This window comes from Myxine glutinosa, chromosome 1, assembly GCF_964187855.1.
Source record: "Myxine glutinosa chromosome 1, kmMyxGlut1.1, whole genome shotgun sequence".
Lineage (NCBI taxonomy): Eukaryota > Metazoa > Chordata > Myxini > Myxiniformes > Myxinidae > Myxine > Myxine glutinosa.
The window spans coordinates 179,311,508-179,431,507 of NC_136261.1; the positions used below are offsets into that span (position 1 = coordinate 179,311,508).

Genomic DNA, 120,000 nt, shown 5'->3' on the forward strand with positions numbered 1-120,000 from the left:
TGAAACAGTCATTGATCATAAACCGAGATTTAGAATATCGACTTTCGTGCATTCTATCCTTTATTATTGCTCTCTCAAAGTTTCGAGTAGATATCATGAAAATATCTTCCACGTTGGTAAGCGCCAATTCCAATCCACTGTACATACACAATTTTTTTTGTTTATTTTGTGTGCTTTCCGATCATTGTGGACTCGTTTACCTACCAATAAATTTAGTCATTATAACCAGAATTTGTACATTTGTACAAACATTCTCACACCTGTGGACAGTTTGTGCTGCTACGAAACGTTTCCAAGTTCGCCCTTTGAATGTGATGTTTTAGTTGCAACACAGAAACCTTGAATCCAAGGGAAGTTTTTAATTTGAAATGTGTCTTCTCCTTCAATGGTCACGATTATCTCAACTTTCTAGCGGGGTCAGCTGGGGGAAGCTTGGCCTGAGTCTTCACGAACCGACTGGCCAGGCCTGACGTTTGACTGTGGCAGGAATTTGTAATTTTGCCATGGTGCTGGCGATAGCTCACCTACTCTTCATGAATGACACCATAGGATCTTTAACATCCGCCACCGAATGCTGGCAGCCCATTTAACGTCCATCCAAGGGACATTGATGAATGAATGTTCATTGATGAACACACACACACACATTGATGAATCGCCCGGCCTATGAAACACCAGGCTGGCAGTTTATAGCTTGGTTGGAATTAGAACCCAGGCTAGATAGTGTGGTATGAAGTGTTCTTAAAAGTAGCTCCCATAGGAGTTTCGTGTTAAAATTGATTTTTTTGCTTTTCTGTATAAAATTGGGGTCAAACTATAGGGAAATTATGGGGTTCAGATTTTCCTGGCCCTGGGTCCCCTTCCGGGGGGGGGGGGCTTTCCGCTCCATGACCCCCCGGGACTAGCTCCGCTTAAAATGAATCTACATTCATAATCTTAGTCGTTTTATGTGTTTTTGATGATGCTGAATCCATTTTTGACACTTTTAAAAAGAGACATATGCATTCATTGACGCCCTCTGTCATGGGCAAGGTCGGTGGGTGGGGGGGGGGGGGGGGGGGGGTGGGGTGTTCTGTCAATGGACCCCACCCTTTAATAACCCTGCGCTTATCTCTGGTAAATAAGAAATCAACGTGTCCGACATTATGAGTTCTTTGGGGGGATTTTTTTTTAATGAAGATGAGTCAATTAATGACATCCTGAGCGATCTACACCGTGCATCATCAAGGGACCCGACTTAAACTGAACCGCCTGATGAGATGATCCAGCGATTTTTGCACAAGACTATATATGAAATAAAAACTGAAAATACCAATCACAATGTACACCTTTATTATTGGGTTTGTTTCACAATGCAATCCAACTCGGATGAAAAACATGCTTTCCAAGTATTGTTGTAAAAATTGGCAATGTACCTTCGGTTTGTCCTTTATTGATAAATTCAGAATGTTTTAATTTACACAAGTACATAATCTATCTATAATTCCAGTAATCTCTGTGTGTATGTTTGTATGTTTGTATGTTTGTATGTATGTATGTATGTTTGTCTGTGACCGCTGTTTCTCAACAACTACCGGTCCGATATACTTGAAACTTGCCAGGTATATTGCTGGGGACCCGAGGATGTGCCTTTTCAAGGTTTGAAATTAATCGGACAAGTAGTTACCGAGCTATGGCGATTTAGCCGTTCGCCGTTCGCTTTGGCGTTGCGAATGGACCAAACCATTTCATGTAAATAGAGGGGGGGGGTTCTGTGGTCGTTGCGAATGGACCAAACCATTTCATGTAAATAGAGGGGGGGGATTGTCACCGTACTCGCAAGCCGTTCGCCGTTCGCTTTGGCGTTGCGAATGGACCAAACCATTTCATGTAAATAGAGGGGGGGGATATAATTTTAGATATATATATAGTACGGGCATATATATAGTACGGGCATGCCCTAGTCTATCTATAATTCCAGTAATCTCTGTGTGTATGTTTGTATGTTTGTATGTTTGTATGTATGTATGTATGTTTGTCTGTGACCGCTGTTTCTCGACAACTACCGGTCCGATATACTTTAAACTTGCCAGGTATATTGCTGGGGACCCGAGGATGTGCCTTTTCAAGGTTTCATATTAATCGGACAAGTAGTTACCGAGCTATGGCGATTTCTTTACCAAACTCCGCAAGCCGTTCGCTTTGGACCAAACCATTGCATGTAAATAGAGGGGGGGGATTGTCACCGTACTCGCAAGCCGTTCGCTTTGGACCAAACCATTTCATGTAAATAGAGGGGGGGGGGGATTGTCACCGTACTCGCAAGCCGTTCGCTTTGGACCAAACCATTTCATGTAAATAGAGGGGGGGGATTGTCACCGTACTCGCAGGCCGTTCGCTTTGGACCAAACCATTTCATGTAAATAGAGGGGGGGGATATAATTTTAGATATATATATAGTACGGGCATGCCCTAGTAATATTAAAAATCAAAATCGAAACCAAGAACGTAATTATTTATCATCCTTGTCCTTATCCACATCAATCATCATCACATGAAACTGTTCATCATCATCCTCTGATTTATTCATCATCCTCATCATCATCCTCGTGGGTATCATCCTTAATTACGTTTCCACAATCACTGCCATAGCACTTACAGAGAGAAGTACAGGGAAGTCTGTTCTTGAAGCAGCTGTACCTACCTTTACACTGTGATTTACATGCACATTTTGTCAGTTCAATCACAGCTCGAGGGGCGGGCAGGGCGAGACACCTCACTGGAACATAAACACCTTCCTCAACATTCTAACCATTTTCTTCAATGGGAGGAAGAGCCGGACATTTGGTAGTGTATGACTTAATACGCATGGCAATGTAATTTGTACTTGTGATGGTAAGGCAGCACGAGTCGGAGGTAACATCTTGGAGTAGGAGGTTCTTGGAAGGATACATTTCTCATCTTAGAGCTGATGGGGTTGTGGGACCTGTCGAGCAGTACACGCGGCAGATGAACTGCTCCAAACCCTTGTAGTGGGGTGCCGGGACACGCAGTCATTTCAAATTGATGCAAAAGTTTCGTTTTCAGTACCAATTTGAAGGTAAGGGCCTATAGAACAATTTTGCTTCGAGTGTCAAGCACTCATATTAAAAAAAATTGGGGTGAGATTTGGAGGATTTTTTTCATCACAAATCTTCCCCATACCCACCTGCGTTGTCATCCGAAGGGTCCCTCAACTCTTGTACCAAGTCAGATTTGTTGGTATACATTGTGGAAGCCAGTACGAGTAGCGCCATTTCTGTCGACGAGGAGCTAGTTGCGCCAGAAGTTTACGACTTCATTGTTATTGACGGTGGAGTACTGATACACTCACTTCCTGGTACAGCTGTCCAAGGAAACACCTTTGATTCATATTTCGACAAGGTATTCTGCCCAAGAGTTCGCCACGATTTGAAAAGATCAACAAGAGTAGACATTGTCTGGGACCAGTATCGTGCACTGACAATCAAAGGAGGCACAAGGGAAAAACGAGGAACAGGCACCCGACAACACGTATCTGGTACTGCCAAGATCCCAGGAAATTGGCAGAAGTTTCTGGCGAACGTTGATAACAAGAAGGAACTGTTCTCATTCCTGTCAAAATGATAACAAAAGGACAGTTCCCAGATGACAAGGATGTCTGCATCACTGCAGGTGATCAAGTCCACCATGTTGGAGACAGTCCACCAATGGATCAATGCAACCATGAGGAAGCTGACACTCGTGTCATAGTAAATCTCCTCCACGCCCTCCAAACATCGTCTCTTGGGATAGTTCATACTGGAGACACAGATGTTGTCGTAATCCTTCTGAGTAATTTCCACCACATCAAGGCTCTGAATCCGGCCGCAGAAATCTGGATCTCCTTCAAAGCGGGAAAGACAACCAGAATGATCTCCCTGAACACTATCGCCACAAACCTGGGCACGACAACGTGCAAAGCCAAGGCCCTCTTCCACGCGTTCACTGGATCAGACAGCACGCCTTCCTTCAAGTTTAAGGGTAAGCGATACTGCTGCAAGTTGATGCACAAAGTGCCATCCCTCATGGAGGAATTTGCAACTATCGTCGACACTCATTTCCAAACATCGCCAAGGCTGAAAGAAGTGGCAACGAACTTTGTCTGGAGGCTGTACTCAAATGAGGACAATGACGTTGACCTTGTCCGAATGAGGGTGTTCTCACAGAAGACTAGGGACGTGGAGAGAATTCCCCCAACGAGTGATGATTTGGATCAACATCTCAAAAGGAGTGTCTTCCAAGTGAGCATCTGGACAACAGCCCAAAGGTCCATGATGCCTGTCATGAACCCCACTAATCATGGGTGGAAGGAAGAGGACGGCAAGCTGCTTCCCATTTGGCCCTCGCTGCCCCTCACCAAGGATGTATTCCACCTGGATGTGAAGTGCACTTGCACAAGTACCTGTGCTCTGTGCAAGTGCATGAGGGCAAAGTTGAAGTGCACACGTCTGTTTAAGTGCACATGCGAGAAGTAGCTGGACCAGAGCAATTTCCAATACTGACCTGTATATACAGTGAATTCAGAAAGTATTCAGACCCCTTCACTTTTTTCACATTTTGTTATGTTGCAGCCTTATGCTGATATCGTTTAAATTCATTTTTTCCCTCATCAATCTACACTCAATACCCCATAATGACAAAGAGAAAACAGGATTTTAGAAAGTTTTGCAAATTTATTAAAAATAAAAAACTGAAATATCACATTGACATAAGTATTCAGACCTTTTGCGATGACACTTGAAGTTTAGCTAAGGTGCCGCCCATTTCTCTTGATCATCTTTCAGATGTTTCTACACCTTGATTGGAGTCCACCTGTGGTAAATTCAATTGATTGGACATGATTTGGAAAGGCACACACCTGTCTATAAAAGGTCTCACAGCTGACAATGCATATCAGAGCAAAAACCAAGCCGTGAGGTCGAAGGAACTGCCTGCAGAGCTCAGAGATAGGATTGTGTCGAGGCACAGATCTGGGGAAGCCTACAAAAAAAAAATTCTGCTGCATTGAAGGTTCCCAAGAGCCACTGTGCCTCCATAATTCTTAAATTCTGCGCATGCGCAAGATTGGAGGTCTCGTCTCTTCAAAGCTGTTCCATGCGCGCTCGCTTTCGAAGTAAAGTAACTTTTCACAATTGTGTTTTGGTCGATACTGTATCTTTCTCTCGGTGTATGTACCTATTGGGATGTCTTTAATAGTATTCTTGGCGTTGGTTTTTCATACCTGTGTACAGAATCGTCGGTATTTCTTATCGCGTATTCTGAGGCCTAAGTGTAGTACTAGGCTACCGTGTCCGACCTTGTATTGGCTTGAGGCTTTGTTTTTTGCCTCAGCGGTTCTCCGATCGCGCTGCAATTACTTTCCGGTCTCTGTGTTTCACGGTCTTTTCATCCCATACTTCCTTGTTTTAAAATCTCAAAAAAAACAAACAAAAAAAACAACAACATTTCCTTCTGTTCTTATTCGTTTATTCGTTCTTATTTGTTTGTTCGTTCTTCGACCACGTTGTTTGTGATCACGTGAACACGTTGTTAAAAAAATGTCTCATCTGACCCCTGAAGACCTGTATTCGGTCATATTCTATAACACCTTTTTCTTCTTTTTCTATAAAAGGATGCTTTCGACTTGCTCACCAAATCTATTCATTCCAAAAAAAAATTCCATCTCTTATAGTGCATCTTTCATTCATTCCCTAAACTCTCTAGCACTCCATCCTCCCTCCAGCGTCCTCAAACGTATTTTTGACTCGAATGTCTCAAGAAACTCATTTTGCAATAAATGTTCGTTTCCCATTAATCGTACATTCTTCAAAATCCCATCACCCGAAAATCCCATTTCCCATCACCCCTCCCCTCTAAATCTACCCCCTTGCCCCTCCCCTCGAAATCATCCCCATCACCCATCTCTTTCAAATCTTCCCCCTTGCCCCTCCCCTCCAAATCTTCCCAATCACCCATTCCTTTCAAATCTCCCCCCACACCCCTCCCCTCCGAGACTCTCCCTCGCTCCTCCCCTCCGAGACTCCCCTCTCACCCCTCCTCCTCAAAGCATCCTCCCCGCTTCTTCCCCCTTCCAACTTTCACCTTCATCTCCCTCAACCTTCTGCCTCGCTCTTCCCCCTCGTCAAATACCACCTCACTGCGCCTCTCCCAATCACCATCAAACCTTTTGTCTGCCCCATTCTTCCCTTTCTCCAAGCTATTCTGTAATCTCCGACACACCTTCAACAGCTCTCCCTACCTCTTCCTCCTCTTCCACATCTTACCCTGACCCTACCGCTCCCCCCCCCCCCTGTTCTGTATCCGATGCTCCCCCTTCCTCTTCCTTAACAGTATGGACCTCAAACATCCGGGGCCTTCGCTCAAACTTGTCTGATCTCTCCATACAGGTTGCTTCTGACAAACCAGACGTGATCTGCTTAACAAAAACTTTCCTTCTTCATGATGTCTCTGATTCCTTGGTATATCTCCCAGGTTACTCCCTCCTCCGGTATGATAGACCTGAGCCTCGTCCTGGAGGTGGGGTTGCTATCTTTATAAAAAACTCTCTTCCTCACTCGCCCTGCACTGCCCTCTCTCCACCTCACCCCCAGGAATACCTTTGGCTACGGCTTCCCCTTCGCTCCCACCTTTTGTTCATATGTGTGTTGTACCGTCCACCAAACAGTGATGACTCCATCTACATCTCGCTGTCTGAGAATATGGACCACCTTCTATCTACCCATCCCAACTCTCTCTTCCTCATATGTGGTGATTTCAACTGTCACCATGCCAGTTGGCTGGGTGTGGGTACCTCTCTCACCAGCCATGGCTCTTCAGCAAAGAACTTCTGTGACCCACTGGGACTGACACAATCTGTCAATTTCCCGACCCGGATTTCAGTCAATGGAGCATCTTCTCTTCTGGACTTGGTTATGACTAACTTCCCTGAAAATGTCTGCTGCTCTTCTTCTGCTCCAATCGGCTCTTCTGATCATGTGCTTGTTAAAGTGGACATCTCTCTGACCATTCTCAGAGAGCCTCCTCAGCATCGACGAGTCTGGCATTTCACTCAGGCCAACTGGCACGGTCTTCAAGCAGCCATCCATCATCTGGACTGGTCTCCCATCTCTACTGCCTCTGACATAAATTCTTCCTGGGAATTCTTCCAAAGCAAACTGCTCTCTCTCATGCACAGATTTATCCCATCTCGTCTTCTGTTGTCATACCCTTCCTCCCGTCCATGGTACACGGAATCTTGTGGTGAGGCTATTGCCCAGAAACAACTTGCTTTCGTCTCCTGGAAAGCAAATCCAACGGAAGGAAATCTCATTTCCTTTCACAAAGCCCGAAACAAGTGTGTGTCCACCCTCAGGAGAGCCAGGAAACAATATCTCTCCGTTCTCAGGACCGAACTCTCTTATCTGTCTCCCTCTTCCAAATCCTGGTGGCGTCTGGTCAAATCTGTTTCTGGTGTTTGTTCCCCCTCCATCCCCTCCCTCACCTCAAATGGCCACACGGCTGACTCCGCACGTGAAAAAGCTGAATGCCTCAACTCTGTGTTTGCCTCTAAATCGTGTGTCCCAAACCCATCCCTCTCTGTACCCACCGTACCCAGTCGTACCCAGCTGCTCCTGGACTCTGTGTCCTTCCCTCCTGACAAGGTGGAAAAGTTTCTGTCAACCCTCGACTCGGATTCTGCAACTGGACCTGACGGCATCAGCCCACGGGTCCTAAAATCCTGTTCTTCCGCTCTTTCACTCCCTCTCTCTGTTCTCTTCACCCTCTCTTTTGCTCAAGGTCATCTTCCATCTGCTTGGAAATCTGCCAACATCACCGCTTCAGATCCCAGCAACTACAGACCAATCAGCCTTCTCCCAATTATCAGCAAAGTCATGGAATCCATCATTGCTTCAGATATGAAATCTTTCCTCTTCTCCAATGGCTTGATCTCTGATCATCAATTTGGTTTCAGACCTGGACACTCTACTCTGGACATGCTGCTTCTGCTTTCTCAACAATGGAAGGAGGTCCTCAATGCCAAACAGGAAATTAGAGCAGTCTCCCTTGACATATCACGTGCCTTCGATACGGTCTGGCACCCCGCTCTGCTCACCAAACTCTCCTCTTTTGGTATCCATGGAAATCTCCACGCATGGCTGGCGGACTTCCTCTCTAGTCGTAGTCAACGTGTGGCCCTGAATGGGTTTCTCTCATCTCCTCTTCCTGTTCAGGCTGGAGTTCCACAAGGCAGTGTTCTGGGCCCTGTGCTTTTTCTGGTCTTCATCAATGATCTCTCTGACTCTCTTGAAAATCCTCTGTATCTCTTTGCTGATGACTCTACTCTCTGTCGCTCCATTCTTCATCCCTCAGATCGGCAGTCTGCAGCCTCCTCACTCTCTGCAGACCTGGACAAAATCACAGACTAGGCAAACAAGTGGAACATGTCTTTCAATCCTGACAAATCTCACACTCTTACGATGTCTCTCCGAAAAGACCGACTGGACAACCCTCCCATCCACTTTCTGAATAATCCTCTCCAAAAAGTTCTGTCACTCAAGCTTTTGGGTCTCACTATCTGCCATGATCTTTCCTGGGAAAACCACATTTCAAATCTGGCCTCCAAAGCCAGTCGCCGACTGGGCATCCTCCGTCGTGCGAAGTCCTTCCTTGGCACACCTGAGCTCCTCACCACATACAAGGCTTTCATCCGCAGCTCAATGGAATACTGCTCTCCCCTCTGGGCTGGTGCTCCCGCCTCACACCTAGCTCGTCTTCACGCTGTTGAAACCAAAGCATTCAGAATCATTGGAATCTCCCACGATGAAGCTAACTCCAAGGGCCTCTCACTCACTCACCGCAGGCAGGTTGGTGGTCTTTCCGTCTTCTCCCGACTCCTCTCTGGCCTTGCCCCCCCCCCCCCAGCTCTCTCTGGGCTCTGTCCCGCAAATATTCCTACAGGTCGCGCAAGATCTGCCTGCAACCCTCTTATGGTCAAACTGCCAAAATCAAGACTCTCTGCTCACCTTCACTCCTTCATTCCTCTTCTCTCCCGCCTCTGGAACAAACTCCCTCACTCTCTTCAATCCCACTCCACCCTCCAGGTCTTTAAAACAGCTGTTCACCACCATCTCTTATCTTCCCCCATCCAAAACCTTGATCTTTTCTACCCCCGCTAATTTCACCCCAATTCCACTTTTTTGAAATACCAACTTCTGTCCTGGAAGTCCTTGGTGTCCTTGTGTTTTATACTTCTCCCTCCCCCCCCCCCTTCCCACGCCTCCTCCCCCCAAGCCCTCTCCCTTCCACACATCTTCCTGCTCTCAAATGTTGTGTTTGTGTGGTTCCCCTTCTCTCCCCATCTTGTTTTCCGCTCCCTCTTTTTCTATATTTTGTTTGTCTGGTTGATTTGTTTGTGAAGTAAATGTTAGCTCTTTCACGAGCCTCGATTCAGTGTACAAAAAAAATAAAAAATAAAAAAAAGTGGAAGAAGTTTGGAACAAACAGGACTCTTCCCCGAGCTGGCCGCCCGGCCAAACTGAGCAATCGGGGGAGAAGGGCCTTGATAAGAGAGGTGACCAAGAACCCGATGGTCACTCTGGCTGAGCTTCAGAGATCGCTGTGTGGAGATGGGAGAAACTTCTAGAAGGACAACCATCACTGCAACACTCCACCGATCTGGGCTTAATGGCAGAGTCACCAGACGGAAGCCTCTCCTCAGTGAAAGACACATGAAAGACACATGAAAGCCCGCTTGAAGTTTGCAAAAAAAGCACCTACAGGACTCTCAGACTGTGAGAAACAAGATTCTGTGGTCTGAGGAAGCTAAGATTGAACTGTTTTGCCTAAATTCTAAGCATCATGTCTGGAGGAAACCAGGCACCGCTCATCACCTGCCCAATACCATCCCAACGGTAAAGCATGGTGGTGGCAGCATCATGCTGTGGGGGTGTTTTTCAGCAGCAGGGACTGGGGGACTGGTCAGGGTTGAGGGAACAATGAACGGAGCAAAGTACAGAGATATCCTTAATGAAAACCTGAAACAGCGCTCAGGACCTCAGACCGGGCCAAAGGTTCACCTTCCAACAGGACAATGACCCTAAGCACACAGCCAAGAAAACGTAGGAGTGGTTTAGGGACAACTCTATGAAGGTCCTTGAGTGGCCCAGCCAAAGCCCTGACTTGAACCCAATCGAACATCTCTGGGGAGACCTGAAAATGGCTGTCCACCAAGGGTCCCCATCCAACCTGACAGAGCTTGACAGGATCTGCAGAGAAGAATGGCAGAAAATCCCCAAATCCAGGTGTGCAAAGCTTGTCGCGTCATACCCAAGAAGATTCGAGGCTGTAATCGCTGCCAAAGGTGCTTCAACTAAGTACTGAGTTAAGGGTCTGAATACTTATGTCAATGTGATATTTCAGTTTTTTTCTTTTTAATAAATTTGCAAAACTTTCTAAAATCCTGTTTTCTCTTTGTCATTATAGGGTATTAAGTGTAGATTGATGAGGGAAAAAATGAATTTAAACGATTTCAGCATTAGGCTGCAACATAACAAAATGTGAAACAAGTGAAAGGGTCGGAATACTTTCTGAATGCACTGTAAGTAAAATATAGAACATATTGGCAAAATAATTCTGCATTTGACTTTTGTAACATGTAGATAGATGATGTCTGAGTTAACCTTACACTAGTAATAGGCATCCACAACCATCCTTGACTGTGTTGTGGAACGTCGGCCGAGGCCCTCACTTTTTTTTCTTCCTTCCTCACTTTTCACCTTTATTCGCTTTCAAATTTGTTTCCTCAATCAACCGCTTGAGCAATTGACACAAAACCTTCAACATAGGAGTGCTTACACATGGATATTAAAAAAACAAAAACATAGGTGCATGATGATTGGATGGAAAATGCAGGTGGAATTCCAAAAAGTCTGCTTTTGTGGACATTGGTTGCAGTGTTTCATGTATCAGGAATAAATAGCCTCAGCTGAACTCATTTTACTATGTAAAAAATTAAACTTCTACTACTTTTGTTTGTATGTGAAATAAGTAAGACGTTTTTACCTCCGCCACCGAAGGTGGATGGTGTTTATATTTTCACCCCTGTCTGTCTGGCTGTGAACAGGATATCTCAAAAAGTTGTAGACAGATTTGGCTAAAATTTGGTGGAAAGCTTTGGTATGTGACAAGGATGAAATTATAAAATTTTGGTGAAGATCCAGATATGGATCCGAAAAATTTTTGAAGTGATTCTTCACCATTGAGAGATAGGGCAAAATATGATATACTAGCAGAAGTACCCGGCATTGCCGGACGGGGGAGGGGAGGGAAACGGGGGGAGGGGGGAGGGGATGGGAGGGGAACGGGGGGGAGGAGGGGGGGGGAGGTGGGGGAGGGGGGAGGGTAAGGGGGAAAGGGGAGGGGGTAAGGTGGAGGGGGTAGGGTGGAGGGGGAAGGGGAGGATGGAGGGGGGAGGGCAGGGATAGGGGGGAGGGGGAGGATGGAGGGGAGAGGGGAGGGGAGGGGGGAGGGGAGGGAGGAGGAGGGGAGGAGGGGAGGAGGGGAGTGGAGGGGGGAGGTGGGGGAAGGGGGAGGAGGTAGGGGGAAGGGGAGGGGAGGGGAGGGAGAGGGGGAAGGGGAGGGACAGGGGGGAGGGGAGGAAGGGGAGGGCCAGTCAACAATGACGTTGCAGTTCTCATGGGAGGAGAGCAGCACAACAATCGCGACATCGTCCAGCATCTTCGCGACAACAGCACGAAGCGGATTTTGGAGACTCACCGATCCTGTGACGCCCTCCAGTACCGGCGTTGCCGGGCGGGGGAAGGGAGACCCGTACATTCGCCCTCTCGACTCGAGCTCACTCGGACAAAAACCTCGCACAAATTACACCGTGAAGGCCCAATGGCCATGTCTATGCCACAAATCAAGTACATGAGCGAGTCTGGCGCACTGAATTGAAAATATATAGAACGCTTATACTCCGTGAAAAGTGTAGCCGCCGTGTCGCCATCTTGGTTAGCACGACTCGACCGACTCGCTTCGCGGATCTCGTTTGTTTTGAACGTGTCCCAGATTTTAAAAGCCAGACAATTGCTAAAATGCCATTTTGAGCAGCAATAAACTGCTCCAATCGGTTACGGAAGGGTTGTGGAAAGACGTTTCACAGCTGTTTCAAAGACGTTTAATTCATATCGCACAAAATCGACACAAAACACGATCACACAAAAGGTGAAAAAACGCAATCGCTTTTCGCTCTGAATTACGTGCAAACGTGTGACGGAAATCACCATCGCCCAGCATCGAGTGCCAACCAGGATGGCGCCCGGTAGCTGCTTCTCCACCTATGTGGTGTGAATGGCAATGGTCATTGATTCGATATATTTTCCGTTCAATGGTTTGGCGGCAAAGAATGGAACATCACGTGATCGATCTGAGCGAATCAGCGAGCTGCTCTGGCACCGGCTGAGATTCCGTGTATAATGTTCCTCGCTGAAATGCGCTGAGGTAAATATGAATAAAAAATATGGATCTCGTCAAATATTTTTAGGTAGGCCATGTCCTTCCCAGGGTCAATGGCCATGTCTGTGCCAAATATCAAGTACGTGAGCCTCTCCGTTTAGGAGTCTATCGGTAACATTACACACACACACACAAACTGTGTTTTATATATATATAGATAGCACGATATCTCAAAAGGTTGTGGACGGATTCGCATTAAACTTGGTGGACAGGTTGGGTGTGTTCCAAGGAAGAATTGCTTCAATTTTGGTGAAGATTCTAATCCGGATCTGGATACGGGTTTTAAAAAAATTACAAAGTGATTCTTCATCATTGAGTGATAGGGCCAAAAACGAAAAATATATTTCAAAATGTTGTGGACGACTTAGGACAAAACTTGGTGGATGAGTTTGGTAATTGACAAGAACAAGCTGATTATATTTGATTTCAGTCCGAATCCAGATATGACCAATCAGTGGGATACAAAACGTAAGCTGTTCAACCTGGCAATGGTTTGCTCTCTACCAAGTGCTGTTTTAGTTTTGTGTGCAATGTACGCTTGTGGAAGAGCGAGGTGATGGAGTGTAGAAAAGTAATGAGTGGACGGTGCATTTGGAAGACACAAGAAGCAAGGAAATGGATGGAGAGGGAGAGGGCGAGAGAGGGAGAGGGCGAGAGAGGGCGAGAGAGGGAGAGGGCGAGAGAGGGAGAGGGCGGGAGAGGGCGAGAGAGGGAGAGGGCGAGAGAGGGAGAGGGCGAGAGAGGGAGAGGGCGAGAGAGGGAGAGGGCGAGAGAGGGAGATGGCGAGAGAGGGAGAGGGCGAGAGAGGGAGAGGGCGAGAGAGGGAGAGGGCGAGAGAGGGAGAGGGCGAGAGAGAGGGAGAGGGTGAGCGAGAGAGAGGGCGCGAGAGAGAGAGAGAGAGAGAGAGGGCGAGAGAGAGGGCGAGAGAGAGGGCGAGAGAGAGAGGGGGCGAGAGAGAGAGAGGGCGAGAGAGGGAGAGAGAGAGGGAGAGGGCGAGAGAGAGAGAGGGCGGGAGAGAGAGAGAGAGAGAGAGAGAGAGAGAGAAAGAACTAAAGAAAGAGAGAGAAGGCGAGAAATAGAGAGGGACATAGACAGACAGAGAGATTATTTTAAAAGCACGTTTTTTTTTTCTTTCTCTCTCCCCCCTAAATGGTGCCATATTTACCCCCACACACACGAAGCGACGAGCAGGGTTAAGCAATTGGTTCATGTCTGTCTGTCCGTTTTATCAGTTTATGATTGAGGAACAACTTATTTAAATTGAATGAACACAAATCAGAACACGAATTGGAAGACAAGTTTGCCATTTTACCGTACTTTGGCTCTTACCTTTTCCTGATTGCACATGCACAGAGAGGAGTGAGGTAATATTTTTCTTCATCTGCACGCCTGGCAGTCAAACACAATTGAAAATCATTCCAAACAGGAAACTTAGTTTTTAAGGACGTCATGAAGGACAAAAACAACAGGCATGAATAACTAATGTAGGATGGTAGATAGGGTGATGCATTAGATACTGTGGAAAATGGCGGTGAAAGCGGAATTAATTTATGTATATGCCTTTAAACCTCTTCAAACCTTTGTTTAAATTTAAATATATCATTGAACACTGCAGAACACAAATCACATTCATCAAATCATCGGCTGTGCTGCTGATGCAGTGTTTTCTCTTTGTCATTATGGGGTATTGAGTGTAGATTGATGAGGGAAAAAAGGAATTTAAACGATTTCAGCATAAGGCTGCAACATAACAAAATGTGAAAAAAGTGAAAGGGTCTGAATACTTTCTGAATGCACTGTATCATAGTTGTGACTGTCAATAACATTAGCCTTCTTCAAATCATCGGCTGTGCTGCTGATGCAGTGCCCTCGACTGGTTTGGGCAAGAATTGTGCCGGCGATAGCTCGCCTTCTCTTCGGGATGCTCGTTTAACCTCTATGATGGATGTTGCACACAGTGAAGAATCACCATGCCTGGGAAACACTCGGATGGCAGTTTATAGCTGGGCCAGGATTCCAACCCATGCTAGGCAGCTTGGGGGCGAGTGTGCGTACATGTAGATCTAGGGATTTCAGCCATCCTGTGTTAGTCCCTTTGTTGAAGAACCATGAACGAACCACCTTTAGAACCACCTTTAGATGCCATTTCCCCCACAGGGGTTGGCCTTTTTCGGGCACCATGGGCCCCTTTTTTGAAGCAATGTTTTATGGCCAGATGCCCTTCCTGCCGCCAACCCTGTTGGTCGCCTCTTGCGACACACAGGGAATTACCAATGAACTGGTACTCAATTTGCCGACCTCGGAAGGATGACAGGCTGAGTCATCCCCCCTGGTGTTAATTCAGCGAAGGACCGGGATTCGAACCCAGGATCCTCGGATCCCAAGCCGGCACCCTAACTGCTTAATCCAACACCAGGCTTGTAGAACCATGAACGCCACCTGAAAACTGCTAGTAATGGTAGGTGTGTCATGGCTTCAAGCAGCCTGGGGGAGAACAAATTGTGCAATCGCAAGGTTAAAAAAAGTGAAGCAGCGGAGTTATCTGGAGGAGAGAAAACCAGATAACTCCCTCCTTCGGTGTAAGAATTTGTTGGGGACGGCAAGTGAATTGCGAGCCATTGCAAGACGACTTCCAAAGTTGGCATGACCCCAAGATGTTTTGAACTTTGTTTGTAAAAAAAATAACCACAGAAAATGTCCTCATCACATTTATTATTCTCCGCATCCTCTTCATTTTCCATTCCTGTTTATGTGGCTAATGGTGAGCGAAGCTTTTCCAAGCTAAAGTTGATCAAAACATACATTTGTTCCTCAATGATGCGACAAACACTTGTTTGGTGTCCACCTTGTCAATATAACATGAAATTTCACCAAACATTCACCTGAAGGAACTAATTGTTTATACATTTAGTAAACCCATTTAGGAGGGAATATAATTTATTCTCAATTATAATGATTAACTTTGTTGCAGGAACACATAGTATGACATCACATGATCCATATTACACATTATAAAGTGCGTTCTTAATGTACATGTCCTGTGAAAAGTGTAGAACAATGAAAATATACAATCAACATCAGATTCGCCTTTTGCGTGTAAAATAAATCTGGAATTATAAATGTGGAAGTTTTGTTCATACTAGTGCACAATATGCATTTTCCAGAGTTGATATTGACTCAAGAGGGGGGAGAGTGGCGCAAAGCTGAACGTTCGCCGATGGCGCCAAATACCCTTGCACGAGCACTGCTTGCACATGTTATATACATATAGGATGGTGTATAAGGTGGTGTATAAGGGTAAGAGACTGCTTCAATAGCGCAAAACTTCCGGATTTTTTTTCAACGATCTTTAAGATCGTCATTTTATTAAAATTGAAGTATAGACTGGAACACTGCGTGGGGTATCGTGTTCTATGAACTCTCTAGTTTTGAATGCATTTTTATGGATTTATTTCAGGATTCAAACTGAAAAATGCCACTTTTGAGGATAAAGCTTGGAGAGAAAGGGGTGCTTATTGTCGCTTCCACAATGGAGGAGTTGGAGCAAAAAGGTTTGTAATTGTGTGGTTTTGCCATTTGGAGGTGCATGTGCAGGTTATTAGAATGCAGAAGGTTGAACATGTTGGGTTTGTAATTGTTTTCATTGAACTTGTCGTTTTTTTATGGCTGAGACGGTACTTTTTTTTTGTACCTCTCACTTGGCATTCTGCAAAATATATAAATTTGAAAGCCACTGTTTCTTTTAGCTTATAAGGCTTTGATCAATCAAAAACTTCTTGTTTTTACATTAAATCGCTGCTTCAAAAAAGACTCATCCATTACACAGTACAATGTATTATTAGTCCCCTACCGGTGTACACCGAAGGGGACTATAGGTTTGCACTCCGTCCCTCCGTCGTCAGTCCGTCAGTCCGTCATGCAAAAAACAGTTTTCCGGACATTTTTTCTAAACGCTTAATTCTAATGATTTCAAACTTGGCACATGGGTTCCTCATGATAAGTTACAGATCAGGTTCGAACTTCACGACGTTTCGATCATTTTTGACAAAGTTATGGCACTTTGAACTTTGGGAATTCTGATAATTCTGATGATCCTTAACTCAGTGCCATTTTAAGTTTTAATTTCCTTTAAAAAAGATTTTCTCTGCAATAATAGGACCGATTGAGATCAAATTTTCACCGTAGGGGGGACTCGTTCTGTAGAATATTTTAATGGTAATTATGACGTCACTGGTCACGTGGTTCGGCCGCCATATTGTTTTTCGTGAAAACACGAAAACCCCTTTTTCTCTGCAATGGCTGAACAGATCGAGGCCAAACTTTGCAGGCAGAATCGCATACCCATGACGAACAAAAAAAGTCAGCGAGCATGACGTCATGCGTCACATGGTTTCAGAGTTATGACGTTTTTAAGCATGAACCTTTAAAACCGAGCCCCTCCCTCATTTTTGATCCAATCGAGGGGAAACTTCACAGATCTGTTCAGCATGTCAGTCTACTAAAATGTCCTTTTGGAATTTGCGATAGGGCCCGTGGTTTGGCAGATATCATTAATTAAACGAAAATATTTTTTAAATGGATATCTCTTGAATCGCTAATACCTCAGTATTACGTGAGTTGGTAATAAATTATATAATTCACACAGTGCAATACATGCAGGCTGCTCCACGGAGTGACCTTGCGGGCTTATCAACGAGGCGAGGTGTGACACACGTGTCTCAGCATACCTCAGATCAAGTTTGAAAACCAGCATCAACCGTGCATAAATTTGCATATTCGATCATTTTTGACAAAGTTATGGCATTTTGAACTTCCGTAGGGGACATGTATTGCAGCGCAATACTCAGAATGCTTGTTTACTGTACATATTTACAGTTACTGAGCCTTATTGTCAGTGATTTATTTTCTCAGTATTAAAATCCAATTTATTTGTTGACACTTGTTTTTAGTGTGACGACATTTTTGACAGTGTTTCGGTAGCTTGTGCACAGGCACACAGGACGTCCTGAAGCACTGAATCCCAACATTGGAAATTGGAAGTAGTGAAGCTACGTGTGTGTGTGTGTGTGTGTGTGTGTGTGTGTTTGTGTGTGTGTGTGTGTGTGTGTGTGTGTGTGTGTGTGTGTGTGTGTGTGTGTGTGTGTGTGTGTGTGTGTGTGTGTGTGTGTGTGTGTGTGTGTGTGCGCATTTCTTCAAAATCCATATCCAAGTTCACTGTTAATAAGTTAATTCGTGCCAAGTTTTTTGTCTCTTCTTTTGAGCAATAGATGTAATGTTTGATATCGATTAAAATGGGAATCCCAATACTTGGTACACTGGAGATCAATGCAAATCAGAGTTTGGTCACATTGGTGCTAAATTTTGTCAGGTTACTTGCGAATAAAAAGAGGCACTGTTCTCACAAATACAATTTCCTTGTACATATGCTGAATGGTAAACTTTCCATCACATCACAAACTTTTACTATATCTTCGATATTGGAAAAATAAACAAAATCAGCCATGTACTGATCGGAAAGAACACAAGCTCAGAAGGATGCAGCGACTAGGTGCTTCACTGTGCATGTTATGCAAAACTATTGAAGCATGTATGGGAAGGAGTAGGATCTCCTCTCCTCCCAACGACTGTCTTTGTATTCATGACTATCATACATATTGCCAATTGCCATGCCTACATACATCGCTTGTGCACCTGGACAAACTATAATGAAGGGATTATGTGTAGATTTAACTTAGGAGACCATACATCCGATGGATCTGGTTTCCACGTTTCCACACCTCCCGTTTATGCTTATTGTTATTTTATTTTGCCCACAGTTCTGCATCCCCTGGGGCAGTGTATTTAGCCTCTTAAACCCATACAAACTCGGAGGGCCATTCGTCCAGGTGAGTTGTGTCTCACCTGAGCCTTTTATAGGTAGGGCATGAGGGTTGGGGGAGTTGGGTAGGTAGTGGAGGGGGTGGGGAGTGCCTCAGTTGGAGTTGGAGTGGGGTGTCGGCACTTACAGTTGAGAGATTGAGAGTCTCAGTTTTGCTTCAGCTCTCCTTAGCCTTGGTTCACCTGAGGCTCAATTCGTGGGTGAAAGAAGGAAGTAGTTTGTGGGCTATGCCTTGGTGATGACAGCACCCGGAGCCCTGTAATAGGGGCCTGTGCTGGATGGGTGCACTGGAGGGGACTGCGCAGAGTGACGCATGGACAGCTTCAACGGTATATGGGTCCGAGGAGTATGAGGCTCTGTAACCTCCCATCCGAAAATGGTTTTCTTCTTTATTCCCCTGCACTGTTACCTTTTCCTGCCACTTCTCATTACTCTCTGGCTGTCATCAGATCTGTGCCAATAGTGGGAGGGAGTGTAATGGATAGGTGTATGTGTTATGCATAGTGATGTGCATAGGGGCCATTTCTATCATCCTTTCTGTATTTATCTGTATTTCTGTATTTATCTGTATTTCTGTATTTATTTCTGTATTTATCTGTATTAGTGGTATTTATCTTGTAAGTATCTTGCTTTGTGTCCTGAATCTTGGGGGCTGCGTGTAAGTCTTGATGCCAGACCGAACAGGGAAGAGCAATGGATGAAATCAATAGAATGATGATTGATGTATGCTAGCTGCTTTTGGAAGCAAGACGGAGTTTGGAGTTGTGGGCATTAACCTTTTGCTGGATAAAATTCGGGTCCGATGTACCTAAACTAGAGCTTCCAGGGAAGCAGAACTCAACTGAACTGACTGGACAACTTTAAACTAGGTCAGTTGTCTGTACTTAAATGAAAAGCCAACAACCTTGTGTAATAATTTTAAGGTCCTTGTATCCTTATACTTGTCCTTGTTTTACAATTGATACATTTTTACACTTTGCAACAATGTTGCAGAATTATAGTTATGTAATGTAGGTGGCCATTTTGTGACAGATCGGGTTGACATGCGATAGCAACCTACCTTGTGTGGTAAGAGTCTCACACACCAAGTTTGATCAAAATCCATAAATATTTGTGGACGTTAAAGTTTTAACGTCGTTTCGGAGCTGAAAACAATATGGCGGCCTATGGCGGCCATTTTGTGACGGATCGGGTTGGAATGCAATAGCAACCTACCTTGTGTGGTAAGGGTTAAACATTCTAAGTTTGATCAAAATCTGTTAATATTTGTGGACGCTGGAGTGTTAACGTCGTTTTCATGACCAAAAACAAAATGGTCACCTAAGTCCGCCATTTTTCAACGGATCTGGCTGAAATGTAATACCAACCTGGTCCTTGGGGTAAGGATGCTGCATGTCAAGTTTGATCAGAATCGGTTGATATTTGTGGACGCTGGAGTGTTAACGTCGAAAAGTTAACGGACGACAGACGACGACAGACGACGGACGCCGGAGGGTTCAGTACGTATGTGATGAACTCAACTGGACGATAGTCCAGTTGAGTTAATAAATGAGGTAAATTAGGATCCCTTTGTTCCGATTAAATGGTGAATGTCCAAAACCTCAGCTTCTCTTTGCTTTCCACTGCTGTTAGCATACTTTGATCAACTTTAGGTTGATGCCATACATTATTTTTTAGAGCGCAGGCATTTGTAAAGCAGATAACAATGCAACATTGAAATGAAGGCCATAAAAATGAGCATGCATTGTAAATGCTTGGATTTGCATTGTACTGTGGTGTATGAGGCATATTAGGAACTCTCATTCAAAAAGGGCAGAAAATATCAATGGTCACAACAGTTTCTGTCTTTCAGAAGCAACCGTGAATTGAAATTTTCACAAAAGAGAGGTCTCTCCTTGTAAAGGGGAATTGCCAGAGCAAATAAATGCCAGGGAGCATCACCACCAACATTGCAAAAGCTTACAGATGCAGAATGCCTCTAATAAAGAATACAACGGATCCATACTATCACACCGTAAAATGAAAAGGCTCAGTCCCAAGATCGATGCCTTTATGAATTCCAGCTTTTAAATGCCGTGAGTGGGACACTGGCAATGTCCACATAGTGATGCTGAACTTATGGGAAATATACTTTGCTAAATGTGCTCATGCTCCACTAAAGACTGTGGTAGCGAGGGTCTTGGGTGACTGCCGGCACAGTGTCATATAGCAAGAGCAACACCATGTGACTATTGCTCGGGCTCTCTATTCACGCACTTTGAATACCCTCCATGGCAAGCACAACCTTTCATTTCCCAAAGACTAACATTACAATCATACTTGAACTTTGACCAATCAGATTTTTTTTTTTTTTTTTTTTTGGACACAAGATCGAGACTCGTGAAAGAGCTAACATTAATCGCACAAAAAATCAAACGGACACATAAAACATATAATAAGGGGAGCGGTAGACAAGATGGGGAGAGATGGGGAAGCACACAAACACAACATTTGAGAGCAGGGACATCGAGAGATCTGTGGGAGGGGGAGGGCTTGGGGAGAGGTGGGAGAGGTATAAAACATATGGACACTGCAAGGACTTCCAGGAAAGAAGTTGGAATTTCAAAAAAGTGGATCTGGGGTGAATTAGCGGGGGTAGAAAAGATCAAGGTTTTGGATGGGGCAAGATAAGAGATGGTGGGTGCATCGTAACCATTCCAGTACCCATGGGTGCATCGTAGCCCTCCTCCCCACCTCTCCTCTCCTCCCCACTTCTCCCCCCCCCCCCCCCCCCCCCAGCTCTGTCCTTATGGCTCTTGGTATTAACGAGCATTTTTAGGACTTATTTCAATCTCTTGAGAATATCTAAAACTTTCTCCATTATATTTCTGTCAGGAGATTGCCCTCTGTGAGTGCACAGACCTTGTTGAAGACTATGATTGTGCTTGTTCTTGCTGTAAACCATGTAAGTGGGACATCCTACTGCCCAGTGGTGTTGTCATTGACTTCAGTATTCCGTTGAAAATCCATTGCAGTTAAAGTACGTATGAGTATTGCAGGCTTCTCAAACCAAGGCACACTCTTGTTTAGTGACGGTCATCACCAAATGTATATAAACGTTTGGTGCATCATGAAGAATCTTTCTCAAAATTTTCAGGATCATGTTTATTTGATTTTGAACAATTTAAAACCGGTTTGGTTATTAACAAGTTAATCCACTGTTATTTTTCATCAAAGTACATGATCCTCAAAACGCATGTACAGATTGGCAAAGAAAAAGATCGATCCATATTTTGATGGCATGATAATCTGATTATGAAGTTTGTTTCTTGACTTTTCCAATTGTATCTTATTTCTTCCTGTTAGCGAAGGTGAAATTTGGAAACAGCCCATGGGAAATACGTACTGAAGATGGCTGCTTGGTGGACGATGATGAGGTGCTGAGAATACTTCCAGAAAACTCACTGCTGCATCTGCATAGTTCGAAAGAGCCAAATGAAGGTTTGTAAAAGTGAGAATCCATTGAAAAGATGAAACTTGTGAAAATTGATTGTAATTCGTTGCAAATAGGAATGTCCCTCAGTGCTGTGTCCATGCCGTGTCGCACCGTGTCATGCCGTGTCGTGTCCGTTCTGATGTCCCACCCCAGTGGAGGTGGGAGGGTTGTGTTTAGGTGAGATCGGTCGCCGGCACGCCAACACAGGTGCTTGATTCACCACTCAAATTGCCCGTGCACATGTGCTGGTACCTGGGTGGAAATAGTCTTACAGATATGAGCGACTGCCATTTATTCTGCTTAATCGTGGGGATGGCATCCTCTCTCAATCGTGGCAGATAACCACGAGATATATAGGCATCTCTTTTGTTTCATAACAGTGCTCTGTAAAATGTTCCGAGCACAAAAGCGAACATTTTGTCGGCCCGATCCACGCTCGGATATTTCGAACCAACCTCGTCTCATTTCTGGCAAACTTATGGTCTTTCGGCCATTGGTGTAATGTGAGCTTAATCGGAATAATTGCATAAACATTTCGCTTTGTATTACCACAACCGCCAAGGATGCATCGACTAGGCATATTTGAGGAAAATCGAAAATGATTTGCCATTTGCGCTAAATCGTACCGCGATGTAATGCGTTGACATTACGAATAAGGCGGGCAGCTTCTGAGAGTGACGTCAAGGCTAAGTGTGAAGAAGATTTCGACTTTTAATCGCCAAATTACCTACTTTATAAATCGCAAATCAGAAGAAGACATCTATAACGCGAAGACACCTATAACGCGAAGACGCCTATAACGCGAAGACGCCTATAACACGAAGACACCTATAATGCATAAGTGTGAAGAAGATTTCGACTTTTAATCGCCAAATTACCTACTTTATAAATCGCAAATCAGAAGAAGACACCTATAACGCGAAGACACCTATAACGCGAAGACACCTATAACGCGAAGACACCTATAACGCGAAGACACCTATAACGCGAAGACACCTATAACGCGTAAGTGCGAAGAAGATTTCGACTTTTAATCGCCAAATTACCTACTTTATAAATCGCAAATCAGAAGAAGACACCTATATATTTTGTAGGGTATTAAAGCGGTAGATTAGCGTCGAGGTGGTCTGAGCTTTTGGTTTCCCCTTTGAGATTGGGCTTTAAAAAATATCTGACTGTTTTGCCTGGAAAATAATACCATCGAATATTCCAAAGCTAGTTTGTTAATGTTGGTTACATCTGTAAAGCCGATGCTGGCATTGTTACCCTTGCCAGAGGGAGGTTGGTGCATTTGGATCTGTTTGGTTGTTACATGAGAAATTGAAGATTCGTAAGTATATGGGTTGGTGGGTTTGTTTGTCTGTATGTCTATTGCCTACAGGTTGTCATTTTACCCTGATCTTAACTAAACTTAACCACCGGTCGAGGCAGTCACACAGAAGAAGCAAATTGTTTGAGGCCAATAAGTTAAATGGTCAAAGCAAAACTCAAGGTAACAAATCGTCAATTTTCATCCGATTGACTTGCTATCTATGCAATGTCAACAACAACAACAACAGTCATTTTAAGGCCATTTTCCCTGCAAGCGCGGGGGTTAGCTTTGCGGTCCCCATGACAATCTTCTCCATTTTGCCCTATTTTCTGCATCTCCCCTTGTTAACCCCCTTGCCCGCATTTCTTCTTCGACCACCTTAAGCCAAGTCTTTCTCGGTCTTCCCCGTCCTCTACTTCCTTCTACATTCATTTCCATCACTCTTCTCAACCAGTCACTTTCATCCTTCCTCAACACATGACCAAACCATCTCAACACATGACCAAACCATGACCAAACTATACAATGTCAGATCCCGACATTTGCGGGGGATGCGTTTCTGAAAGATGGCGTGAATGTCGAATCTGCAAATGTTAGGGCCATGTTTCATTGGGCAAAAGGGGGATAGGTTCACGGAGGTTCGCGATTCTGAAGGGAAAATGAAAATGTTTTACAAATTCAAATGGCATCCTCTCTCAAGAAGCACATTATTACAATTTCATTAAAAATGCTTATCAATAAAATTCCAAAATGTTATCTCACTCTTGTGCCACAAGTATCATGTTGTTTTATCGAAAATGACCCACTTGTTTTACTTCAGTCTTGTGTGGTCTCCAAAGCTCGTCTTGATCCATCACCGGAAATGGTTGCTGTTTCAACTGCTCGGAGCTTAAGCTTGAAGAAAGACACCTGTATTCTGTATTATCTCATGAAGATAGACATCGAGTTAAAATTGTACAATTTTAAACATCCTGGAATCGCAGTCCTTGTGTTATAATTTCATTTTATTTTATATTCCAAATAAAAGTTCATTTTTACTTGCGTCCCATGAATCGGCCTCGCTGATCGGCGCAAGATTTACACCATATATTACACATTAAAATCGTGTGAGGACTAAAGGAAACATGAGACTTAAAACGAAATAATCGATATATAAATAAATAATCACTCGCGGTTCCCAATCAAAAATGGATAATAAAATAATTATATAAGAGACCAAGCAACCCCACCACCCACGCCATAACCCATCTAATAATCTTCATCCCCTCTCCCTGCCCTCCCGTGCGGAGGGTTTGCGATCGTCTCTGTGAACTAGGCTTTTTCCTTAAACAGAAAATGTCAACAATGTTACCTGGTATCCCTACCCATAGGTTAAAAGTGATAATCAACGAAGTACAAAATACCAAGTAAGTCCTTGGGTGGGTGAGAATTTATTTTTTTGCGCCCGTGAAAAACCAAGAATATACGAACCACATGGCCGTAAATCTGCAGGTCACAATGGATGAACCGCTAATACATGGGGTACGTAAAAATTGGAACCGCAAATGTCGAGGTCCGACAGCACTGTATAGTGCTTCCCTTTGACTTTTTTTCAGAAAGTATTCACACCCCTTGACCTTTTTCACATTTTCTTGTTACAGCCTGAAGTTAAAATTGCTTAAATATAAATATTTTGTTACTCATCTACACATAATACCCCATAATGTCAAAGCGGAATTTTTTAGACGTTCTTGCAAAATAATTAAAAATGAAAAGCTGAAATGTCTTGAGTCAATCAGTGTTCAACCCCTTTGTTATGTCACTCGAAATTGAGATCAGGTGCATCCAATTTCCTTTGATCATCCTTGAGATGTCTCTACAACTTGATTGGAATCCACCTGTGGCCAATTCAATTGATTGGACATGATTTAGAAAGAAACACACCTTTCTACAGACTTGGCATTTAATATGGAATATTTTTTTTGTGGGGGTGAACTTACTTTTCAAGATGACTTCGAACCAAAAGTTCATTTGGAATTATGTTGAAATTATTCTAGATTTTGTTAATGTGACCTTTAAGAGAAACAAAAACCACATTTGACATTTCGAAGCAAATAAATTGATCCTTGAAAGTGATGTGAAGTGATATTGAACTCAATTCATGGACAGTAATGTGTTAAACTTCTGTACGTTTTCCAGAAGTATCTCTTTATTTTACACGTGAGCCAAAAAAAATTTCAACAAAAACAAAAGTTTAATCATGACTGCGATTACGGACAGTAAAATTATAGTTCAGTACTTCGTGTAACCCCCACGAGCATTCAGGAGAGCACGTACACGTCGAGGCATGCTGTTCACGAGATTTGCCAAGGTTTGGACAGGAATCACTTGCCATGCAGTGACAATAGTCTGCTGCAATTCAGGCACAGTGGTGGGCTGCTGGACCAAGTTGTCGATTTGACGCGTTAATTCTGCCCACAAGTTCTCTATCGGATTCATATCCAGGGACATGGCAGGCCACTCCATATGCTCGACACCACGGTCAACAAGAAAGTGTTGAATCATGCGAGCACGATGAGGCTGTGCATTGTCATCTTGGAAGACAAAGTTTCCTCGAAAGGCTGTACGAGCAAATGGAAGCAATGCTTCTTCCAGAATGACCCTGTACTTGAACTGGTTCAGGTTTCCATTCAGAACAACCAGGTCAGTTTTCCCCCTGCATGAAAAGCAGCCCAAACGGTCACCCCACCACCTCCAGCTTGGACTCTTGGCACTATAAAATCTTCGTTGTAGGCTTCATGCACTTGTCTGCACACTCGGACGTGGCCATCTTGACGATAGACCAGAAATCTAGACTCGTCACTGAAGGTCACGTGATACCAGTGTCCTGGCTGCCATTGACGGTGCTCTCTGGCCCATTGCAATCGGCGCTGGCTGTGTTGTCTGGTCAGGCGTGGCTTTCTCAGGGGACGCCTGGCACGATAGCCTGCTTGAACCAGTCGTTGGTTGACTAGCCTTCTGGATACAGGCACATTTGTCAGTTGCTGCCACTCAGCCCTAATCCGATTAGCTGACTTGGTACGGCCATTGCAGATTAACCGGTGCAGCTGGCGATCATCTCTCCTTGTGATTCTGCGGGGACGTCCTGGCCTCGGTATTGGAGTAGCGACACCCCTCTGAGCATTTCGTTTCAGGATCTTTGACACCTGACCTTGAGTGATGCCATACTGCCAAGCAATAGCACGCTGTTTCATGCCGGAATTTCGTAAAGCCACCACTCCATGACAAACAGCATTGTCAAGTTGACGGACCATCTCCAGAGGAAGCGGCAATAACCTTTGTAGACGTACAGCAGTTGTTTTCCACTAATACAGAACCAACAACCCTTATATACCCGATTGTGAAGCCAATCGTCAAATGTACCTGTCCTTACATTTTGTCACGGCACCTGTGATATTATCCTGTTATTGACTTCTTGCTGCGAAAGACAATCAGTGACATGGTTCTTTTGACAAAGAAATCACCGAAGCGTAAAAGAAACTCACCAGATTGATATACTGAGTTCAAAAAGTAAACCCAAGTCAAGAATAAAAAAAATATTCCATATTAAATGCCAAGTCTGTATATAAGATCCCACAGTTGGAAGTGCATGTCAAAACAGAAACTCTACCATGAAGTCCAGGGAACTGTCCGTAAAACTCTGAGATAGAAATGTAAGGAGGCAGAGATCTGGAGAAGGGTATAAAACAATTTCTAGAGTGTTGAAAGTTCCCAAGAACACAATGAGCTCCATCATTAGGAAATGGAAAGAACATGGGACTACCCAGACTCTTCCAAGATCTGGCTGTCCGATGAAACTGAGCAATCGGGCAAGAAGGACCTTGGTCAGGGAGGTGACCAAGAACCCAATTGCCACTTTGATAGAACTACAGAGTTTCTTGGCTGAGATGAGAGAACCTACCAGAAGGACAAAAATCTCTGCAGCCCTTCACAAATCTAGGCTTTATGGGAGAGTGGCCAGATCGAAGCCTGTCATGAGAAAAAGGCACATCACAGCACACCTGGAGTTTGCAAAAAGGCATCTGAAAAACTCTGAGAGCATGAGACTAAAGATTCTATGGTCTGATGAGACAAAAATTTAACTTTGTGGCCTGAATGCAAAGCACTATATATGGCAGAAACTGAGAACAGCTCATCACCCATCTAACACCATCCCTACCATGAAGCATGGTGGTGACAGCTTCATGCTATGGGGATGCTTTTCAGCATCAGGGACTGGGAGACTTGTAAGGATAGAGGTAACAATGAATGGAGCCAAATAAAGGCAAATTATTGAGGAGAGTGCAAAAGGACCTGCTTCAGAGGACCTGCAAATTATTGAGGACCTGCTTCAGAGTGCAAAAGACCTTTGACTGTGGCGAGCATTTACGTTCTAACAAGGAAATGACCCCAAGCATACAGCCAAAGCAACATTGGAATGGCTTCAGAACAAGAATGTGAAAGTCCTTGAGTGGCTCAGCCAAAGCCCAGACTTGAATACCATTGAGAATCTGTGGGAAAGACATGAAGATTGCTGTTCAGCAACACTCCCCATCAAACTTGACAAAGCTTGAGCAAATCTGCAAGGAAGAATGGGAGAAACTCCCCAAATCCAAATGTGCAAAGCTGATACAGACATTACCAAGAGGACTCAATACTGTATTCACTGCCAAAGGTGCTTCTACAAATATTTACTCAGGAGGTTTGAATACTTATATAAATTAGATGTTTCTGTATTTCATTTTTAATTGTTTTGTAAAAATGTCAAAAAAAGTCCACTTTGACATTATGGGGTATTTTGTGTACATAATTGACAAAAAAAATAATCTCAATTTAATCCATTTTAAATTTAAGCTGCAACACAAAAAATGTGAAAAAGGTCAAGGGGTGTGAATACTTTATGAAGGCACTGTACATGCAATTGAAAACATAGGTGGACTGGCAATCCTCATGGAGGTGAAGCCTTGGTCTACCTCAGTGAGTATGTCTATGAATTACTTACTGTTTGAATGCGAGTTAGACTGTGAGTACATTTATTAGTTACATATTATTGGACAATGACTGGGTTTCTTGGCCTCAATATGGGATAAGATGTTAAGCAGAAATACCAGTTCATCGTCAGGAGTCATTCCATAACATTCCAGATGAAGAATTTGTATACTGCTATCAGCTGGGAATGGCAGAGAAAGGACTTGGCACTCGAGAGAATTGAAGGCAGCAGCCAGCTTTGAAGGCTAATTACCATTCACACGTGAAGCGAAAGGCAGGGTTAAGTGATCGGTTGCATGCGTACATGTGGTGTACGTGTGTGTGTCTGCATTTTCAAAATTCATTTTCTCGGCAAGTGTTGGTCCGATTGACATGAAATTTTCACGATAGGCGTGCCTCTGCCTGTATAATTTTTTTCTTTTATTTATAAGTGTGATGTCATAGGTCAAGTGGTATGGACGCCATCTTGGAAAAACGTTGTACCTCTATATCTCTGGAACTGCTCAATGGAAAAAATTAAACATGGCTCATTGTCAAGTACTCAGGTTACTGTGTAGGAATAGGGAATAAGAATAAGTTACATAGGGAATAAGATATGCTCGTAAAGATGTCTGGTTCCTTCATTATGACGTCATAATTCATCAAGTCGAACGCTCGATCCAATCAGTATGAAAAACCAATTTTTCTCTGCAACTGTTAATTCAATGGACAGGAAATTTTCACCATGGTGGTGAAAACCGCTCCATGGAAAAAATTGAAACGTGGTGCATTGTCAAGTACTCCCCATGAAAAATAAGCTGTGTTAATGATGATGTCATCAGTACCTTCATTATGACATCATAATTTGACAAGTGCAACACTTCATCCGATCAGTATGAATTTTCTTTCTCTGCAATTGTTGGTCCGATTGACACAAACTTTTACATGCATGCGTACATGTGGTGTACGTGTGTGTCTGCATTTTCAAAATTCATTTTCTCGGCAAGCGTTGGTCTGATTAACATGAACTTTTCATGATAGGAGTGCCTCTGCCTGTGTAGTTTTTTTTTATTTATTCATAAGTATGATGTCATAGGTCAAGTGGTATGGACCCCATCTTGGAAAACCGAAAAACGTTGTACTTCTATATCTCCAAAACCTCTCTATGGAAAAATTGAAACGTGGCTCATTGTAAAGAACTCTGCATGGGGAATAAGTGGTGTTAACGATGACGTCATTTGTGCCTTAATTATGATGTCATAATTCGACAGGGACAATGTTTGGTCTGATCAGTTTGAAATTTCTTGAGCATGATCTACGCAATAATTATATTAGAGAAAATAAATTTATGATGTCATCGCTCATGTGGTCTGGCAGCCATATTGGATCAAAGTTTTTTAAAACCTTCAAAAACACAAGAGTTGGCTCGCACCAAGTTAACTGTGCAGGGTAAGTATTCTATGAATACCTTCTAGTTTGGAGATGTAATCTGCCCAAGACCGGCTATAGCTGAAGATCCTAAGAGCTTCAGATACTGTACTACTGTACTTCTCCCAAAGGCTAAGCACAGAAGGGATATGCCTGCTGTTTTTGTTTGAAGGCCAAAAATGAGAATACGGGTCTCAAAGGTCTTGAGCGCCACCAGCAGGAAGGCAAAAAACTTACAGATGCAGCATGTCCTGATCAAAGAAAACATGTCACATCACCTCAAACTATCCTGCAAAGAGTGGAGTCATCGGCAAAGTGAGGTAATGGATTTTCCACTGACAAATACTGTAATTGTCATTGATGCTACTTCAAGAACAGGATTGGTCCAAGAACCTTATCTATTTATATTGAGGGATACTGTCCTCTTGAGATACAGCATAGGATAATATTCCTTCCAAAGCAACTCGCTGCTTGGAAGCATAGGAAATCTGGTAGCCAGTCCAGGAGGAATCCCTTGATACTAGGAGCTGACATTGTTGAAATCAGAGCAGAATGTTAGATAATCAAATGCATGGGAGATGTCCAGTGAGATAGTCTAGACCACTTCAAGTTATGTGCACATCTGGCTTAGCTGCAGTCTGTAAAGACACAGTACCGCCACTGTTAAATGCAGTGTCAGCTGCTACACTGCTACCCACAATGCCGTCAGTCTGAAGGCTTTAGAAGCGTTTGTGGCAATGCCCCCAACACTCACCGGCCGTCATGAGTGCAGTTTTTTTAATTCTCCCCAAATGTTGAGCAAGTAAGCCATCCAAAGTCTGATTGTATCCAATTGTCACCAAGTCGATCTGATTGAGGGCACCCACCTGTTGCTGATAGGCTACAGAAGAAGTAGATTATCCTCTTGTGTAATGACTTGTGCAGAAGCTAAACTGATTGTCAAAGATCAGAGAATGAGAGAAAATGTAGTATGGCAGATAGGTGCAGGAATTGTGCATTTGATGATACAAGCATGGCATTTGGCACACAGTCAGAGTATGTCCTAAGAAAGATATTTGGCTATAGGGCCATCGCAGATTTGTCCTTTTTTGAAAAATGGCCGCCATTGTTGTCACAGGAGAAATCTGCGATGGCCCTATAGCCAAATATCTTCCTTAGGGCATACTCTAACTGTGTGCCAACTCTCGTGCTTGTGTCATCAAAGGCACAATTCTCCCAAATATTTCACCTATCTGCCGTACTAATGTTGTGATTTCATTATTTGATTATTTTGCAAATATAGATTCATTATATTACTTTGCTTGTGATGGAGAGAAGGCTGATTGGTCTATTGTTGAAAGTGTCAGTCTTGGCCCACCATATTAGGAGAGGCAAATTAAAATTGACAGTAATCGGTCACTTTCTTGGGTGGAAACAACACGTAAAGAAGAAACGAAATGCTTGCAATAGTAAAAATAAATATCTCTATATTAAATAAAAATTGTTAAAATAGAAAAAATATGGTTTTCCTTGTGTAAATAAGTAAATAATTGTGTTGAAAATATATGTGGCAAAAATGACCCTAATCGCTTTTGCCTGTGCTCACATGGCATATTGCCAATGGAATGGATGGCGTCACCAAGTTTTTTCCACTGGCATTTGCAATTGATAATTTTGAAAGACCTCCTTCCCCTCCCCAAACCCCCCCCCCCCCCCCCAGCAGGAATGACCCAATATCACATTTTTAGTTTTAAAATTTTCCATTTTCCAACCCCCTGGGGTCAAATCTAAGAAATCGTTACCTATTTCATGTGTCCCCCAATGTTTCATTTTGAAAATGTTTTAAAATGTGCCTGTAATTGCATTTTTTGGTATTTGAGCTTTTGACCCTGCCCCAGGGGGTGGGGCCAAAAATGACACTGCTCTTGCACCTTTGTGCCATATGGTGATCATAACTACGATGTTTGATGAATTTCTGCACAACCGTTTAGAACGAGTTAGCGTGACGGACGGATAAACAGACAGACCTGATTACAATATCCCCTTGTTTGTTTCAAAATGCATGGGTATAACATTCAGGAGGATATGACAGGAACTTATCAATAGTTTAATATATGAAAACATAATCCATTTTAACCGAACGCTTGCTTAAACTGCCCAAATGTCTTCTCCATACATATTAGTGTATGGCCTAAACTTTCTTCCACAAGTGATGTTCATCTTGGTTTAAGAGAATAATTATCCTGCTTCACATTTCGCACAATATTCCAATCTTGCTATAATCTTTATTATAAAACAGGAGTGTCCATCTGTCCGTCTGTCCCTGAACTACTCCCTCAGTTTTGAGGCTAGCCCTGCCAAACTTTGTGGAACTTTTTGGGATCCCAGTGGGTGTCCCAAGGTGAGTGGGAGGTTTCATAAAACTTCAAAACTATGATTTTGACTTTCGATCCATAAGAAACTGTTCCCGATCTGGAAGTAAAGAAATTCATAGGTTCAGCAAAAACATTCGCTGGTTTGATAATATCTCAATACAATTATGATTTTGGTTTTGAGTTCCCCTCCTCCCCCTGAACGGACATGGCTTTTATCCATCCTAAGGTGGGTGGGAGGTTTCATAAATTTCTCAATGCAATTATGATTTTGATTTTCGATCTGTACGAGGTGTTTCGTATCGTCCCTTTCTCGTCGGCAGATTCATCTGCAGTGGTAATTGCGTGAGAACGGCATCTATATTCGTTTAACTCAGGTTTGTAACTGTATTTTGTTATATTAATGGTACACTATTAATTTGTGATTGGAATGATCCTGTTTGGAATGAAAATATAGAGAGATTGAGTTTAAAGTAGAATGAGGAAATTATGTGAGGGTTTCCACCCTTGACATTCGCAGATTTGGCATTTGCATAGAAATTTTACCCACCTTATTTTTGTTGAGGCCAGCTGCATTAACTTTTTTGCCCAAGTCCTTCACAAACCAGCTTTCCATGCCTGACATTCGACGAAAGATGTCACAAGAATGTGGAATTTATTGGTCCATACTTTTTCTCTTGGGATGTCGGCCTCCCTCCCAGGTGGAGCACGTTTCGCTATAAACACATGCATCATGAGATGAATTCTGTGACTGCATGACTGAAAGAAGATTTGGAAAGTTATAGAGATGATGTTACGCACAAAAAAAAATCACACCTGTGTCCGATGGCAGCGGCTCCGTTTGGCATTTTCAATATGAAATATGCAAAGTCTAGAAATGAATGAACCCTTTTGAATTATCCTTTAGAATTACCCTTTAGAATTACCCTTTAGAATTACCTTTAGAATTACCCTTTAGAATTACCCTTTAGAATTACCCTTTAGAATTACCCTTTAGAATTACCCTTTAGAATTACCCTTTAGAATTACCCTTTAGAACCCCTTTGAATTAAACACGGTGGGTTAGGAAGGTTCTTCTTCTTCTTTTTTTGATAGACGGACAGCCAAGTATTGAAGCGGCTTCGCCGCTTTAAAATACTGAATGTAGATTCATCGGATTAGCTTTCACAAGTTACCTTTTTTGAGGTTGGAAAGGAGTTTTATAATGTCATTGGAAGCCTTATTTGGAATACTGAATGTTTCATTCCTTTATTTCCTTTTAGATATTCAGTGTGAATATTCCATGTGCCAAGTAGGTGTTATATTTGACTGACATTTATTTACTTTGTTATGGCAGTGAAAATCCCGTGGCCAAGCAATTTTGAAGGCTACCCATTTCCAATGTCTGACATACTCGCCAATCCAAATGGGCGATCTCAGAGGGAAATTGACCATGAGCGGCAGCGAGTCGTGCGGCGGGTGATGGACAACTTGATCTCTTTATCCTTGGAGATGGGTGTGGGAAGACCAGGGGAGAGCCAGATTCACAATGAAGCAAGGAAACTGGCTCTTACCTATCCTGTTCTAAGGGATCACAAAGACCTGCCTGTTGAAAACAACTATGTAAGTGCTCTACTCAGGGTTACCTTTTTAATTTTTGTCTAATTTGTACTTGTACATAAAGGCTGATTTAATTTATATAAAGAAAACATTTAAGATTGTGCAGTCAGTCACTTGGGGTAGCATTTCTCACTGCAGTTATTTAGCATTGCTTTTTTCAATAGCCTTGAGATTGTCCATGCTTGGCTACAATCTTGTATCTGACCTTCTCACACAATTGTCTGGTTTTTTTTTTCTGTCCATGCTCATTGTGGTACACACCGTGACACAAAACGGCAGAATGACTCCTTTTCTCCATTCAAACTGGTTGAATGAGTGATTTCTATATTGAGACGACTTGCCAATGCTCCCAAAGGGAGCAATTGTTTTTAGTTAAAGAAATTATTAAATGAAAAAGTTTTAATTTTGCTTATACATATTACCCTATCATAGGCTAGTAATATCCACTTACCACAAAGAAAATACGCAGGAAAAAGTTTTTGGATTTTTGTACAGTAAATAATAGTAAATTATTGAAGGCATCAACACCTGTTACATTATAAACCACAAGAAAAATTATACATTTCCTTCAGAAAGTATTCACACCCTTGACTTTTTTCACATTTTGTTATGTTACAGCCTGAATTTAAAATGGATTAAATTGTTGTTTTTTTTGTCACTGATCTACACGTAATCTATATATATAAAACACAGTTTGTGTGTGTGTAATGTTACCAATAGACTCCTAAACGGAGAGGCTCACGTGCTTGATATTTGGCATAGACATGGCCATTGAGCCTGGGAAGAACATGGCCGACCTAAAAAAAATTATTTCATAATATTTTTTTACCATATTTTTACCTCAGCGCATTTCAGCGAGGAATATTATGCACGGAATCTGACCGGTGGCAGAGCAGCGCGCTGATTCGCTCAGAGCGATCATGTGATGTTCCTTGCCGCCATTAACTCAGTTACGCGTTCGCACGTATTTCAGAGCGAAAAGCGATTGCGTTTTTTCACATTTCAGCGAGGAACATTGCCATTCACACCACATAGGTTTTTTTTTCTTTCATCTTTACGAGATCCATATTTTTTATTCATATTTACCTCAGCGCATTTCAGCGAGGAATATTATACACGGAATCTGATCAGGTGGCAGAGCAGCGCGCTGATTCGCTCAGAGCGATCACGTGATGCTCCTTGCTGCCATAAACTCACAGTTACGCGTTCGCACGTAATTCACACGTTCAAAACAAACGAGATCCGCGAAGCGAGTTGGTCGAGTCGTGCTAACCAAGATGGCGACACGGCGGCTTCACTTTTCACGGAGTATGAGCGTTCTATATATTTTCAATTCAGTGCGCCCGACTCGCTCACGTACTTGATTTGTCGCATAGACATGGCCATTGGGCCTTCACGGTGTAATTTGTGCGAGGCTTTTGTCCGAGTGAGCTTGAGTCGAGAGGGCGAATGTACGGGTTGGGAATGTACAGGTCTCCCTTCCCCTGCCCGGCAACGCCGGTACTGGAGGGCGTCACAGGATCGGTGAGTCTCCAAAATCCGCTTCGTGCTGTTGCGAAGATGCAGGACGATGTCGCGATTGTTGTGCTGCTCTCCGACCATGAGAACTGCAACGTCATTGTTGACTGGCCCTCCCCTTCCCTCCCCCTTCCCCCTCCCCCCTCCGTCCTCCCCTCCCCCTCCCTTCCCCCTCAACCCTACCCCCTTCCCTTCTCCCCTCCCCCTCCCTTTTCCCCCCTCCCCCTCCCTTCCCCCCCTCCCTTTTCCCCCTCCCCTTCCCCCTCCCCCTCCCCCCTTCACCCTCTCCCCTCCCCCTCTCCCTCCCCCCTCCTCCTCTCCCCTCCCCCTTCCCCCTCCCCCTCCCCCTCCCCTTTCCCCCTCCCCCTCCCCCTCCCCCTCCCCCTCTCCCTCTCCCCTCCTCCTCCCCCCTCCCCCTCCTAATTTGTTCGCCTGCTTCCTCAGGCCCTTTAGTTTTGATACTTCACCTGCCAGGCTGGCCTGTCTCGACCTTGCCTGTCGCTTCAAAGCCTCTTCCTTCCACCAACTAAAGACTTTCCAATAGTCGGGCGGAAAATGTTTCTTTTCCTGTTCTAACTTATCTAATGCCCCATACAGCGCGTCCAATTTCTCCAGCGCAAAAGACCCTTCTTCGGGCCACGGTTCGCCCAGGTCCTTAGTCAGCGCAGCCCATCCCTTCGATGGTCTCGCAGCGGCATAGCCATGCCTTTTGTACATAAAAAATGCTGGGGTATTCCTGAGAGGCTCCCCCGTCCTCACAGGTTTATTACCCATCCTTAGAGGATTTAATTTATCGACGTTGCCTTATCCCCGAGAGGTTCGACCGCCTACACGAGTTTCGGCCGTCTAGTCACAACTTCCTTTTCTGTGCTAACTGTACCTTACGTTCCGGACGTCCCACGCCCTTATAACACTTCTATCCTTACTTACGAAACCAGTCTATTCCCTATCCTCCTGCGCCCTCTTGAGGCACCTTACTCCTATCCCGTAACGTTACCCAACGACTCCATAAAACAGTCAGTTGCTCCAGGACCCAAACGGTCCGTTTCTTAAATCAGGTTCTTGGATCAGACTCAAAGCAGGGGACGGAACAGACGGCACCCGAGCAAGAGAGTGGGTTACAATTTGGACTGACCCCCAGGCTATAAAGAAAAAACAAAAGAAAACCACAGCTCACCTGACCCGGATCAATTGCCAGCTGGTCTCACCACTCACTTGCCTGGGACCGCGTCCCGGACTGCACGGACTGATCCCACCGCTGCCACCAATTGTCGGATTGAGACTCAAAGGACTTGAGACTGAGATGGAGGTGTCTACGATCACCAACACGTAGCGAAATGACATACTTGGTTCCATTTCCGTGAAATCGAACTTGATATTTGCGAACGGCCCGATTGGCGGGGGACGACCCCCGTCATGAGCGTGTCTTGGCGGTGCTCCTCTATTGTGTTGTTGGCAGACCACACACGATCGGCACACTTCGGCTACAATCCGTGATAAACCCGGTGCCGCCCAAGTATAGTTTATCTGTCCCATCACCCCCCTCTGGCACACATGGCCGTTTTGATGTGCCATGCGTGCCAGCCAAGGCAGCAAGGCCTGGGGCGCTATAGGTTTCCCGTCAAGGGTCCACATCTCCCCTGTCCCGGGGCGTGTCGCCCCTTGTTTTATCCAGTCCTCGTGTTCGGCCGTTGTCACATCGGTTTGCAAATTTATGATATCGTCCTTAGTTGGTGTGGCAGGTGGCCCCACAGTCGGTATGTCGACGATCGGTGCGGGTGTCCCCTTTGCCCGTGTTACCATCGGCATGTTGCGTCCCACCTGTTGATTGGCGGCCTTCCCTGCCGCCTCGTCCGCCCTTGCGTTGCCTCGAGCGACGTCGGTGTCCGCCCTTTGATGGCCGCGACATTTTATCACTGCGATAGCGCGGGGAAGCAAAATGCTGTGGAGGAGCCCTTCCACTAATGCGCCATTCTTTATCACCGAACCTGCAGATGTGAGGAAACCTCGCATCTTCCAAATTGCTCCTTTGTCGTGGACTACTCCGTGTGCATAAGCCGAATCTGTGTAAATGTTGACGGCAAGACCTTCCGCCAAGGTGCAAGCTCTTGTCAGCGTGCACAGCTCCGCCTGCTGTGCAGAAAATGTAGATGGAAGACGCCCGCTTTCTACCGTCTCGCTATCGGAGACTTAATAATTTAAAAAATGACTATATATATATATATATATATATGATCAACGACATAACAGCGTGACGAATGCTGTCCCGATCTCCTGTGGACCGAAGTCATGAGACCAAAGCGTCACCTCTGTCCTGGAGGCCTCAGCCCGGCCACTCTGTTGACAGATATTTCATTCTTTGATCCCCATTGGCTAAACATCAAGCAGAGCTGCTAATCCAGGTTTCGGGCTTATTTGCCCTCATCAGGATGGCATACTGCAAAAAACAATCCAACCAATGAGGACCAAACTCATCTATTAAGTGAATCAAAGCAACTTCTTTTAATGGTGAGCACCAGCCACGGATTTTGTCTCGCACAGTAAAAACCGCATAACCCGCAAGGAACCAACAGCCTGCCTGCCACCCAGACCATCGTTCCCGCCAGTGCAAACCAAAACCAGTGCAAACCGGGCTGAGGCCACGGAGGCCTCGCTGTTATGTCGTTGATTATTATCTCTGCCGATCGCACTGCACCCCCTGGTTTTGGTTTGCAATAAAAAAAATTATATATATATTTATATATATATAATTTTGCATAAGTATTCAACCCCCTGAGTGAAAACTTTGTAGAAGTGCCTTTAGCAGCGATTACAGCTTTGAGTCTTTTTGTGTATGTCTGTATCAGCTTTGCACATCTGGATTTGGGGAGTTTCTCCCATTCTTCCTTGCAGATTTGCTCAAGCTCTGTCAAGTTGGATGGGAAGCATTGGTGAACAGCATTCTTCAAGTCTTTCCAAAGATTCTCAATGGGATTCAAGTCTCGGCTTTAGCTGGGCCACTCAAGGACTTTCATTTTCTTGTCCTGAAGCCATCCCAGTGTTGCTTTGGCTGTATGCCTGGGGTTATTGTCCTATTGGAATGTAAATCTTCACTGCAGTCTCAGGTCTTTTGTACTCTGAAGCAGTTCTCCTGAAGGATTTGCCTGTATTTGGCTCCATTCATTATCCCTCTATCCTTACAAGTCTCCCATATCCCTGATGCTGAAAAGCATCCCCATTACATCATGTTGCCACCACCATGCTTCACGTGAGGGTTGGTTTTATAAGGGTGATGATCTGTGCTCAGTTTCCAGCAGACGTAGTGCTTTGAATTCAGGCCAAAGAGTTTAATTTTCATCTCATCTGACCACAGAATCTTTTGTCTCATGCTCTGAGTCTTTCACGTGCCTTTTTGCAAACTCCAGGCATGCTGTCATGTGCCTTTTCTCAGGAGAGGTTTCCGTCTGGCCACTCTCCCATAAAGCCTAGATTTGTGAAGTGCCGCAGAGATTTTTGTCCTTCTGGCAGGTCTCCTATCCTGGCCAAGGTACTCTGTAGTTTTGTCAGAGTGGTCATTGGATTCTTGATCACCTCCTTGACTAAGGTTCTTCTTGCCCGGTTGCTCAGTGTGGTCGGGCGGCCAGCTCTTCGGAAGGGTCTGGGTAGTTCCATATTATTTTCCTTCCCTAATGATGGAGCTCACTGTGCTCTTGGGAACTTTCAACACTCTAGAAATTGTTTTATACCCTTCCCCAGATTGATGTCTCCTCACAATTATATCTCGGAGTTATACGGACAGTTGCTTGGATGTCATGGTAGAGTTTCTGCTCTGGCATGAACTGTCAACTGTGGGACCTCATATAGAAAGGTGTGTTTCTTTCTAAATCATGTCCAATCAATTGATTTGGCCATAGGTGTACTCTCAAGGATGACTAAAGGAAGTTGGATGCACCTGAGCTCAATTTGGAGCTTCATAGCAAAGGGGTTGAATACTTACTGACAATATATTTCAGCTTTTCATTCTTAATTATTTTGTCAAAAATCATTTCATAAAAATTCCAATTTGATGTTATGGTGTATTACGTGTAGATCAGTGACAAGAAAAATCTCAATTTAATCCATTTTAAATTCAGGCTGTAGTACAACAAAAGGTGCAAAACGTCAAGGGGTGTGAATACTTGTGAATCACTTGTAAATATAATGGAGGTCAATTGGCATAATAAGGGATGTTGGTGCACGGCTGGATAAAGGCAGCTGTATTAAGGATTTGAAATCTCAGCAGCTGGATACTGATCTAGTCATTGGAATTACCATGTTTCATTGGATTCACAAATGTCCAGCCTGATCATTGATGATCCTCGGGGGTGGGTAATCCTGCTGTCTCATTTGGTCAAACTGAAAAGGTACAAATAAGTACTCTCTCTAATCTCCAACATAGAGGGTAGGGATTCGAGGTTGCACTACTTTTCAGTTTGGAATGGGTTCCTTTGAAATGGCCTTGCAAGGTATTCAAAGCAACTTTGGCATGAACACCAAGTACTTCTGAGAGAGCAGTGCCAACGACATCCCATAAATACAATCCTGAGCAGAGTTTCCTTTGTCTTATTAGGTTTTGTAGAGTTTACTCAGTGGTGTTTTTAATCGGTGTCATTTTTACATTGAAATTGTTGCGACTTTAAACCTCCAACAGGTGTCTCTCTAACCCTGCTGTCTGTGTGTTTCCCTCCTTCCACTGTGTTCTCGTGTTCTGTCCCATTCTGTGTTCTAGCTCTTCCATGAGCTTAGACTTCATCTACAAAAATAACCAGATTTACTGTGTCGCCTCCCCTCCATATAATTGTTTTTGTCAGGCAGGATTGGTGAAAAATTTGCGACGGCGCATGTATAACACGTCCCCTGCCATCACAAACAGAGGGCGTAAAAAACGAGAGAGAGGTAGGCTGCTGACAGCATGGAGTATTGTGGGTTTTTTAAATCTATTTTGGAATACCTTTTACATTTTGTATTTTCTTCTCTTGGTGCAAGATTTATCAAGAATAATTTTTTATATTAAAAATAATAATAATTAAATAATCATTTTGAGTACGATTGTTGCATTATACGTTGAGTGAATGGAAAATACATTTTCTTTTTTTAGTTAATGGAACTGCTGACTGCATTAAGCTGCAAAAGTTGGTTGAGGAGTTTCAGTGCAAGCAAGAGACAGAGTGCGAAACCTCTGGCAGTCCTCAAGAGAGTCTTAGTGGGAATATGGGAGATTTTGACAAAAACATGTTCCATATCACAGGTATGTTCATATGTTGATTTGACAGTCCTTTTTCCCCTCTTACTAGTTTGTCTGGCCCGGTGTTGGCTTAGCGGTTTGGGTGCTGGCTTGGGATCCTAGGATGCTGAGTTTGAACCCTGGTCGATTGTTGAATTAACGCCAGGGGGGTTCACTCAGCCTGTCATCCTTCCGAGGTCGGCAAATTGAGTACCAGCTCACTGCTAATTGGGGCACTGCATCAGCGGCGCAAAACGCGCTTCCAGAGCAATGATGCAACCAGCAGCCACAGGCTGCATACGAAACAACAACAACTAGTTTGTCTTACTTGAAATTGAATTGCTTGTTTTCTCTTCTTCAACAATAATACAATTTGTGTTATCCTAATTTTGTCTAAACAGTCGGCTTCACTAATCGAATGTGATGATGAGATGTAATCACAAAGGGTTCACTTCACATTTTCCGATATGTAAAGCAAAAGGATAGTGTCAGTAAGGCTTTTAATTTTGTTTGTGGAATTTCCATTCCGTGTTTATATAATTTCCATATCTGGGTTCTTCCTACCATCTTTGGTCTTTGTTCCTTTCACACTTTTGTTTCGAAACAGAACTTTCACAGCTTAGCTGACAGACAGTTTTGGGAAATAATTTTTGTGAAGAAGAAGAGAAATATGTCGGGTACTCCTGACTGAGAAATAAGGAAAGTGAAGCATTTTAAAATGTCATCACCAACCTTTTTTCATATTTCTCTTTATTAGTCCCCTACCGGTGTACACCGGAGGGGACTATCGGTTTGCACTCCGTCCCTCCGTCTGTCAGTCTGTCAGTCAGTCACGCAAAGAACAGTTTTCCGGACTTTTTTTCTAAACGCTAATGCCTAGGTCACACATAGGCGGATTTGTCGGCGACTACTGGCGACTGAAAAAATCGCCACCATCCGCCGACAATCGTAATGAAACCGTAATGGACGGTCGCCTGTAGTCGTGGTTATCCTCCCCAGGTCGGCTGCAGTCGGCAAGAGTCGCAAAGGGGCCAAAAAGTTTTTAAAATGTTTAGAAACGGCGCGCTCAGTCGCAATGGAAAAAAAATCCGCCATGCTGTCGTGATGGAACCGCCATGCTGTCGTCGGTATCCGTAATAAGAGCGTAAAGCGGCCGCAACCCAGTCGCTCATAGTCTGCCGCAATCGCCCCACCAGCTGGCACGGCAGAGATGCGAATGCCATACGGCCTTCCTGCGGCATCTTCCCGACTACGGGCCGACACTGTTGCGGCTGCATATCGACTACAGAAGAACTACCACGTCTCCCCTGCGGCTATGGGAGACGGACGACGACAGCAGTAGGACTAGTGGCGGCCGAGTTACGGCCATTGGCGACAAAGATACGACTGCCTGGCGACTGCATTACGACATACCACGATTCCATGGCAGGACAGGATGGTGTGAGCGTCTCCGTGGAGTGAGGTCCTGTGGTGCCGACAAGGATATGGCTTTATTGTTTGGACTTGGGACTTTTGGGAACTTTATTTTTGGGACTTTGGTCCTTTGGAAACTTTATTTATGGGACTTGGGACCAGTGGAAATAATTTGTGGGACTTTATTTCCATTCTCTCTCCCTGCAGAAAAGTTTGATTATTACATTACAATGATACATCTTTATTAACTTTGTTATTGTACATCAAACATCTTTATGCTTCATGTCATACATCATTGAAATGAATAAAGTGAAATGTAAAATAGAGAAATAAAGATTTAAAAAGTTGTGTGAATCGTCTCCAATCGCCGGCGGTCTTATTGCAGTCTTGCGGACGTCGGAGTAAACCGCCACCCGGCCCCAATGCAGTCGCCGCGATCCGCCATCGGTCGTAATCTAGCCGCCAGACTGTCGCCACGCTGCCGCCGTGCATCCGCAATGCAGTCGTCGTCGATCTTCAACAGTCGCCATCCCACTCGGGGCGTCGTCGCAATGCAGTCGCAATGTGGCCGCCTGCAGTCGCCATACTGCCGCCTGACCATATTTGACCGCCCGAAATCGCCAGTGATCGCCGAAAAATCTTGATCGCCGGCAGTCGCCGGTAGTCGCCAAAATATCCGCCTATGTGTGACCTAGGCATTAAGTCTAATGATTGCAAACTTGGCACATGGTTTCCTCATGATAAGTTACAGATGAAGTTCGAACTTCATGACGTTTCGATCATTTTTGACAAAGTTATGGCACTTTGAACTTTGGGAATTCTGATAATTCTGATGATCCTTAACTCAGTGCCATTTTAAGTTTTAATTTCCTTTAAAAAAGATTTTCTTTGCAATAATTGGACCGATTGAGATCAAATTTTCACCGTAGGGGGGACTCGGTCTGTAGAATATTTTAATGGTAATTATGACGTCACAGGTCACGTGGTTCGGCCGCCATATTGTTTTTCGTGAAAACATGAAAACCCCTTTTTCTCTGCAATGGCTGAACAGATCGAGGCCAAGCTTTGCAGGCAGAATCGCATACCCATGACGAACAAAAAAGTCAGCGAGCATGACGTCATCCATCACATGGTTTCAGAGTTATGACGTTTTTCAGCATGAACCTTTAAAACCGAGCTCCTCCCTCATTTTTGATCCAATTGAGGGGAAACTTCACAAATCTGTTCAGCATGTCAGTCTACTAAAATGTCCTTTTGGAATTTGCGATAGGGCACGTGGTTTGGCAGATATCATTAATTAAACGAAAATATTTTTAAAATGGATATCTCTTGAATCGCTAGTACCTCAGACCGTGAGTTGGTAATTATATAATTCACACAGTGCAATACGTGCAGGCTGCTCCACGGAGCGACCTTGCGGGCTTATCAATGAGGCGAGGCATGACACACATGTGTCTCAGCATACCTCAGATCAACTTTGAAAACCAGCATCAACCGTGCATAAATTTGCATATTCGATCATTTTTGACAAAGTTATGGCACTTTGAACTTTGGTAGGGGACATGTATTGCAGCGCAATACTCAGAATGCTTGTTCCTTCTCATGCTTCCTTTTGCTTTTCTTTTTGCTCTCTTTTATGTCATTTACTCTTAATTTGTCTTTCTTTAACGATCTGTGTGGGGAGACGTGAATTCTTACAATCTGCTTATGTAAGGCTCATTTGGCTGTGCCTGGATGGATTTGAGGGTAGAGGAATAGCAGTTGAAATCTGAATCCTTTCCAGGTTCCTCCTGATGACTCTTTCATTGTTCTTTGCTTATCCGGGTTCTTTCTTATGACTCCAACACAGTATTTGGTCGTTCATTTGATAAATGTCACCCATGCTAATTGTCACCCAAATGTCATATTCCCTACAGCTTTCAATTATTGCTCATTATACATTGTGCTTGAATTTATTCAATTGCTCGTTGTACGTTTTTTAAAATATATCCATTTGCAGTAAGAAATTAACACATCAGCATCACGATCAGACAGGCAGCATTTGGTGGTGTTAATCGCCTTGCGTGTTGATACACAGACATTTCATACTGACCGATTGCCAACATGTTTGGTGGAAGCTAGGGCATTGGGATGCACAACTGATTTCTATTTTCCCCAGATGCAGTTATTTTGATTTGTGTATTCATGGTGCTAAATGTGGTTGTTGTTTGTTTGTTGTTTACAGGCATTCACACAGTCTACAATGAGCCGCAATATTCTGCTGAGTCTTATGGCAACTCAACAGGTGAGCTATCGTGCCCACTTTCGTGAAAAAGAACTGGGGTTATTCTGCTTTTGCTGGCACCATAATCGATAGTTACAACACAAAGTCAGACATGCATTGACAAATACAAAGCCCTTCACTGTTATGGTACTCGGACCCCTTTCTGAGAATCGTGATCTTGAAGTGTAGGAAATGCTTGAATGTGCAGATGATCCGGGGAGTGATGCCAGGGGAGCCCTGTTCTCTTGCCAGGAACACCCATGTGGTAAGGAGAGGGTGAGGTTCTGGACTAATTACAATCCAAACCCTGATGCTGGATGGAGCAGCAGAGGAGGATTTATCTTTCCCAATGGTCCCTAAGGCTCATCTTAAATCGTTAATGCTGGAACTGCCAGATGATAATTTCCCAACTGCAGTGAATGCTGCAGCTGCTTGGTGATCTCCAGTACTCTCTGATCTCCATGTCACTGGATCCAAGATTTTTTTTTCCAGTCAGTAATTGTGGTGCTACTGCTGCGCAACAGTCTCACCATGTTAAACAAATTCCCATGCAGGCATCTTTCCATAGAACACTAAAATCAAGCTCCGCGGTGATGGATACGTGATGAAGGTGGCAGGTAGAAGTGATCATAAGGAGACCCTTGTCGCAGGGCCTCTACCTAAACAGTGGTGTTTTGATGGTGTATTCGGACTTGGGATGGGAATGTTACTCATAACTGCCATTGTGACTGGAGCAGTCCTGTTCAGGATCAGCTCTGCTCATCCCAATAGGGAAGGGGCTAGAATAGGTGCCCTAAACATAGTCTGTCTTGACTTATCCAACTGTGTAGTCACACCCTGGGGAGTTACCTATCCTGTGGTCGAATCAAAAAAATATAATTGTAAAGTGAATGTCAGAACCTTTATAAACAATGCCCATATTGACGGACCTGAGAAAAGAACCACTCTCGATGCCAGAGAACTCGCTAAGTTCGCTAATCTCTAGATGCCTAACCCTAACCTCATGCCTCTGCAACTCCAGCTGAGTAAAGAAAAGTGAGCCACCGCCATCATTGCCTATGCCCCAACACTTCCAACCACATGTTGACATCTATCACTTTACTCATAAATTATTTTCCCTTTGGTAAACTTGGGAGAAAACCAAAACACATTACCTCACAGCCCTTGGTTTTTTGTCACGACCCAATATCCTGTCCCGATTTTTCAAAATGTTCCAAGTACACTTTCCCTGCATCATTTCCTTCTACATGTACTACAACTAACGTGTTCCTGTCATGACCTGACACAATGTAATTTAAACCTCCTTCAATACCCCTTACTACTGCTCCCTCAGAACAACACAAACTCTGTGTACAAAATCCTTCCTGCCGAATAAAACGTCGACATTTATAATTTCATTGCCAACAAAAACGGTCTCCCTGACATCATTCCTACCTGTCTCACTCACTGAACCCACACCACCGCCTCCACTCGCTACACCCTCACCATGTGACTTGAGACTTAAAAAATGACTTCATTACAACTCTGTAAATGGAAAATTATGAAGTGGATTGAATGCAGTCAGTTTTTGATGAAAACATTGATGCACAGAGGTTTTGGGTGCAGTTCAGACAGGGAGATACAATGTGTGGCCTAGTATCATATGCAGAACAGGGTAGACATTGAAGGTAGATTAGCCCCTTCCTAAAGCTCATGAATTTGAACAGCTGGATTTTCAACAGTCCACTATTGACGTAGTAATTTGCCTTATACTAGCTTGGTTTTCAGAAGCTTAGAATCCAAATCTTTAGTAATGCTGCCTTCACCTGTTTTTGTCCCCCGTCACACCGCGGAGCGAAAGTGGGACTATGGTTTTCCCCTCCGTCCGTGTGTGCGTCCGTCCGTGCATGCGTCCATCCGTGCGTGCGTCCATCCGTCTGTCTTGTCCGTGCGTGCATGCGTGCGTAACCGAAGGACCGAATTCTAATTTGGTGTGTGGGTGCAACCCACGTCAAAATCCAAGATGGCCGCCGCCATGTATGTCTGAACCTTGTGAGTGAAATATCTTGAAAAATAAGTGAAGTACCAACTTCTAATGTGGTGTGGTGGTGTATCTACGCATAAGGAAGAACGCTATTGAAAATTGGGTCGCCACGTGAAAATCCAAGATGGCCGCCTTGCATCTTCCACTTTGTCAACTCCCATCACTTCACCGACGGGGGACCGAGGCGTAACGCTTGTTGAACCTGCGGCTGCACCCTCTACTGTGCCATTCCATTGTTGTCCAACACAAGGCTCCCGCATGCACATACACACACATATATATATTTATTTTTTTTTGATAGATATATATATATATATAGATATATATATATATATATATAGATATATATATATATATAGATATATATAATTATATAATTATATATAATTATATCTATATATATATATATATCTATCTATATATATATATATATATATATATATATATATATATATATATATATATATATATATATATATATATATATAATATACAGATATATAGATATATTTCTTTTTAATGTGTTACTACGGGTGCTGTGTTCCCATCTTGTGTGTCATATAAAGCATGAGTGTAGAAGACTGATCGTCCTTGTAAATGATTTATGCCTATATATGGATTTCACTCGACACTGCTCCTGGGTTTAGAACTTGCCAAACTGCTCCGGCAGCATGATAAATATTCACGTTCAAACCTGCCTTTTCAACTGGGTTTGATTTTTCTATTTCGGGAAAGGGACTGACTTTTTCTCTGCCTCCACTAACTTTAATGCCATCACATTCGTTCTGTATCTCTGGGTTATAATTCCATTATCCATCATGCACAGATGCACACTTGTAATTGACAGTCACTGTTGCTTGACTTGTCGCTGCTATTCCTCCACCCCTTTCCTGGTACAAGTGGTACAAGGCATAAAATGTATTGATTGCAGGCAACTTTTTCTGAACCCTTACCTTTACACCCAGTTGTGCTCTATTTGAACATTTCACACACTAACAGTGTAACAAAATACTCCAAGATCAGGCTATCAAAAAGGGAAATCTATATAAATAAATAAAACACAGTTTGTGTGTGTGTGTGTGTGTGTGTGTGTGTGTGTGTGTGTGTGTGTGTGTGTGTGTGTGTGTGTGTGTGTGTGTGTGTGTGTATATGTTACCGATAGACTCCTAAACGGAGAGGCTCACGTGCTTGATATTTGGCATAGACATGGCCATTGAGCCTGGAAGGACATGGCCTACCTAAAAATATTTGACGAGATCCATATTTTTTATTAATATTTACCTCAGCGCATTTCAGCGAGGAACATTATACACGGAATCTCAGCCTGTGCCAGAGCAGCTCGCTGATTCGCTCGGAGTTATCACGTGATGTTCCATCCTCGCCGCCAGACCACTGAACGGAAAATATATAGAATGACCATTGCCATTCACACCACATAGGTGGAGATGCAGCTACCGGGCGCCATCTTGGTTGGCACTCGATGCTGGGCGATGGTGATTTCCGTCACGCGTTTGCACGTAATTCAGGGCGAAAAGCGATTGCGTTTTTTCACCTTTTGTGCGATCGTGTTTTGTGTCGATTTTTTGTCGATTTTTGTCGATTTTGTGCGATATGAATTAAACGTCTTTGAAACAGCTGTGAAACGTCTTTCCACAACCCTTCCTTAACCGATTGGAGCAGTTTATTGCCGCACAAAATGGCATTTTAACAGTTGTCTGGCTTTTAAAATCTGGGACATGTTCAAAACAAGCGAGATCCGCAAAGCGAGTTGGTCGAGTCGTGTTAACCAAGATGGCGACACGGCGGCTACACTTTTCACGGAGTATGAGCATTCTATATATTTTCAATTCAGTGCGCCAGACTCGCTCACGTACTTGATGTGTGGCATAGACATGGCCATTGGGCCTTCACGGTGTAATTTGTGCGAGGCTTTTGTTCGAGTGAGCTTGAGTCGAGAGGGCGAATGTACGGGTTGGGAATGTACGGGTCTCCCTTCCCCCGCCCGGCAACGCCGGTACTGGAGGGCGTCACAGGATCGGTGAGTCTCCAAAATCCGCTTCGTGCTGTTGTTGCGAAGATGCAGGACGATGTCGCGGTTGTTGTGCTGCTCTCCTCCCATGAGAACTGCAACGTCATTGTTGACTGGCCCTCCCCTTCCTCCCCTCCCCTTCCCCCTCTCCTTCCCCTTCCCTCCCCTCCCCCTCCCCCCTCCGTCCTCCCCTTCCCCCTCCCCCCTACCCAACCCCCTCCCCCCTACCCAACCCCCTCCCCTTCCCCCTCCCCTCCCCTTCCCCCTTCCCCTCCCCTTCCCTCCTCCCCCTTCCCTCCCCTCCCCCTCCATTTCCCCCCTCCCCCTTCCCCTCCCTTCCCCTCCTCCCCCTTCCCCACCCCCTCCCCTTCCCACTCCCTTCCCCCTACACCCTACCCCCTCCCTTTCCCCCCTCCCCCTCCCCTCCCCTTCCCCTCCCCCTTCCCCCTCCCCTCTCCCCCATCCCCCTCCTCCCCATCCCCCTCCTCCCCATCCCCCCCTCTCCTCCCCTACCCCCCCCGTTCCCCTCCCCTTTCCCCTCCCCTCCCCTCCCCTACCCCCCCTCCCCTCCCCTTCCCCCTTCCCCCTCCCCCCTCCCCTCTCCCCCATCCCCCTCCTCCCCACCCCCCCCTCTCCTCCCCTACACCCCGTTCCCCTCCCCTTTCCCCTCCCCTCCCTCGCCCGGCAATGCCGGGTACTTCTGCTAGTATTAAATAATTGGCAAGAATCAAACATCTTCTAGCAGTTCTTGTAGACCTTGATACCATTCATAGTACTACTACTACTACTACTACTACAACAACTACTACAACTACTACTACTACTACTACTACTACTACTACTACTACTACCACCTTTACTATTTTAGTGGCTCCAATTGATCCCACCTTGTGGGGGTGTGGGTCAGCTGCAGGAGTTGGATTGGTCCATGTTTACACGAACTGACTGACTGTTCGACTGCAGCTGCTTTGAACAGGAATTTGCGATTTGGCCAAAGTTCCAGATAGCCTCTTATTCCACAAAATATACTGTGGGATAGTGCTGTACGCGAACCTATTTCCCGAACTCGGCGAGTTGAGCCTGAGTCGAGCCGTGTTTGGCTGTCAACTTGGAAAATAACTGGGATATTTTCCTATCGCATAAAATGAAGTATTTGCATTATTTTGCAAGTGTGTGCCGTAGAAAGATGTCTTCGTATATGAATCGGATGTCCTTCCAATGGTCATGTTGTTTCTCTTTGTGAATTTCAAAGCAAAACGTGACCGTAAATCAGACACTTGTGGCGGTTACCTTACACTCACAGTTACCTGTCTGGCTCTGTTAGCCATGGCCACGGTTTTCAGGAGTGGCTAAGTATGGATAGCGTTTCGATTTGATTTGTCAATGTGAGTCACCCTTCAATATGATAGGAATTGAAAAACAATATCAAGCAGCAGGCCTGCAGCGATAACAAGTCTTATCTTCCATTTCCTGTCAACAGTAAACTCTTTTCATAATCAATTTGATAGTCGTGACAGCTGATGGGTTTATGAAAAAGACAGCATGTTGTACTTCACAAACATATTGCACATTATCGGTGAGTGTCATTGAGGACGTAAAATGCACGGAAAAGGATCTTTTATAACATGTCATTGTTGTTGTTGTTGTTGTCGAGGCTGTTGTTTTGGGCTCCTTCCGTGTACGTTTATGTATTTATGCCTCTGCCGATGAAGTCGACGGAGTCATTATGTTTTCGGGTTGTCCGTCTGGGTGTCCATCCGTTTGTGCGTCCGTCCATCCGTCTGTCAGTGATAGGTTTTCGTTATCGGGATCCAAGTCAAACTTGGTGCAGGTATGCATAATGAGGTAAAGATGAACTGATTAGATTTTTGGGGTCACAAGGTCATAGGTCAAAGGCCATGTTAGGTAAAAAAAATCCTGCTCCCATTATAACTTGTGAACCAGTGATGGGATTTTGACAAGTTGGTACAACTATGTATTATGATGCAAAGATGAACTGATTTGATTTTGGGGTCAAAGGTCACAGTCTGTCATAGGTTTATGGCGAGAAAGGCTGAAGGGGTCTAAATCAAACTTGGTATAATAAATAATGGATGGAATAGATTCACCTTTCTTTAGTGGAAACAAAATGGCGAATGACGCTAACTGATATTGCTTGTGCTCCTTTTCAGTGACGAACGCGATGTTACCTCCATGAACATGTCGCTTCCTGTGTGCCAGAGAAATAAAGACACACGGCTTTTATATGTAGATTTCGATTATTGGATAAAAGTATATCGTTGTATTGTAATTCAAGCAGTGCTGTGGCCAGTTGTACCTGCCAACGCAGCTTAGATTGAGGCCATGCGTCCATCGGACCATGCCCGCCCCCCTCCCCCACCACCCAATAATTTTCAATGCAGTGAAAAAGAAATTGGCCAATGTCACAAATAATTCGTTAAAAAAACAATATTAAAACTTCTCGCAACACCAAACAGCTGTCATTGGGAAATCATGCCATTGTCAATTGTCATCATGCCATTGTCATCCTTGGCACACCTGAGCTCGTCGCCACATACAAGGCTTTCATCTGCAGCTCAATGGAATACTGTTCTCCCCTCTGGGCCGGTGCTCCTGCCTCACACCTAGCTCGGCTTCACGCTGTTGAAACCAAAGCTTTCAGAATCATTGGAATCTCCCGCGATGACGCTATCTCCGAGGGTCTTTCACTTACTCACCGCAGGCAGGTTGGTGGTCTTTCTGTCTTCCACTGAATCCTCTCTGGCCTTGCTCCCCCAGCTCCCTCTGGGCTCTGCCCCCTAATATTCCTACAGGTCGCACAAGATCTGCCAGCAACCCTCTTATGGTTAAACTGACAAAATCAAGACCTTCACTTCTTCTGCTCACCTTCACTCCTTCATTCCTCTTTTCTCCCACCTCTGGAACAAACTCCCTCACTCTCTTCAATCCCACTCCTCCCTGCAGGTCTTTAAAACAGCTGTTCACCACCATCTCTTATCTTCCCCCATCCAAAACCTTGATCTTTTCTACCCCCGCTAATTTCACCCCAGATCCACTTTTTTGAAATACCGACTTCTTCCTGGAATTCCTTGTAGTGTCCTTGTGTTTTATATTTCTCCCACGCCTCCTCCCCCCAAGCCCTCTCCCTGCCACAGATCTCCCGATGTCCCTGCTCTCAAATGTTGCGTTTGTGTGCTTCCCCTTCTCTCCCCATCTTGTCTACCGCTCCCCTTATTATATACTTTGTGTGTCTGTTTGATTTTCCTTGTGTGATAAATGTTAGCTCTTTCACGAGCCTCGATCCTGTATACAAAAATGCATCTAAGTTTACAAAGACAATATGCGCAACAACGTGCTGCGTACAGGAAATGTATACAATGCTCAGCTGTATTTTCCAGATGTTGGAGTTTTTTTTTTTCTTGTAGTGGCCAGTGGGCATTTTGTCACATGTCTTGGTAATAGTGATATTGAAGATCAGTTTAGCGGTTCGGTGCCTTTTTAAAATTCCGTAAGTAACGATGTGATGTTTCTAACAAAGCTTTCAGAATCATTGGGTGTGAATTACGCAAGTAAAATGAAATTACGTAAGTAAGTACACTCCCCATTGCACATTAAGAGGTCAAACATATGACGGGGCTGCCAATACGAGTGGTCAATATAATGGTTGCCAAGCCAAGATAAAACAAGCGTTACGCCTAGGTCCCCCGTCGGGGAAGTGATGTGAGTTGACAAAGTGGAACACGCAGAAAACATGCTATGATATGATATTTCGCTCACAAGGGTCAGACAAACATGGAGGCGGCAATCTTGGATTTTGACGTGGCGACCCAATTTTCAATAGCGTTCTTCCTTATGCCGAGATACACCCACACACCAGAAGGTACTTCGCTTATTTTTCAAGATATTTCGCTCACAAGGTTCAGACATATATATGCTGGCGGCCGTCCTGGATTTTGACGTGGCGACCCACTTTACAATAGCGGTCTTCCTTATGCCGAGATACACCCACACACCAAATTAGAAGTTGGTACTTCGCTTATCTTTCAAGATATTCTTCTCACAAGATTCAGACATACATGGCGGCGGCCATCTTGGATTTTGACGTGGCGACCCAATTTTAAACAGCGTTCTTCCGTGTGCCTAGATACACCCACACACCAGATTAGAAGTTGGTACTTCGCTTATTTTTCGAGATATTTCGCTCACAAGGTTCAGACATATATATGGTGGCGGCCATCTTGGATTTTGACGTGGCGACCTAATTTTCAATAGCGTTCTTCCATATGCCGAGATACACCCAAACACCAGATTAGAAGTTGGTACTTCGCTTATTTTTCAAGATATTCATCTCACAAAGTTCAGACATACATGGCGGCGGCCATCCTGGATTTTGACGTGGCGACCCAATTTTCAACAGCGTTCTTCCTTGTGCCTAGATACACCCACACACCAGATTAGAAGTTGGTACTTCGCTTATTTTTCAAGATATGCAGGTTACAAGGTTCAGACATACAAGGCATCAGACATACATGGCGGCGGCCATCTTGGATTTTGACGTGGCGACCCAATTTTAAACAGCGTTCTTGCTTGTGCTTAGATGCACCCACACACCAAATTAGAAGTTGGTACTTTGCTTATTTTTCAAGATATTCATCTCACAAGTTTCAGACATACATGGCGGCGGCCATCTTGGCTTTTGACGTGGCGACCCGATTTTAAACAGCGTTCTTCCTTCTGCCTAGATACACCCACACACCAGATTAGACGTTGGTACTTCGCTTATTTTTCGAGATATTTCGCTCACAAGTTTCAGACATACATGGCGGCGGCCATCTTGGATTTTGACGTGGCGACCCAATTTTCAACAGCGTTCTTCCTTGTGCCTAGATACACCCACACACCAGATTAGAAGTTGGTACTTCGCTTATTTTTCAAGATATGCAGGTTACAAGGTTCAGACATACATGGCATCAGACATACATGGCGGCGGCCATCTTGGATTTTGACGTGGGTTGCACCCACACACCAAATTCGAATGCGGTCCTTCGCTTACGCACGCACGCCCGCACGCACGCCGCACCCCCGCACGCACGGACGGACAGACGGACGGACACACGGACGGAGGGGAAAGCCATAGTCCCCCTTTCGCTCCGCTGAGCGACGGGGGACAATAATGCCAACCCTTAGCACTGTACTAAATTGTGAAATTTTCAGCTTCTTTCATTGTATAGTTTTCGAGAAAACGGCGAAAATGTAATCCAGCTGTTTTGTATTTATTCTAATGTGGTCATTATCTTTCGCCGGTGGATCATTTACAATTCTCCGTACATTTCACCATTTCTCAAAAATGACAACACAAAGCGGAATAACTTGTCGCGATGTTTGTTCATACCATTATTAGCCCCAGTTGGAATCCAAAACGGGGGGCTTATGGATTGGGTCTTGTCCGTCCTTGCGTGCGTGCATCCACAACCATATCTCGGAGATATACGGACCAATTGTGTGCATACTTGGCACAAAGACAATACATGATGGTAAACATATGCACATCATTTTGTTTCACGATGTTATCAAAGATGGCCGACTGGCGGCTATTTTAGTTGTAAAAAACCCCGATGTTGAACACGTCCTCAACCATTTCTCAGACATGCATTTACCGATCTTGTTTAAAGTTAGCACACAGATTAATGAATGATACACTACATGACCAAAAGTATGTGGACACCCCTTTTAATTAGTGGATTCGGCTATTTCAGCCAGACCCATTGCTGGCAGGTATATATACACAAAGAATTAAGTTAAGCACCCCTACACAACGAATTAAGGTAAGCACCCCCTAATATATATTCTTTGTGTATATGTATACATTGGCATATATTCTAAGGTATGTGAGATCAAATAATGATTGGTATGACATTAGCAATTATCCATTGATGAAATTGAGTGATCAAAGTGAAAAAAAGTGATTGGTTGAGTCAGTGATCCGATCACGTGGGTCCTACACACGTTATTGACGCAAAGATCGCTAGAGGTCTTCTCAGAACAATGACTGTACGTTAGAAAACATAAACGTCATCCACACTGTCCGTGATGGACCTATAGCTCCATACTTAAATTGAGGTGAAAATATGCCTAAAATTCCCAAAAAATTTCACCTTAAATTATTCAGAATAAAATATTGAAAACGGCATGATTGTTATGTTTTTATGTGACCATAATATCACTTCTCCAGAAAATATAGCAATATCATGGGTATATTACACTGTTTTGACGACAACAAACTTGTAATGTGCGAGGCTGTAAAACAACGGGGGGGGGGGGGTGCTTAACTTAATTCTTTGTGTATATAATGAAGCACACAGCCATGCAATCTCCAGAGACAAACATTGGCAGTAGAATGGGCCGTATTGAAGAGCTCGGTGACTTTAACGTTGCACCGTCATAGGATGCCACCTTTCCAACAAGTCAGTTCGTCAAATTTCTGCCCTGCTAGAGCTGCCCCGCTCAACTGTAACTGCTGTTATTGTGAAGTGGAAACGTCTAGGAGCAACAACAGCTCAGCCGTGATGTGGTAGGCCACACAAGTGCAGAGAACGGGACCGCCCAGTGCTGAAGCACCTAACGCAAAAAAGTCATCTTATCGGTTGCAACACTCACTACCTAGTTCCAAACTGCCTCTGGAAGCAATGTCAGCACAACAACTGTTCGTCGGGAGCTTCATGAAATAGGCTTACATGGCCGAGCAGCCACACACAAGCCTAAGATCACCATGCACAATGCCAAGCGTCGGCTGCAGTGGTGTAAAGCTCGCCGCCATTGGACTCTGGAGCAGTGGAAACACGTTCCCTGGAGTGATGAATCACATTTCACCATCTGGCAGTCCAAGGGACGAATCTGGGTTTGGCGGATGCCAGGAGAACGCTACCTGCCTGAATGCAGAGTGCCAACTGCAATGTTTGGTGGAGGAGGAATAATGGTCTGGGGCTGTTTTTCATGGTTCGGCTAGGCCACTTAGTTCCAGTGAAAGGAAATCTTAATGCTACAGCATACAATGACATTCTAGACGATTGTGTGCTTCCAACTTTGTGGCAACAGTTTGGGGAAGGCCCTTTCCTGTTTCAGCATGACAATGCCCCCGTGCACAAAGCGAGGCCCACACAGAAATGGTTTGTCGAGATCGGTGTGGAAGAACTTGACTGGCCTGGACGGAGCCCTGACCTCAACCCCATCAAACACCTTTGGGATGAATTGGAACGCCAACTGCAAGCCAGGCCTAATGGCCCAACATCAGTGACCGACCTCACTAATGTTCTTGTGGCTGAATGGAAGCAAATCCTTGCAGAAATGCTCCAACATATAGTGGAAAGCCTTCCCAGAAGAGTGGAGGCTGTTGTAGCAGCAAAGGGGGGACCAACTCCATATTAATGCCCATGATTTTGTAATGAGATGTGATGTTCGGGTGTCCACATACTTTTGGTCATGTAGTGTAGCTTACATATGCACCTCGGTTTTTTTCGACATCAGATTCAAGATGGCCGACTGGTGGCTATTTTGGCACTTAACATGTCCCCAACCATTTCTCAGACATGCAGGGACCGATTTTGTTCAAACTTGGCAAAATGACAATACATGAGGATTTTGTTTTGTAATCCCACCCAAGATGGTCGACTAGTGGCCTTTAATTCCATACAGCAAAATTACTAAAACCACAGGGGCTATGACATTTTATGTCTTTTTCTCCTTGTTATTTTTCATCTATGTGAGCTTTCAAATTATAATTCCTCGAAATATTTTCAGATAATTACCAATTATTTAATTTCTGACTTGTTTGTTATTGATGTGTGCCAAGTGCTTGGAAAACGGGCAGTACTCAACATCATGAAAAAAGGGCCACAACCAGTATCATGTTGTATGTGTACTGTATGGCTTAAGCGATCTACCATGGATTTCATTTTATTTCGTTGTTGATGTTGTTTCGTTTGGTTTGTTTATTTATTTTGTTTGTTTAGTTCTTTGTCAATTTACTTTACGTGAAAGGGGAAGAAAGGCCAAAGTGACGTCTTTTTGGTGGCTTTTGCACAAATGAGAACCTTTGTTGATGTAGACCTGTTGGTAAAACAAATGACCCTTATCGCTGATTTTGCACACAAGTCCCAATACAACAACAACAACAACAACATGCATTTAAGGCTATTTTCCCTGCTAGAGCGGGGGTTAGCCTTGCGGTCCCCGTGACAATCTTCTCCATTTTGCCCTATTTTCTGCATCTCTCCTTGTTAACCCCCTTGCCCGCATTTCTTCTTCCACCATCTTTATCCAAGTCTTTTTCGGTCTTCCCCAACCTTGACTTCCTTCCACATTCATTTCCATCACTCTTCTTAACCAGTCACTTTCATTCTTCCTCAACACATGACCAAACCATCTCAACCTGTTCCTCTTCACAGCATCCATCACAGGCTCTATTCCCATCATCTTTCGCAATTCATCATTTGTCTTCCTCTCTCTCAACGATACTCCACACATCCACCGAACCATTCGCATTTCCACCCTTTCCAGCCTTCGTTGCTGCTCTACGTTCATTACCCATGTCTCGCTCCCATAAATCATAACACTTCTCACACATGCAGCATACACCTTTCCCTTCAGCTTCAACGACACTCCCCTCCTCATCAGCACGCCACTCAGTTCCCGAAACGTCTTCCATGCACATCTCACTCTTGCAACCGTTGCTGAGTCTGATCCACCTTCTCCATTCAGCATGTCTCCGAGGTAGCAAAATGTCAAAAAAAAAAAAGTCCCAATGGTGATGCAAAACGCCTGGTCAACTATGCATGGGTCAACCAAGGTCTTGTTTCCCCACCAATGCACCAAAAATTTCAATATCATCTTCCACCACTTTTCAAAATGGATTTACATCACTGGACGGCTCACTCTGTGATGCAATGTCTTGCTTGCAAAGCTCCAATCCAACAGTTTATTATCAGGCTGAGAATTAGACACCTCAAAGGTAAGTGTGATACCTTTGAACCATCGTGTCGTACCTAAACATGAGTATCGATTTAATTTAAAAATATATATTCCCTCAAGCCAATTGAATGTTATTGTTATTTCCTTCTGCCACACCGTATTGCTCAAGTTATTTACTGACTGGTCGACCTAACATCTTAATCTATTGCTTCTTCACGTCACCATAATTTATGGTTTTCACAGCCGAAAATGCTTCTGACTGCAATTCTCCATTTTTTGCTCACTGGAGGTCAAACGGCACAACATATTGGTACACAACAGTACATGGCATAAATTGTTAGGAGTATGATTGCTTTGATAGCTGGATGTTTGATGCTGGCTCAAAATGCTTGTTAGGCAAGTTAAAACTGCTTTGCTTTGCTCTGCTCCGTTGTTGCATGTAGTAGACATATTTTTGCTTGAGCAATTGCCGCTAGAAAATGTACTTTCACAGACTTTATTATTTCCATTTTTTATTATTTACATAGATGCAGACGTGAAGGAAGACACTCAGACCACCAGTTCAGAAAATATGAAAGAAATCAGAAATCATTCACAAATGATGGGTCATGGATTAGAGGTACGTTATGGAACTAAACAAAACAAGGAATGTGATTGCTGATGTATTGTTGCTACCTAAATGAAGTTAAAACCAATTTCTTTTCAAAGCACATCAGTGGAAAATAGAGTTGCTGAATCGGTGGAAAGTAGGGGTATGGTGAGGAGGGACGGGGGTTGTGATTTTTAAAAATTTTTTTATTAACAATATTATTAAGAGAGCTTCTCCACCTCACTCTCCACCATACCATTGTATCTAATCGATTCAGAATATACTTTGGTTTTCTCTGGTATCAATACAGAATGGTTTGTTTCAGGCATGGCATGGAAGGGGAGAGGGAGAACTTTAGCATTTGCACTTTTGACTTATGCAAATAAAGTCTTGTTTTTGTAAAAAACAAAATTACATTTCTGTTTGCACCTTCTTTAGCTTTTATTTTGTCCTCATTATGATCTCAATCACAAAATCTTATTTGCTTCAAGTAATAAAACAGCTTGTTAAATACTTGTACAATAGGATGGTTCTTCAAAATTAAAGTTTGAAAAGTCATGCTCCTAACACGTAAAAAATTTTGTAACTATGAAAAAACCCTTGTGGTGAAATTTTAAGTCATTTGGACTAAATTTAGGGGTTGCACACGGAGTTTGTAATTTCACATATTTGGCTCGCATAAATGTTTGGAGTTGATTATTTATTCTCCACTGCTATACTTGTGATTTTGACCATTACAGTTGACCTATGACCTTGTTAAGAACCACCCTATTGTACAACCATGATACACTTAGAGACATGCCAGGTTAAAGTTGCCAAAGACAACTTGAGTTTTTGCTTTTACCCAAGGTTACTTTAGAACCCTAATCTAATCATATATTCTATTTTCATCAGATTGTACCTGACGGGAGATGAATCTTAAATGACTGTGTTATGTATACATATACTAGTACATAGTATCAACAATTTACGATCCTGCTCACAATACACGAGCCTGATTTTTCATTCCTTTCATATTGTAACAGCCGCAGGTCCATTCCAGTTTCCCAGTTCGAGTCCCGTGGGTCATGTCAAAACGACCATAACTGCCAGCGAAGTCCACGGTCCCGAGAAAGTTCCCGGGCCTGTTTGCCACGTTACAATGCTCATGGGACCATGGAATTAACCGGGTGAAGCGCAAATAAACACACGTGACCGATCTAATTTGGCCGAGCAAACCGTTGGGTCACGAGCGCAGTCTTAAGTGGTTTGAACCACTCACTATATAATTAAACTACAACCAACCTAAACCACCAAACAATGCAGCCAGATCAAACGTAATTCACCCCGAGACCAAGTGTATTTAATAAAATCGAATGGCACAGGTGAAGGATTTTACCAGAATGAGGCAATACACACATAAATCTGTTGCAACCAATAATGAAACGACCCCTTATCCATAACTGATGTGTGCCATTGAACAAACAAAGCAGAATAACGGGTGATCTTTTCTCTAACTAGCTTATAAAGGCCTTCATGCACACCTCAGGAGACAGACATATGGATTGACAAGACAATGAAGAGAGTTGGTCAGGCGGTGGCAGTTCAAATCTCACGGACAAACAGACAGACAAACAGACAGACAGGGGTGAAAACATAACTTCCATCCAACTTTGGTGGCGAAGGTAATCAGAGTTGGATTTCAGCAACATGACATGATGATATGGGAGAGCCACCGTCCTTATCTATCACATGATTGAGGGTATACCCTGAGGCTTAAGCAATGTTTAGAACCATTCACCAGTTGTTCCAAAGTTCAAAGAAGACAAACTGTGATGAACCTTCTCACCTCTGGCTTTGTATGGCAGTCAACATGGAAGTTTAAATCATCCATGACAACCATTCTTCCTGATAGCAGGTAAGCACAGCTGAATAACTCCACAAGCTCCTCCAGAAAAGCTGCTGACTTCAATAAAGCTGACGAGGGAGGTCCACAAATGACCAAAACGACTAGAGCCTACTCCAATGATCTAGATCTGTGTTCCACAACCTTTTTAGCCCAGAACCCAACAAAAATGCCAGGCATCCCCCCCCCCCCCCCCTCCCCACAACACAGAAATATGGATTGCTTATGATGTTAATATCATGGTAAGGGTTCGGTTCATCATCTTTGTACAGTAGTACAATTCGTAATTGAACAATAAAGCAAAGTGATGGCAATCATACCAAACACTGTCCTTATTTTGTTGTTATTTTGTACGGATCTCCACGACCATGAGGAGAGAGAGAGCGAGAGAACACGCCCCCCTTGAGAATGAGCAGCGACTTCGATCACAGACACCGCCCACTTGATATTATTGTCAGCCAATCAGGCGTAAACTCCCTGCCTTGTTACAGCTTCAGAAGAGATTAATCCGCCCTTACGATGAATCCGGATGAAGATTTAATGAAGAAGATGAAGATGATGATGAAGATGAAGAAGATGATGAAGATGAAGATGAATCTCACAACATTCATTGGCGGTGTATCTTTTGTGAAATAGTTATTGAAAATAGTTATTCAATAGTTCAATAGTTATTGAATTGAAATAGTTATAGTGTGAAATAGTTTGTTATTTTAATCTTCATCGTGAATAGATGATGAACTTAAAATGTAACATGAACTGATAAACAAAACAAGAATAACTTTTACTGAAAAACCCGATATGCATCTGAACTTATATCCAGGTTCAATGTTCCGTTATCATGAACAACATTAAATAAACAACTTTCACTGATTAAACCCATAAGTGAAACTTACAAGCCTAATTCAAATGTTCCGTTAGCAACATTGTAGATGTGGATTATCCACATCAGTGCGATGGTTGACTTTGCATATTGGCTACGAGATCATCGATTCGGCTTTGAAGCGGCGACAATGCGATTCTCAGGTTGGCGCACAGGGCCACTGTCTCCAGTTTGTTTCGATACTTGGACTTCAGATATGTCACCGTTGAGAAACCTGCCTCACACATCCACGTCGTCGTGAATGGCATCAGGAACTTTACCGCGAGATGTGCAATCTCTGGGTACTCATGAGACACTGTCAGCCAAAACTTTACTAAAGTGTCCTTCCTGAACAGTGTCTCAAGTGTACCGTCGGACACGATGTCGATCAAGTCCTCTTTCAATCTGTTGGACAAGTTGCAGCACTGCTGAACGTCGACTGAATAAGGGTCTCGGATCCACTTCTCCACGCGTGGATCAACAGGAAAGTATTAGTCAAATCGTTTGCGCAGATTCACCAGATGATCGACGATGACATCCTTAATGTCCACACATTCCTCAACACTCTTGCTGAGCAGATAATCCAGGTTTTCGAACATTTCAAATCCATCATTGGTCTGTACTCTTCTCTTCCATAGATCCAGCTGTGACTTGAATGCTGCTATCTTGTCATACATTACGAACACGGATTTCGCCTGCTTGTTCGTTTATTTGCCCTGGAACGATATGTTCAGATTGCCTCAACAAGTTGAAGATGTCGGCCATATATGCCAATGTTGCGATGAATTTGTTGTTTTTGTTGTAGACTGCCAGGTCTGACGTAGCCACCTCCAAGAATGCGAGGACCTGGTCGCGAAGTTCATACAATCTTGCCAAAGCATCTCGTCTGGAGAGCCAGCGAACAGCTGCAAAATACAACACCGTGGTGTGTTCTGCATCTTGCTCCTTACACAGCTCTGCAAACAACCTCGAATTTAGGGCGCTCTTCCTGAGATGGTTGATTGTTTTCACTGCAATGTCCATTACTTCGGCAAGTCCAGGTGACCCCTCTTTTGCCGCTAATGCCTCGCGGTGGAGGAAGCAGTGGGTCCAGCTTGCCTCTGGTGCCACATCTTGGATGAGCTTAATGACACCGCTGCGCCGACCTGTCATCGATGCCGCACCATTGGTACAAACGCCAACACAGTCTTCCCACCTGAGGCTATGCAATGCAATGTGTTTGTTGACGACTGCGAATATTTCTGCGGCCGTGGTCTTGGTCTGTAGCTCGTCACATGCCAGACGAGCCTCCATAAAATCATCGCAATGCCGATAACGAACAAAGATGAGGATCAATGCCTTCTGTGCGATGTCCATTGACTCGTCCAACTGGATGACAAACTTGTTGGCCTCTCGGTTTACGTACAGCTGGTGCTCGATGTCTTCGCCTATGTCTATTAGCCGTCGGCGAATCGTGTCGGCAGAAAGCGGATGGTGCTTATCTTGGAAGCCGCCGTCTCTCCTAGCACTTCTCTGCACATCGCCTTGGTGCATGGCAGGATGAGTTGCTCTGCAATACAAGATAAATAAAATAACACATGAACATTTCTTTCATTTTATGATTAATCTTGATTTTTTTCCAAGGCAGCGGTTCTTAACCTGGGGGTCGTTTGGTGTTTTCCGGGGTCATGAAGGGGTCATAAATAACATATCAATTTGTTGAGCCCATTTTTAGGAACCTAACAAAGGTACATACCACACACAGTATTTTGTTCGTGTATGCGCGTACGTCATGACCCCCAGGTTAAGAACCGCTGTTCCAAGGCATGATAAAAATTCAATATGTACGATGTGATTGCTGTACGTACTTTAAAAAAAGAGGCAAAGTTTAAGAATGGCTGTATTGCAACAAACAATAAAACTTAAGAAGTTGTGATATACCAACGTATACATGGCACGAGTAATAGTAAGCAAGAACCCGACACATCAATATTCTAAAGACGAAATGAAAAACTAAATTTGACTGTACTTACAGCGCCATGTATTACTTTATGAACCTATAAACCACCAATGCAGTGAAATACTTTTACGAAAAAAACCCAAAAAACTTACCCGCAATAGTGTACGGTTTCTTTTCTTTGGCTATCTTCTCCGCCACCAGGGACCTGGCTTTGGTCAGTCCCTTCGACGGAAAAACAGCCGAACTCATTACTGACTTGCTGTTGTTCATCTCGCGTTCTTTCCGGAGAAAAAACTCCCGCGACTTGTTGACATGATCTCCATGTTTCTTCTCGAGGTGCCGTTTCAGCTTTTGGGGCCTGAGAGACTCGTTGGCCAACACGTCAAGGCATATCACACACTGTGGTCGATGAACATTGTGCTTATCGATATTCAAGGTGAACCCATAGTTCAGGAACACAGGCTGATACTTTATAGCCATGGCGAGTACCTTATGCTCACAGCTCAATCTTTCGAATGAAAAGCAATGGACATTCGCGTGTCTGAAACTAAACATATGATCTGACTGACCGGATGCACTTGCGATACATTGGTACAGCGCGGTAGAAGAGTCCACACTATAAAGTTTGTGACGGCGTTCGTTTGATCTCTGTTCTGTTCAGTCGGGAGAAGTAAATCGTCGATAAAGTTTTTTCCCGCGATTTCTGAAACGATCGTGCGACCCATTGAAAATCCTTTGCGACCCAAACATAGGTTGTGGAACGTCAATCTAGATGATGGTAGAACATTAGTCCTCAGCCTGAGCTTCAGGCTAGATCTCTAGATGGCAGAACTTCCTCCACCACGGCTTTCAGTTTCCTATGAAACACTAAGAACTGAAAAACCTAGGTGAACATATCTCTCCAAGTATGACGTGATCATGATTTTTTTCAGCCATTTTTCCATCAACAAGACAATTTCAGTCTTTATCAATGTCACATATTGGTGACATTCACTTTAACATTCACCAGTCTGATGTCACATATTAGCTCAGTCTTCTTACAGATTGACTGACAATTCCACAAACGTGATTTCAAAAGCACAGGGCTATGGTAAAGCATAAAGGGAATGGGACGCAGGGGGGAAGAGAGTGGCGGGGAAGCAGGTGATGAAGAGATGGGATGGGACACAGGTGAAGAAGAGAAGGGAAGGTTTCATCAAGTCCTCTTTACTTTCCACCAATAGAGTGGTATCATCAGCATACCTTAGAATTAGACTGTTGATTCATCTTCCTCCAATCCCAACTCCAGCCTCGATTTCCTCCAAGGTTGATTTCCTCATGATGTCCTTACTTGTCCTTTTCCAATTCCAAACTATTCGGTGTCCCCATACTCTGTTCTTGCTGTAGCTTCTTGTTTAGTGTGCAGACTTATCAGACATATCAGGTGCTCTGACATCCCCATTTCTCTCAGCATAATCCACATCAATTCATGATCAACACAATCAAAGACTTCACTATAATATCATCATCATCATCTTCTTCTTCTAGCTTAACTGCCACCATTATACCCCTTTTCTTGTGGGGTCGGCCAGGGGGAAGCTTGGCCTGAATCTTAAGAAAACAGCTGGCCTGGACTGACGTTCGACGAGGTAGGCACGAATTTGGAATTTAGCCATGGTGTCTGCGATGGCTCTCCTAATCTTCGTGAAGAACACTATGGGATCTTTAACATTCACCAATGAATGCTGGCAGACAGGACGCCCGTTTAACGTCCATCCGAGGGACGGTGCACACATTTATGAATCAACCTGCCTCTAAAATACCGGGATGACAGTTTATAGGTGGGTCAGGATTCTAACCCAGGCTAGACAGCCGAGAGGTAAGACTGTGTACCTCTTGGCCATACAATTGAGTATCAATTAACTGCAAACATGCTTAAACACAGACTACCAAGGTTGTCCAGGGATCCCCAGCTTTCATGTCTTTATTCGTTTTATAGTAGTGTTCAAAATGTTTTCCAAAAGATCTTTATTTTTCCCCAGGACGTATATGTGACGAGACATCTCTCATTGCCATCAACCAAATCTAATCATTTTGTCGAGACAATGTATATTTTTTACCAATCATGACTCAGGTTTTTATCAAACTTAGAGGGACTGGTTCAGGGCAGTTTCAATGTGACAATTACAAAGTGTTGTTTTCTGGTCATGAAACCTGTAAAATAAATGGAGTGATTTGCAGTCATTTGCAATAAGAAGATGGCAGGTTCAGTACTGGGATACAACCCAGTCGGTTCATATCAGCGTGGTTGAAATTACATCCAGTGAGATATATGCTCCAACTTCTGCAGCAGATGAAGAAAATGTGGAAGAGCTTTAGGGAGAGTTGCAGGAAGTGGTGGAACAGGTACCTAAACGACTGAGATAATTGTTATGAGAGATTGCACTGCACACATTAGAGCAGGAGCACCATAGATAGCAGATTAGCATGGACTTGATATCGGAAATGAGCCAGGGAGGGAATGCTGAAGTTCTGTGTGGAGAATGATCTCAATTGCAAACGTGGTTAAAACAACCTGAGTGTGGACTGTACACATGGACTTCACTTGATGGACAACATATAAATCAGGGCAACTACATTCTAATCAATAGAAGATGGAGAAGTGGTCTGCAATCTGCCAATACTCTGCCAATACTCTGCCAGACGAAGACTGTGGGATAGAACATGACCTCCTTGCGGCAAAACTTCGAGTTAAATTGAGAAAATGTGAAAAGATCAAAAGCTCTGACCAAATAGGACCTTGAAATCGTATCAAAACAATATGCAATAATGATGATTTAAAAAAAAAATGATGCAGAGCGGGACTAGATTGAGAGAATGCGAGACAAATTGTGGCAAGAGATTTTTTTTTAAATTGAAATTGCCCTAAACAAGACTGAGCCACTAAATGTGAAGGGCTAGAAAGAAAAAGAAGAGGAAAACTGGCAGAACCTTCACCTCGTCCTGAAACACGGAAACCTCTTCACAGGACCACTGTGCTGGAGGGGATAACTAGGTTGAAGACATTATAAAAGAAGAGGCCAAAAACAACATCCCAAAAGCAAACAGAAACAAGAAAGCTAAATGTCTGTCAGAAGAGGCAATAAATATGGTAAACAGAATAAAAGAAATGAAAAGCAAAGGCCAACTTCAAACGACAAGCTATGAAAGATAAATAAATATTTCAGAGGCATGTTTCGAGATAGAAAGTGAAACAGAACAGGGAAAACAAGAAATCTTATTTTTTAAACCCTAACAGCCGGTAAACTGGTTGCTATTCAAACCTCTGTATACCCTGTCGGCTGGTCTACTGTCCGCTACATGCTTTATTTTTTATATATTTTTTAATGGCCTAAGGATCATAATGGAGCTTATTTTATACATCGTCTAAGGCAAATTTTCTCTTGTTTACAAACACATCACGAGCAACTTCCTGAGCAATTAATGGCTCCGTTATATTTCACCTAATTTTCAGTTTGCGTCACCGCTAATTAATTGCTCAGGAAGTGCGAGGGAGGTTTTTGTGGAGAATTCTTGTGTATCGGAAAGCCGGTCAATACCTGCTGGTTTGACTGGAACCACAACAAACAACAACATGCATTTTAAGGCCATTTTCCCTGCAAGAGCGGGGGTTAGCCTTGCGGTCCCCATGACAATCTTCTCCATCTTGCCCTATTTTCTGCATCTCTCCTTGTTAACCCCCTTGCCCGCATTTCTTCTTCCACCATCTTTAGCCAAGTCTTTCTCGGTCTTCCTCGTCCTCTACTTCCTTCTACATTCATTTCCATCACTCTTCTCAACCAGTCACTTTCATCCTTCCTCAACACATGACCAAACCATCTCAACCTGGTCCTCTTCACAGCATCAATCACAGGCTCTATTCCCATCATCTTTCGCAATTCATCATTTGTCTTCCTCTCTCTCAACGATACTCCACACATCCATCGAACCATTCGCATTTCCACTCTTTCCAGCCTTCGTTGCTGCTCTACGTTCATTACCCATGTCTCGCTCCCATAAATCATAACACTTCTCACACATGCAGCATACACCTTTCCCTTCAGCTTCAACGACACTCCCCTCCTCGTCAGCACGCCACTCAGTTCCCAAAACGTCTTCCATGCACATCTCACTCTAGCAACCGTTGCCGATTCTGATCCACCTTCTCCATTCAGCATGTCTCCGAGGTAGCAAAATGTTTTCACACCTTCCAGCTTCACGCCGTCTCCAAGATCCAACTCAACATTTCCTCCATTTGGCACCACAACGTATAATATTGGTGATAAACTCAAAAAAGAAGAAAGTAAGTCGTTGTATGATTCAAAATATAATTTATTTATAATTACAGGGCTAGAGAAACGTTTTTACAGGCAGAAAACTCAAGTAAAACAAATTTCAACTTTTCAGGGATTTTTATCCAGGGAGACCAAAAGATCAAGATATCATAAGAAAGTTTCGGCTGAGGATTGGGGTCCTTGAGAGTTGACCAGGAAAATATCTGACAGAAGAATCACAGGTGACAGAAAGTTGAAACAACGAAACCGAAACTCAATGCAAATGAGGTAGCAATATGATGGCAACGTTCGAGGAAAGAAAATATGAGTAAAAACCATAGTGATGGAATGTGGGGGTACGTAGAGCCCTGAAAAATCTGGCCAATGCAAGCACCAGATGCTGACAAAATTCCAATAAACTATTTGAGGTAGTTGTGGGGAGGCAATCAAACGTTTAACAGCTATGTATCTGTGCACCGATCTGGAGTAAGATTTTACAGCCCAAAAAGTCAAAAAGGCCCCAAAAAAAAAAAGGTGGAAGCAGTCCGTCTACATACCATTGCCAAAGAAAAGGGGGTCCAAGAGAATGCTCAAAATACCAAACCATTGCCTTGATTTCACATGCAAGCAAGATATTTAGTCCAGTCAAAATGTGAATGGACCCGCCACTAATTGCAAGAGAAACGAAGTAATACTTTTCTGAGACCTTGATATCTGCGCAGTACTAAAGCACAGTACTAAATATCTGCCCAAAATTATACTTAAATATATTGAGTGGAACATGGTTTTTCAGGTCCTTTCCGATTTGGGAACTTTTCGGACTACCGCAATGTTTGGAAATTAATTATATGACAATATCACTCTTAATAATACACCAAATCAACTCTAAATTATTTATTTAACCATGTTTGAATACACTACCACAACTATTTGTACCCAATGTCCTTCTGTCCGTTCACAATATTTAACACGTCACTTCGTCTCTTCCATGGTCACTATCATCAGCATCCTCGAAAACGTCCACTGATTCGTCTGCATTTGCACAAATACCTCTGCACTCCCTACATGCAAATGTGCAAGGCAGCCCAAGTTTCCGACAACCACAACGTTTATCACTGCAACCACCCTTGCAAGAACACCTAACCAGCTTTAGGAGATAGTCTGGTGCTGCAGCGAGGTCAGAATGCATAGGGATCATCCTGGTGTCCATGATCCTCCATCCCCAGTCAAGCGGGTTGAGTTTGTGTCCTTTCCACTCCTGAACCTGTTGGAATACCCGTAGGCTGTGATATTTGGAAGCTGAGCTCGTGGGCGGAAGTACCCTTGGGTGCAACGATGTTTTGTTTGTTGTCACCTTAGCATGAAATTTTGCTACCCTCAATTCGTTCAAATTGTCTGATGGTTTGCCTCCGTACACACAAACCATTGCTCTGTCTCCTGCAGCAATGACCTCATCCTGTGTTGACTCTTTATTGCCGAAAATTAGGGCCTCTTGCTGGAACATTTCATTGTCCTTGAACAGTTTGAGTCCAGTGCCTTTGCCGATCCCAAAGACCCTTGATGTCGTGTCGCATCCCAGGTACGCATGGATGAAGAGAATGTTTTCACAGACAGTATCACCCAGAGCCTCTCTGACTTTGCCAATGTCCAAGTATTGTCTTGGATTCAATGAACCCTTTTTCGGCTCCGACATTAAGTAGAGAGTGTGCGCAGTATTCTTGCGAAAATAGTAGCACAGTAGTATCAACAAGTCAGTGTCTTCGCCAACAAGAACAGTGTTGGATTTTGAAGAGCTACAAACTGCAGTTGTTGCTATGAGTAGGTCCGCATCCCCACTCGCATGAAGCACTTCACAATGAGATTCTTCCAGTTTCTTACCAAGAATGTCTATGAATTGTTGCTTGTTCTCCTTGTTCCGAAGAAACTCTTCCTTCTTGACAGAAAGCGTCATGGTTTGAGAAAAAGATACCTTCACTGATGGTCGCTCACCCCTTTTCTGATGGGCACAGTCTTTCGTTGAGGGACCTTCACGATAGCCATCAAACACGACGATAGCATGCCCATAATGCCTACTAACATATTTCAGGTAGCGGTCAAGAATATCCTTGTACTGTTCACCTGACTGCCACGGTATGCGCTGCAATAGGGCACCGCCATCGAGTACGTATTGTATATTGGACGGTTGTGCAGTATCGGCAGGTGCCAAGGATTTGATTGCTGAGGCTAACGCTGGCTTATTGGCGGACAGCAAGGCATATTTGGTCTTGAACAAAGATGGAGGATATGTGCATAACTCACAAAGCAGTGCTTTGGATAAGTCTCCTACTTCAGTGCCAGCGATCACAAGTCTCTGGAAGAGTAACTGAGGGTCGATATTGATGTCTCCATCTGGTGTCTTCATTGCAGACTCTGAGTCCATAGTTATGGCTTGACCCTTCTTCTTGAAGCTGTATTCAAGCACACGTTTACCACTCATCTGGCCCAAGAGCCTTTCTCCCACAGTTTTCGCCTCATCAACATTCACCGTTGTCTGGGAAACTATACCAGTGAAAATGTTGTGAAGAGTATCGTCGTCTTGAAAGGGATCCCTCTCATGAAGAAACTCAAGCATTTTCTGGGTATCAGCTACATCATTCTTCTGTCTAGACTTTGATAGATCCTTGTGCTGTTCACTTGTCACATACATCACATCAGTGAGGTGTTGGAGGGCGTTGTTCACCTCTGCAAAGAAAGGACTAGCCATGACCCAGACTGAGCGTTGTGTCTCTGTCATCCCTCGTCCCCTGGTCAGACCACCTGATGTCTTCAGACTTCTCATAAGTACTTGTTCGATGACTAAATCTGTAGACAGACCAGCCCAGTATCTGTCACTCCGTCGGACAACTTGGAATCCTTGGAGAAATTTCTGATGTACTTCTGGATGGTCCTTTGGTAACTCGGTCATCAGTTGCAGATATATGTGCAGGCACTTTGTGTAGTGTCTGTGTCCGGAAGCTGCAAGATATGGAAGCATGGCGCGCAGGATATGCAAGTGAAGCATCCAATCCCCTGTTCTTTCAGATTTCAGAAAAAACGGATAATGTCCACCATTTCCATGTATTGTAACCACAGTCTCGCTGTCCATTGATGCCTTATTGTATCAATCACCTGATTGATTTTGTCTCCAATGACCTCCATCACCTTCGATGACTCGATGTCTGACACTGCTTGGTCACCCGACATCAGACCGTCAAACAAGTCGCCTGCATCATTGAGCTCTGCTGGAACTGTACGCTCGCTGTCTCCATCACTTGGGAGGTTCATCTGAAATACCTTCGAAGCAAGTTTTGCATTGAGTGCTGCATCAACGAGTAGATGTCCACGTATAGCTCTAGACACGGCTTTGCCACTCATCATGTGGGTTGTAGTGTTGCTGGCATATGCAACTTCCAGAAGCTCTTTGAGTCCAGTACCAGACATCAGGTGGCCAATACACCCAAGAAAACTCATATGAGTGTATGGAATCCTCCTAGTCTTAGAACAATCGAGTGAAGTTTGCTGTCCGCTGGCTCGCTCTTGACTATGGTGAGAGCTTTCCACCAAAGTGGCTGATCAAATGTCAGTATCGGGGTTACACCATATCTCTGCACATGTTCACAAACGAAATGCAGTGTGGAGTTGATGCAGTCCAAGTCACTTGGACTGAGATCAATCATGGGCAGAAACATTATTGATGCCTCACCCGGATGTTCTCCCTTGTGTACCATCTGCATCATTCCTGTCCAGATCAGGCGCAACTTTTCTGTTTCAGGGTCCCTTTCCTTTTGCTGACGATAGAAGTCATGAAGAATCGACGATGCCACACCCCTAAATGTCACAACATTTGATTTTCCATTAATGTCTGCAATTATGATCTTATCACCAAAGTGATTGAAAAGGTTATCCTTCATGTATGAAAAACCATATGCATCACAGCCAGTGTCTACTAGGAAGTCCTCCATTTTCCCAATTAAATCACTAATTGTGGTTAGTTCCTCATCATTTTCCTCAAGGTACTTTGCCACCTTCAGGAACGCTTCATGTCTGATCTGGTCCTTGGGTCGACCAAGCTTCTGCTTTTTTGATGAAGTTGCCTCTTCCGATTGGAATTTGAGTGGTATCTGTTTCTTTGTATGAAAGTTAACACTGCACACCTTATGGTATACCGCATCTGCTGCGTGTAGATCGCCAACAAATGCCATTCTGCTCCTCACAGTACCCGACCAGTTGTCAGATCGATTTTCACAGTCAGCAGACACATGATTTTGGAAGTCGAATGTCTTAACCTGGATCAACATATGGTCCTTTTTCCTCCCCTGGTACTTGTCAGGATTACCACAGAAAAGACACTGAGTTCTGTAGTCAAACGCTGAATCCATTGAACGAAGGCATCTCCCTTTGTCTGCTTCAGACGAAACACGTTTTCGCTTCAGAGAAAGTTCAATGTCTCTCACATTGCAGAACACCCTACGACAATCTGTATGAACTGCCTGTCCTGGATGGACTTGGACTTCTTCACCACGCTCACGTCCAGCTTCTTCGATCCTCGTACAACCTTTATCCGTCAGTGTACTGGTTGGATCACTGGAGAGGGGTTTCTTACAGAAGACACAGTCGATATCACCCATGTTGCTGAAAAGAGAGGGAACTTAGGATTACATTTTATTCCCTGTGTTGTCCTACTATAAATGTATAGGTTCATAAAAATACAAAATTTGAACATGTTTATTATAAAATTAAATGTTTAAAAACTGCTTTTAAAAATAAAAATAAAACCTTAAACAATCATAAATTAAATATAATACGACTTACATTCACAATGACCACAGTGTTTAACTGTCCTCAGCACACTGATCAAATCTCTCACTGCAAGCGTCACTCCACCTCTCGTTCACGGCTCTCGTTCAATCTGAAAATAAAGTATGATCCACTCATTATAATTGAGTATAATTTTATGTATTTGTTCAGAGGATCGACAGGTTTCAGAAAAATATCATTTTTTTTCTTTTGCAATTAGTGGTGGGTTAGGGGTAAAAGTTCGCTAGAATGACTGGACTATTACTAAAGATCGTTCAACACAGAATAGAAGACTTCATGAAGCGAGAAATCCCTGTTGAGCAACCAGGTTTCAGAAGAGGAAGAGGCACTAGGGATCAAATCGAAAATCTTAGGTGGATCGCAGAAAAAGCAAGTGAATATCAAAATCTGTTTTATTTGTAATAAAACTAGCAAAGCTGGGCTGACAGGATGGCTTAGAGGTATGTTCACTCGCCCTACAAAAGGCGTTGCATTAGCGGCAAAGCCATATCCTCAGCCAGTATTGCTACCCAGAGCCTTATGTGGCATACAAAAGAAGAAGAAGAAGAAAAATATGGTTCAGTTAATTTTGATGTTTGCTTGCTTAATCCTGATGATTTGAAGTGTGAAATCAACGCATGGGAAATGACAGCAACTTCTGACACGTATGTATATTTCTCTTGAGAAAAGGTTGTGAATCTTTAACAAAAACATTGCACACATTAGTGCCCTCATTTTAACAACGTTACAAAGGGGTAGATATATAAAATGAATGAATGATCGTTTTAAGGCCATTTTCCCCGCTAGAGCAGGGGTTAGCCTTGCGGGCCCCATGACAATCATGGTTCTCTGTTTGAGGTAATGTTTTTTTATGGCCGGATGCCCTTCCTGGCACCAACCCTTAGTCGCCTCTTACGATGCGCAGGGATACGGTGTACCTATTCTAAGCTGGGGTACACACTGGGATCATTCATCCCAGCAAGCTGGTACTCAATTTGCCGACCTCGGAGGGATGACAGGCTGAGTCAAACCCCCTGGTGTTAATTTAGCGATCGACCGGGATTCGAACCCAGGATTCTAGGATCCCAAGCCGGCACCTTAACCGCTAAGCCAACACCAGGCTATATAGAAGGGGTAGATATATAGTAAACATTATTAGCACAATTTATTTTAATTAAGTTTGTGGATTTGTTTTCCAGGTTTTTGTCAGTAATTGTGATGGTCCAACTGATGTATGTAATCGTATTTGTTGGATTATTTTAATATACAATGCAAACATGTATTCAATAAAAAAATATATATCCCTAGGGGTGGGAGAAGTGTGATGATTGTGGTGGTGGTGGTGGTGGTGGTGGTTGTGGTGGAGGTGTATGAGAAGCAGGGGAGGTTTGTTTAAAATGGGTATGGCTAATTGTTTAAACAGAAAGGATCATGGGCTGACTTGGAGTTAACGAAAAATAAAATTTTAACATAACTTTACATTTTATGACTCAATATTATTTTGTCACTGAAAATTATTTTAAAGGTAACTTGACTGAAGTACATTTATGTGCATTGCAGGCCGACAATGACCCACAAAATGTGATCGATTGGCATGAGGAAGTTCCAAAGGGAGAGCAAGAGAAGCATGAGGAAGAAGGCCAAAACTGTCGGGATGAAGTGGAATGGAGTGAGATGATGCCAGAAACCATGAAAAGCCCTTCTCCCTTCCATGAACAACTTGCACCTGATGTGGTGCAAAAATCTATGGATTATTCCATCCTCAAGACTATGATGGAATCTTTGAACAAGCTCGTGGAAAGACGTAATCACAGGAATGATGACGAGAATGACTCCTTTGGCCATTATGTTGCCAGTGAATTGAAGCAAGTGCAAGACCAATTCTCCAAACAGCTTGCAAAACTGGAAATTCAGAAAATACTGTTCAAGGCACACATGGGAATCCTTCGTTCCCAGAACCGGCCCTTATCAGACACCCGGGATGAGACTTTTCAGGAAAGGCCGACATGGCATGAGTAAATGCATTTCAAACATCCTTGAATAGGATCTATGCTTGAAGCACGACTGTGTCTATTCAGATGAAAAATGGCCATTGCACGGGGCCAGCAGATCACAAGTGTTCCATCAAACTATTTTCCTGTTCTCTTATTGGTTTGCACACTCCGATTTGTTGCCATTCTTTGTGCCATGATGGCAGTAGACTAAATGGGACATTGCAATAATCCTTGGTTATCACAGCAGGGACCTCCTTTATTGCCTATTCTTGTACTAAAAAAACAAGTCTTCCATATCATGGATGAGCAAAGTAAGAGAGGATATCAACAGACAGTGGGGTAGCGGAGCAACAGTTGGACACAAGGAAGGAAGATACGAACAGTAAAACGAGGAGAGGAGGAAACATTGCAATCTGAAAGTAAAAGTTGAGTTGGGATGGGTTGATGGGAGTAATTGTTAGATTGTATGAAGGGATAGGGGATGACGAGAGATGATGGTGCACCGCCTGCTTCAAGTCCCGGAGGGAAGAGTGGGATAGCACAGACTCTGTAGAGCGGTTTCTTGGTTGAGTAACTAAGGAGTTGAGGTGTTCAGTCGGCCTGAATTTTGGAAGTTAACCAGAAGGGGGTTACTAATGGAAAGAGCAGAAGAAGCAATATTGGAAAAGAAGCGGTTAAAAAAGAAAAGAGAGAGACCACCGACCTGCCTGCAATGTGAAAGCAACATAATCTTGTGCTTTGGCCTCGTCGCAGGATATTCCAATAAGTTTGAGAGCTTTAGATTACGCAGACTCCAGGAGAGACAAATATGATGCTGTGGTGTCAGCCCATCGGGGAGAGCAGTGCTCCATTGAGCTACATACAAAGGCCTTGCAAAATGTGACTAGCTCTGATTTTACAAGGAGGATCGATGGAGGATACCCAGTCTGCAGCTGACTTTGGAGACCAGCTTTGCTTTATGGCTGGCCCAGGAGAGATCATAGCTGATGATAATGAGGCCTAGAAATTTAAGAGATCCAACCTCTTCCAGTGGAAATACGACCATGGAAATATCTAGACCATGGAAATAGATAGGTGGGTTAGTTTGACACTCCTTCTTGAGTGACAGGGTGAGAAAGTGAGATTTTTTTTTATGATTGAAGGACATGTTCCTGATATCAGGCCAATCAAATTAGTTCCAAATCAGAGGTGAGATAGAGAGAGGGAAGAGAGAGAGAGGAGAGAGAGAGAAAACAAAAAACAAACAGACCGAGACTATACCCAGCAAATGGAGTCATCTGAAAAATGGAAGAGAGGGTTTTCTAGAGAATTGGAGAAGTCATTTGTATCGGTGAGGAACAAGACTGGGCCAAACACACTGCCTTTGGTAACTCCAGCCTCCACTGGGAGAGGAGAGGGTTCCATTGATAACAACAAGGTGACAGCATTAGTCAGAAATCCAGGGATGAACGTGACCTTTAAATACACAGGCAGAGCTCGGTAAGAAAAGCAGGATGCCAGGCTGTCAAATGCCAGAGATGTGTCAAAGGAGGCCGTTCTGACCTCTTCGTTGAGATTTATGGACTCCAACTCTTGCTGAGATAGGAGCAGCAGTATGTCCATACTTCATCAACCAGAACGGGATCCAAACTGATGGACAGATCTGTTTGAAAATAGGAAAGATTTGACATCAGCAGCAATGATGCATTCATTATATGACTGTTTGTAATTGAAAGTAAGATCACTGGTCTTTCAGTGTTAGGATCTATTTTTGCACCATTTCAGACAGAAGTAATGTTTGCTGACTTGGCCAATGGGAGGCAGCTAAAGGTGAGGGACCGACTGACATGTCGCAGACAAATGGGAAGCAAAAATTGCAGAGAAGGATTTGTGAACACGAACACTGATGCCATCATGGCCCAGTGCCAAAGCAGAGTCAAGGCTGGACAGAACTTTCTCTACTTTCGTGGTTGAGAAGGATACAAAGTCCAGTAGTCAGTGGATATGAGGGGGTAAGATGAGGACAGAGCGGGATGGGTTTGGTACACAAGATTTGGAGACAAACGCAGAGTTTAGGCATTCTGTCTTATCTGGCAGCGTCTGAAGTAATGCCATTTCAGTTGAGGGGGGCATCGGGTGAAGGGGGCTGAGGCATTCTCCAGACACACACTTGACATGGCTCCACAATGGCTTGCAGGAAGGGGACTGGTTGCAGAGTTCAGTCTTGATACTTCCAAGATGGTGTTTCTGACATACCTCAGGATGGACACACAATTCTTGTGATCCTTATGGAATGAACTAAAGTTGCCCTCAGTTGGGTTAGCTCTTGAGAAAACAAGCTACTCGACTGCAACCAACTCTTCACAAGATTTGGTGTATCAGGGCCTCAAGGAGGAATAGGTAGCTGCAGGTGGGATGGGATAAACTGGTGTATGAGACAAAGTCAGTTTTTGTGAAAGTATTCCCAGGAGGAATCACTATCTGGGTTTGTGGAAATGGGAGCCTATTCCTTTTGAGGGAGTGCAGATTGCAGTTGCTGCTATTTGGCCGATACAAACAGCCATATTTTGTGCATTGTGATTGTTCCCTTACATTTTGTCCCCTTGTCCCCGAAGGATGTTCCTTTAGGTTGCCAGATAGATGTGGGCTTTGACAGGAAAGTGGTCAAAAGAGCCAAGACAGGATGAAGAGGAACAGGAGGGGTTGGATGGAAAATTAGTCAATACTATATCTAGGATGATGCACCAGTTGTAGAAATTCAAGTTGGGAAGTTTATAGATGGGTCAGGCCTACAGAGTTGCAGAAGGCCATTGCTGCAATGTCTGGTTGTTGCAGAGCTGATACCCAGCAAGCTAGCATGGTAACAGTTGAAATCGCTGCAGATGATCAGACATTAGGTGGTTGCAGAGAGGTCTACTGTCGTGGCCAGAAATATTGGCACTCTTGCACTTTTTTCAAATAATGCACCATTTCTTCCAGAAAATTGTTGGAATTTAAAAATATTTTGGTATCCACATTGTATTTATTTTGTTTGCAGTGGAACAAAACAAAAAAAAGCTGCAAAAATACTCAATCTTAGTTTATTCCACACAGAAATCCTAAAATGGCCTGGACAATATTATTGGCACCTTTTAGAAGTTGTTAGAAAAAAATTAGATTTGAAGCAGGTGATTCTCCTTTGCTTTGGAATTGAACTCATCTGTGGCGAGTTGCAGGTGCCTGCAATATAAAAATCACTCATTCAACCAGTTTGAATAGAGAAAAGGAGTCATTCTGCTGTTTTTTGTCACTGGGTGTACCGCAATGAGCATGGAGAAAAGAAAGAAAACCAGAGAATTGTCTGAGGAGGTCAGACACAAGATTGTAGCCAAGCATGGACAATCTCAAAGCTACAAGTCCATCTCCAGAGACCTTGATGTTCCTGTGTCCACCATACGCAATGATATCAGGAAGTTTAAGGTCCATGGCACTGTAGTCAACCTCCCTGGACGTGGCCGCAAGAGAAATCTTGATCGAAGATTGCAGCGAAGGATTGTTCGAATGGTGGAGAAAGCATCTCGATCAACTGCCGAACAGATTCAAGCTGACCTTCAGACACAAGGTACGACAGTTTAAACTTGCACCATCCGTCACCAACTCGATGAAAGGGGGTTCTATGGTAGGAGACCCAGGAGGACCCCACTGCTAAGAAAGTATGACTGGAGTTTGCCAAAACACACCGGAACCAGCCAAAATCCTTCTGGGAGAATGTCCTGTGGAGAGACGAGACCAAATTTGAGCTTTTTTGTAAAGCACATTATCTCTGTTTACAGAAAACAAAATGAAGCCGTCATTGAAACAAAATGAAACAAAATGAAACAAAATGAAAACAAAATGAAACAAAATGAAGAAAAGCACACCTTCCGTCAAACATGGAGGAGGTTCAGTGATGTTTGGGGGTTTCTGTACTGCCTCTGGCACTGCGTGCCTTGATTGTGTACATGACATCCTGAAATCAGGAGAATACCAAGGCATTTTGGAGCGCAATGTTCAAGCCAATGTCAGAAAGCTGAGTCTCCGACGAAGGTCATGGGTCTTGCAGCAGGACAATGACCCCAAACACACTTCAAAAAGCACCCAGGAATGGTTCAAGACAAAACGCTGGACTGTTCTGAAGTGGCCAGCAATGAGTGCAGATCTAAATCCCATTGAACACCTGTGGGGAGATCTGAAAACAACAGTTGGGAGAAGGCACCCTGCAAATCTGGGAGAACAGGAGCAGTTTGCACAAGAAAAGTGGGCCAAACTGCCAGTAGAGAGGTGAAGGAAGCTCATGCATGGCGATAGGAAGCGCTTAACTGCAGTTATTTTGTCCAAAGGCTGTGTGTGCTACCAAATATTAAGTCTCGGGTGTCAATAATTTTGTCAATGCCATTTCTTTTTATTTCCTGATTTAAAAGGATATATTACGTTCTGAATCAAAAACAAAGGTTCTGTAATATTAACAGTGAAATAAAGAATTGTGGAGACCAAATACTTTTGTCAATTTAAATGTATTTTTCGAGAAAATTGTGAGTTATTTGAAAAAAGTGCAAGGGTGCCAATATTTTTGTCCACGACTATAGCGAAATAGCCAGGGGTATTCTGAAGGGTGTGGAGAAGTTAGTGTGGGCAATGGACAATGAGCAACAGAGCTTTCAACAACACCACCTCCAGAATGGGGGAGGGGTCTGTCAAAGTGGAACAGAGAATAGTCAGGGAGAGACACAGATGAATCGGAAACATCCTGTGAAAGAAACATTTCTGTTCAACATGTAATATTTGGAGCTCGTTAGTGGAGAAATCTATAATATTTGAATGGAGGACCACGCTATGAGGGAGGGAGGGGGAGGAGGATCTGAGGGCTTGTGGTGGGGTGGCGGGAGTGTGCAGTAGAGGTGATCGGGCACATGGTGTTGGCATCTGGATGTACGGTGGGGATGGGAGAGGACATTGATAATAGTCTGCTTGGTAGCGGATAGCAGGATCTAAGATGGACCTGATGTCAATGTTCCACTTTTCTGCCAATATGTAGCCTTGGATGGCTCGTCCTGTTGGGGATTGTGACAGGCCTCCACCGGCCATACTGCCAGACTTGCTCTTACTGCCCCCATGGAAATGCCAGTTCACAACTCCAGCTTGTCATTTCTTACTCTGGACTCTTTGGTACAACTCTTGTGGTTAGGGATTCAGAATGTGTGGCGAAATAGTTAAAATGTCCGCTTTGTGTCTGGGAGGTCGCTGGTTCAAACCCCAACCGAGTCATATCAAGGACTTTTTAGAACGGTACGTGCTGCTTCTTTGCTTGACGCTAAGCATTTAAAAGTATAGAGCACTGACAAAAATTCTGGGAATGCAATGGCAAACTACCCAGTACAACCCTTGCCAAGAAACTGCTTCGGCAGCACCGATGCTCTGTAAGGAGTGTGGTGCATCAAATTAAATTGTGGTTAGAGGAGGACCTTAATTCTCGCTGTTAATATGTATCATATCAGACCGATCCTGATGTGATTTGGGTATTAAAGGTCATAATAAAATAACAATTATCTGCATGAAAGCCATAGATATCATACAAGTGAGGAAATTGTCATATCATGCTACCATCTTGTTTATGTGTATGTTTGACATCTATGCACTCTTAAACCGTTGGATGGAATGAGTTGAAAACTTGTGGTTGTACTCAGGGTGTGTCAGGGGGAGGAGGGGGGGGGGGGGGGGTAAAATAAAACTCTCAGTCTGGGGTTCAGGGGGAGACCCCAATTTTCTCTTTGTAAATGTGTATCTTATAGCGCCACCTGGTGGAAACTAATTGGACGTCATAATAAAATACGCAATATACATCAGAAAAGTGAGGGAATTCAGCCATCTTAGACGTATATATGTATACATAGAGGGTCCCACTCCTCCTGATGCACGTATCAATATGTACAAAGCTCTTGGAGCATTGAGGAGTTGTTTAGTAAATGAAGTCGTCTCCTCCCAAGTATTTTTCACTTCTCCCCAAACTCCCCATGTCCTCCTTTCTATCTCTCTCCTATTCCTTGCCCTCAGTTATTTTTCAATTCTGACCATTGTACATCAACTATTGCTATTTCCCTCTTTGTCCAGATTCTGCTGGAGTGGGATTGTGGTAGCTTACTGGCTTGATATTTTCAAATTGCCCAATTCCTTGTCTATCTCCGGTTCCGGGTCCGAGCGAATTTGCCGGCTCGCATAGTGCCTCCTTCCAGTTCATTAAAGCGATGTTTTCTGGCACAGATCCGTCGTGTCTTTCTGTTGTCGTTTCGTCCATGTGTTGCTGGTTGTGTTTTTGTCCAATCTTCCATTTTTAACTGTAACTTCGTGTGGTGTATTGTCGAATTTTTATGCCTGCGAGTGTCTGGCCTACTCACCAAGTCCTCAGCTCGTGGGCAGGCAAATACTGTGTCTGCTTTCACACGACGTGCCTTATTCTGCTTTATTTATTTCAACCGTTGTCCATTCGTGCTCTTTAACTTTATTTTTCCCCTCCTTCCTATAAAAAAAATTAACTCCAAAAAAAAATAAAATCATCAACTCATTCTGCCTGTAAATTACCTTCCTTCATTTGTTATCTTCCTTTCCCAATAACTCCCATTTATTGGTCCATCGACCGTCCACCAATACCTTCAGCACTACTTTATTCCAGGCCTTCACCAACCATTCATTTCATCCATCCCATGATGTTTGTCTCCATATTTCCAAATTCTGAATCATGAGAAGTCCAGTTTGCAGACATTGGCTGCACCCAACCATCAACTCCCCATTAACGGTGTCAAACCCCTCAATGTCAGTACCCTCCCCTTCGTATTCCCCTACATGCCAGCTACATGCCAAACCCACCCCTTGCCCTACCCCTTCTTCTAGTCCCCTCGCCCCTTTCCACGTCCCTGCCAACATACAGCACCTCATCTCCTGTTCTTAACTGTGTGGACCTCAAACATCCGAGGCCTCCACTCCAATCTGACAAATCTCACAATTGTAGCCACTGCTAATAAACCGGATATAATCTGCTGAACAGAATCCTTCCTCCCATAACACATCCCTGACTCCTTAGTGTCTTTCCCCAGCTATTGTCTCCTCCAGTGCGATAGGCCTGAACCTCATCCTGGCGACGTAGTTGCATTTTACATGAAGAACCCCGTGTACTGCTCTTACACCTCCAATGCCCCACAAGTACCTTTGGCTGCAACTTTCCCTCCTTTACCACCTCTTGTTTGTCTATGTGTTGTACTCTCCACCTAACAGTGATGACTCCATTTACATCTTTCTCAGTCAACATATACCAACTTTTAATCGCTCCTGGTCGAAGAATCGAAGAGTCGCAACTCTCTCTTCCTCATATGTGGTGATTTTAATTGTCACCATGCAAGTTGGCTGGGTGTTGGTACCTCTCTCACCAGCCATGGCACTTCAGGACAGGACTTCTGTGTCTCCATGGGCCTGACTCGACCTGTAACCCTTCTGACCGGGCTTTCTGCCAATGGCAAATCCGCCCTTCTGAACATGGTAATGGCCAACTTCCCCGCTTGCAATGGTCACTGTATCCATCGTTGCCAACCTTCCTTTAGTGGCAACTTTTCACCACATTGGGGGCACTCTTCATAGCCAGGGAGAATGAGGCACTGCCATTTGGAGAGGGATGATCAGAGCAGACGTCCTGCTAATGTACCTCGGTTAGAATTCGGGTATTATTTAGCGACATATCGAACCTCGTTGTCATTTATTTAAACATTCTCGATCTTTCTTTTATTGATACCCATTCCAAAACCACAGTCAAGTTTTTAAATAACCATTTTATTTCTTCTTTATCATATGATCATATGGAGAAGGAATGATCACTGTATTTTGACGTTGACTACAAATGACCAGATTTTGACATGTTAGAGCAATTTCTGTCGTTAACGTTTCACAACTCTACTCCTTTTCTTATATTATTAAGTATATTGGTTGTATTATATTCAGATTCTCCTGTAGCTTTGTAAGATATTAAGTATTTATTGTTTTTCCTGTTGTGTGCTTTAAAGTCGCAATGAAATAAAGGAACTGTGGAATCCGAAGCTTCGACCTTTGGCCATATTTATTTGTGGGGTGAGGAGGGAGGTGCGTCTCCTCTTGCAGCCATGCTAGCCATAATTATAGGCAACCAGGCCTGTGCAGCATTTTTATGCATGGCCCTAAGCATGCTGGGATATTATTTGCTTAATATACACATGGTCCACATTTGTGTGGAAGCTGTTGCTTGGTGCCCCTCATTTACCGAGCTGTTTCCATTTTGTTTGTCCAATAACTGTATGTCCAGAATGATGACTGAGCTCATGTCTGACACTGAGGGCCTCCATCCATTGTTGGGTGAGTCAAAGCAGCATATCCAAGGTGGAGTGACCATAGTGTAGCAGCATAGCAAACCTGTTGTGCATTTTGTGATACAAGCACCAAATTTGGCACAAATGTACATTAATATGTTGCGAACATTTTCAGATATTGGGCCACTTGAAATTCCGTAATTTTTTTTTTCAAATTTTTTCAAATTTCGTAATTTCAAATTTTTCGGGTGACACCGTCACAATTTCGGTCTTCGAGGCCGGCCGATATAGTGGGGCGGCTTAGCCCAAATATTCAAAAGAATTGTGCATTTTGTGATACAAGCACCAAATTTGGCACAAATGTACATTAATATGTTGCGAACATTGTGTGGTCAGCAATGAAGACGAGAGTCTGAATTACATGTATGCAAAAGACCCTGTGAACCAGTGAAGCAAATACACGGGTAAGCATGAATTAAATCTAGGGCATGATATAATTTCCATGATGTTTACCTCTACACTCAATGGTGGAAGGAGGTAATGTTTTGATCCCAGCTTGTCTGTATGTCTGTTTGTCTGTTAGTCCACAAAATTCCAGACAAAGCTTGTAGTAGTGGTAGTTGTAGTGGTAGTGGTGATAACAGAAATTGTTATATAGAACTGAACTTATATTATTATTATATGCAGAAAATAACTTCATTTCTATATGCCCTGCAGTGGACAGGTTAATTGGTTTATGCACTGAAGGGGTCACCCTGGTGTGCACTGCTGTGTTCTGCCTCACTGAGTTGTTCAGGTATGATGTACTCAGCACAAGCTTCCGGTCGGCCCGGAGGTGGGGGTGCGGGGCCTGTCACGGAACGTCAAAACAAACGGCCTGCCGGGGCCGCCCAAAAGTCGGGCGTGAGGGGCGCGTCCACTAATGGAACGCCTCTCGCTTCCCAGATCGAGGGCCACGTGGTCAGGAGAACCTCGTCCCTTCCGGTCACACTTTGCCTATCGGCCGGCCTCGAAGACCGAAATTGTGACGGTGTCACCCGAAAAATTTGAAATTACGAAATTTGAAAAAATTTGAAAAAAAAAATTACGGAATTTCAAGTGGCCCAATATCTGAAAATGTTCGCAACATATTAATGTACATTTGTGCCAAATTTGGTGCTTGTTTCACAAAATGCACAATTCTTTTGAATATTTGGGCTAAGCCGCCCCACTACCAGGTCTGAAACCAAATTGGTGATCTGAGATGAGGTTGTTTGAGAAAAGGAAGGATTTCATATCAATTTGTGATGATGGATTCCATGACCTTGCTGATTTATTGGAAGTAAGCTGATAGGTCTGTAGTTAAGGGGATGAGGTTTTGCATCTTTTTATTTAATGCAGTGATGTTGGCTGATTTCCAAGCAGATGGAAGATGACCTAAGGAAAAATTATCGGGTGAGAGGGCAGAGGGAGGATGTGCAAGAGCAGCAGAGCAGGTTTTTAGGCCCTCTGGTCCAGTAGCAGATTCAGGAAGCAATTGAGTTGAAAGAACCTTCTCCACCTTCTTCTGTGCAAAAGACAAAATAATCCAGGAGCAGTTGGGCATGACAGGGAAGGATGGGTACCAAGAGAGAGGGTGCTATAGGGACACAATAATTGGAAGCAAACACAGAATTGAGGCATTCAGCCTTCTCACGAGCAGAGTCGGCTGTGGTGCCATTTGAAGAGAGGGAACTGATAGTGGACACACACTTGTTAGACTTTTGGAATGAACTGAGATTGTCTTCGGTTGGAGTTGCCTTCCAGGAAGAGAAGGCAAGTTGTTTCAGAACAACTGCCTTGCCACAGAGGAAGAATGGTAGGATAATTGAAGACGAGATAGGATGAATCTGTGCATGAGAGAGAGCAGGTTTCTGTGGAAGAATTCCCAGGCCAGGTTAATATCAGGGGCAGTTGATATGGGAGACCAGTCCTGGAGAGAGATGGCTGCTTGAAGTCCTTGCCAATCTGACTTTGCTGAAATGCCACACTTGCTGGTGTTGAGGCAGCTCTCTGAGAATAGCCAGAGAGATGTTGACTTCATAAGCACATGATCAGATGAACCAATTGAAGCAAAGACATTTGCAGGAAATTCCAGAAGGGAGGATTTGCCATTGTTCGAAATCCGGGTTGGAAAGTTCACGGGTTGAATCGGTCTCATGGAGTCACAGAAGTCCTTTGTTGAGGTGCCATGGCTGGTGAGAGAGGTACCAACACCCAGCCAAGTTGCATGTAACAATTTTAAATCACCACATATGAGAAAGCGAGAGTTGGGATGAGTGGTTAAAAGTTTGTGCATGTTGTGTGTGTGTGAGAGAGAGAGAGAGAGAGAGAGAGAGAGAGAGAGAGAGAGACAGAGACAGAGACAGAGACAGAGACAGAGACAGAGACAGAGACAGAGACAGAGACAGACAGACATCCCTATCCCTGTTAGGAGGATGGTACAACACACAGACCAACAAGAGGTGGGAGCTCAGGGGCAGTCACAACCAGAGGTTGTGACTACGCTACACCGGGGCTTGGTACAGGCCTATCAAATTGGAGGACACATTAAGCAGGGAGAGACACTAAGGAGTCAAGGACGTCTTAACAATCCTCTTAAAGATGTTCATTCAAATTAGATGGCACTCAAATGTTTGGGCCTCACCATAAACCACGGTCTTTCTTGAGCAAACCACATATGTAAGTTGACCTCCAAGGCCACTCGCCGAATGGGCATTCTCTATCGTGCAAATTCATTCCTTGGCACACCTATCCACCTACAAGGCCTTCATCTACAGTTTGATGGAGTGTGCCTCTCTCCTATGAGCTGGCGCCCCTGCCTCACACTTTACTCAAGTTGACGCCATGGAAACCAAGGCCTTCAATATCAATGGAATCTCCCGCGATGAAGCTGAGTCTCTGTCTGTCACTTTCACATCGCAGACAGGTCGGTGGTCTCTCTATCTCCTACCACCACCTCTCTGGTGTTACACCATCTGCCCTTTCCATGTGCTTTGTCTCCCCAGGTGTCTGCAGGGCGCACATGGTCCATCATCAACCCCCTTCTGGTGAAACGACCTAAATCCAGATTTACTGCTCACCTCCATTCATTCATTCCTCTACTTTTTTCCAGCCCGTGGAACCTACTTCCTCAGTCTCTTCAATCTCATTCATTCCTCCAAGGCTTCCAGGCAGCTGTTCACCACCATCTCAGGTCATCACCATTTTTGACCCCAATTAACTCCCCCTCCTACACAAGGCCACCTCTTTTTGAGTTTCCCCTGTTTTCTGGCCACAATATATTGTGAGTTTCGATCTGTTTCCATCTTGTTTACTCCCTGTGTCCTTCCCTTCGACTAATTACTCCCCATATCCATTGTTTCTCCAGGTTTCTCTCTATTTTGTCCTTCACCCCTACTGTTGGTGTACCCCTCCCCATCTCCCTACCTCTTTTCCCACTGTTCTTTTTGTTGTTCTATCCTGATCTAGCTGTGTTCTAGCTCTACCACCAACCTCGACACAGTTTATAACAAATGACAAGCAGGGAAAGTAATGTCTTTCGATGAAATCTCAGTTTGCTTGTACCTCTTTTTTAGGAAGCTATTTTCCAGTTGAAGAGGTATACCTATCTAGTTGTACCATACTAAAAGTTTGTTTTGCACTGCACTGAGAACACACATTTTCACAGTGTTGCTCATCCCAAAGTGAAAGGTCATGTCATCCATCGCCTACAGGTAAAACATAAATGTATGACGTCATTAATTGCTGTCCATTTCCTCCAGAGAAAGCATTTCGTCCCTATTTTCACTCTGATGAGCTCATTGTAGCAAGCTCGGTCTGGATCGGCAGCATATTAAATGCATGCTTGTTTCCATTTGAAAGTACAGTGCCATGTTTATATTCCTGAGCAGGTGCAGCATTACCTGTGCTCAAGGAGATACTTTTATGACCGATGGGAACAGCAGATCAAATATCTGGCAATCTGGCAAGTAATAGCTGGTATTAAATGTGGAAAAATCTGTTCAGACAGGGTGGTGGTGGTGGTGGTGGTGGTGGTTCGTATGCAGCCTGTAGCTGCTGGTTGCATCATTTTTTTTGAGAGGCGCGCCTGTGCCGCTGATGCAGTGCCCCATGTTACCTGTAAGCTGGTAATCTGGTACTCATATCCTGGCCAAATTCCCCTCGCCGTCAGCTGAGCGTCAGGCCTGGCCATCCGGTTCGTGAAAGACTTGGGCCACAACGTTTCTCTGGCGGACCCCACAAAACGGTGGTCGTTATCGGGGTTGTTAAAGAAGCAGTTTAAACGTTTACATTAATCACAACAAACACTTATTTTTCTCGTTAAAACCAAAAGAACACAACCCAGCAAAGCGTGCAAGGTATGTACATGATGTACCTGTAATATAAATGACCCCAAGATCACCATAGTCTTTTTACACCCCTCGACCCTGGCACTGCCTGCAGCTTTTCATGACGAACCTCATGGTCGGAAACTAAGACAATCTCGGGTTTGATCTCCCGATTCAGAATGTGATTGCAGGAGAGGGTTGGGACACGCACCGCTTTTACAGGTAACGAAACAAACAACCTTTGAGGTTGTGCACTCACAAACAGGTGTGGCAGAAAGTTTTTTTTGCTTTTTTTTGTATACTGAATCGAGGCTCGTGAAAGAGCTAACATTTACTTCACAAACAAATCAACCAGACAAACAAAATATATAAAAAGAGGGAGCGGAAGACAAGAGAAGGGGAAGCACACAAACATGCAAACTGCTTGCTTACGCTAAGTGCAACAAACCACTGATTCGATATCAAGATTGATATTAAACAGAAGAACTTTTCCAATTGAACTATTTAATTATTCCCGCCAACCCCATCACATCACAACATTCAAGGTATTTACTTACGGATTCCAGGGCGTATTTCACGAAGAGTCGGCGAGTTATCGCCAGCATTCTGAACAATGACAAATTCCCTCCACCACACTCGGTAGGGCGCATATCTCCGCTATACTTGGGAGGGCGCATACCTCCACCACACTCGGTCGGGCGCATATCTCCGCTATACTTGGTAGGGCGCATATCTCCGCTATACTTGGTAGGGCGCATACCTCCACCGCACTCGGTCGGGCGCATATCTCCGCTATACTTGGTAGGGCGCATACCTCCACCACACTCAGTAGGGCGCATATCTCCACTATACTTGGTAGGGCGCATACCTCCACCACACTCGGTAGGGCGCATATCTCCGCTATACTTGGTAGGGCGCATATCTCCGCTATACTTGGTAGGGCGCATACCTCCACCACACTCGGTAGGGCGCATATCTCCGCTATACTTGGGAGGGCGCATATCTCCACTATACTTGGTAGGGCGCATACCTCCACCACACTCGGTCGGGCGCATAACCCCGCTATACTTGGTAGGGCGCATACCTCCACCACACTCGGTAGGGCGCATATCTCCGCTATACTTGGGAGGGCGCATATCTCCACTATACTTGGTAGGGCGCATACCTCCACCACACTCGGTAGGGCGCATATCTCCACTATACTTGGTAGGGCGCATACCTCCACCACACTCGGTAGGGCGCATATCTCCGCTATACTTGGTAGGGCGCATACCTCCACCACACTCGGTAGGGCGCATATCTCCGCTATACTTGGGAGGGCGCATATCTCCACTATACTTGGTAGGGCGCATACCTCCACCACACTCGGTCGGGCGCATATCCCCGCTATACTTGGTAGGGTGCATACCTCCACCACACTCGGTAGGGCGCATATCTCCGCTATACTTGGGAGGGCGCATATCTCCACTATACTTGGTAGGGCGCATACGTCCACCATACTCGGTAGCCCGCATACCTCCACCACGCCCTGAACCCAAATCTAATCGGCTTGTCCTCACCTAACCAACTCATCCACCAAGTTTTGTCATAACTCATCCATAACTTTTTGAAATACCATGTTATATATCGTTTTTACCTCCACCTTTCAATGGTAAAGAATCACTAAAAAAAAATTAAAAGATTATATTATCGTACCCGGATCTGGATTCGGACCTTCAGCAAAAACGTATAAATTTGTCTTTGTCACACACCCGACCTACAAAATAAAGAGACAAGGGTGAAAACAGGTCGTTCGTCCACCTTTGGTTGCGAAGGTCACAAGGGGACACTGTGTGTGCATCGTGACGTACCCACATTAGGGAGGTCGGTACGTTTGTCATTCCCTGCATATCGCAGAAGGCGTCCTGTGAACCTTGGCCAAACTCTGTGTATCTCGTTCAAAGTTTACCACATGCTGTTTCGGGTTGTTCATTACCGGGGAAAAGACAAACATCTTTGAACATTCCCAGCAAACATTCCAAGTCTCGAATCATCAAACTTTCCCCACATGCTTGGACTTGCTTAGCAGCCCAAGGAGCATTGTACCCACTGGCGTCGAGGTATGCAAGCTCGTCTCTGAGCTCTCCAGCCTGGGTTCGAATCCCGACACAGCTATAAACCGCCATCCCGGTGCTTTGCAGGCATAGCCAGGCATAATGTGTGCGCCGTCCCTCATTGGTGGACGTTGAAGATCCCACGGTGTCCTTCGTGAAGAGTAGGCGAGCTATCTCCGGCACCCTGAACAATTTCCTGCACTGACGTACAGGGGGCACTGCATCATCAGCACAGTCGCGTTCTCAGCCAATGATGCTAACCCGCAGCCTTGTGCTTCATTCGAACGAAAAAGAAGAAGAAGATCCCATTTATGAACCCACGTGTTTTGACAGTTCTCTCTTGAAAAATTGTACTGATTTGGTGGTTACTGCCCGTCTGGTAGTTTATAGTTTATACCATTGATCTCCATGGCTGTGTAAGTATTTCTTGTCAATAGTCATAGGCATACCCACATGATGCTCTTTCAAAGAGTAACTCTTCATTTGCACTTCACCATGTCCAACTGGTGGAGGATGCGGTAAGTCTGGTGTAGGTCAACTTCACGCCCACCTGGTGGGGCTTACGGTAAGTCTGGAGTAGTTCCACTTCACAGCGTTCACCTGGAGCAGGTCCACTTCACCATGTCCACCTGGTGGAGGTTGCGGTAACTCTGGAGTAGGTCTACTTCACAGCATCCACCTGGTGGAGTACACGGTATTTCTAGAGTAGGTCCACTTCACAGCATTCACCTGGTGGAGGATACGGTAAGGCTGGAGCAGTTCCACTTTACCAGGTTCACCTGGTGGATGATGCGGTAAGTCTGGAGTTGGTCCACTTCACAGCGTCCACCTGGTGGAGGTTGCGGTAAGTCTGGAGTAGGTCCACTTCACAGCGTCCACCTGGTGGAGGACACGGTATTTCTGGAGTAGGTCCACTTCACAGCATTCACCTGGTGGAGGATACGGTAAGTCTGGAGTAGTTCCACTTCACCATGTTCACCTGGTGGAGGATACGGTAAGTCTGGAGTTGGTCCACTTCACAGCGTCCACCTGGTGGAGGACACTATTTCTGGAGTAGGTCCACTTCACATCGTCCACCTGATGGAGGACACGGTATGTCTGGAGTAGGTCCACTTCACCATGTTCACCTGGTGGATGATGCGGTAAGTCTGGAGTTGGTCCACTTCACAGCGTCCACCTGGTGGAGGACACGGTATTTCTGGAGTAGGTCCACTTCACAGCATTCACCTGGTGGAAGATACGGTAAGTCTGGAGTTGGTCCACTTCACCGTGTTCACCTGGTGGAGGATGCTAAGTCTGGAGAAGGTCTTCCTATCATTCTCTAGTGCTTCCAATGTCAGGTTCAATCTCCGTAGTCTTGCTCCACCTGGTAGTTCTCTGAAAGTTGGGATGATATTGTTGGTCCTCTCGCTTGTACCATTTCCCATTTGCCTTTTACACTTCTCTTCTGTCGATGGGGATTCTAAAAGTGTATGCCAGCATCAAGGTGTGCATGAATGAGGGATGTATCTATACAGGCTACAGGTGCATTGGAACTACTTTATCAAGGTGTGGATGAAGGACGAATGTATATACAGGTGCATTACAACTTCTTTATGAAGGTGTGGATGAACGAGGGATGTATATACAGATGGTGCATTCCAACTTCTTCAGTTAGTTTGTGTGTCCATAAAGGGTTTCTTCATCGATTCACATTGAGAATTGCATTGGCTTCTTTGGCTTCTGGGGAACATTGAGAGGAGGTTTTACGAGGTTCACATTGAGAGGGGGTTTTACGAGGTTCACATTGAGAGGAGGTTTTACGAGGTGCACATTGAGAGGAGGCATTACGAAGTGCTCATTGAGAGGAGGCTTTACGAGGTGCACATTGAGAGGAGGTTTTACGAGGTGCACAATGAGAGGTGGTTTTACGAGGTCCACATTGAGAGGAGGTTTTACGAGGTCCACATTGAGAGGAGGTTTTATGAGGTGCACAATGAGAGGAGGTTTTACGAAGTGCCACATTGAGAGGTTTTACAAAGTTCACATTGAGAGGTGGGTTTACGAGGTGCGATGGAGGAGGAGGTTTTACGAGGCGCACTTTGAGAAGTTTTACGAGGTGCACTTTGAGAAGTTTTACGAGGTGCTCATTGAGAGGAGGTTTTACGAGGTGCACTTTGAGAAGAGGTTTTACGAAGTGCACATTGAGAGGAGGCTTTACGAGGTGCACATTGAGAGGAGGTTTTACGAGGTGCACAATGAGAGGTGGTTTTACGAGGTCCACATTGAGAGGAGGTTTTACGAGGTCCACATTGAGAGGAGGTTTTATGAGGTGCACAATGAGAGGAGGTTTTACGAAGTGCCACATTGAGAGGTTTTACAAAGTTCACATTGAGAGGTGGTTTTACGAGGTGCGATGGAGGAGGAGGTTTTACGAGGCGCACTTTGAGAAGTTTTACGAGGTGCTCATTGAGAGGAGGCTTTACGAGGTGCACTTTGAGAAGTTTTACGAGGTGCTCATTGAGAGGAGGTTTTACGAGGTGCACTTTGAGAAGAGGTTTTACGAAGAGCACATTGAAAGGAGGTTTTACGAAGAGCACATTGAGAGGTTTTACGAGGTGCAATTTGAGAGGAGGTTTTACGAGGTGTATTTTGAGAGGAGGTTTTGGTGATGTATTTAAGAGATCCGTACACTGTTCCACATTTGTTTTAGTTTCATTTAATTCGCCATTTTTCAACCAAGATTGGGACGTGGTTTGTGTTTTGGATGTTTCAAATTCCCCTTCATCCGATACATCGTGATACTTTGGCGTCATCGGCAAGTTTGCTGATCACAGTCTCTTCGCGAAATTTTGGAACCAGGTCATTCATATCATATTGGTCAGGAAGCATAATGGCCCAAGCAGTGATCCTTCGAAGTTTGAAGTGTTGGTTTAACGGTTAAGGTGGCGGGAGATAACAAGGGGCACGGCATCAGCTGCACAATCCGCGCTTCCAGAAAAATGATGCAACCAGCAGTCGCAGGCTGCATACGATACAACAACTGTTACTTGTACTTCTTGGTTATCATGCAGCACAAGGCTGCGGGGAAGCATCATCGGCTGAGGACGCGACTGTGCTGATGATGCGGTGCCCCCTGTAGGTCGCTGCAGGAAATTGTTCAGGATGCCGGCGATAGCTCACCTACTCGAGACAGTAACATTCTCGAGATGTTCCAAAAGATTTATAATGTCTGATTTCCCTTTTCTAAAACCATGCTATCTTTTGTGTCTGTCCAGATGATGTGTAACTTGATCTCCAATGATCTCGTCTCATACCTTTCCAGCCACTGAAGTCAAACTGATGGTGATTTGTCATTTTCAGGTTTTGGTCTCGTGCTCCCTCGTTACCCCCGCCAGAGGAGGAGGTATTGCATTCGGGTCCGTTTGTTTGTTAATTACATAAGACCCTTAAGAACCCGAAAACCCTCCAAGACCCCTAAGAATCCTTCACCACCCTAAGACCCATTAAGACCACAAAGACCCCCAATAATCCGAAGACCCAAAAGACCCCAAAGACCTAGAGGACACAAAAGACACCGATGACTCTTCAAGACCCCGAAGACTTTTAAATATCCCGAAGATACAAAAGACCGAGAGGACCAAGAGGACCCAAAAGACCCATGAGACGCAAAGAGGACCCATAAGACTCCAGAGGACCCAAAATATACAAAAGACCCCGAGGGCCGAAAGGACACAAAAGACCCAGAGGACCCAAAATGCCCATAAGACGTAAAAGACCCCGAGGATCGAAAGGCCAAAACCACATAAACACGTCCCGGCGAGGGTCTGCAATCTTCAATTGCTCTTTCTTGTTAAAGATGGGGCGAACATGACCTGAGCATGACCGAAGACTCTTCAAGACCCCGAAGACTCTTCAACTTCAAGACCCTGAAGACTTAAATATCCCGAAGATGCAAAAGACCCAGACCCCGAGGACCGAAGACCGAGGCTCCGTGCCCCACTCCGTGTCCTCTGGTACAACACCCCTTTCATCGATTTCTGGTACAGTACAGACTACAGTATGTAGCAGTTGGAGGCAAACACTACACTGTACTCTTCAGTTCGCTCAACAATGTTGGAGGGACGCCATTGTGCACGTGAACACGTGATCAGCGTCATGCGCTCCAAGCACAGAACTTGATATTCCAGTTAAACAAACAAAACACATCAATGACTCAATAATTAAACAGTGTCTCCTGTTTCCATCTTCCTCGATCGATTCCTTGCTGGACAATTCAAGGTTGTCCGCAATGAGAATCCAGGTGAGGAATAACACAATGAGAATCCAGGTGAGGAATAACACAATGAGAAGCCAGGTGAAGGATAGGTCAGGTGGTGCCTTTCACTTAATGAATAATGGCGTCCTTTCGATGGTGACGTTAATAAGCGGGCTGTCCCGTGTGCTGGCACTCTGTCACGTGACACTGTGCACCTCGGATCCTCCCAAGCTCCCATCCGTGCTTTTTCAAACGACGTGGACTTTCACTCTTAGGTCAGGAATGTGGGGCTCGGTCGTGCTATCGGTTAACTACGGGGCCTTGCGCAATCAGGCGGCCCAATGATGGCGCAACTAGCAGATTACCGCAAATAACACGAGGTGGAGGTATCTTGTTATAATCACCTCCAACGTTGGAGATACTCGGCCGTTGATACCACCATGCATATTTAAATACGTATGTAATAAATGAACGGCCCTGCGCCCTGAATACCTTTGATAAACCAGGCACCAGTGCGTCTGCCGTTGATTTTTCACCAGGAATGGAAAATGCGTTTACATTTTATTATTTAAGAAATATAAATCTCTGTTTGCACTTGAAGGTTCGCTTGTAAAAAGGCTTTAATGTAACAGTTTGAATAATGGCTGAAGGCATTTTTACGACTCGTGTTTTATACAAACAGTTTTATACAACGTTGACCCGATTCTGACTTCTGAGGTGCGTGAAGGTGCGCAACGTGATGACGTCAGTTTAAAGCGGGTACGGACGCGGCGATGGCGCGGAGCGGTACATCCGCTCACCGGCACGGTGCCTCGCCCTCCTCCTCCTCCTCCTCCTCCCCTCTTCAGTTTGTGCAGCCTATCGTCGGTTTGGCGTTTAGGGGTGGCGCATCCTCACTATAGGAACGTGGCCGTCGCTCGGGTGGGCGCGTTCTTGGCTGACTCAGCGCATCGAGACGGCGGATCGGTGGTGGCGGAAGGACAAGGCAGGCGGCTCGCTGCGTGAAGCGGTTTGCATCTCCGTGAGGAGAGCGAAAGACGAGAGCGCACGGGTTCCGCCGCGGAACGAAAGCCGCCTCTCCTGCACCGCAGGGCAGAGGCAGACCCCGGGTTCACACATCAGGCAAGCAAGGCCCGGCCGGGCGTCGCCGCGTGTTTCCCCGTTCATCGCCTTGGGGTGCTCAGCCTCATGTTGAGAGAAAGTTGTCTTTTGTTCGCGTCGCGTCGCACCCCGCGCTCCTCGATCTGCTGGATGTCATCCTCGGCAGGTTCTTAAAGTGACTCCGAGCCGGACTTTGCAAGTTTAAATTACCCCTTTTGCACGGCTCACCTTATTCCCTTCACGAAAACCTGACGGTCTCGCCATATATGTTAAAACTGAAAGTCCGGGTAATAAACGAGGTGAGCGACACCAGCTTTCTATTCGGATTAAATCGTTCGCTCTGAACTTGACAACTTGTTCAACCTACGGAAGCTCCGCAGGAAAGTTTCGCAAAAGTTTTCGAGAAACTTCAGAAAAAGGGAAAGAAATCTTCTGGTCTCCCTGTCCCCCTCCCTGCCCCTCCTCGCCCCTCCCTGCCCCGCCTCGCCCCTCCCTGCCCCGCCTCCCTGTCCCCTCTCCATGTCCTCCCTGCCCCCCCTCCATTCTCTCCTCCCTGCCCCCCTCCATTCTCTCTTCCCTGCCCCCCCTCCATGCCCTCCTCCCTGCCCTCCTCCCTGCCCTCCTCCCTGTCCTCCTCCCTGCCCTCCTCCCTGCCCTCCTCCCTATCCTCCCTGTCCTCCCTGCCTACTCACTGCCCCCCTCCATGTCCTCCTCCCTGCCCCCCTCCATGTCCTCCTCCCTGCCCCCCTCCATGGCCTCCTCCCTGCCCTCCCTCCCTGCCCCCCTCCATGTCCTCCTCCCTGCCTCCTCCCTGCCCTCCCTGTCCTCCTCCCTGCCCTCCTCCCTGCCCCCCTCCATGTCCTCCTTCCTGCCCTCCTCCCTGCCCCTCTCCATGTCCTCTTCCCTGCCCTCCTCCCTGTCCCCCTCCCTGCCCCTCTCCCTGCCCCCATCCCTGCCCCTCTCCCTGCCCCCCTCCCTGCCCCCCTCCCTGCCCCTCTCCCTGCCCCCCTCCATGTCCTCCTTCCTGCCCTCTTCCTTGTCCCCCTCCATGTCCTCCTCCCTGCCCCCCTCCATGTCCGCCTCCCTGCCCCCCTCCATGTCCTCCTCCCTGCCCTCCTCCATGTCCTCCTCCCTGCCCTCCTCCCTGTCCCCCTCCCTGCCCCCCTCCCTGCCCTCCTCCCTGCCCCCTCCCTGCCCCCTCCCTTCCCTCCTCCATGGCCTCCTCCCTGCCCCCCTCCATGTCCTCCTCCATGGCCTCCTCCCTGCCCCCCTCCATGTCCTCCTCCCTGCCCCCCTCCATGTCCTCCTCCATGTCCTCCTCCCTGTCCCCCTCCCTGTCCCCCTCCCTGTCCCCCTCCCTGTCCCCCTCCCTGTCCCCCTCCCTGTCCGCCTCCCTGTCCCTGTCCCACGAATTTTCGGTATTGTGGAGCTAACTAATCTCACAACTGATTATACATTATTTTCTATCTCATTTCAAGGTCAGTAACCTTCGTTTTGACATTTCCGGGCCTGGCCTGTCCGGGCCTGTTTCGGTTATAGTCCATCCTTTGTCATTGAATACCGCTCGCTCGTGAACCATCGTCGTCTCCTGACTTGTTCTTTAAAAAAAAATATTAAATACAGTGTCCAGGCTCATGTAAGAGTTAACACATTAAACATGAAAACATGCACGGACACATAAAGTACATAATAAAGGGAGCGGGAGACAAGAGGGGGAGGGAGAGGGAAGCAGACAAGCACAACAACAGTAGAGAAAAGGGATGTCGGTAGATCTGTGGAAGGGAGAATGATGGGGGAGGAAAGAGGAGCGGTACACTGTATATAGCAAATGTACACTACGAGTAATTTCAGGAAAGAAGTTGTAGATTGAAAGAGGTGGATTTGGGGGGTTTTAACAGGGGTAGAAAAGATCAAGGTTTTGGATGGGGGAAGATACCAGATGGTGGTGAACAGCCTCAAAGTTAAAATACAATTTGAATATTATTTTATTACCTTTCTTCGTCGAAGGTGGACGGTGGTTGTTTTCACCCCTGTTTGTCTGTGAGCAGAGGTTATGGACAAAACTTGATGGTCAGGTTTGGTGTTTGACAAGGATGAATTTATTAGATTTTAATGAAGATCTGAATCTGTTTAAGAGTATTTTGTCAAATTTTAAGTGATTCTTCACCTTTCGGAGATGGAGTCAAAACGATATATAGGAAGATATTTCAAAAAGCTTTGGACGGATTTGGACGAAACTTGATGGACAGGTTGTGTGTGCGACGAGAACTAATCGATTCAATTTTGGTGAAGATCCGGATCCGGCTAGTATAAATTTTAAGTGATTCTTCACCATTGGGAGAAAGGGCCAAAAACGATACAAAGCAGGATATCTCAAAAAGTTGTGGACGGATGATTTTGATTAAATGTGATTCTGTATTGAGAGTTTTTGGTCTACTCTGGGATACAAAACGTAAACTGTTCAGTGTTCACCTGGTGGAGGTATGCTCTCTACTGAGTGCCGTTCTAGTTTAATACCTGTTAACATTTTAAACTCTTAATATCACAAATCTATATCAATTAACAAACAAAATGTGTGTTTTACCAAATCACATCTCTTTCCAGCTTAAATTTGTACCTCTAATCGTATGTTACATTATGTTATGTAACATTATATTTTGTAAGTGTAAGTATGTTAGTATGTTAATGTAAGTAAGTATGTGTTATGTAAGTAAGTGAGTATGTTACACAAAATGTAAGTATGTTACATTTTGATCTAATAGGGAGGCTGGTTTAAAATGCCAAAAAAAAAAATCAACAAGTGTCTAAATTAGAGGCCCCCCTTGAGCTTGATGCCCAGGCCAAATGGCCCTCCTGGCCCCTCCTCTGATTGGCCCCAGGTGCATATCGTCAAATAATTTTGTTGTTTGGTTGAGCCCCTTCATTTTTTATATTGCACTTCCACGCCAGTACTGTATATATGTGCAGTCGACTTGGTCACTTTAATCACTTAAACTGTGTAATTGCCCCCTTAATTCTCTTCATCGAGCATTTTGCTCTTCTGAATTGCAGTAGCTTTCCTGTGACGTCAATTGGTTTTCTGGTGTTCCGGTTTCTGGAAGCCTGGTGTTGGCTTAGCGGTTAGGGTGCCGGCTTAGGATCCTGGGTTCGAATCCCGGTCGATCGCTAAATTAATACCAGGGGGGTTGACTCAGCCTGTCGTTCTTCTGAGGTCGGCAAATTGAGTACCAGCTTGCTGGGATGAATGATCACGGTGTGTACCCCGATTTAGAATAGGTACACCGTATCCCTGCGCATCGTAAGAGGCGACCAAGGGTTGGCGTCAGGAAAGGCATCCGGCCATAAAAACATTGCCTCAAACAGGGAACCATGATTGTCATGGAGCCTGCAAGGCTAACCCCCGCTCTAGCGGGAAAATGGCCTTAAAACGATCATTCATTCATTCATTTTAAGAGTATGCAAAATAAATAAATAAATGAATGAATTATGCTGGTTTTGTTTGCGTATATTCATTTTTCAAATGTATTTTAAAGGCTGTTTTAACGTGTATAATACAGTACTTGAAACACTGCACATGTGAAGCTTGAGGAGTGCTTTTTTTTTTCAGTGCGGTGTGAAGTCTTGTTTGTTTCTCTGGTGTCGGGTTGGGCAAGATATGAAGTGGTGACATGTGGCATGGGAGTGGCACCTGTTTCAAATACACGGTGGCTCAATAAAATGTATACAGTACAGACTTTATATATCAACGACGATACGTTATCTTGCAGTCTATGCTAACAGCATCTGTTAGATATTAGTAAATACTCAACATCACCACTCTTTGCGAAGTCTGTGTACATTTTATTGAGACACCTGTATCTAATAGTGACTTGTCCATTGTCTCCTTCATCTTTACTTTAAACATTTTACTGCATGCTTATTTGACCAAGGACAAACAAGTCTCCTCAATGATTGATCTGTTGCCACTGATGGTTTAGTATTACACCATTGCGTACCCTTTGATGGTCAGCATTTCTCTCACGTCCATTACACATATTGATGCCCAGTTTAACGTCCATCCGAGGGACGGCACACATGTTGAACGACACTGTCTGTGAAAAACGATGCCACACGTACAGGCAACCAATCTCCCAACTAATGTAGCAGGGTAATTTTTCCCATGTTTAACTTTTTCTTGACTTGTTGAGACTTGATTTGGGTGTTGCCAAAATGTTCTTACTGTACCACAATATATATTGTGGGAAAGAATCTGAGTGAATTATGTTTAGCTTTAATTTAATGATTGTGGAAAGGATTATTATTATTATTTATCTTATTATAATTCACTCAATGTCTGTCTGTCCGTTCCCAGGTACCGCAAAAACGGCTGAACCGATCGCAACGAAATTTTGGGTGGGTAATCCTGGGACCCCCTGGAGTAAAATAGGATGTATTGTTTTTCCAATTATTTTCCAATTTTCCAGTTTTTCCAAACACGATACGGTGTACGGTGTACGGTGTACCTATTCTAAATCGGGGTACACACCGAATAATATTTACCGATATGAACAGTGATGTGGCTTTTATTGAAATTCTACAAATACTGTTTGGATTTTGATGATTTGCGTGTGATACGATTTAACGGATGTTTATATAAATCGTTTAAAATAAAAAAAGCCTTCAATTTCTGATATTTTGCCTTTTCATTTGGGCCTCCCAATTGAAGCCCCACCCATAGGGTGGGTACCGTTGCTAGTTTATTTAAACCAAGTGCTAAACTTTCTGGTCCTCAACAAAACGCTGAATGGGATAGGTTGAGGTGTATGGCTGACTATGGTGTGACACAGATGGGTTCTGCCTCTGATTTGTTCACAGACATAATAATTTATTTTTTCATTTGATTTCTTTACTTATATTATTTTTTGCTTTTATTTGTTGTAATTTTATTCATCTCTTTATTCTTAAAATTTTTCAAAAATCTTATTATTGTACATATTTTCCCCTCCTCACTACTCACTGTGACATTGAAGGGTGATGCTGATGTCGGTGTTGCCAAGTTTATTGTTCCTCCATCTTGCACTTAGGACCTTGCGATCTTACCAGCCACCTTAACCGTTAAGCCAACACCAGGCTTCCATGCACGGTGAGGAGTGAAATAACTTTTGTACTTTGTCTTCCTACATGGCAGTGAAACATAATTGAAAATCATTCCAAACAGGAAACTTACTGTTTTTAGCAATGTCATAAAGGACACAAACAGGCACAAATAACTAATGTAACATGTTAAACTATAATGGCACTCGGTGGAGCGCATCCCTCCGCCAGGCTGAACAGTTTGTTTTGTATCCCACTGATGGGCCAAATCTGGATTCAGACCTGAACCAAAATCTAATCGGCTTGTTCTCTTCACTTAACCAACTCGTCCACCAAGTTTAGTCATAACTTGTCCATAACTTTTTTAAATATCATGTTATTTATCGCTTTTGGCCCGATTTCTCAATGGTGAAGAATCACGTAAAAATTAAATAACCCTCTTATCCGAATCCATGTTCAGATCTTCACCAAAATCGATTCTTCCTTGTCACACACCCAACCTCTTCACCAAGTTTCGTCCAAATCCTTCCATAACGTTTTGAGATATCCTGCTGTGTATCGTTTTGGCCGTATCTCCCAATGGTGAAGACTCACTTAAAAAATTATACTAGCCGAATCTGAATCCGGATCTTCACCAAAATCTAATCATTTTCTCCTTGTCACATATTCTACCTCTCTGCCAAATTTCGTTGGAATCCGTTCACTACTTTTTGAGATATCCTTTTCACAAACAAAACATAAGCTCCATGCACCTTCGGTGGTGGAGGTAATAAGGTGGTGTATAAGACACTTCATCAATTTTGATGAACTTCAGAAATGTCTTTTTTCTACAGCCTTTAAAACCTTTGTTTTATTTCAATTGAGTTATACACTTGAAAACTAGAATGCACATCACGTTGTTGGCACTTCCAAAACTTGCAGTACTTGTCCAAAATATTACGGCATTTTATGCCATCTTGACCAATCAAATGTGCCACTCTTGCTCTCACTGTTGGGGATATTGAGTGTCAGACAAAATCGCAGTTCGTGGGAAATATATATCGTGCTCGGAAAGATGGAAAGGAATATTTAAAAAGACCCTTCCCCAATCCTTTTTCGCAAGACTGCCTGGGGTACGGTGTCCTATGAACTTTATAGTTAAAACTGTTTTCACCATCGGAGTGTTGACCTGTTACACAGTTCGTTAATTTGGCATTGTAACTGCAGTGCGAGTAAAGTTGTGACCATTGGCAATTGGGGTGAAGCTCTCGAAAGAACACTGCGATACGGTTCCTCGGTGTTTACTCAGCCCCAACGTTCTGAATATACGGGGAACCTATCGCAGGTGACAGATTCTCCATCGAGCTTCTGTACGTCAGAAACCAAAGCAAAGATCTGTTCTGCTTAATTGGCAAACGACATATGGTGCCTATAAACATCCGTCGCTAAATTGGTGATCAGGCCATTGGTGGATTTGACCACAAGCCCACCGATACACTACTATTCAAAAATTTAATAGAAATGCTGACATTGAAATAGGTTATCGCATGTATATGTAAATTTTGATAAGTTAAGGAAAAAAGGCACAAATCCCGACTGACCTTTGACAGGTTGTGCAATGAAAATGTACCAATGACCAATAAATAAAGATGCCTGATTATGAGCACAGATCCAAAAACATGATGGCACTTCAAACTCTTTTGACTTTGAGGGTTTTAAAAATTTCATTCTTTTTGCAATGTCAATGTCGAATGGCCAATTGCTTTGTGGTACTGTGTCGTAATACGTTTGGCTTCTGTGTCGTAATGGTCCATGGAATTAATTTCATGCCTCTGTTGGCTCTTCTGATCACTTTCTTGTAATTGTAAGGGAGTGACCTCAACGACATGGAATATGGCTATTCGCACAGGCCAACTGGCACGGATTTTAATCTACCTTCTCGTAAAAGGATTGGGATACCATCGTAACACCTGATATTGATTCCGTCTGGGAATACTTTCACAAAAGTCTCCTTTCTCGTGCACTGGTTTTTCCCATCCGCTCTGTGGCATTTCTGTCCATCCTGTAGAGTGTCGACCATGGTACACTGGATCCTGTGGGGAGGCTGTTGCAGTCCAGCAGCTTGCTTTCTCACCCTGTAAAGTTAACTTGACTGGGGTAACTTCATTCATTCCCGTAAGTGTGTGTCCATCCTGAGACAAGCCAGACAACATCTTGCAAACCTCAAGGCTGAACTCTCCAACTAGTCTCTTTCCTCCAAGACATGCTGGTGCTGTTTTGAGTTTGTCTCTGGTGTGTGCTAGCCCTTCATCTCTTGCCTTGCATCAAAAACGGCATTACTGTAGATTCTGCTTGAGATTAGGCAGAATGTCCAAACTCTGTCTTTGCCTCCAACTATTTCATACCCAACCCATCATGTTCTGTCCCCATCTTACCTCAACATACCCACTTTATACGGTCTTCTCATCCGAGAAGTTGGTGAAATACCTGTCTGCCATTGACACTACTTTGATGATGAGCCCAGATGGCATCAGTGCCCATGTTCTGAAATCCTGCTCCATGTTTCTTGCTTCCCCTTTATCTGCCATATTCAGTCCCTCCTTTGGCCACCTCCCTTCTGCATGGAAGTCAGCAAACATCACTCCCCCATCCACATGAAGGGTGGAAAAAAACCCGGTTGCTTTCAATATTACAATGAAAATCATGGAATCCATCAATGCCTTTGATGGCAAGTTTTCCTGTCCTCAAACACTCTGATCATGTGTGTTTGTGCATGTGCATCTGTGTGTGTTTGTGCACGTGCATCTGTGTGTGTTTGTGTGCGTGCATCCGTGTGTGTTTGTGTGCGTGCATCTGTGTGTGTTTGTGTGCATGCATATGTGTGTGTTTGTGCACGTGCGTGCGTGTGTGTTTGTGCGCGTGCGTCTGTGTGTGTGTGTGTGTGTGTGTGTGTGTGTGTGTGTGTGTGTGTGTGTGTGTGTGTGTGTGTGTGTGTGTGTGTGTGTGTGTGTGTGTGTGTGTGCTCATCTGTTCAAAGCAAGTGTGTCGTTTGTGTTGGACCTTGTATGAATCATAAAATAGACTTTGTATAAACTTTTGTATTGTGTGAAGTTTGGAGCATATTATGGCTCATTTGTTATTGTATAACATAGCCTCCATATATTGTCTTTCTATATCTGGAATGTATCCCTAATGTACCTTGAGAATAGCAGTTGGTGGATCATTGGAATTTGCGTAACGTGTGCATTTAGAACTTGATAGAAAATCAAAGTGGGAGCATTTGCCAGATCAACAATGTGAACTAGTTTAGCAAAGAAAAAGCATGGAAATTGAGTAACAAGTGGATGTGCTGCCAAGTTAAAATACACCAAGGAAAATAAAATTGCAGCTGGATTTGGAAACTGCAAAAGCAATCATATGTATAATAACTAAGGATTAAAATAAGCATGAGAGACAGGTTTTGCAAGATTTAAAAAGTGCCACGTCAGACTTTTCCAACAAATGTGCACCATCCCTTTGATCGTGCATTCATATAAAAGTCGAAGCTTTCCATTTCAAAAACCTTTTTATAGCCTCTTTTGCAGAAGATTCAGGAAACTCACTCATCACTGGAAAGAATGTTTGTTTGACACTGGTTGGAAACTGCATTTGCAAAGTCCGAGCATCCGTGCCAGGTTTCACTGGGGAGGACAATTCCATCATGTTTAGCGCAGACGTTTTGACAACCTCCCTGCTCTTATTTATTTATCCTTTTTGATGCTACCTGAAATGCACACCTTTACAACACACCAGGCTGCTACACACATTTATTTGGCAGTTCGTTGCTGTTTCTGCTTTTCCAAAGCAGCACACAGACCATTGAATCTCCCGTAACCACTTGCTGCTTTGTATTCTTCTGTTGGTGCGATTTTTCAATGGCCTAGAATGTCGTGTTATTTACATGCTGCATAGATTAGGCTGTGGGGTGGAAAGGGATGCTAGAGAGCAATGTTTAGTCAGCGATTTCCCATTCAGAGAGATTTTGACATGTGTTCGACACCATCAGACCAGAACGATGCTGCTGTACACTTATTACTTTGTGATGTCACATGGTCATTGCGCTTGGCCATTGATTTGGCATTCTACAATTTATTTGTGACGTCAAGGTCAAAATATGTATGTTGCTATTTATCTCGATGTTTTGATGCATATTTCTCTTTTGGCCTCAGTTTAACTTTACATCACAAATGCATTGTTGCTCTGAATCACCAACTTTAAGTTTTGGACTCCAGCTAAAATGCTATCTTTAACTAGAACGGCACTCGTAGGGCTTATGGTCTCGTCTCACACGTTCATTCTGAACAAAAGTAGCATAGTTAACTGAACACGCTTCTATTATGGCCCACTGCTATTATAGCCCATATACCCATATCATTCATGCACCCTATTTTGTCACATAGTTTATTGACATTGGTTATGATGTCATACTTTAATTCTTCACTCGCATCAGGTCATAGATCAGATGTATGAAGTTTCAGATTTTTCGGATAAGGATTGCAATTCAACCAAATATGGCTGGAATATCACTTCACTGATGACATCACCCTATATGATAATCCATGGCTTCGTTTTTTTGACAGCTTTTCATTGCTTATCAAATCCTTTTGACACTGGAAACACCATCTTTTTTACATCTTCATTCAGTAGTCAGCCAGGCAATTAAGGATAATTTCCCCCGTCCCCTTGAGATAGAAAGCCACGAGGGATTGCCTGTACTACATCTTCTAGATGGTGAGCATTTAACGAGGAAGCAACGCCTACCATTTTGTCTTTGGCATTACTTGTCCAGGATAGTAATAGAACCGCTTGACCTGCCAGATATGGTGTGGACGTTCTAACCCTTATGTCACCGAGTTTGGTGTTGTTATTTTTGATTTATTACTATTTATTGTTATTATTATTAGTCTCGCTATGAAGGGGATGCGAGACTATTGTCATGCTGTCTGCGTCCACGTCCATATATTTTTGCTTTAAAAATGGTTTTCTTTGCAACCGCTTGTTCAATCGATGCAAAACTTTGAACATGAGGGACATGGAGAATATTTTATGACTAACTCTGACGTTGTAGGTCACATGATATTGGCAGCTATATTGGAATAAAGGGGGAAAAAAAGGACATAATTTTCTCCAAAACTGTTCAACGAAAAAGTTGAAACTTGGCATACGTCATCAACTCCCCATGGGGTATATTGGTTGATAACGATGACATCATCGATGAAGTGGTATCCCAGCCATAATTTGTTGAATTAATATTCTATCCTTAAAATCTGTTCAACTTCATATACTGTTGGACCCCGCTATTCGCAGTTCCACGATAGCGATGTTCACTTTATAAACAAACCCACCATATCCGCGCATGCGCAGCAGCCTGGTTGGCAAAAGCGCAGTTTTCGTTTTGCACAATGGCGTCGCTCGACACACATGTGATCGTTTAGGAGTATTTTAATAGTCTTGACACTGTTGCAAAATCTCGGTACAAATCGAAGTTGAGTTATAGGAATGGTGAGGATATTCTTCCGGATCCATTTGCATTGAAAGGATGGCAAAACAATCCATCTTGCTGGCCAGATTTGAACTATGGCGACGTGTACACGTACTTGATCGACACACCGGGTATCTACACAAGGGAGTCACTGAAGGCATTCAGGTCACTAGAGGCATACAATTTTTTTTTAAGTGGTCATGTGAAGCCACTGTGGTATCATGCGATCGGGAATGATGTACCATTCTGCTTTATCAAAGGCAAAGTCATACCATCACAGCGTCTCAACAATCCCATTTTGGGATTGTTGCGTCAACGATACGACAGTCCCTCACGACCGAGCAATGGCGGCTCCGGTTTGGGGACGCGGGTTCGCAGCTGACGTAGCATTTCGTAATTAAGCCCCACAGACATGAGTGAGCCTGCGCGTCACGGCTTTGTGTGCGGCTGCCTACACGGCTTGTGGAGGCTTTTCAGCTGTCGACGCCGTTCACGTTCCCGGTCCCAGTGGGATAGGCCTTGAGGCTTCAGCGTCGACTAGAAAAGACTGCCCAAGGAATGTGCTCCGAGTCCGGTACGAGGCGCGGACCGTGGCGGCTGCTCAACGATGCGTATGCTGTGGCGATTTAAATGTTTTTAAAATGGGATGTTAGTCGGGAAAATTAACTGGAAGGTGTGTGCACGTGTTTGTACGTACGTATGTGTGGACGTACGTACTTTGTGTGTGTGTGTGGACGTACGTACTTGTGTGTGTGTGTGGACGTACATGCGTGCGTTGACGTACGTACGTGCGTGCGTGGACGTACGTGCGTGCGTGGACGTACGTGCGTGCGTGGACGTACGTGCGTGCGTGGACGTACGTGCGTGCGTGGACGTACGTACGTACGTGCGTGCGTGGACGTACGTGCGTGCGTGTGTGGACGTACGTACGTGCGTGTGTGGACGTACGTACGTGCGTGCGTACCACTTAGAGACGGCCAGCATGGTTGGTGTTTTGCCAACCAAAACAAAGAGCGCGGTCACGTGATCGGGTACGTGACGTCACGGTAAACATCGCTATTCGCGGGTGATAAAATGCGACCTGTTTTTCTATTCGCGGAAAAGTGTCCTGCAAATTCGCGGTTTTTTCTATTCGCGGCTGTGTTCCGTGAAATCGTGTTTTTTTCCTCTTCGTGGCCATGTTCCGCGAATTTGCGGTTTTTACGGGGCGCAGAAAACAAATTTCATGAGCCACTAGCTTGATACATTTATAAAACCCACCTTTCACCAGCCATGCATAAAGCAGCTGGACATATGCAAAAAAACATCCTCTACGAGCCATGAGCATGACTTGCTTCTACATTCACTGCTGTGTGCTTTGAGATTTCATGGCTTTTGCAGCAGGGAATTTTAGCCGCACTGTAACTGTTTAGCCGCACTTTTGCAATTCGGGGATTTTCCAGGAATGTATCTGCGAATAGCGGGGTCCGAGGGTGTGTGTGTGTGTGTGTGTGTGTGTGTGTGTGTGTGTGCGTGCGTGTGTGGACGTACGTACGTGCGTGTGTGGACGTACGTACGTGCGTGCGTACCACTTAGAGACGGCCAGCATGGTTGGTGTTTTGCCAACCAAAACAAAGAGCGCGGTCACGTGATCGGGTACGTGACGTCACGGTAAACATCGCTATTCGCAGATTCCGCGTATTCGCGGGTGATAAAATGCGACTTGTTTTTCTATTCGCGGAAAAGTGTCCTGCAAATTCGCGGTTTTTTTCTATTCGCGGCTGTGTTCCGTGAAATCGTGTTTTTTTCCTCTTCGTGGCCATGTTCCGCGAATTTGCGGTTTTTACGGGGCGCAGAAAACAAATTTCACGAGCCAATAGCTTGATACATTTATAAAACCCATCTTTCACCAGCCATGCATAAAGCAGCTGGACATATGCAAAAAAACATCCTCTACGAGCCATGAGCATGACTTGCTTCTACATTCACTGCTGTGTGCTTTGAGATTTCATGGCTTTTGCAGCAGGGAATTTTAGCCGCACTGTAACTGTTTAGCCGCACTTTTGCAATTCGGGGATTTTCCAGGAATGTATCTGCGAATAGCGGGGTCCGAGGGTGTGTGTGTGTGTGTGTGTGTGTGTGTGTGTGTGTGTGTGTGTGTGTGTGTGTGTGTGTGTGTGTGTGTGTGTGTGTGTGTGTGTGTGTGTGTGTGTGTGTGTGTGTGTGTGTGTGTGTGTGTGTGTGTGTGTGTGTGTGTGTGTGTGTGTGTGTGGTTTTTTTTTTTTAAAGCTCTATGACATAATGTGTGTTGAATTAAATTTTTGACATTCATAACCCATGCAAGGAAACTATGTGACATAATTTGGTGCATGAATGATAGGGGTAGATGGGCCATAAATGCAGTGGGTCATAATTGTAGCATATTCAGTTAACAATCTCGTTTTTGTTCAGAATGAGCACGCTGGGTGAGACTATGCGCTCCATGAATGCCGTTCTAGTATAATATTATTATTAACAAAAGTAATTTGTTGCTGGAAGGGTAGCCTAGAAGTTTTGTGTTCAGTACTTGCCTCTGAATTGTATAACCTGGGTGCAAATCTCAGGCCAGGTATAAACTATTGCTCTGAGGTTTCGAATGCAGGGCGACTCATCAATGTGACGTTAAATGTGACGGATTGACGTTAAAGTAGGCGTCCTGTTTTCTTGCAATAGTTGGCGGGTGTTGATGATCATATATGTTGTTGTTTACGAAGAGTAACTGAATTAGTGCTGGCACCTTGGCTAAATTCCAAATTCTGGTAACCTTCAGTCGAATATCGGGCCTTTATATATATTTGTATTATATATATTATTATATATATTAATATTATATATATTTGGCAGCTGATTTGTGAAAGACTTAGGACAAATACGTTTCCATATCCAACCCATTAAAATGATGGGGATAATTGGGTTGTTGTAAAAAAAATAGTTGTAGTGGTAGTTGTTTTATATGATTTCTCGTGTTTTTTATCCCTTGTGTTCCTTTGTCCTCCACCTATTAGGATACTGCCAAGGTTGTGCAGAGTTGCTGCAGGATGATACGTTTTTTGCGTCGAACTGGAGGGGAGAACCAGCGGGACAAGGCCTTAAAGGACAAGTTTGAGTTCAACAAGGTTGTTTGAGTGAATCCCATCAAGGCTTTGTTCACATAGTTGTATCCAGTCTGTACACTGTACATGTGCAATGACCTCTTTTGAAATTATTTGTATGTTTGGCTGATGTGCTATACGCAGGTTGGTATTTGATGTTTGTTGTTCTTTGTTGGAGGATGCCTTTAAGCACACTTTGGCTATCTATCCCATTTAGGTTTATACATTGTGCACATGCCCTATTCTCATTACCCCTGCCACAAAAGGTGGGACTTCGTTGATCAGAAACGATTTTGGGGATTTCATGGCTTTGAGATTTCATGGCTTTTGCAGCAGGGAATTTTAGCCGCACTGTAACTGTTTAGCCGCACTTTTGCAATTCGGGGATTTTCCAGGAATGTATCTGCGAATAGCGGGGTCCGAGGTGTGTGTGTGTGTGTGTGTGTGTGTGTGTGTGTGTGTGTGTGTGTGTGTGTGTGTGTGTGTGTGTGTGTGTGTGTGTGTGTGTGTGTGTGCGCGTGTGTGGACGTACGTACGTGCGTGTGTGGACGTACGTACGTGCGTGCGTACCACTTAGAGACGGCCAGCATGGTTGGTGTTTTGCCAACCAAAACAAAGAGCGCGGTCACGTGATCGGGTACGTGACGTCACGGTAAACATCGCTATTCGCGGGTGATAAAATGCGACTTGTTTTTCTATTCGCGGAAAAGTGTCCTGCAAATTCGCGGTTTTTTTCTATTCGCGGCTGTGTTCCGTGAAATCGTGTTTTTTTCCTCTTCGTGGCCATGTTCCGCGAATTTGCGGTTTTTACGGGGCGCAGAAAACAAATTTCACGAGCCACTAGCTTGATACATTTATAAAACCCATCTTTCACCAGCCATGCATAAAGCAGCTGGACATATGCAAAAAAACATCCTCTACGAGCTATGAGCATGACTTGCTTCTACATTCACTGCTGTGTGCTTTGAGATTTCATGGCTTTTGCAGCAGGGAATTTTAGCCGCACTGTAACTGTTTAGCCGCACTTTTGCAATTCGGGGATTTTCCAGGAATGTATCTGCGAATAGCGGGGTCCGAGGGTGTGTGTGTGTGTGTGTGTGTGTGTGTGTGTGTGTGTGTGTGTGTGTGTGTGTGTGTGTGTGTGTGTGTGTGTGTGTGTGTGTGTGTGTGTGTGTGTGTGTGTGTGTGTGTGTGTGTGTGTGTGTGTGTGTGTGTGTGTGTGTGTGTGTGTGTGTGTGTGTGTGTGTGTGTGTGTGTGTGTGTGTGTGTGTGTGTGTGTGTGTGTAATGCAATAAGTGTGTAATGTGTGCAACAATAATAATGTGTGCAATGAGATGCAATAATTTTTTAAGTGATTCTTCACCTTCACTTCATCTTCACTTCACTATATATAGTGTGGAAATTTACACAGTCTTAAGTGTGGAAATTTTTGAGGAGATTACGGCTGGCTCAATAGCACAGTGGGCTGTTGACGTGTAATCAATGGAGGTCCGTGGTTCGAGTCGCGTATTGAGTCAGAATTTTTTCACACTTAGCCCCTCGCAGGAATTTGATTCCTGTTTATAAAAATTGTAGATGAATTAATCTTCAATGCACTTCTGCTTATACACACATACATACGCATACATATACTTACGGTAACATTTGGGGTCTGCCTAGCAGGCACGTAAGACATCGGCCATTATAAAGCTTGCAGTGTTAAGTGTGGAAATTTCTGAGGAGATTACGGCTGGCTCAATAGCGCAGTGGGCTGTTGACGCGTAATCAATGGAGGTCCGTGGTTCGAGTCCCGTATTGAGTCAGAATGTTTTCACACTTAGCCCCTCGCAGGAATTTGATTCCTGTTTATAAAAAGAAAAATATATATATTGTTGTGGATCTGCCGCCGGCCTTCTCCCCTTATCAAGGGGCGATTAATCCCCTTGTCTTTACTGACCTGGCGCGACCCGAGACCTATTACGTTCCTTCCGGACAGTGCCAAATAGTGTTTCGGGACCAAATTCGCTCGTACCTAAGTACTAGCGCTGCCCTGGGAGCGAGGAAATAAGCCTCGCACGAACCACGTGTGATGGTAATACGCCGAGCGGTTTGCGTACATGTGATCCACGCAGTTATAATTAATGGACCCCGATTCAAGCGGTTTTACTCGTGCCACGCTTAGTCAATGGAGACGATCGAATAAGGAAGAAAGAAAGAACAGATAGATTTAATTATTATGGCACGTATATACAGTACAGGATGAAGACACAGATCAGCTTAGACAGTCTTATGCTTAATACCCCAGGACAACGGGCCCGTCTCACTCACACTCACACGGGGTATTGCAGATGAGCAGGTGTTCTCCAGCGCCGCGGTGGTCGTCCAGGATCGGCCCCATCCGGCTCTCCATGGTCCCCGCACGTCCCGCGAAGATGGTGGCAGGCGATGGCAGGAACTCGTAGCAAGTCTCCCGAACAAGGCAGATGATGGGGCGGAACGGCAAAGGGCGGGACTTTTAGCGCGGCTGGCGATTACTCAGCCGTTCTCACTCGCGCGTCTCAAATGCACTGTATATCGGTTTATGCGCGTCTGGCTGCGCCCGCGTATCTGTACAGTTCTCACACGCTGCCAACTCCTCTTCCTCGATCATCTGAGCTGGTTAGTGCGCGCGAGTTCTTTGATGCTCTCCACTTGCGAGTCCTCTGTTCAACAGCGTTCCCGCGCGAGTCCTCGTGCAAGTCCCCCCGTGCAAGTCCTTTCGCCAATCCTTTTTGCGCCAGTCCTCTCGAGGGCTTGGCGCAGCGGGTCTTATAGCTACGCCCCCCGAACCTTCTGGAACACTCTCGACCCTTCTCACCACGCCCTGTGACGCAACGCCGCCATCACCACCTCTGAGCCCTGATCGGCGGCCCGTGCTTAACGTCGGCGCTTCTGCTGCTCCGCCCTCGACTCCGCCTCGGTCCTCCTTGCCTGCCTCGTGTTAACTCATTTACGCAAAAGGGATTGAGGCTACGGACGTTGGATGATCGGTGGCAGTAGGGCCTATATTCTCCTGGCTCTTACTCAATGCAGAACTAACAATGGAAAGGAACTAAGCTCACAAATAATAAGACATAACTATACTATCGCGAGGCTACAAGTTGCTGGTGTGACTAACTATGGGGGGCAAATTTTAACCTTTATTAGACTCGCTTTACAAACTCAAAACCGCAACACTGCCCCCCTCCCTCGTCAGACTCGTCCCAGAGTCGAACCTACAAAAACTGGAACGGCCGGTTTTGAGAAAGATCTGGGACTAACTTTTAATTACGTGTGACATACAGATGTGGTTCCCCCTAACATTTACTCTAACCTGTGTATGCGACAGTTTTACACCACTAAATATGTCCCACCTACTGCGTTGAGTCGCTAACTAACAGACTCACGCCCACAATTAACCGATTTGCGGAATTGTTTTCAAACTAAACATAAAGCCGGTGGGCAGCATTTTTTATATACAAGCACAAAACCTAACCTTATTTACATTTCTATGACCCAGGACCTGTCCTTTTTGGAAAGAAGATTGGAGGGAAAGAAAAGCACAGCAAAGCACAAATACACATTTCAATTCACATTTCATTTGCTGCCGGTGTCTTGCATCTTCCATCTTCTGTGTGAACATATTGAACCGGCAAGCCCTCGGACCGGCATACAGGCCATTCCTGCTCTTCGGGGCTTAATAAACTTACCATCTTCTCGGCCCTAGCACACAAAAATAAAAAAATGCACAAGTGTGTTCGTTTATTTGCCAGGAGGGCCAACCCTATGTGGTCCAACTGCGTGACATTGATGCCACTCAAAACAAGTGGTCCGAAGATGCAAGGTGAGTTTGCAGCAAAGTGCTGCACAGCAAAGTGTAAGGCCACAAAACCTGTGGTCCATAATGTGTAATGTGGTGCAGCAAAGTGTTTATGGCAGCAAGTGCTGCACAGGTGCAGCAAAGTTACAACAAATGAAACGGACACGGCAGCAAAGTGCCGCGCAGTTCAGCTGCACAGATGCAGCAAAGTGCAGCAGGGGTGTTGCACATGTGTAGCAATGTGCAGCTGCACAGTTCCGCCTCCAGGATGGTCCTGGGGTGGGGGAGAAAAAGCACAACCGGCAAAGCGGAAAGGGCACAGAGGTACACAGCAGTACAAGGTAATGGAGCGCAGGGGCGCGGAAGAGCGAGCAGAGCAAGCTCGTCCCTAACCGTCCGTACCCCCCAATGTCAGCTTACATTACCCTAGCCCTTCCTTGTATTTACAAATTCAAATTCGTCTCTACATATTGTCTCCCATATCCCCCTCGAAACCAAATTTGTCTCCCATATCCCTCCCTGGAAGGAAGGAATGGAACAAACACAATGTCTCATCACGTCCTGATGCGTCTTACTCACTCAAACCGTTCACTTGGTATTGGTGGGGAGCTTCGTTCTCCTTGGTGAATGGATGTGGATGGCGCGAAGGGAATTTCTCTCCTCCTAACTACACTAACTGACATTAACTCATTTAAACTACCCGGGGTCATACCCTGCCAATTGGCCATCTTTAAACTATGTGGTTCTAGAAACCGAATCCCCATTGACCACTCTGCGGTGCGCATGAAATTTGGGTCTCACTCCCCAATTTTTCTTACTGTGCAACAGCAACAACAACAGGCATTTTAAGGCCATTTTCCCTGCGAGAGCGGGGGTTAGCCTTGCGGTCCCCATGACAATCTTCTCCATTTTGCCCTATTTTCTGCATCTCCCCTTGTTAACCCCCTTGCCCGCATTTCTTCTTCCACCATCTTTAGCCAAGTCTTTCTCGGTCTACCCCGTCCTCTACTTCCTTCTACATTCATTTCCATCACTCTTCCCAACCAGTCACTTTCATCCTTCCTCAACACATGACCAAACCATCTCAACCTGTTCCTCTTCACAGCAACAATCACAGGATCTATTCCCATCATCTTTCGCAATTCATCATTTGTCGTCCTCTCTCTCAACGATACTCCGCACATCCATCGAACCATTTGCATTTCCACCCTTTCCAGCCTTTGTTGCTGCTCTACGTTCATTACCCATGTCTCGCTCCCATAAATCATAACACCTCTCACACATGCAGCATACACTTTTCCCTTCAGCTTCAGCGACACTCTCCTCCTCATCAGCACGCCACTCAGTTCCCGAAAATTCTTCCATGCACATCTCACTCGAGCAACCGTTGCCGAGTCTGATCCACCTTCTCCATTCAGCATGTCTCCGAGGTAGCAAAATGTTTTCACACCTTCCAGCTTCACGCCGTCTCCAAGATCCAACTCAACAGTTCCTCCATCTGCAGCTCCCTCTGTGCACACCTTACATTTGAATGTAGCTGCCACACTGGTAAATGACCCTCTCAGACCACAACATTTTTGATGAACCCACTCAGCGCACATTGTACATTGAATGGAGTTCACTCCGACACCCTTCCTGCACACAGCACACGGCCACTTCCCAGTTCTTTCCACCTCACCACATGCTTTACCACGTGCCATCACCTTCGTCTTTCCGATATTCACCTTCAGACCTTTTGTCTCCATACATTCCTTCCACTTGTTCATCTTTTCCTTCAGTCCATCCATACTTTCCGCAATCAACACCAGATCATCTGCATACAACTCCCACGGTAAACCCTCCTTTACGTTCTGAGCCAGCACCTCCATCACAGCTACAAATAGTAGTGGACTTAGTACCGACCCCTGATGCACTCCTACCTTCACCTCAAACTCACCACTGTTCCCATCCTTCGTCCTTACAGCTGTGCGCGCTCTTTTGTACATTGCCATCACTGCTCTGATCAACCATTCCTCCACTCCTAACTTCCTCAATGCCCATGTCAATACTTTGCGTGGAACCCTATCGAATGCTTTCTCCAGATCAACAAACCCAAAAAACAACTTCTTCCTCTTCTCCATATACTTCTCCTGCAACTGCCTCACAATGAAAAGCGCATCTGTCGTTCCTCTTCCTGGCATAAATCCAAACTGCATTTCATCGATCTTCACTTTCTTCCTTATCCTCCTCTCCAACACCCTTTCCAATACCTTCATTCCATGCTCCAATGACTTTATCGCTCGGTACGAGCCACACTCCAGAGGGTCACCTTTCCCCTTGTATAGAGGGACGAGGGTACTCAGTTCCCAAATCACTGGAATGCGGCCTTCTTTCGCCACCAGATTACAGATCTCTGTCATTCTCTTCACACCCCAACTTCCTGCTGCCTTCAACACATCTCCCACAACTCCCGTCGGCCCTCCCGCTTTTCCACTCTTCATTGCTTTTATCGCTTCCTCAACTTCCTTCTTAGTTATCTTCTCTGCCGGTCCTAAAACTGGGTTACTCTCTATGTTGCCATCCCATTCATTCTCTGTATTCAACAGCATTTCCATATATCTTTTCCATCTTCCTTTAATTCCATCTGGGTCGACAACGATTTGTCCCACTTCATCCTTCAAGCAACTCACCCCCATCACATCACACCTCTCTTTCGCTATGTGCTTTGCAATCCTGAATACTGCTTTCTGACCCTCTTCCGAATCCAAGCGTTCTCCGAACATTTTCCTACATGCCTCCTGCGCCTTTGCTACCTCTTTCTTTGCAGCCTTCCTGGCTGCCTTATAACTTTCATGCTCTGCTGTTTCTGCTCCCGTACCCTTTGCCTTCTGCCACTCCTTGAACTTCTTCCTCTTCTCGTCAATCCTCTTTCCAACTTCATCATCCCACCACCATGTTTCCGAGTGCCTCAGTGGTCCTTTTGTCCATCCACATACCTCACCAACGGCTCCCAACAGACTAGCTTTCATTGACATCCAACCACTTTCAAGCTCAACCACATCATCCTCTACCCTACTCAGCCTCTCTTTTAATGCCTCCCTTACTGTCACCTCTTTCAACCTCCACACCTTCATTCTTGGTTGGTACTTCACCCGCCAAGCTCTCCTCGCGCCTTTCACCCTTATGTCGCAGACAACCAAGTGGTGCTGTGAAACAGCCTCCTCCCCCGGGATCACCTTTGTGTCCTGGAGGTGCCCCCTATCTCGCCTACGCACCATCAGGTAGTCAACGGTTGTCGTCGACCCACCTGACGTGTATGTAACAAGCTTATTATCCTCTTTCTGGAACTGAGTATTACAAATCAACAAATCAGCTCCATCAGCAAACTCCAAAATCCTTTCACCTTCTCCATTTCTCACACCATATCTGTAACCCCCATGTACTCCCTCAAAACCATCCATACTCCTTCCCACATGTCCATTCAGGTCTCCTCCCACCACAACAACTTCCTCATCTTTCACGTTTTCCATCAGCTTCTCTATCGCACACCAGAACTTGTCCTTCTCTTCATTGCTTCGACCAACCTGCGGAGCATATCCCGAGATGACGTTCACCAAGAGCTTTCCAATCATCATTTTCACCATCATCAACCTATCACTCACTCTAGTCACACTCACCACACTGTCTACAAACTCCTCAGAAAACAGGACACCAACACCATTCACGCCCTCCGGGCACCCTTGCCACACAAACTTGTATTTCTGTCCCTGCCTACTCTTCACCATTCTCACACCACTTCCGTTCCATCTCGTCTCTTGCACACAACATATGTCCACTCTTCTTCTGACCAATACTTCCACCACTTCTCCTGATCTCCCTGTCATTGTCCCTACATTCCATGTCCCAAACCTCAGAAACCGATCTCCACTTCGGGCTGCACCCTGCCCATATGTAGTTGTAATTGTCATGGTTCTCTTTTTGAGGCAATGTTTTTATGGCCGGATGCCCTTCTGACGCCAACCCTCTTAGTCGTCTCTTACGACACGCAGGGATACGGTGTACCTATTCTGACCAGGGTACACACTGGGAAACGTTTAAAACATGGAAATTCGGGGGGGGGGGGGGGGGGCGTCAGCATCACGGCTGCGGTTTAAACATATTCCAACAATATCCAAACAGAACCATGAAAACCATGAAAAACAATCTGGGAAAAGTCTCCAAGCGAGAACGTGGATTTGAGAAAGAAGGAGCAGAGGCGGAAGAAAAACGAGATACAGGGGGCGGGGCACAAGCCGAGACGAGGAGGAGAGCGAACAAGCACGTGTCCGGGAGGAGAGAAATAATCAATATAGAATTCTTTGTCTAGGGAGGTGAGGTAAGGGGGAGAAAATAAAATAAAAGAAACGAGCAATACAGTGAAGGAAAGAACCCAAATCGACAAAACACCGACGGGGGGAGGGAAGCCCCAAGTTACCAGGCCGTGCACAAGGTACGACCCAGAAAACGATCAACTACACACAAGTTTGTACGAATTACAAACCAATACCAACCAGAAACACACAATAACACGTACACAGCAAAATAACCAGTGGAAATTTGACAAAGACAAGAATGGGAAAACACTTAAACTTTGATGCCGTGGAGAGCTCGAAGTACGCTTCACTCACCCGAGGAACCGGAATTTTTCTTACTGTGCCCTTGCACAATTTCGGGGCTGGGTCCTGTGGCTCCACTAGCAGGTCCAACTCCCTGCGCACCTCCGCCACTGAAGTCGCCACCCGAGCTTACCTGCTCCTGCGACTACCTAACTGGGGAAGGCCCCTCCTGGCACTTTACCCCTCTGATGCCCTCCTTGGCATTGGGCTGCCCGGGTCCTTTGGATCCTCGGGCCCCACTGAACACTACTCACAACTACTCTGACTGGCTCCCAGAGCCTACCTGCGGCCTCACCTGGCCGACAAACTACCAGTGACGGAGTACTCCAATAACCATACGTACCAATTAAGCCACACGCCCAGCCATTTCACTGACTCATGCACCCAACCAAAGCACTACTTGCCACTTCCCGCACCACACGTGTCAATATCCAAGCAATTTACCTGAGCCCTCTACCTAACTTTACACTACCCACCCCGGGTATTCGTGAATGGGTCCATCTCCCCCCATTCACTCTTTCGCACCATGCATTCCACACCTTTTATTCCACACCAAGCATTCCACACTACTCATTCGCACACCAATTATTTCACACACCTTTCGTCTCGCACACCTTTTGTGCTCTCATACCAAATCTCTGGCACACCTCTTTGTGCTCACACACCGCTACACAGTTCCATTTGTCTCACTCAACACAATTCCTCACTCACACAGCATCATCTAACCAGCTGTTTTTCCCCTAAAACTTGTGCTTCCCCGTCATCCCATTATACTAAGCACACCCTTCGTCATTATCAACCATCTAATCTCTCTACGGCCCCTCTATAGTTCAAATGTCCCTACTTAAATCTTTGTCCTCTACTGTCATCTAATTCCCTAACAATTAACCTAGCCCGCCCTCGGCTAGCTTCGGTGCCCCATGGAGGGAACCATCGCTGGTCCCTCCATGTGCTTGTCACTGCCATCCCCCTAAAACGAATGCTCATGAGCCCAAAGTGAGGAATGGTACAACTACTATTCCCCTATGCCGGGTACCATTCCCCAACACTATTGCTATTCATCCACTGCACTCGAGCCTCTTCGTGCGGAAATACATTGTCACAGCTCGGCTTCGAAAAGCCGAGCGAAGCATGCGGGTGGTTGGTCACCTGTAGGTTGGGTCCATCCGGCATTTTCGATCCAGGGGAGGAGGCATTGAAGGGCTGAGGTTCAGAGGCCCATCTCTGCACGATGGCCCAACCGCCCATGGTCGGAGCATCGCAGCCGCCAGGGGGCGCGGCTCCGAACTCTTCTACCTCCCCTTGAACCGTGCCGATTGCCTTTACTGCCACAACGCGGCACCAACCATACAGGGCGGGGCCCGGCACGAATCATGCACGTCGGTCCTTGTGAGACCGCCGCGGCAACGATCCCCGCCGATCCCCGCCACACACAAAGCACACAACTCACCGAGGGCTCACCGGCTATACGTCGCGCTAAACGCCACCCCGGTCTGCGTCGATGCTCGAGCCGCGTTCTCACCCCACGCGACGCACTCCTCACTCGCACACCTAGGCGTCCCTGCACCTCCCATACACTCCCTACATTCTGTTACAGCACGCTCTCCTCTCACGCCCTCTGGTGTGCATTCTTTCTCGCGCTATGTACTCGCACCTGCACACCTAGGCGCACTCACGCCGTTCGCACACTCCATTATCACACACCCTCGCGCACTCTCTTCCGTTACGTCCTCCGTAACGTCCACGGGTGTGCACTCTCCTAGTACACACCCAATAACACGCTCTGGTGTGCACTCCTGCACACCCTCTACAACACGCTCCGGTGTGCATTCTCTCTCACTCTCCTCGGCCATCGCACACTCTGTAACACACTCTTCTCCGACACTCTTCCCACATACACTTGCGCTCCGGTGCACACTTTTCTCGCACAGGCGTGCCATTCACCCTCGTACATCGAACAACGGCCCTTCCGCGACCGCCCGGGTTTCGTCTATGCCCCAAGCGCGCCAAAAATATTTTCCCGCCCAACACTTTCGCACAATACACACCCCTACTCACCTTGGGGATTCTCCTCTCCACCAACACCTGCAAACTTTCCATTTTGTTAGGAAGCATGACATCACAATGCGAACACGAACTTTGTGTGCATTCCATTTCTTCCCACGATTCATTTCCCGATTCTATCTCTGCCGTCTCTTCGGCCCCAATCATATCTATCTATAATTCCAGCAATCTCTGTGTGTGTGTGTGTGTGTCTGTCTGTGTGTTTGTTTGTCTGTGACCGCTGTTTCTCGACAACCACGGGTCCGATATACTTGAAACTTGCCAGGTATATTGCTGGGGACCCGAGGATGTGCCTTTTCAAGGTTTCATATTAATCGGACAATTACTTACCGAGCGATGTCCAAAAAACGATTCAACCAATCAGAGAGCAGCGAACTAGCGCGTGTGCCGAACGTGGCGGACACACTCTGCCTCGGATGGCACATTTGAGAGCGTATTCATTTATTTCACGTTTGCAAACTATGTTGGCGCTATGTTGGCGTTAAACGATGTTTTAAAACTAATAAAAACGAATTTGCGATTCATTCGCTTTCCTGCGCGTTTGTGTACGCGATGGCGATTTCTTTACCAAACTCCGGAAGCCGTTCGCTTTGGACCGAACCATTTCATGTAAATAGAGGGGGGGGTTCTGTGGTCGTTGCGAATGGACCAAACCATTCATGTAAATAGAGGGGGGGGATTGTCACTGTACTCGCAAGCCGTTCGCCGTTCGCTTTGGCGTTGCGAATGGACCAAACCATTTCATGTAAATAGAGGGGGGGGATATAATTTTAGATAGATATATAGTACGGGCATATATATAGTACGGGCATGCCCTAGTCTTTTTCAATTTGAATTATTTATTTTTCTAGCTCGACGACCGGCGGCGCGCATAAAATTTTCTTTTCCAATTCGGCGGCCGTCGGCTCTTCGACACCCAGAGTCGCGATTTCTATTCCCTCGGTCCATGTAGCCGCGCCCTGCTCTACTCCGCTCTCCCCGCGTTCCTCGCACCGCGTTACGTCCCTTTGCGACCTCCTCACTCAGCTTGCGCCTTATGTCCTTCCCTGCTTCTTTTATCTCTTTCTTTGACGCCACCCTCATTTTTCCCAATTGATTCTTTTGGATGTTCATTTTGTTTTCCAACCCCTTTTATCAACTCAAACAATTCCCGGGTGGATTTGTCCCCCGATTCTTCCAATTGGCCACCCATTTTGTTTTCCAACCCCTACATGTTGCACCTTACTTCTTCCCTCATTTCCTTCAAGTTATTCTCTTGGGTGTCCATTTTTACATTCAGTCGATCCTCCTCCATTTTTATGGATGCCTGTATTTGCGCCATAAATAATTGCATGTACCTTGGCACCGCGGGCCCGGCTTCCGCCACCATGTGCGAGGCGCTGCCATTTTCTTTGCCAGCTGACGCACCCTTTTCTGCTTCCATTACTACCAACTGTCCCTCTCGGTCCTGGGTCATCAATTTTTTCTTTACTTCTACCCCCCACCGGCATTCGACCGCTTTGGCTAGCCATGGTACGAATACAATTTTGGATTTTAAGAAACTAAATTTTGGTCGCTCATAATTTGGAGCCAATTCGTCCAAAAAAAATTTAGTTGGGTTCCAAATCCACTCCCGGACACCAAATGTTACTGCCAATATGTAAATTTGGTGTCAAAAATTTTGTCCAGGTTCCAAATCCCACTCCTGACACCAATTGTTACGGTTCTCTACGCCACCCTTCTTCCCCATACCAAGGGGGATTAATCCCCTTTTCCTTGCTGGGCTTGGTGGAAACTGAGGCTTGATATGTCCCTTCCGGACAAACGCGGAGTAGGGTCTCGGGACCACTTCTCACTCGTACCTAATTCCCCGCGCTGCCCCCCTGGAAGCGAGGAAACAAGCCTCGCACAAACCATATGTGGTTTGAGTACGCCGAGCGGATTGGGTACCACGTGGTCCGTGCAGTCTTAATTAGTGGAACCCGATTTGAGCGATCCTATTCGTGCCACGCTCAGCCAATCGAAGAAACCACAGAAACGGTCGAATGGAAGAAAGGAAGAACAAAGGTTTAATTATTCCCACACATATGTACAATGATCAGGGACGCAGAGACACAGAGCAGCCTTAGACAGTCTTAACAAAACCCAGACAACGGGCCCGTCTCACACTCGCACAGGAATTGCAGATGGGTAGATGTTCCCCAACGCGTCGACGTGGTCGTCCAGAGACGGCCTTCGTCCGGCTCTCCACGGTCCCCGCACGTCCCGCGAAGATGGTGGCAGGCGATGGTAGGAACTCGTAGCGCGTCTCCCAAACAAGGCAGATGATGG

General features: G+C 44.8%; 2 protein-coding genes across 6 annotated transcripts in view; both read left to right on the plus strand.

The window, feature by feature from the left end:
- Window positions 1–15,699: 15,699 nt before the first annotated feature.
- Window positions 15,700–77,199, plus strand: LOC137431564 (uncharacterized). Of its 2 annotated transcripts, none has more exons than XM_078780764.1 (9): window positions 15,700–15,831; window positions 15,992–16,085; window positions 21,758–21,892; window positions 33,301–33,566; window positions 39,911–39,995; window positions 40,198–40,347; window positions 43,961–44,020; window positions 57,546–57,637; window positions 72,958–77,199. In XM_078780764.1, exons 2-9 carry the CDS (start codon window positions 16,007–16,009, stop codon window positions 73,414–73,416), a joined length of 1,326 nt encoding a protein of 441 aa, XP_078636890.1. In that variant the 5' UTR covers window positions 15,700–15,831; window positions 15,992–16,006; the 3' UTR covers window positions 73,417–77,199. The 2 variants fall into 2 exon arrangements, with proteins under 2 accessions (XP_078636890.1, XP_078636897.1); XM_078780771.1 differs by lacking the exon at window positions 72,958–77,199 and adding an exon at window positions 58,633–59,813.
- A 15,939-nt stretch (window positions 77,200–93,138) lies between these two features.
- The window catches only part of LOC137431582 (lethal(2) giant larvae protein homolog 1), a 198,180-nt gene continuing 171,318 nt past the window's right edge, over window positions 93,139–120,000 (plus strand). For 2 of the 4 annotated variants that reach the window (XR_010985311.2, XR_010985312.2), the window contains exons 1-2: window positions 93,270–93,513; window positions 107,089–107,199. Coding sequence is in view for 2 of the 4 variants with exons in the window: in XM_068123071.2 (XP_067979172.2) it covers window positions 107,122–107,199 (78 nt within the window). In the remaining 2 variants the exon portion in view is untranslated. Of the gene's footprint in view, window positions 93,514–107,088; window positions 107,200–120,000 lie in introns of all 4 variants that reach the window. The other 2 variants (XM_068123071.2, XM_068123064.2) reach the window with 2 other exon arrangements.

Excerpts from the sequence above, each read along its gene's own strand:
- LOC137431564 (XM_078780764.1), top strand. The coding sequence starts at position 16,007 with ATGCCACTTTTGAGGATAAAGCTTGGAGAGAAAGGGGTGCTTATTGTC. Across the intron at positions 33,567-39,910 it reads TGCCTGTTGAAAACAACTAT|GCAGGATTGGTGAAAAATTT; the intron begins GTAAGTGCTCTA and ends TGTTTTTGTCAG. Across the intron at positions 57,638-72,957 it reads TGATGGGTCATGGATTAGAG|GCCGACAATGACCCACAAAA; the intron begins GTACGTTATGGA and ends TGTGCATTGCAG.